We start from the raw sequence: 121896 nt of genomic DNA, 5'->3' as shown, positions 1-121896 counted from the left end.
TGTTTTTGTGGATACAGACTAACACGGCTACCCCCTGACACTGATAAAGTTGCTACTGATCATGTAAAATAAAATTCTTACGGAAAAACAGGACAGATTTATTTTGGGGGCGGGAGATTATCTTTTAAAGGAAAATCCTCAGGTTTTTTTGTAGGGGACCTAGCAAAATCCAGAGAAAAATTACAAATAAGCATGATTAGAAATATTCCTGGGGATGTTTCACTGTTTCTATGGCAGTGGGAGGATAAAGCGGAATACCAGTTGTAAGAGGAGGTGTGTATAGTACATATTATCTAGTTCATCTGCAAGGAAGAAACTGATGAGACTTCTAAAGCCATTTACAGCAGGGGCCTGAGTTGCTTCACCCTCCACTCACAGCCTCCTGAGCAGAGTTCCACCAATGCACTCCAGCTGATTCAGAGCCAGGCCTGTCCCTGAGCAGTATCAGGCTGAATTATGTGGTACCAAAGCCACCACCAACTCATTAACGAAAATGATCTAATTTAACACTCCAACGAAGAGATTCTCCAAGTTCTGTGGGGCGTGCACAGTGCGGTCAATGACACCGTGCAGTTTAGGGTGACCAGACAGCAAGTATGAAAAATCAGGACAGAGGGTGGTGGTGGTGGTGGTGGGGAAATAGGAGCCTATATAAGAAAAAGACCCAAATATCAGGACTGTCCCCATAAAATCGAGACATCTGGTCACCCTAGTGCAGTTAATGAACATGTATCCGCACCTGGGCCTAGCAAGAATATAGGCTCTGAGCCTGCAAAAACACTTCTCATCTGAGCCCCTCTCCTTCAGGTGAGCAATCCCCCTGTCCTCAAGAGCCGTGCTGCCTTGACTATGGTTGCAGGATTGGGCTCATACGCAGGAAGTCTCTTTGCAAGTCATGAAAATATCTGTACAGATGTGCCCAGGGAGTAGGTGAATCTCTCCAAAAGGTCCATTTGTAATTTTGAATGGAGAATTATGTGAGCAGCTTCAATTATGCCAGGGCACATTTAGATGAGTTTAAGGGTCAACTAGATAGTTACTAATATTACACGCAGGTAGAAACGGAGGCAACAGCTTTGCATCACTCATTTTAGAGTTGTCAGGAAACCTTTTGTGTGGAAGGGGTCTTTGAAAGGTCAATAGGCAATACCCCCAAGAAAGGCAAATGCTTACAGGGTACCAGCTGTTGCTTGTTTGGAGGGGTGTGGATCCTACAGAAAAACAAGGCTTTCCTGTGCACCCGAAATACTTCCTGGGTGTCTCCAGGAAGTTCTGAAAGGACCACACACACACACACAAGATCCCGTAGTGACATAAATTACACTATCCACAGTCTTTGCAGCAACAGGACTTTTTAAAAACAGCAGTAACTTTCAGATGCTAAGGAGCATAAAGGTGTTATATTTTTATAGATTGTGATAGTGGTGTAATGGGCTGTGAAAATAGCGAAGACCCACAAATATTTGCTTGCATAAATCTTATCTGCACTCTCAGCTATTAACACCCTTCGTTTATATAGTCTTCTCCCTGCCTCTTGCTTCTTCCCTTGGACCTCAATTTTTTCCCTTTCTTTGTTTTAGTTCCCCATTGCTCCGTTATCTCTTTCTTCCCCATTACTCAGAGTTTCTCTTGGCTTCCCAGTTTGTTGAGACCCTAGTCCCTCAACCATTCGCTATTTCCCTTCAACTGTCCCAGTGCCCCAGGTTGGCCCATGAGCCCACAGTGGTTCCTACAGGATGATTATCAGACTGGCATGCTGTTTGCGGGGAGGGTGGGTGGACGAAAAAAACCAGTTACTTGGAACAGAGCTGGACAATAAGCGCTTATTGCTCACCATGGGCCTGGATCCTAAATGCCCTTAACCACCACAGTAGTCAGACCTTGGTATAATTCCAGTCAATGCTCCACACCTTGCATATGCGGCAAGGCCCTGCGGGACTAGGCTGGCATCACAGCCCAGTGAGAACACCCAGTTTAGTTGGAAGGTCCAGGAAGGAGGTGCTTTCTTACTCTCTTTTTCAGTATTGGAGGAAGATGGCTGCTCTCCCAGCTCTTTGAGCTGCACGTTAGTTTACACACATCTGGCCTCTTGATGCAAATGAAGTGTATTTTTCCTCATGTCATGTATTTTTCCTCTTGCACTTTTGTGCACACGCACAAATTCATCCAGCATGGCCCGTGTGCTGCAATGGGAACTTGTCACCAACAGATCCTGACCTTGCAAACACTCCCAAGCACAGTGCTAATTTCCATGAGCCGTTCCATTGGTGTCAATGAGCTGCTACTACACCCAAGAGTTTTAGGAACAGGGTTTTATTGCATTAGCAGACTGATGCCACCGAAAAGGCTGCAAAAGAACCCCCCTGAGAACTTTGTGTTTAGAAGAATCTAACAGAAACTCTTTACCAATATTAGCACATGACTTAACTTGCTGTAAGTACAGGGCAGGCTCAGCACTGTGCCAGATCCTCAATTAGCTCTGTCATTACATTTCAATCTTGACATCATCTTTGGGACGCCTCATGCTTCCCTGCCAAAAAGATCTCTACCTTGCCATATAATCGTTCTGCTCCTGCTACCAGCTTGGGTTTCTGGAGAAAGCACTAGCAACAATGCTGCCCTGTGTAGTTATTGCTAATGAGCAGGCTCATGGCACCTAAAAAAATTGTGTGTTAAGAACCAAACACATCCAGTGAGAAATTCGCTGCTGGCTGAAGAAAAGCACAGAACCACCGAATCATATGAAGTTGCTCCCACTCGTGTGTTTCTGAGCAAACTGTAGAAAAAAGACCAAGACTATGGACAAAGTAGCAGCTTATTTTAAATGTTCTTCACAAGTGCCAAATTATATTTTTATGCTAACAGCAGTTCTACCCCTGGGCATGAGCAGGACAATTATCCTCTTTATATCAGGTTAATTTACAGAAACTACTATTCAAGTTTTTAGCACAGAATTCCAGTGAATGAAACAGTGTGAGTGCTTATCCCTATACGGTATGATAATGATTCCTGTAACTTATAAATGATCATTACTTTTCTTATTTTATCGGCACAATTTCCCCCAAGCAGGTACTCAAAACAATGCATGTATTTTAAAGTAAAGTAATGAAAGAAAATTCATACAGAGACGTTCTCATTATTTCTTTGTAATAATTACAAACGTAATTATTCAGAAGATGAATAGCTGGGATTACAAAATCATCCCCTTTCAAAACTATACATCAATGAGAAGAGGTTGTTAAACTAAGGAATTATTGCAGACATTCAGCTGTAATTCTTCCTATTTGAAAAGAAAACTTAAAACCCCCCAAATGAATGCGTCTTAGAAATAGATACAGGTCTCAAACACTGAAGTTTCATTTTAGGCCATGTATTAAATCTTCTAGGCTCACATCAGCCACCATCTTCCCTTAAACTGTATGCATCATCCCATCAAGCTACCTCCAAGATGCTCTGAATCAACCCCTCAGTCAGATAACTCTTCAATCCTCAAGATGCTAGAAAGAAAGCAAATCCACAGAGCATAAGGAACTTGCAAGACACTCTCTAAATATACTGTTACTGGCAGTTTCTCCTCTTAAACAAGGGCAAATTACTGCCTCAGCCCTACGAAGACATTGAGATGCGAGATGAAAAATACGTGGTAGTGCCAGATAATATATTTTAACTTTTAAGAGCTGAGAATTTGACCCGGTGCAAAAGTGTCTTTAGTGCATTTGTGTAACTGAAAAGGAAATCAATCACTTCCAGGCTTAAAAAAAGAGAGGCAACTTTAAAGATACAAGAGTTACAAAAGAGCTTTAACGTGAAACTGTATCCTGCTCCAGCATTCTATATTGTATTAGAATCCTGGTTCTACACAAATGTCTGTAAATTCTCAGACATTAATGTAATGCCAGGTACGTTACCTTGTGCTCATATAGCATGGTGACAGGTGTGGTATAAAAACCATTAGTATTTATATTACAGTTCTGCCTGCAGCACTAAAATATTGGGACCCCAATGTGCTTGGCACACTACAGATACCTAGAAAGATGATCTCAGCTCCAATGAGCTTACAATCTAGACAGAAAAGGGTGGGAGAAGTGTTATCTCCATTTTACTAATGGGCAACTGACGCATAGAGTGCCAGTGTTCTATAAAAGATCACACTGGGTCCTAATCTAGTGCCTTAACCAGAAAACCTCCTTCTTCACTTTATTAGTTAGTTACAATATTTTTAAAGAGTGGACTTTACTGCTGGGATCACATCTTGATATGTGCTTATGGTGGATAATGCTTCAACCTATAACTGCAGAAATGTGCAACCTAAGAGCACTTTAACAGGAGATTAACATAATTAATGCATTGCCACTAATTATCAAAGCCCCACAGTAACGTTCACTCCAGGAAATTAACAGGTAGAAATGTCAGAGCAACTGGCAAAGAAATCTGGGCCCTGATGTTGCACATTTACTTAATCAGTCAGATGACAGAATATGGTTGGATGAATCATGACAATTAAATTTAGCAGTTAACATAATTTATAGTATTGCACTAAACTGCCTATAGATTAAAAAGTGCATTGAATGTAAATTAAAACTGAAGATATAACAACACAGCCTTATAAACACATTTTTACTCTATCTTTTTAAACAGCAACATCTGGTAACAGTGCAGGAGTCTTCTCTTTTAAAAAATCCCATACACTGATAAATATAATGGATGTTACAGGTGATGACATGGAAGCACCAAAGTGTCTCAGGAATCTCCCTCTGTTTCTCAGAGCATTTTCTTTATTTAGATTTAGATATTGCACATCCCAGTAGCAGTCTAAGAGCTCAATCTTGTAATGAGATATGCATGGGCATAACATTTAAAACAAATCAACAGTCAAAACAAAAAGTCCCCTCTCGGAACTCAAAACGAACTCCAGCTCATCAACACCCATAACAAGGGGCAGCTGTCATTAGGGTCAAACTGAACCCATTTTGTTTCAGGACTCTGAATATGCTGATGATGTCGTCTGGTTGGCTCAATTTGTGAATCGCTGCAGTGCGTGTCTGATCTGGTCTGGCAAGAAGCGGAGTGCATTGGTTTGATTACTAACCCAGACAAAATTAAGTTGCTGGCCATTACCATCAAGTGGCCTCCAAACTTTAAATTACAACTGCCTCAGTATCTCTTTGTCCAGACAGGAGATGGCGCAGCTGGCAACTGTCAAATACTTGGGAACATCACGGGCAGGACTGGAGGGTGCTCAAAAGATGTGGATGCTCAAAGAGCAGCAGCCTCCACCATGTTACAGGATCTTCAGTGGCTCTGTTGGAACATCAAGCTTACTACAAAATCTGTGGAACCACAGTTACATCATCTTCATGGTACAGAGGAGAAATGTGTATACCAAGGAAGGCTGAAGAGCAGAGGATTGACATTTTGATTCTTCTCAACTCCATTAGCTGCTCCACATTAAGTGGCAGGATGAGTTCAGTGATGAGGATATTCATAACTGAACCCACTAACTGCCTCCATCAGACCTGGTGCAGTTGAGGCAGCTTTCTTGGTACAGACATATTATTTGGATGGAAGACCAACAAATTATGGAGCATGTTTACCAAGGAATGCTGCTACAAGTCTGGCGATCACGTGGGTTGCAAAAGCATTAGTGGCAGACGAAGGTCACCTGTGATGGACATAAACTGACTATCCAGCTTCACCACTTTAAGGACCTCGCTGCAGATCAATCTGCGTGGTGCTTGATCTACAAGGAAGCTACGTCACTTTGGGATTGTTTGCGATGATGACAATGCTACTAAGGTGATTTTACCCTTGCTTGTTTATAGTCAGTCTCCCAAAAAAGAGTTCACTCTGGTGTTGTCACAAGGGAATGATTATTTTTTGCTAGAGCCAACCCAGGTTTCTGTTTTAGAATCTCTACAGCACTCCAGTGGATCTAGTCACACAAAAACATTTTGCGGTGAAGAATTATTCTGTTAACATTTCTGTTGATACAGAGAGTGGAAAGGGCAGGCTGGTGTTACGATACAAATTAGACACTTTAATATATTCCTTTTCTCCCTTTTGAATTTTCATGGGCATTTCAAGACACCGCAACAGCTCTTCCTCCAGACATTTCATTTTTTAAAAAGTTAGATTCAGTGATTTACAGTGTTTCATCACAAAAACGCTGTTTATAGCTTTTTTCCTGGTTATTTCATGACAGCAGTTGGCAGAATAAAAAATTAATTTGATTTGTTATTCATAGAGACTGACTTGTTCTCCATTTACAGTCCACTGCCTCTTCTGAAAGCAGCATTTTTACACTGCAATGAAACATTTCATTTTATTTATAAAACAGTTGTTCAGATGGCTGTTGATGCAGTTTTGCATTCGAATCAGGTTCTTGGGTGTTTTAAAGTTGACCCTCCCCTCCCCGCACGGCCCCATTCTTTTTTTTAAAAAAGCTTCCTGGCTGGTTTCAGAATAATCAAATCTTTTGGTTGTCGCAGTCATTCTCTGAAAAGGGTCATATAATTACTTTATTATATTAGGGGTGTGAGAGCTTAATGCTGGAGGGATACATAGGATTTACCATACCTGATCTGACCATTAAACAAGCCCATCCAATCTGATATCCAGACCTTGCCATTTACAGGTACCCAGCTAGCCAAAGGTGATAACATCTTGCAATATGCCCAGCTGGAGGGGCAATGATAGAGGAGACATCTCTTTTTTAACCCCTTTGCAACTCTCTGAATGGCCTGGCCACCAGTTAGAACTTCTGTAGAACTTCTTTTGCTTGGCAAACATTAAGCAATGAGTAGCATCCCTATTCTCTGCGCACAGCACTGCTTAATAAGTGGGCAGCCCACATGTGTAACTAGACACAAGAGCTATTTACAGCTGCATGCTACCAAACAGCAGTCGGTGTTCATATCCGTATAATTAACCATCCAGCATTTGTACAAACGTTGACTCCGAATTTAGATACCCTATACTTCTCTATGTATGTAGGTGTACATTTATAGCAACATGCTAAACTCTGCCAGCCCACTATCGTACCAGTTGTCTATGAAATTGTTACATAATGTAATAAAGAATAGAAACACTTGGAATTAAGAGAATGGGGGAAAGTATACATTGATTAAGTTAGCGTTTTTAATTGGATTGCAGTACCGCCTAGGAGTTGGAGTCATCCAGAACCCATAGTGCTAGACTGTATGAACACACAACAGAAATGCTGTTCTCCGTCACATCCTAGGGACCGAGAGAGAATTTTACAAGTAATCCATTCTACTAAAGAGATCACAAACTGTATAAAAGGTTCTGCAAACCACTTGTGCCCCTAATTTCTGTCTAGGCAAAAGGAGATAGAAGTGAAAGCTTTTTACAGTGAAAAGGCTGAACTGTCAGTTGAACTCAGAATACATGATATGGATAGAAAAGTGCTGGAAAGCTGTTCATTAAGGTAACAGTTCACTGACAGGAAGACAGCTGAGAAGGTGCTTTGTATCAGTGATGATGTCTGAACTGGATCACTGACTCTGCTGAGACTGTGAAGGACGTAGCAGTTAAATGTAACATCACTGGAGCATCCATTGTAACGTACGGCCTGTATAGTTTATTAATAAAAGGCCAGCACTGCAAAATACAGATATCGATCCTGAAAACCCCAACATTTATATGAGGAGAAATCTGGAAAGTTTGGGTTTGTATTTTAAACTGTCCCTGGAGTCTGGTGATGTTCAGTTTGGACTTTGAGTTCAAGACCCACTGGTATAAACTTAAAAATCTCATGTGCAGTTACTTTGGAATCACTGATTTGCTGTGCTCAGCGACTGGACTGCAGATGTCTAGATCTTTCCTATCAGAAGCTTGTTAATGTTGTATAGTTTACTGAAAATTCATCCAAACTGGGAGCCCTTAAAAAAGTGTTCTTCCCCTTGAATTACTCAGAATGCTCTCATGACTGGGCCAAACAGCCAGCCAGAACTATGTTTCAGATTCCATTTTGCAGCTTTAGATATTGACACGGGGGTGTTTACTGTTGTTTGTTGCGTAGAGTGGAAGAATCTCTGACCTTTTGCTGTGGTACATGATGGGAGGAATTATTCCCCAAGTCCATTCTCTGGCCTCCTAGAGGGTGGCCAATTGCAGGATGTTAAGCTGTTTGGCTGAACCTGAACAAACTGCCACATGCAGTTTACTGAACTCATTCGTATCTAGCTTTCCACAGATTCAATGCTTTGCTCCATTTACTGAGAATATTCTATCCTCCCTTTTCTCACTCAGACAGGGAAATTGGCTGCAACAGGGCCATTGTTAAAGGCTGAATAGTAGCATTTACGCATCACCATATTCTTACAGCAAAAAGGCAAAGAAAATGATTTCCTTTAGAATACACAGTATCTGGAATTTGTTTGTGTGAAAGAGGGCTATGCCTGCCATTGTATGCGTCTGGAATAGGACTGCTGCAGTCACACGCCTCTGCATTGTCTACAGAAAATACACTGAGTAATGAATAAGATACAAATTTATTTTTCAACTACATTTCTGAGTTCCTACACAGCCCACAGTGCTCTGAGTGTGTGAATTTCAGCACACTGAACTGAGCAAGATGGATAGTTCTCTTTAAAACCAAACAGTTGTGGGGACTAAGCATGTACTCCCTCATCATTACCTACCAATCCATGGAATGGGGTCATTTCACCTATCCCATCCTTGATCATTTTGTTTTAATCTCTCTCTCACTTAGCCCTTTATTGTGGCATGGATAACTCATGTGATCTATGGCTAGAAAGGCAAGGCAAATAAGACCTATTTATTTTGGTTTAGATAAGAAGACTTCTACACAAAGCTCCAGGTGCCCTGCCATTAATACTACAACAAAATCCCATCCACATCAAAATAATTATTCCAAGAAGAACTCTAGCAGCCTGCCCGCTACAAAAAAGCTCCTTTCCACTCTTTCATCATTCTGGGAAGCACACCCTTAACCATCTCCAAAAACCCTATTGAGCAGAGGTCTTCTGCATCATGCTTGGACCAAGAGGGATGAAGCATCAGAGCCCTCACTAAGCCCTCTCTCTTTACTAATAAGGCAGGGATCCAGCTTTATCACCTCTCCAAAGCAGGTGGTGCAGTCATGCCCCACCCAAGAATTAGTCCAGAGTTGCCATTATCTAGAGAAGAAAATCCTGAAGTTACTCCCACAGGTCCTCCTGCCCGTCACAGGTTGCTATTTAACCTGCAAGTTCGTAATGACCTAAAAGCGTGAACAAATTTTCATTCAGTGCTTAGTAGTGAGAGTGCATTAGCTGCTCAACTCAAATTACTCTACCAATGCTCTCACTGGGCAATGGTTATCAATAGGCTGTCAGAGCTAAGTGAATGCAACTCAGTTAAGTAAAGTTGGACAAATGTCATCCGGTTTGCCAGCACTGCTCTCATTTTTACAGTATTCTGGGATCCATCAGGTAATAGATCATTCGACGTCCACCTTGTCACATTATCTGTGCTACCTTAATATAGAAAAGCTTTGAAAAAGGAAAGAAGTCACATCTCTGTGAATAATGGTTTTAATTTTTGCTAGTTGTGATGCTGTCAGTCATTATTAGCCAGTGCTGGTTCTGATGGGAGACTGCAAACAGTGGGAACGTAATGTGATTAAAGGTGTGTGTCCAATGTTATTTTCTTTGCACAATGTGAGGTTGTAGCTGTCATTTTCTATTTTAAAAAGTCATCCAGTTTATGCCCATGCAGATAGTGAAAGTGGGAGATAAAGCTGAGCACAGGCATATTCAGGTACGTATAAAGAGACCACAATGCATGAGCCTGCTGGCGAGGCGATGTGAAAGAATGGGGCGCATTTTAAGAGCATCACATACATTTCAGACATCACTCATGTCTAACTACAGATACCTCCCAGACTACGTGCTGCAATATCCTACTCCTAAACGTACCTGAAGAAGGTAGCTTTGGAAATGTTACATCAGCAGCACATCAGCCTCTCTCAGCAACATTGGTTCAGGCAATATCTGTCACGTGTTGTGGGGGATGACGCACGTGATATTCATCTTTGCAAATAACTAGGTCCCCAAGTAGAAAAAAACCTTTCCTCTACCAGAAAGCCAGGCAAAGTTCCCACAACCTTACCAGGGTAGCATAGGACAATTCCTATCCTTTTCCTGCTGACAGAGTTTGCAGAGTGGATGGGAAGGTAAAGGGGTAGAGATTCAGCCTGGACAAGATGGCCATATTCCTTCTGTTGTGGGCTGGAGGAAAATACCTGGAAATAGAAAAGTAAAATTTTGAACCTGGGAGTCAGATTTGATCCCAAAATGAACATGGAGACCTAAGCCCCAGAGAAGCCTTTATGGTGTATGTGAAATCTATGATAGCCTTTAAAGAGACTCTACTTGGAGTCTCTCATAAAGGCATCCACTCTTAATTTAAAGATGCTCTAATTCCCTTAGGTGTTTTTGAAAATCTCTCCTGGTGGGTGCATAGGACTACTTTTTAAAACCACTTGCAGGCTGCAGCTAGTCAGGACTTCTCAAAGTTTTAAATCTGAGGGTCCCAAACCATGGGACACAGAAGGCTGTCTGGTCCTATGGGGCTGGCCTTCCTCTTTGTTTTAAGCTGCTGAAGCATTTTAAAAGACAGCTGAAAATACCTTCCTAACATTAATTCCATTTGAGTAGCTGCTGCAATTACCACCGGGATGTTGTGCCATCCCAACAGATGGGGAAGTGGTGTGTGCAATTGCAAGTGGAGAGAAGAGAGCCCACTCTGATGATAATGATCATAGTGATGTCATCCTCACCATGAAAGAGTTGGAAATCTGGCTCTCGTGGGTGTAAGCCTGACACTCCTGCTACAATCAATTGAACTGGCTGCCTCTAGTTTAGCAAGTATGCCGGCCGGTTTTACTTTGTGTACATAATGTTGTAAATCATGCAGGTGTGGTGCACCTGAAGAACCGCTAAACTCCCACCACTGCACTACCAGATGGCATTGTCACTGCTGAGCATCCCAGTCTATGAATCTGAGGGGACAGGAGGCTCCTCCACAAAGCGTGTGCAGCTCTCAAGTACTTATCCTCTCACTCCTTCAGAGCTCATGTGAAATTGGTTTCCAGGTGAAGCTAAATGAGGGGGGAGGTATTTACTGGAGGGGGGGCTACAGCACTGGAGTGAGTATGTGCGCATATGCTTTATATATGTCATAAGATTTACTGGGGTCATAATGCTGTTTGATAATTACTGGGTTTTGTTATGTTTATGGTCAGGCACTCAAAGATCTGTGGGCAATGAGCACTTGATTAAAAAAGCATTATCGTTACTACAGCTTTTTGGCTGAAATCATAAATTATTTCATCTGCTCAAAGCAGAAAGGCCCCATCTTTTTTCAACCTCAGTCACACTACACCCTGAAGGGGGAAAAATGTTACCTGGTTAAGCCTTTATAACAAATCAGCAGCCAATGGGGATGGCCAATTTCAGACACCTTTCACCATGCCAATCACATTTCTCAAGGAGGTTCCTATGCTTGGCCCCACTTCCATATCTAGCACCTAACTTTTAGCAAGGGCAGTTGGTATTAGCAAAATTAAAGGGGTCTGGGTTCTCTCTCTAATGGACAGCAATGCAATCGTTGGAAATAACAGCATGCAGAAAATGTAAGCAGTGCTGTGAACAACAAACTTGGATTTAAAAAAAAATGAAATCCAAAATCTGGCCTGTTACCATGTGATGAAACAAAAGCAAATGCAGAATTTTTTCCCCTAGGAATATATTCTGAGGCATTAGGTTACAAGAAGAGGGACTGCAAAGACTATTGGATCAGGCCTGGCTTTAGGAATGCAAAGGCCAGATATCACAGGTCTGCCACTCAGTATGGGTTTTAGGTAAGTCAATGCCTGGCTGCCTATTGCCCCATCACAATAAGTGGGATTTTAGTGATCTCACTGGGTTGCTGTGCAGGTTGATTATTATTTGTAACCCTATATAAATGTCAAGTATTATCATGAAATGACTGACTTTCTTCTCTAGAGAACTGTGGTGTAAATGCGGCTTAGGTCTAAAAAGAAAAATGGATTTGACAGCATCAGTCCAGCTCTCCGATGACATTTCTCCACAGCATGTATCCTGAGCAAACTGTGCCAGAGGCCCAGGATTAGCAGAGTAGTAGGTCAGTGTTGAAGCGGCTTGGCAGAGCTGCGTGTGTTTGTGTAGCACCTGTCATTTTGCACATGTGAAGGACTCACTCGTGTCAACAGGCATTCTTTTTCATGCAAAAGCATTAAATGAGGTACTTAGGACTTCACAAGATCATTGGAGGGTAAATGAGGATTTATTATAACAGGCAGGACTACATTGAAGCTTGCTTCAAGAATATACAAAATCCAGCAAAGCACTTTTTCACCTAAATTTAATCTCCAGTGTTTATCCATGGCAAGGAAAATTAAGGTGAGATCAAAGGTATACGTTGTTTTGTATTATATGCCTTACCAGGCATTCTTTCATGGTTGTATTTACGGATAGACTAGTGCAGGCACAATGCCATGAAGGCTGGTTTCAGGGAAGAGGGAGTGCCTTCTAGACGATTTAATTAGTGGGCAAGCATGTATTCACTTTCAACCAACTGTTCCAGACATTGCACCCAGCTGCAGTTTTGGTGATGAAAGGAGCTGGCTGGAGGCAAAACAAAATATGCAGAAAGTGTAAGCAGTTAAGTCACACTAGAAAAATAATTCAATCAAAAAACCTGAGTGTTCACATCTTAGGGCTGTACTTCGGGAGGATTTCAAACAGCGTCTTAAAAGATTATAGCCAAATTAGCTTATGAGCGGAAAATAACTGATATTTGAGTAGTGTACCTCCACAGGCCATGCTTCCAGGTCAGGAAGCAAAGAAAACTAGAACGGAAATGGGTCGATTTGCCCTTATATAATAAATTTGATTGACTTATCTTTCACTCCCTTGTTTCTCAGTAGATGGAGTCATACTCTGTCTGTAATTGCTGTGTGAGGTGGGATAGGAGAGGGAACATGCAAGACAAACTCATCTTGACTGGGTTGTGTCCTTCTGAGTCAGTTCAATAGCCAATTAGAGAGACTTTGCTACACAATTTCTTCACAGGTGGTAATAGGGATGTTCTAAATTCAATAAAATATCCAGCGTTAGGGATTCAGAAAGCCGAAGAGGATCAGCAGTGTCCTTTTCCCCTCCATGCATCCCAAATGCATAATGAATGCTGAACTGTAATCATTTGTGTTGCCTTATTGATAAACTGAGAGAACAGTGCTCAATACTCTCTGGGTACATAAAGTAGCAGCAATGGGAACTAGGATTTATAATCTCAAGAATAAGTGGCATCTAACAAAATACATTATGCTACAAAGAATTTGAGCATGACAACGGATGGGAAATTATGATCAATGTCAAGAGAATGCAAATAGACCTCAACGGTTGACAGCTCCTTGACAGAACAATAGTTCTAATCAATATCAGTATGAAGTCAGTATTAATTTAACAGAGGCTGACCTAAAAGTGGAAGTTAAGACATCCAGAAACTGTTCAGCAGAGACAACAAAATGGTATCTCTGGATATAATGAGGACCTGCTCCCCCAATAGATTTTGCCTTTTTCACAGGCTGTACATCAGATGGCTGAAGAGATCATTAAGATATTTAACATGCTGAAAGGAAAAGGACCTCTAGGACATACACAAGTTATTGTGGATCCACATTCTAGGCTGCACTAATGCAGCTACTGAGTATGTTCAGCAGAGAAGTGGAAGTTCAGTCCTTTCTTCAGAATTGCTGTGACTCAAAGGTTTCTGAAGGACATTCATTGTTGGGGTCAATAGGGTGACACTCAAAACTACCTGCTGCTAAACTAGGACAACATGATAAAGGCAAGATGGGCAAGCCAAGAACACAGACAGCTTTTAGAAGCTCCCTTTGCTTCTTTTATTATTGTAACTTTGATTACTGTTTTTATAATTCTGAGAAAACAGAAAATCTGCAATGCCTAAAAATAAGTGAGTCTGCAAAAGATGTGGCAGTTCACACTGAGCTAGGAGATGGATTTAAGTGACCCTTCACTTCATATTAATCAAAACTGAGGGATTTGACTCATCACACAGCATAAAAGGACTGATCTGAAGCTGCAACAGATATAATGATCTGAGACTGCAGACTGCTGACAGCAAAATTAAAAGCTATGTGAAAAACAACAGAAGGATATAACAATCCTAGGTGAAAAAGCACAGACACTGAATTCATAACCAACTGCACGAAGAACTTGAATTAGGTAGAGAACAGAATGGGGGTGGATGAAAGCCTCATTTTCTGCTCTGGGTAATAAGGAACAAATGGCTTTTACCTGACAAGCACGACTTGGGACTGAACTGGTCACTGGATGAAAAAGCCCTCATCTCTCACCACCCTTTAATCTAGGTTTAAGATCCAGTTCTTCTCCCATTGAAGTCAATATGAGTTTTGCTAGACTTCAATGGAAGCAAGGTTTGACCCTTTGCCAGTGGTAGAACTAATGACTATTGGGTCTGAGACCCTTACATCACTGGGGCACTTATCGAATGAGGGATAAGTAAATATGTCAGAAACAAGCCTTCTTTATAACTGAAGTTCACTGCAACATGTACGTATCTATTTTTAGAGTCTTTGTTTTTATCCTCAAAATATTTGTAATCTAACACTCATGAAACAGCGAGACAAAAAAGACTGGCTTTAGGTACATTGTGACCGCTGTCAATGGGCCTTAATTCTGAAGGACAACACCAATATCCCGAGTTACTCTCAAACATAGTGTCAACATGTGTGGTGGGTTAGTCACCTATACAGATATGGACTAGGTCAAAGTGCACACATGTAAATGCCCACTGTCCCCAACCTGGTCACACATTCCATTTGAGATGCCAGACACAAAAAGTTACATTCCTTGTTAAACCTAAGGTTACGTATTATACTTCGAGCAGGTACAGCAGATTAAAAAGGGCCATGAAGACTGTAAAAAATGAATCTCAGTATAAATTTCTAAATGGGAGCACATATATAGAAATTACGCTGCCTGGGCACTTTTATCATTTAATACTATGAAATTTTCTAATTACAAACAGCTCATTTGGAAAGTATTAAAAAAAAATCTCATTTTTTTATTTCTGGAGAATACAACCACCCCTTGGGACAGTGTTAAATGTGAACAAGCCACAGTAAACATTACCTTTTCCTGGAGCTAACAGTCCATCTCATTCACCTAGGACATACTGAGGGGAGACAAATAAGATTTTGTTACAGGGAAAGAAAATATTTTAAGAAGACATTAAGCAACAACATTTTTAAAGAGAACAAATCTGTAAAGCAGCCACAAAAACAGGCCAACCCATTTTATTGCAAAGTTGGGCTTTTTTATTTATGACAAAATTGGCATTCAACCTGCCACTTACTTTATCATAAAACTGTAGTAAGGGTTTTGACTCCATTTGGGAGGAGAAATATAAATTCCCATAAATTTTTACATTGCACAGCAATCTACAGCAAGTGAGTAAAATCTATGCTGCATCCTCATTCGTTTTATATTATTTTAAATTTTTATACATATTTATTTTCCTTTACATATTGATACATGTAAACAAAAAATATCAAAACCTTTTATTCTATATACTGTCTGAACCCCCTTTTTTTGTGCCGAACAAACCATTAAATTTTATGAGAACTAGATAGACTAAAAGGATGGATGCAATTGATGTACGTTATCTATTCGATGACTCAGTTTCATTGTACTTTAGGTAAACAATAAAAGATCTCGGTGCCCCAGGTACTGTGCTGTATATTGCTCAGAGAACCCCTAGTTCTGCCAAGTATCATTGGCAAAATGTAAGTGAAATAGAAATATACCTGAGCTACTATTAATTGTGAAAAGTCTAACCTACAAAGGAGAAACATTACTGTTTTCTCTCACTTCAAGTAAAAATTACCGCAAGCAGGAAGGCAGCTGAAGCCATCTTGAGCACCAAGTTACCACGTTTGGGATTTTATCTGTCCATTTTTTGTTGGAACTACCAACTCTTGTGGTTCTTTGTAGTCAATACAGCTCCACTTGAAGAAAAAATACTTTGCCATGTGAGTTACTCTAACAAAGCCCTGAGAACCCATTCTCTTCCTCCCTTTCCTCCCACAGCTCTACACCTTCTAATTTGAAGGCCATACATTACAACTACCAGCCTTCTGGATACCGGCCAGACAGCAGGCATTCAAACCCTATTTCTTAATGGATCAGACCATTTCCTATTAGGCCAACTTGAGAATAAACACTGTTTTAAAACCTCAGTGATCATAGGTCAAGAGAGAAGCAGGCTCAACATGGAATAGAATAGCAAGCATGTTTCATGCAGAAAGGGAACTTATGGAAATCAGATGGATCTGCATTATGCAAAGAGTCAGGCATGATGTGCCATCAAGACACATTCACTGGGAAGGGTTTATGCCTAAGACAGACGTTGTGGGTGATATTTTACTTAATCGTCTACTTACTTTTATTTTGAAAGATAATACTCTGCAAGGACCAAAGACGCCAGAGTAATGGCAAAGGTACAAGGGCTTGCCTGAAATTTAGTAAGAATTAAGCTGTGACTCAGCACCATTAAAAAAAAAGCAGCAGCAAGGCATTTTAAACTTGAGGGACAGATTTTCTATTCTGCATTCGTTTTTTTGACGTGAGATGCAGCTAGACAGGTCACTGCATAAGGGATGCAACATCAAAAGACATGCTGGCAAAACAGAGAATGAGCTATCTCCAACCACGTATCCAGGTACTACTCATTGAGAAGAACTCTTGGTCCCACTGAAAGGACTGGCTGAATTAGAAAATCTCCTTAGAAGCAAGAAAACAAAACAAAGGACAATCTTTCCACCTTCCTTGCTGAACTCTTAACAACTCTTATGGCGATTTCGGAGTAAAACACATGAGTTGCTGCATGTGAATAAAATCCCTGTTCCTCATGACTGCAATAAACCAACCTGACAACCAAAATGTTTGGTAGTGCAGCCAGTTCTCAAGAAATGGACATTTAGTGCCAATAGCCTTGGCAACTATTGTCACATCTGCCATCATTCCAGCTTTCCTGAACAAAATTATCAATGAGATGGGTGGTAGCATCCAAACTCCAACATCATTAGACCTTTGGCCAACATGCTAGCAACATGTTTCACTTGTTTTTAGATCCAGTTGAAGGCTCTGGTTATAATCTTTGAAATCCTTATTGCTATTTTGGAGACTACCTCTCCCATCACACATACTCTCCGAGGTAGCTGAACGCAATGGGATGTTACAGTTGACGGCATAAAACTTTCAGGAGTTGATTGTTTTCAGAAGAGGGTGTCCAGTTGTGGAATTCCTTATTTAGCGTATGAGTAATGCACTTGTATGGTGCTAATCATCACAGTGTCCTTACATTATGGAAATCAAAATCACCCGCAGCCTGATTGTTTGAATGAACTGGGTTTCACAGTGTACTCTCATACATCCTTCTCTAATGAACGCTCAAAAATATCCTGGCATTGTTAGCGGACTAGAACCACCACTACTGTAATTAAATCATTTCCAGAAAGCATTCAGTCCTCCATCCCTTTCACAGTCAGGTCCCTTTAAAGATGCCTCTCGCTGAACACCTAATCATTGAGGCATCCAAAACACTAGTTTCTCCAAAATCTTGGCTGACATATTTCTTCTAACACACACATCTATATCTTTAAATATTTCCTTTTTTTAAAAATGGCAGCCCATCACAGATTTGCCTTACCTCTTCTCCAACATCAGCGCTGACTAAATAAAATGAAATAGTGCAGATAAAAAGCCAATGTCCAAAAAGCTTCATTAAAATATTATCTTCAGCATACTTATTGCAGGAAAAATACTTCATCTTCTGCCTACCAGGACTATGCTTGCTCTAAATATAATTTTTAGTCCAAAGACTTGTCTACCTCCTCTACACTTAACTCCTTTAATTCAGAGCTCACAGCAACCAATTTTAGAGGTTATATAACTTGCTGTAAAACTGTAAAACTATACAGCTCAGCCTCGGAAAAAGACAACTATCTTAATTTATCTACTTTTCAGTTATTGCTTTTTGCAATCACTTTCAACCTAAATTTTGGACCACTTTAACTCTATTTAAAAATTATTTAAACAGTTTCATTGAACTTCATAGAACTGATTATAAATGAACTTGTAAGTATATCAATTTCACAAGCCTTCAAAAAAGCATAATTGGCTTTGTTATTAGCAGTTTATAAAGGCATGATAGCATCTTCCCTAACTTTCAAAATTATTTTTCTTAACAGCATGAAAACTTTTATATTCGGCAAGAGCCCTGGATCTCTGGAGAACACAAGTCTGTTGGATATCTTAAAAAACTTACTAGAGAACAATGCATGTTAAGGAAATGCAGGTTGCTTCCCTGTAACTGGAGGTTTTTCGAGATGAGCCACCGGATATTGACATTTGTGGGATCAAGGCGCAAATGCCACAAGCTTCTGGAACCTTCTGGAAAGTGGCGTCCACTGTGCCCACTCACCCTCCATCCCCTTCCCATCCTGGAGGGTTTTGTTGTATTAATTTAGATGGACTATAAGTACCCAGAGAGTAAAAGATGTTAACATGACTGTGTCACTGTCCAACATTAAACAGTTTTAAACAAGGGTCAGGTATAAAGAAACCTTAACCTGCTTAATAACATGGCAAACACACCATTAAATACCTTTTTAACCTTTTATTAAGCATACAGAAAAGGAAAACAGTTAAAGCATTTGAAATGTAAAGTATCAAGTCATGTTTTCATTTTAACAACATCCCTTGCTCCCCCTTCCCATGAGTTTTTAAGAAGGGGAAAAAACCCTTTGTTTGATTGTCTCTAACATGGCATTAAAGATGGCAATAACTCTCCTTTTAGGGCGCAAAAAAAGTTAGCTGAGATGGGTTGGAGCTGTCGACACTGCGGTTATTAAAGTCCAATCCCATTTCCTAGAAGACAAAACAAGACCTACAAACACCTAGGGAAAGTAAAAAACAGCAAAGATAGAAAATGAAGCTTCTGTTCCTGGCATTGACTCTCAGCGGCAACCCCAGTGCTTGAGAAACAGAGGCATAGCACAGGATTTTAGCACCCACTCTGAGACCTGGCAAACTTGTACCAGCATCAGGCTGCTTAGGGCACTGCATTCAGCTGCTTTTTTCTGGTCACAGGCTTACAACAGTATTGCAAAATATGTAGTCTTCTCTAATTACACAGACGGAAAAGGAGAGGGATAAAAAAGAAGAAATAAGCTGGGGAAGGAAAAGGGCACATGATGGGTGGATGGAGGGTGGGAAGAGGGAGACATCTCATGTGACAGGTGATGCTTGAGATTCAGCTAGGGTGACCAGATGAGAGATGTGAAATATTGGGACGCAGGGAGGAGGGGAGGGGTGCCAGCAGAGCAAAAAAAACCCAAACAAACCCCAAGAACTGGGGCGGCGGAGGAAAAAACAAAAACGAAAGCAAAAAACCCCAAGACCATAGGAAAAATTGTTGGGGGCTGAGCAGTCACCGGCAGCTCCACGCTCCAGCCCCCCGCACCAGCTCCCCTTCGCTCTGCCTCCACCTCCCCCGAGCTGGCTGCCGCGTCCTGCTTCGCCCCCCTCCAGCGATTGCGCCGCCATACAGCTGATTAGCACAAGCCTGGGAGGGAGGGCGGAGATGGAGGAATGCAGCTTGCTTGGGGAAGAGGCGGGGCCAGGGCAGGGATTTGGGGAGGGATCCAATGGGGGAGGGAGGGGTGGAGTTGGGGGGGCACAAGCCCCCTCACCTGTGCGCCAGAGGGCAAAATATTGGGACAATTCGCGTCCAAAGTAAATATCGGGACAATCCCGATAAAATCGGGACGTTTGGTCACCCTAGATTCAGCCAATGCTGGTAGAAGTGGAAGTATTGTCTAGGTTCTTCTCTCTGGCCCGGTCTGGTCAGGACATTTCAGAATTAGGATGAAGATCCACGGTCTCAGGAGATGGGGGTGGCAGCCAAGATCATGACGCTTGCTCCCACAGCCAATATTTCTCCGAAATCTTTCTTTAAAAAGACTCCAAAAGAGCAGTGATGGGTGGAATAGCCCATCCCATCATTATTTTGTCCACCAATTAGGCCTAATATCTGAAATGACAATTTTGGTTTATTAGTCTTGAACTCCTTTGGTTTATCAGGCATGGTTTTAAACAAAGGCCTTGAGTTATATCGTAGGCCTTTTTCTTTGGACTAATTCAGTCTCCCTTTTCCCATCAAATTTTGTTATAGGTTATTGTGACATCTTGTGAACTTACTTTTTACTGTTGAACTCACAATTATGGTAAATGTGTAGCTCCAATTATTACAACAATTCCAAGGATATAAAAGAGGGAGTGGCCCCTACCACTCCTCAGTTCCTGCCACTAACTGAGGAATTCCTGAGACTCTGAAGTGGGGAAGGTGGACAGGGAATGTAAACATGCAGAGGTTCATCTCAAAGAACTCTGTTTACAGATACACCTCTACCTCGATATAACGCTGTCCTTGGGAGCCAAAAAAAATCTTACTGTGTTATAGGTAAAACCGTGTTATACTGAACTTGCTTTGATCCACCGGAGTGCACAGCCCTGCCCCCCCAGAGCACTGCTTTATCGCGTTATATCCAAATTCGTGTTATATCAAGTGGCATTATATTGAGGTAGCGGTGTATATTTTAATTTTTTTCCTTTGAGTGGCCTTTGCATATTCCTACTTGTGGGAGTTCAAGGAGTAGTACAGCTCCCAAAGAGAGATTGAGGAGTTCTAGGTAAATAAGGACAGAACTCTGAAAAGAAGCATTGGCTCTGGATGCCAGGTCATGACTGAACAAAGGCCACTAAAAGTCTCATTCTCCCCAAATCAAATTTTAACAAGGAAGAATTTTTGCTAAAACCATATACAGCTCTACCTCAATATAACACGAATTCGGACATGACGCAGTAAAGCAGTGCTCCAGGGGGCGGGGGGGGGGGCGGGGAGGAGGAGGAGGGCTGCACACTCCGGTGGATCAAAGCAAGTTCAATATAACGCGGTAAGATTTTTTGGCTCCCAGGGACAGCATTATATCGAGGTAGAGGTGTAGCTATCGTAACAACAATGCAATGAAGATAGCACAAGGGGATGCCTCAGAACCTGAACTAGGACTGACATTTCCAGACAGCTGACCCTGTTGGGTCATAGTTGTAAAACATATTGTGCATTTTACATAGATAATCTTTCACTCACTCTCCTGGCTGATGTAATAAAAGTCCTGTCCTCATGTATCAAGGGAAACGAAGATCAAGCGTACATCAGACCCCACCTGGGAATCCTACAGGATGGGAGGTGGAGAGAGGGGCAAGTGGCCCCTCTGGCCCAGGTTCCAGAAGGCTCCAGATGCTAACAAGACAGGACAGTGATCCCTTAAGTGTGAAAATGCAGAGGCTCATCTTGAAGGGGGCTGTTACTGAAAACAACAGATATTTCCAATATGCTCTGCACACTGGAGTTTAATAAAGGATAAAAAAAATTCTGTAGGCCGTGTGAAAACCAACTCTGGTGTAACATGCCTAGCAATGTATGTGCTTAGATCATTTGATGAACTAAAGAAGCTGAAAGGTGTGTTTCAGTTCAACTTAGCAACAGCATTGGCTGAGGAACTGCTTTAAAAGAAAGTAAAGAAAAAAACACTCACAATTAAGCAACCTCCAACAAGTGTGTAGCTAATAAAAGGTGTTTCTCTCCTCTTTTATTGTGTAATACTTTATCACAGAAACATGATATTTACATATATACAGACAGACAGCTGATCATAAAATCTTACTGAAGAATTAGTCAAAAAATCAATTTACAAAAACCAAAAGCTGTCAAGAGAGATTCTGGGTGCAAAAAGTCATCGAGTTCCAAGGGGACAGTCCTGTACTGATAAGGTTTTCAGTTCTTCAGGTTTTGATAACTTTAGACAAAAAAGAACTGAACCAAAATGAGCTAAATTTGTCGGCTGTACATTTGAGATGAGGCAGTTTTTTAAAGTGTTCCTCTTCACACCGTTTTCTTGATGGTCAATTCAACAAGTCTCAGGAGGCACTAGTTTGTATGTTTTTGGAAGCTGCAAGCATCGCTCTCACTTTGGCCATAAGATCCTGTAGGGAGAATAGAGGAAAAATAGTCAGAAGTTTCCTTAGTTTTTAATCAAGAGTTTGAAATGTATAACTCAGGGGTCAGCAACCTTTCAGAAGTGGTGTGCCGAGTCTTCATTTAGTCGCTCTAATTTAAGGTTTTGCGTGCCAGTAATACATTTTAACATTTTTAAAAGGTCTCTTTCTAGAAGTCTATAATGTATAACTAAACTATTGTTGAATGTAAAGTAAATAAAGTTTTTAAAATGTTTAAGAAACTTCATTTAAAATTAAATTAAAATGCAGAGCTCCGTGCCACTGAAAATCAGCTCGCGTGCCGCCTTCGGCACGCATGCCATAAGTTGCCTACCCCTGGTATAATTCTCTGCACTGAAGTCAGCAGTCCTACTGGTAAGTTTCCCAGAGCACTGGCCTCTTGATTTCACAAAACCACGTACTGTAATTATAAACTAATATATCTGCTGGCTAGCAACTTTTAAATAGCTAAGAATTAAATCTCATTGTAAATAATCTCAACAATATGAAAGAAATGAAACAACAAATGATAGGATAGAAAGTGTGTGAGGTGAGTAAATGAAAAGAATGGAACTGAGGAAGTGGCTATAGACAATACACATGAGATGAAGGTTTGTTTATCTGCCGTGTCCGCAGATTCGGCCAATTGAGGCTCCCGCTGGCCATGGTTCACCGTCCCAGGCCAACGCGGGCCGAGGGATGTGCTGGCCGTCACTTCCTGAAGAAGGAAGCCGCGCGGGCCGAGGGATGTGCTGGCCGTCACTTCCTGACGCCCCCATTGGCCTGGGGGCTTACCCTGGCGAGCCGCGTGCCAAAGGTTGCCGATCCCTGTTCTACATCATACAATTATACAAAATACCTAAAGGAGCATGCTACAATGATGGTAATACACTTCAGTAAACAATAAAGAATGTCTTAATTTATACCTGAGTTATTTTACTTTGCACTGAAGACACGATTGCTGAAGAGATCTGGCCATCTTTTTCCTGAGAAACGCCCCTAAAAATTAAAACTTAAGAATTAGAAATGTATATATTTTCTAGCTATATCTCATGCAATAATTCTGTCTTGTATGTGTATGAGCCTCCCTCATATTGCTCAATAGTTTTCATGTTTCACTGGACTATAGTCAATACAGGTCACTGGCACAGAGGTTCGCTCTCACATACCTGTGGCCAATGCTATAGAACAGGGGTTCTCAAACTGGGGGTCGGGACCCCTCAGAGGGTTGCAAGGTTATTACATGGGGGGGGATCACAAGATGTCAGCCTGCAACCCTGCTTTGCCTCCAGCATTTATAAAGGTACATTCATGGTCAAAAGCTGTCCGTATCCCCATGTGCCATTGTGAAAGAGTGTTACCTGGAGCGTTCTTGGCTGGATTCCCTACTCTCCACAGGAGACACACTAGTTGAATGTACAGTGTTCTTATGCGTGGACTGTTTGCCAGGTGACATGGATGGTGAATGAGACCTAGCTTTGGACTTGGTACATGATCTAGACCGTCGTTTCTTCTTCTTTTCATGGGGGCTTCTGAAAAAGGAAGGATTTTATTAGAAGAGATTTAAAATTATATGTTGTTAACCAGTTTAAGCAGAAATCGTATTAGACATTTCTAACAGATTTTCTAGCCCTCCTGGATGGGGTGCTCCTTGTGCACTGAGTACACACTGTAACCATCATACCATGAGTGGTTATATTCCTATGGTAGTAGGAAGGAAAAACTCCTAGGAGTCCTCATACTTAACCTATACATTATGATTCTCAGACTCCAACCCAGTACCCGAGCATTCAGAGTACTTGCTCCTCAGCCCTTACTTGACTTATCAGGAATCAGATGTTTCAGAGCAAGGTGCAAGAAAATCTTGTAATGGACAATTATAAAAGAACCTGGCTGTAGGGAAAGTTTGATCCTAACTGCCTAATGACCTGGAACATGAGTGTTCACAGTCTTTATTTTTTAATCCATTCTAATAGAACTATGGACAGTCTCGTCGAAAAGGAAAACTGATAACCGTATATTTTCCTTCTAAGCCAACAAATCGGTTTCTGTGACCAAACCTACTGTATGACAAACTTCAGTCTGAAACAGAATTACAACTGAGATACCGTATCTCTCAAATAGTCCTACCCAAAGCAATATGCTTGGGATTGCTTTGAGTAGACAATATGACTGTTAGCTGTAACTGACAATCACTACTAAAAAAACAAAAACAAAGTAGATTTATGGGTACATAAAATTATTTTTATTGTTGACAAAACAAGGGGACAATACAAATATTCTAAAACTATATCCAGCACTGAACTCTAGTGTTGAATTCTACAGGTAACCCTGGAGACTGAGTAATCTAGACCTTTATAGCTGGCTTTGAATTTACAGACTAACATCCCAGTTGTGTAATTAAGATTACTGAATCAACCTCCATGCAACAATTCACTGGGTTTCTGGTCCCCCTACTCTACTACTTTACATTCTCTCTATTTTTAAAAGCTTAACAAAATACAAACTATTAATGTCCACTAAGGAATCCAAAAAGTTCTGCTATAACTTTTACAGTCTACTCATTGGAAGTAGATTACAAGTAGCTTGATGCTTCTATTGTGCCTTAACATTTCAAGCCACATTCTAAATGTCCGTTATTAGCTCACTCCAATTTCCATGTAATTTTTTGCCCCTGAATAGCCCAATTAATGTACTTTGTAGTGTATTTACTAGCATAAAAGAGTATCTTTAATCAGAAAGTTATAATAATGTATGGAATGAAGTTCTTGAAAATTTATGATTGCATAAAAAAGCCTAGCACAGCTCTGGAAGATGAGAAAAGAAAAAAGTGCCTTACATTTCTGTGCTTAGTAGTTTTCAGGATGAATGGAGGTAAAGTCGCAAAAGTACAGTCTTTAAAGAACTATATATACACCTCATATCATTCTCTACATCTTATTCTGTTGGGTAAGATTTCCAGGGAGCTAACATTAGCAACCAAAGGTAATGTTCAGGGGAGTCAGTGGAATAATTATTACGTTTTAGATAAATACTACGCACAGTCCAAAGGTAATTAATGCATTCTATAAAATGAATAATTGATAACATTAAACAATAACTTGCTTAGGGAATAAAACATCAATTTTGTTGAAACAATATAACATGAACGATGGCAAACAAGTACTGTACATCTTTGATGCTTAAGACTTAATCCAGGAAGAGACTTCTTTTGAAATATCAGTTAACATTCGGAACTTAAACACAATTTTATAATTACAAAACTGTTACACTTTTACTTGCATTTAAAATAGAAAACACTATTTGTGACAAAAAACAAATACATTAATTACTTATACTTATCAAGTGATACTGAACATCAGACAGGTTCACTGACCTATTTAAGCTCCTCATTACCATAAGGAGCAAAGCCATGGGACTCAGCTGTCCCTTGACTGGTAAGGTCTGTATTTTAATTGCTGAGTTTCTTAAGCAGCAAGCCATAATTTTGTGCTGTGAACATATTTCACAGAGCACAAGTTTTTAATAGTGCTTTTTTAAAAATAAAAATATGTTTCACTGTAAGCTTTTTTATTTTTTAAGTTTTTATTCTAACAACATGTAATGATACTCTAATAGTAAAATATCAAACAATATTATATTAATCACATCTCCATTTTCCATGGCTTATTTCTCAACAGCCCATACCATAAATTGGATGTACTTATAAACAGTGTCCCAAATATATATATATGGAGTGGAAGTACCATACACATTCTTAAACTAAGGCCATTTCTTGTCACTTTTTTATTTGAACATACTCTACTTTTTTCAACAATCTCATTGTAGGTTGATTATTACAGACAATTTAGAAATACAGGAAGAGGACCTACATTGGAAAAGGCAATCACATGATCTCTAGAAATATGTCTCACTATACTTAATGAACAAGAGGTCGCTAATTCATTGGAGTTGACAGAAGGAAAGGTGGCTTCCGGGTCCTTGCAGGTAATATGTTTTCCATTCATAAAAATCCAATAGGCCAGCTTCACTCATGATTTTTTTGCCTAGAAATCTGTCACTGAACCCTAGTAATATGACTAGCAAGCTCTCAGAATTGGCTGCATGTATGTTTGTCTAAGACTGTTTCCTTGGTTTTTTGAATTTTTGGCATTTACTGCCAGTTTTTATCATGCATTGTTCAGTGAACCATATCCACAAGATCTTAGTTTCAGCTTTGTGCTGCAGATCTGCTATATATGGTTTCTATCCATATTAAGAGTATAATGTTATTTAAAATAATTTTAAAGGGTAAAAACAGATTTCCTTCTTGAATCATGAAGCTCTTCAAAGCAAGCAGTCACAATTTATCACCCCTAGTAGTGTAGCAACTGTAAGAATCCTCTATTCATTTAAACTACTGAATGGTGAGCAACTCATGCCACTAAATACTGAACTTAAGTGGATGCACACTTAGTGCATGACTTGGGGGAAAGGATTCATTTTCCCTGACATTCTGGTTTTTCACGGAAGGGAGAATCTTAGACTTATGAACGTTGAGTCTTCTGATCTACCTGACCCAATCAACCAGGAGTACACAACAGGGTCCTCTGTTACTATGAGGCAATAAATATGAAAAACTAATTAACCAGATGAAGTAAACTGGTGAGGTTTCCTTTAAACCAGTGGTTCTCAACCATTTTCTTTTTGAGCCCCTCTCCAACATGTTATAATAACTCCAGGGCCCAGAGGAGAGGGGGTGCTGAGGGCACCTCGGGACTTTAGCTCTGTGGGGTGCCGGAGCTTCGGCCAGGCCCCATAGGCATAGTTTGACTTTTATTTTGCTGGGGCAGGGCCCGGTAAGGCTTGGGCCAGCTCTGCATGGCAGAGCCAGGGGAGAGAACACCACCTTCACCCTGACTCACCTCAGCAGGCCACCCAGGCTGTCTGAGTTAGGTTGTGGTGCAACCAAAAATTATAACTTAAAGGGGAGGGTGTGCTCAGCTCAAAAAGTTTGAAAACTGCTCAGGATGCAGGCCAGGTGCAGCTAGGAACTGTATGCAGGCAGGAGGGGGTAGCTCAGGGTGCCGGGAGAGGGTAGGTAGGGGTTGTGTGAAGGTGGGGGGCAGCTCAGGGTGCAGAAGGAGGGGGGGCGCTGGGGGCTGTGTGCCAGGAGGGACATTCTATGGTTCCTGCTCCCAGGGGCTCTGCTGACCCCAGAGCCAGGTCCCCCACCCGGGTGGCTCCTACTGGCTCATGAGCAGTCAAAGGGGGCTGGGAACTGAGGAGCAGCTGGGGCTCTGGGCACCAGCAGTAGGAGATGGGGGTGTGCTGCAGCTGTCCGCCCAATGGTACCAGCAAGAGCAGCAGCTGCCCTGCATTGTCCGGCTTCAAATTCCTGCTTCCAAGCTGGCCAGGAGGCAGGGGAGAGGAGGAGGTGGGGTGTGTGTCTGTGCCCCTGGGACTGCCCCACATAGGTTAAGGCACTGCAGTTTGGGGGGCAATGCCCCTGGTGCCCTGTCCAACTTAACCCATGTGCTCAAGGCTTCTCCTCATGGATCCATAGGGGCCCGTGGACTCCTGGTTGAGAACTGCTCCTTTAAACTGTGCGATCACTCCCTGTATTAATAAGTTGCAGGAGTATGCAACTTGGATTCTACCATGTTTTTAACTTTTGCTGTCAGGAAGCGAGTAAAAGGACATATAATTCCTCAACTTGGATGCACTGCTGCTATGCAATAGGATACATAATAGGGATTATTCTCATTTTTTAAAAAAGACAAGTGGAGACCAAGTACTTTTTTAATCAAACACGGACAACAATGAAAACAATTTGCTCCTTTCCCACCCCCAAACAGATAAGCAATCTAAATTTGGGACTGAGTAGGATTCAGAGACGGGCATAAGAAATTGTGACATGCACACTTCAGATGCAGTTACCCCAAAGAGTGCATCTAATTTAGCTTTGTGAGTGCATATGCACGTGTGTGCTCCCAAACTGAGGAGTGCACACATTGCCCAAATATTTGCACATCTAAATTGAGGGTGCAAGAGTGCATGCCCATCAACCCTTAAAAACTTTGCAAACCTGTACTGTTCTATGGAGCTCACTGACCTGAAATGATGTTTTACTTATGTAATCTCCTCATCACAGACTAAAACAAGATAAAGCTTTTCATTTCAGAACGACCGTACCTGTGTTGAGCATGTAAAGGCAATGGAAAAAGTGATTCATGGCTTATGATAGAACACAGCAGTAATGAATTTTATTAAATTTTTACTGTGTTTTGGGCTGCTAAAATAAATGATCATTTTTTCCAGTATGCTTAGACTTTATATTGATTGAATAACCATAGTAATGTAATCAAAATATATTTATGCTTAGTAAAATTTGCATTTTAGCACAAAAATGAAGATTCAGAAGAAATCAAATTTTACAACAGGTGTTTTAAATGTAATGTTTATCTCACAATGCTTTCAGAATATGCCTGTTTTTAGGACAATGGTAGGTATGTAATTACTTTAATTTATAGAAAGATATTGAAAAATACTTTTATTAATAAATATTCACCATAAGATCAGCACATGATTACAGAAGTTAAGTGTACAAAAAGTGAAACAGTAAAAAAAAGCCCCAGGTAAACAATGTTTTTTTTGGTTTTGGAATTTTTTTGGGTCTAATGTCCCTAAAGTAACACAAACTGCAGTTTCTCCTCTTCAGAGCACAGACTGCATAAAGCATCTCTGACAAAAGTAGGTAACTGAGCATTTATTTTTCTCATTGTGAAAACAGAAATTCCACATTTCCAGTACATAGGCAGCTGCAGTATACATGGTAGAAAGAAACCAGAACTCCTACAGGAAAAAACACTGACCATTTTACAGGTTGAGTTCCACTTGTACATTCAAAATATATTTTATTCTAAAATGTAATGTGTGCTAAAGTGTTGTCCCCCCTCCCCATCTCAATTAGTTAGCTTTAGATCCAATCATGACTATGCAATTTTCACTCAACTAAAATGCCAATATGGCATGGCATTTTGGCACACAGTTTGTGCAACTAAAGCCAAAGAATCTTACCCAAGGGGTAAGGAGCGTAGCCAGACCCTGGGAATTCCAAATACAAATCTGAACAGTTTCCAGTATTTGCAGGAAGGAAAGCACAGCAAAGATGTTTCAGAGTGGGAAAGGGTTAGAATACTCCAACTACAGTGCATCAAGCAGCAAACATGAACTGTAAAATAACCTGTCACAGTACCAGATACATCCAAAGCGTGTACATGCTCATCACTTTATGCTGTAGACCTGTACACACATTCTATACATGAGGGACCCGTGTTTCTACTTGCAAACTGTTTTTTCGCAGGTTGGCTTGTTAATCATTATATAACTCATGGCTGAAACAAAGCCTCAGCTCACAGAAGAAACAAGAGTTCACAAAAGAAACAAGCTTTACATAAACAGTACACACAAAGCAACCCACAATATTTAAAACCCCAAATGGGGCATTCGTCATGACTGGTGCACATACCTGGAACGTGTGCGTTTCCTACTCATTCCAGGACTGTTACTAATGCGATAAGCCGTTGGGACAGCCCTTTCCTCTCTTCGCCTTTCAGGTGAGTGGACCCTTCTCCGAGGAGATCTCGATCGTGACCTGAACGGGAAGGAAAAAGTTTTATTTGTTGTTGTTGTTAATGCCATAATTTGTTGTATTATTTTTATTTCACTGGATTATGTTGTCATCGAACCCAACTATGGTGCCTTTCAAATGCTTATTTGATTTCATATCAACATGGGATATTCCTAGTCTCTAAGGCTTGCCAGTATCATGAGGGTTTCTCACCATCAAAATATTTTATTTATTTATATTAATATGTATGAGAATGAATGACTTGCTCTTCACTCTCAACAGGGGAAGAGGTGCCACATGAACCACTCAACTCATATTAGCATTGGGATGTCAGAGTGCAGTTAGTCAGCTACCTCTCGTGGGAGACAGAGTTTGCTAACTGTTATGCTTAAGTCCATTTTGGTTTAAAGCCTAGAATCTTAAGTTAGACTTGACTTTGTCTTTCCAAATTAGCAGCATGCTCTAGTGTTGCTGCATTATGCAGGCAAATTGAAAACAGCGAAGAGACTGAGTTAAAAAGATCATTTTGTTTTGAAATTTGTAAGTTTCCTCTGAATATTGACAAGTCGAAGAAACTCTGTTCCTTATTCTGCAGGAAAATCCTGATTACTCAATACTTTCAACCTATGCAACTGACTAACAACTCCTGACCAATACTGTTTAGCATTAGCACTTCAACTTGAAATGTCTGGCCTACAGAGAGAAACAGAGCGCGCCCAGTTACGATCAGAGATCAACGTAAGAGCGCATGCTTATCTCAAAGATTTAACGCTAAGTGTTTGTAAAAGTAACACCTGAGCATTTTCCAATAGAGCATACATACAATAGGAAAAAAGCAAAAATCTTTCCTTTACTTGAAAAATACCTTAGTAGTAGTTAGCTCTGTTCCCAATAAGATATGTAGATCTAATCATTTTGCTTAGGGATTTTGAATTTTTACTCCACTCTCCTTTATACAAGATACTTTACCCCATGTGCCTCAAGCATTCATTTTCTTCAGAAAACCTAATTTTGCAATGACTAAGAGACAAGCCATTTGTAAATCATAGATCCTATTACAGTCAAACAGACCTACTGAAAGGAAAATCACAACAGCAGTTAAGTACCATATTGCTATTTAACTGCTTTTCAATTTAGAAATCTGACCTTTACCAGGCCTTTCAGAAGGATTAAAGGAAAAAACAGATTATAAAGTTTGAGGTCAGTCAGACACCTTGACGTTTTACCAGGATTTCCCTCTAAAGAGCTCCAGCAGTCAAATCTTTTCGTTGTCGAAGCTGCCTGATAATTTTCTCGCTCTGTTGCTGCTGCCATTGATGAGTTGCTCAGACTCGGCTCCATGCTCAGTGTCCCTGTGGATGCTGTGAGTCTGTGATATGGAGGCACACACTTCACATTGAGAATAAATGTTCTAGTTTTGGTATTAACTAGAATCCTGAAAAGACTTAATCCCTTAACCAAAGCTGAACTTTAGTGATAGCATGCTTATATGGACCAGCCTACAAAAGTCCAAACAATCAGAGAAAAATGCATTAGCTTAAAATATTTATGAATTGGGTATGATTGTTTTGGTTCTATAACATTTTTCCAATCACTTCAACCTGAAGAGATTTAGCCACTAGCCTTTAAACGATTAAAAAATGGCTTAACTTTTTCACTGGAATACATGGAATTACTATTTTAACTAGACTTCTTGAGAAATTCATAAGGCATTGTACTCCTTTAAATAAAGTAAGTTAATACCAGTAATATTGTTTAATAGGCTCTCTTAGAAATTCATTATTCTATAAAGTTGTCAGGTTACATTACAGCTGAAGAAAGTGGAAGTATTTGAATAGATATTGCCTCCAAGATAAATGGATGGATTTTGGAGCAACAGGAACCGCACGTTTTACAAATTAGGTGAGGGACTGCTATTTTGAGGTAAATTTTAGTTGAATTTTTGAAACTGGGCCAATGAAAAACATAGCACACATTTACCTATTCCATCCAGCTTGGTTTACAAACCCTTTAATGATGCATCCTGCTCCTAATTACTACCCATGGTTCATTAACTGGATAAATGAAGTAGGTGGTTTAGCAGTAAGCTATTACTAAAATATACCAGGAAAGTTATTAACATCAAATGGAAGTTCAGAGCTTCCAGCTCTACTAACAAGTTCAAAATGCAGACTTACAGTTTATCCGCAAAATCATTAAATCATTCACTATGTAATGAGTTGCTTTGCAGCCCCTTTCCCCTCCCTTCTTCCCACTCATGCCCCATGCATTATCCTAGATTTTGTGCTATGACGATCTATTTCATACAAAATAGGAAGATTCATACTCTCATTAATATGGTCATTATTTACATTTACTGGTCACCAACTGTGAAATTTGAAACTTCTCAGCTAGAACATCATGCGTAAAACTTCAATGATTGACATTCTATGCTACTAAATCAGAGCACCACTATTAGATACAATTTACATCAAATTTGTTATGGTGCTTTGAAGTTTATTAGGAAAAAAGGGCACTGATGGAGTGTTGACTATAGCTAAACAAGAGGGTCCCAAAACTTGCTTGTTTTCCAAAACAGTTCTAACAAATTCACCCACATCTTTTTGTATTAGACTTTAGTTACTAATTTGTGAGCCTGAGGCAATATCTTTACGGAGCTAAAATATCCACAGGAAGCGGTGCTGCAACACACTATGGGGCTATTGTGCATGTTTTACTGCTTTCTAAAACTCTAGATGCATCTTCTTGTCTGCAATCAAATCCTTGGTCTATCGAGAGCCTTAGGAACTAGTTTTGGGATACACATTTAGGAACAGTAATGGAAGGCATACGTATGTATGTAGAGGAGTAATTGTTAACACAACAAGGACTGCAATAAAATGGATACAGCTGGGTTCCTCGCATATCTAGTTTTTACCTTGTCTAGGAGAATTGCTTTGATCACACGTTTAAGCAATACATAGTTAAATATCTTACATCACCCTGAATCAGTGATGTTATTTGAACAGCAAGTGGATTCTGCAACTTCAACTGTAAGGTACAAGATTAAATTAAGTAAACTCTTTAAAAATTAAGCTATATTAACATCAATGGTGCATCACGTATATTTACTAAGCTGTGAATCTAGTATGTTAACAGTGTAAGAACAAATAAAAATATATTGCACGCTTAGTCTCCTTTATACCAAATAGCAATTTGCCAGTGCAATTTGCTACACTTCTAAAAATAAAATATTACACAAGGATTTTTTAAATGTTATGTAAAAGCCTCTAAAATCACTTGCTTGAGACACACATTTGGCTTATCACTCATACAAAAAAAAAGAAAACAAAAATTAAATATCCTCTAAAAAGTTAAACAAACATATTTTAGCTTCACTTCCCTCAGCTCATCCCTTATTAACTTGCCCCAACAAATTAAGTAAGAAATTACAATTCTTATGCTTTACCAAATTATCCCTGGAGAATTTTATGCCCAATGTATTTTTACAACTACATAAGCAATAGCAACCAGGAGCCTGTAATTCACATATCATGGTAAATGGAAAGTCAAATTAACACATACACAAATTCTTTAACATTTGAAAAGATCTAAACCAAAACAAAGTTTTCCAAATGAAGCGAAATGTGTGCCAATAGGTCATTATTTGTTTTTACATTTCACAATGTAGAGTTCATTAATGTTCAATTAAAACATACCCTAACCAGAAATTTTGGAAAAAGTACAGCTTCTCTTTTGGCTATCACAATTAATTTAAATTACTAATAATTTAAACAGCTTCAGGACCAAGACACAAATCACTCCTTTGTAGATACATCAAGTTTAATGTGCTGGTCTGTCAGAAAGCCATGAAATTTTGGTAATTCTGAAAAGATATCCGTATTCTGGAGTGCTTTGTTGAACAGGATCATTAGTTAAACTTAAAAAAAAAAGTTCAATAGGAAGTCTCTCTCTCTCCATAGTTACTATCATTCTAATCTGCTCCAAGTGAAAAGTAATCACTAACAACTGCTCTGTTAAGGTCCACAGCACAAAATAAGGTTACAAAAGCCTAACATACCTGTTTAAAATAGTTTTAAAGGTTGACACAGACAAATAAAGCAACTGAGGGTACGTCTACACTATGGACCTTACAGTGGCATAACTGTGCTGCTGCAGCTGCACTACTGTAAGGTCTCCTGTGTGGCGGATCTAGGCTGATGGGAGAGAGCTCTCCCAACAGCACAATTAAACCACCCCCAATGAGAAGCAGTAGGTAAGTTGGTGGGAGAGCATCCCCCACTGATACAGTGCTGTCCATACCAGTGTTTTTGTGGGTGAAACTTATGGTGGTCGGGATGTGTGTTCTTCACACCTCTGACCAACAAAAGTTTTGCTGACAAAAGTGCTAGTGCAGACAAAGCCTAAGGCTGTTAGAATTTATGTAATTTAATAACAGTGTCCAGGTATTATAGGATAGCCCTTTATCCCAGGTCACTGAGTGGGGCTGCTCATCATAGATCAATTTTTACAAATAGTTTAGAGTAATGTAATACAAGTGGGAAACAATATACTTTTAATTAGTCTCTACATCTAAACAAGGTGTGGTATGGTAGGAAGTCATAACACTGGGTCTTGTGGGAATCTAAAGACTGAGCAACATGCTTATTGCAATGTTTGACTCTAGGCATACAAAACAAGACAGACGTGTGAAGAGCCACATTTTGTATGCGACGACAATGCAATGCTTTAACAGCACTATTGAAAAGATTCTGACTTACCTACCAATTCAATTGCAAAGGTGTTAAACTTGCTTTAGTATTAAGTGATAGACTGTGAGTTATTTCAATTTAGAATTTTTTCATTTCACATTGATATCAAAGCTCATCTTTGACATTTTGACACTGGAACGTCTCCATAAACTTATGCTGAAATCATTTTGTAATATTGTCCATTGTAATATTGTAACTTTCAGCTAAATTGTTTTACCAGTGTGGTCATGTCATCATCATCTTCACAGGCTTGCATTGATAATGATTTGACATTATTCTGATACGGTAAAATTGTAGCTACAGGCATTCCAACATGACACAAAACCCTGGGTTTTTACCCAGATTTCTGGGGAGTGATGAACATCAGGGCAATTTGACAGGTCTGGATTGTATTGCCATTTCTGACTGGTTATTTGAAGTTTTCTGTTCTGTGGAGCTGTTATTTTTGTCAGTGTACTTTTACAGTTACGTCCAGGGTACAAAGACCCCAAGTAGGCACTTCCCTCTTTTTGATGTATATCTAAATCACTCTCTTCCCAATGTATTGGGATCATAGCACTTATTAACACACACACAATGACTGTTATACTTTTGTTTCAACACTGCAGTGTCATGCATGCAAAGCCTATCAAGATCTTGTTATGGGAGCTATTTTTACAAAAAAGATTTTATGAAGGTGACAAGTACCAAGCATATTCAACAGGATTTATAAAATTTTAGTGCCAGCTGGTTCTAAACTTCAAAAACTAAAACAAAGCAGCATTGCCTACTTAAAGGATTCTTGTCTTTCAATGAATCCTTTTCAGTCTAGAACTTGGCAAAGAAAGAAAAAGACACTGTATCCAGAAGTTTCTTTTGTTTGTTTTTTTTTTTTTTTTTAAAGAATATCCTACTAAATACTCTGCAAAGGTAAATGAATTCCTCTTTGTAAGTGAGCAAGCCTGGAAAAAACCCTGATGCTTACATTAGCCTGAAAGTGATGCTTACATTAGCCTGATGCTTACATTAGGCCTGTTCAGAGTTGCATGAGGAAAGCTGAAGTTATATACATTCATATGTGCGTCTACATAGGTACATAACAAACATGTAAAACCCTATCAACATTACAAAATACATATGAGACAGCAAAACACTGTTTTGAGACCCCTTCACTCGAGATCAGATTCTTCTATGTTCGCTGGGGCTGCATCTGTACCCTCAGTCCCAAAGGTATAAAGGATGAAGTGGGGCCACAGTTCCTTTGCCAATACTAATCCTACAGGAGTAAGTCTCCACATTAGCAGGGAAGGAGGGTGAGCCAGGGGACCAGTGTGGGCAACACATCTCGAAGAATCAGTTACTGTAAGATAAGTAAGTGTTCTTTTTTCTTCAAGTGATTGTCTACACAGATTCCACCGCTGATGACTAACAAGTAGTTGTCTATTTGCTTGGCAGTGGGTATGTGGAGTCCAGCCTAAAGGCCAATGCAGGACAGATCTACTGAAACTAGCAACCAGCTGGGAGTCCTGTACTAGGGAATGAGTAGTAACTGTGGATCAAATTCCATTCTTCTGCTCTATACACCTCAGGTATGGGTGTGTTACGCAAACAGGCACCTAAGGCTGAACCCTTGTGGAATGAGCTCTAATATGGCTGGGGGCTCTTTCCTGGTTAACTTGTAGTAAGTTCTTATACAGTTTGAGACCCACTAGGATAACCACTGAGGATATAGATTGCCCTTGGCCTGTCAGCAAATGCAACACAAAGTTTAAGGGTGTTCCTAAATTTCTTAATGCTGTCACTATATCAAGCTTCACACATGGTAGGGAGAGACTTAGGAAAGAATAACAGAACATGAAAGAACTCATTTATGTGAAATTCCAAGACCACCTTGGGCAGAAACTTAGGGTAAGGTCTAAGAGTAACCCTCTCTTTGTGAAATATATATGGAGGACCTGGCATAAGAGCCTGACTCTCCCTTACCCTCCTAGCTTTGCTTCCTTACCCTGGCTACAATTGAGAGGGTAGGGAGGGCGTGCACAACCTATCAGCCTTGGGTTCCAAGGATGAGGGGCTCTTGAACTGAGGGAAAGATGCATGAGCCGCTTCAGGAATTTTGTCACTGTAATGTGGGAAGATACAGTGTGGCCATGAATAGGGTGATGATACTGCCAGATGGATTCTTATTAACGGATGGAGTCCAGATTGCTTCAGGGCAATAGTCCAAAACTGACAGTGGTGTTGTGAGGGCAGAAAGCTGGTGCTGAGATGTCCAAATAGAAAACCTTCTCCATTTAGCTCTGCAAATAAGTCTAGTTGAAGGTTTCTTGCTCTGGAGCACAATGTTCTGAACTGCAGCAAAACAGCTTTGATTTATAGGTAAGGCCCTACCCGAATTCACTGTCAATTTTCGTTAATTTCACAGTCACAGCATTTTTTAAATCTTGAATTACACAGTTTCAGACATTTAAATCTTAAATTTTACAGTGTTGTAACAAAACGTGTATATTTAAAAACGGTAAAATATAAACCCCAAAAGGAGGTTCTAAGGCTAGCCTTACACTGCCTTCAGAGGTGGGCGGACAGAGAGCAGCAGCTGCTGGCTGGGTGCCCAGCTCTAAATGCAGCGCTGCTGCCAGCAGCAGCACAGAAGTATGGGTGGCAATACCATGACTCTCCTCTACAATAGTCTTCCGTCCCTCTTTTCGGATCGGAACTCCCAGTTTGAGAAACACTGCGTACCTTTGTATACTTTTTTGCCATTGTATAGAGTAAAAGTACACAAAAGACCAGATTTCACGGTCCATGACACATTTTTCACAGCTGTGACTATGGTAGGGTCCTATTTATGGGATTTATTCAACCAGCATCCAGGCTGTCTCATGCCAGGATGCTGGGTGCGGGTGCAGGAGCTAACCATTGTTCTGGGAGACCTGAATAGAACAGATAAGATGGCTGTGCTGACAGTCACCAAATCTGAATATGAAGAATTGCCTGGACCACGCTGAGGCTACTATGATTATGCATCTTGGATTCTGCCTCCATTTCTTCACAGAACTTGGTATCATGGGGTTTGGTGAAAGGCATATTAATCTCAGGGATCAAGAAATGAGGAAGCCATCTGACAGGGAATTTGGGACTTGGGCCTCCTCTGAAGCAGAAATTCTGACACTTGTGGTTTGTTGCAAACAGATCTACTACTTGCAAAAGACACTGTGCAGAACTGAGTCTTTGATAGACCATTTGTAGTTCTTGGAAAAGTCCCCTGCTAAACTGGTCTGCTAGAGCATTCTGAAGACCCAGAAGGCGCAGAGCTACTGGCAAGATCTGGTGCAGAATGCACCACTCCAAAAGGCATACAGCATCTTGACATGGTAGGGATGATCATGTTGCCGCTTGCGTGTTGACACAGTGCATTGCTGCAGAGCTGTCTACCAGCACTTTGAAGGTAAGACCTCACTGATCTGGAGTCTAACAATGCTTATGTTAGTGCTATGGTGTCAGAGAGAATTTCTCCCTGTTTATACTGAGACCTAACAAGGTGAAAATTTTCAGGACTGTCTGTACTGATCAATTACCTGTAATGATCTTGCCTGAATTAGACAGTCATCTAGGTAAGAGTATTGCTGGATTCCCTGTCTCCTTGGATAACTTGCCACTACCAAATGGCATGTGATAAAAACTTGGCAAGGTAAAGGGGATGAAGGGCCGAACTCTATTGGCAGTAGGATGTTCCTAGAAGGAATCTGTTACTTCCTGTGAGCTGGATAATAGTGATATGAAAACTAGATACCTTGGTGATTGAGAGCTCCGGGAATCAGTCCATAGATCTAATGAAGGAATTTATAAAAGTCAGAAGTAAGTCACCATTCTAAATTTGAAAATCGCAGATGAAGGTGTGGAGATGTCGAAGATTGAGGATGAGCCTTCAAAAGCCTTGTTGTTCTTTGAGAGTAGGAGGTGGGAATAAAAGCCATTGCCCCTCGTTAGCAGATGAATCAGACTCCCAGAGGCCTTTATAGATGAACCAAAGTCCCATAATGCTTTGCATCTAAATCTTAGTGTGTTTCATCTCATTGCTCTTACCTACTGACACTCAGAAAATGTGTTCAGATGTCCAGAAAATCAAGAAAGGGAATACTTGTTACAGATCCCTTCTGTGATCAATGTCTTTAGCTTATCTATTATGTAAATTAAGAGGCCATGAAGGGAACTCCATGGCTCAATAGGGCATGAGAATGGAATTCTGTCTCTTTCATAGACATGTATGGTATATACAAGGGTAAACTTCTGAACAGTAGTTGGAATAGACCAGGCAGCAGCACTGCTTCCCCAGATCAGTAATGGATTTGCTTTTCTTTATCATGCTGATTAAAACCTTTGACTAATAATCTTTGATTAATACGTTGATTGGGCCTGGATTATCGGATATCTCATCAATAATCTAAATTGAACCCTAACACATTGAACTCCAAGGGCATCCTTCTACATTGCTCACAGTTGTAAGAGGCAGTTTACATCTTGCTTCTTGTGGGGGTGGGTGGGAAAGGTAAGGGGAGTTTCTTGTGAGAGGGTCCCTAGGAGTGTGTGTATTGGAAAGGACTGAAACTGGATGGGAAGCCCTTTATTTACAATATTAAGGACCCTCCAAGTCTGAGGTAATTACAGCACAGATTCTTGAAAATAAGATAGGCAGCTATTGGGGGGCAGGGGGAGGAGAGCTGGGAGAGTGGGGTTAAAAAAATAAAACAGATCCCGTGGTGGTCCAAGCAGGCTCCTGACAATAGCATTGATTCTTCTGCTTATTTGAAGCCCCAGACTGTGGAGCAGCTGAGGAGCGAGCAGGGGGTTGCCTCCACTTTCATTTCTGCCTCTTCCTTGGAGGCTGTGAGGATCCTAGTGATAATCGTGTCAAAGAACAATGCCTGAAGTATGGCTTGTCTTGGCTGCTTTCTTTTTGGAGCTGAGACAGAATCCCAAGGAGCACAAAACTGCCCTGAAATCTTTCAGAATATGGAGTGCCGCATTAGTGCCACTGTTACAGAGATTGTTGCCCTCAAATGAAGAGGTCCTTGACTGTTGTCTAGACCCCCCTGGCAGGTCCCAGATGACTTGAGCCCTGACAATCTCTTCACAGCAGCTGCAGTGGCTTTTGTTCAGATGAGTGACAGACACAACCAGCACAGTCTGCAGAGATGTTCTAGCAGTTAGGTGGCCCTCAGTTGTAACAGATTTCAGTTGGTGCTCACTGGGTAATTTATGCACCACATTGGATAGTTTGTACCAATTCAAAAATATATATTTTGAGGGTATCACATGGCAGTCTGCTACCCTCCTTTGTAGGTTCACAGACAAATACACCCTTTGACCAAAAAATCCTAGCTTTTTGGGGTCTGCCTCACGAGCTGTAGACTCGTTCTTTTATCCTCTCCTGTAAGCTTCTACCTCCAGAGAGCCAGATATAGGATATTTGGTAAAAAGTATTCAAACCCCTTAGCAGGAATCCAATATCTTCTTTCTGCTTTTTTGGAGGTAGCAGCTTCCATCTCTGCTGTGGGCCAAACTGATTTGGTGGGTTCCAACAGATTGAATGGCATGGCCAATCTCTCTGGAGTTGCACATCAGAGAACAAAGAACTTATGCTCCTTCTCTTGTATAATCTCCAAAGAGATATCGAAGGTGTCAGCCGTACTTTTTATGAAGTCCTAGATATCTCTGAATTCATTTGTCAAGAGCAATGAAAATGGGTTCCCTGCTTCATCTGCGAAGGAAGACATTGGAACCAGAATTTGATGATTCTGCTCAGGAGATTGCTCTTCTTTGCCACGCTCCTCCTGACTCTGCAGCAGCCATGGATGGAGTTGCCTATGGAGGTTACATTTGCTTCTTCAGTGAAATGACCTGTCTCTAAATACAGTGGAAGACACTAGCTTTCTACAGTAGGGTTCAACGCCCCAGAAAGCAGGGGGATAGTGGCACAGTGAGAGGATGCTAGGTGGAGTGCTCTTCCTAGCTCCCCATACTGATTGTTTTCTGGATTCTCTTCCTGATTCCCGTTGAGCTACTTGGGAGGAGATGAAAGACAGGTAAGGGATACTTCCTTGCTATGTTCATGGAAGGGGGAGAAGGAGCATATCTCCTCTAAGGAAGGGGCAGTCCTGTCAGGAGTGCCCTGCCTATGAACCAGGGGGTTAGAATACAGAACACTTCCCTGGCCAGGTGTGGAAGCTCTACGGTAGGCAGGTTTATAATAACCTCCCCAAATCTCTCTGAAACTCCAGAACTGAGCTGACCAACACATCACTTGGCAACTTATATTGCTTCAGTGCCAAAGAAGTTGATACTAATGTCTCAGGTCCCAAAGAGATAGTCTGTACTGATGTAATGGGTACAGTCATCATCAAGAATGTGGTAGTCAACGAGGACATGCTGGGTACTGAAGCCTGTGCTGAGGGGCCAGTACTGGAGGCAGTGCAGTCCTTAGATTTAAACAGTATCACATGAGCTGCCACAGATTTCAGTACTGACCTATTGGCAAAGGTATTCTCTTACTTATGACTCCTGACTGAGCCTGGGGCCAAGTCATGACGACTCATGTGCCTCCTGCCAGGTGCTGAGAAAGGCAACGAAGAGTGGAATCTGCGTGGAAAATCACCCAAAGATCTCTAAGTTACTAAAAGGGTTTGGGGACTTTTTCCACAGTGTGGACCACATCTCAAGTGTCTCATGGACACTGCCTCTCCCATTTGAAATCACGCAACTTTCCTGTGTTGACTGAAGTATTTGCTTATGTGGTAATATAACAGGAATGCAGTTCTGTATTTTTAACTGACTGTAATGGGCTTTTTTAACTAAGTTAGTTACGCAGTTTTCTTGTCTCCCTTTCCAGTCTGTTTCTCTCTCTTGGACGCCCTGCTGGCCCTTCATATCATCTTGGCACACACTGCCCAACTGCTTAGTTTCATTCTCTCTCTCGAGTGTGCTGCTCTACCACCTGCTCCTCTATTTTCCATTGCTTACCTAGACATGACACCTTGTTTTCTTATTCCCTTCTGCTCTACTTCTCTATCCCAGTACCAGCTCCTGATACTCTTACTTGCAGTTTGTCCTGCTGGTGGCCCTAGTCAGAGGACAGCTCATACGTCTTCTTCTGCTGAGGTAGCTGCAGACCCTCCTCCCAATTGGCTCCTCACCTTTGTTCCCAGCTATTTTACAAGCATCCAGGCTCCTCTTTGAAATGAAGACTAAAACCACCTGTAGAAGTAGCTGGAAACAGAGGGAGTTGGTGCCCTATGACTTAACACAACCACAGACCATCAACAAGCGTTTTGTGGACCAGTTAGAGACTCATTTAGTAGATTCACTCTAAAATTGTGATTAGAAACTATCTTGCAAATACTTAAATGAAATCTTTCAGAACATTATCAAATGTAAAGATTATGTATTTACTGAAAGTTTTCCAGTTCTCTTATCTATATTATACACGTTGATTTTCTTTCTGACGTGTATAGAAAAAGGTGCAGAGGCAAATTAAATACTAGCCCAAATAGAATAGTAAAGCATACTTTCCACTTCCAAACCCACCTTGAGTGCCTGACAGTTCTATAGGCAGTGGGAAGTGAATGCTTTGCTTTTGAATGTGATCTAGACCTGGACTTAGATGATGAATGATATTTGGAAGGAGACCGAGATCTTGTCCGAGATCTTTTCTTGTGTTTCTTTTTTTTCTTTTCCTTTTCTTCATCTCTGGGAGGATCTTTGCTTTGGCTTGAAGGCCTTTCTGATGATTTAACTTCCACGGTGGGCAAAGTTCTGACTCCAGTCAACAAAGGATATGGCATGTTACTGACAGCCTGAAATAAGAAAAAAAATCAACTATTAACATGGCTTTCAGTTTTCAGCAAAGATTATGCAGATTTTCAATGTGAGGAAATCTATCAGATCTCACACATATGCATGTTAGAAACAGACTGGCCTAGTACACTGAGCAATGAGCTAGGAGCCAGATATTCAGGTCTAATTCTGGGACTGCCACTTACTTGCAGTGTAGCCTTGATAAAGTCACTTAGCATCTCTGTGTAATGGTTTTGCTATATGTACTTAACTGACCTTTGAGGGAAGGAATACTGGAGGAGTCTATCAGCAGTCATATTAAAAATTAGCACTCATTTATTTTACTAAGTATTTCTTTTGAGTTATGAAAATATAAACTGAGGCATCTATCAAAAGCCCTAGGTACCCCAACACAAATTAGAACAAAATAATTAGCTGCTAACTCCACAAGAGCTACCAAAACATAACCCCCTGTCAACACTTTACATTTTCAAATGCTGCAGAAACATTATATAAAACAGAGTCTGGAGAGGTAAGGCTGAAATCTTTTAAAATGTATGCATGCTTCTGCCAGAAGCATGCATACATTTTAACATAGGTCGACATTGCCCCCAATACTCTCACGCAAACAGGTTTGTGCGTGCCTAATCTGCGCACAATTTTGAGATTACAGCCTTGGTTTTAAAAGATTAATGATGGTTCTGAAGAATCTAGTAGTATCAGATAGACAGGGTTTCCTCAGTTTATGCCCTCAATTTGAAAGGATAAACTGGACACATTTACTCCAAAAAAGTAATATCTGTATACATTCAATATTCAGTTTTAATCTAACAAGGCAACCTTTCACCCAACACGGCTAGTTTGACTGCAATGTTCAGAAAAGTTGTAAAATGAAGAAAAAGTACCGTTACAAATCACTTCTCTAGTTGTAAAGTAAACATTTTGTATAAAAAGGGTCGTGAGCCCATAAAACTACCTTTACCCTATAGTTCAAAAGGGTCATTGCTAAATTCATGCTAAATGAATAATTTAGACTGCAGTCAATTAAACACTGCACACCCCAAGATAATTTCAATTTATTATTTTTTGCCTCAGAGAACCCTGCTGAAATGGATTGCTGAGAACAAATCAAGTTAGCCACTGCAGGTTTGCTCCTTATTTCAAATTCTGTCACTCCTCAAACTGCTGTTTTTCAAGGCACCTGGAGAAATCAGATTCATCCCGCCATAATTTCCACCCTGCTTGGTCTGACACTTCCACCATTTGATCCTGGGATACTTGCTGTGACTTGAACAGTAACTAATATATTAAAACTTAGAATAAGCAAATCAGAAATTGGTGATCTTTCTTGCTCTCCCCCTTTCTCTACTGTGATTAAGTCAAGTCAACACTTCAATATATTTGGATAATTGGAAGCTCTGTTTCATGTCAAATATTATGCCAAAGTCATGTTTCTTCTATGAGCTTTAATTGACGATAGCTATTTTACAATTATATTTACAAAAACATGGCAATAAAGCTGTACTGTGGTAATATGCTTCAAAGACCATAAACACAACAGCATCAACACTTGACTTAAATGAGACTGCCCCTCTTATTTCAGGATGATTAGTTTACTAGAAACCCATCTCAAATAAAGCTAACCGTATAGCTTTATCATCTCTGATCTTTAAGGTTCCCACACAGACTACTATGGCCTATTTTTATTCTCTGGAAATGTTTCATACATCAACAAGTGCAGTTCCCCAGTTTTCTTTTTGAACATAAACAATTATGTACGAGATTCTCCTGGCTTCTCTCCCTCCTACTATGTCACCTTTCTTCATTTCAGCTTCCCAAGGCTTATGTCTAAGCTCTCCAAAGCATCAAATCAATAAGCAACTGTGCTCTATGCCTTTCCAAAAGGAGGGATGAGAAAAACTTTAGGAAACTAACAGAAGCTGAAAAAAGTGAAGAAAATCTGAGAAAAAGAGCAACCACTGAAAATAACTTAATAGCCTCTTAATAATGTGTACAATACAACTGTACAACTCCCAATTACCAAAAAAGGCTCACGTAAACTAAAAATATATACGCAGCTCAGTTAAACATTTAAACACTTAAGCTATCTGCTTCATCTTGATGCTATCAGGCACATAACACTGTTATGCAATTTTTTACTAGCTTCATGCAAGAGTCATTTCTGTGTTTATGCGAAAGCTCCCCAGTCTGAGAATAATGGGCTGCTCCTCGCTCTCCTTGATGTTTTTAGAATACATTATAATTTCCAATATTGTAATATATTTCACAAAGGCATCTTCAGAATGTTGTATCATAATTTTAAATAGGATCTGAGTGAGAAAGCAGATGCCAAAAGGATGAAGCAACCAAGATTGTAACTGTAATTAAACAGGATGTGAATGAAGGTATTAGTATTAAGTACTATGTCATTATTCCAAATGGCCCTATCACTAGTATGGCTTAAATTAATTTACCTTGCTACAGTACTCATGGCAAAGCCTTCTGACTCTTTTCCCTGGTTGATGACACTTCCCCTCTTGGCATTTCTGAAATAAAGAATTCCAAGTTTTTGGCTGACAATCCAGGAGGGCAATTGTTTCCCTCACGTGACTAGGAACACTACTTACTTACGATGACCATGGCTGCCTCAGGTCTGGGTGCCATGTTCTGGTGGTTTGCATGAGGTAGATATCCACAGACTAATCAATTAACACCAACAATTCATTTTACAGAATGAAAATAGAGTAGCTGTCCGGTGGCTTATCAAAGTAGTGACATGAGGGCAAAAAAAGCTGTGAACCAAACACTACCCAGAGCAAGAGAATTCTGAGACGTAATTTAAATTTAGCTATTGAAAAAGGCAATGTCTCCTGGGAACAAAATGTACATACAAACCTAAACATTATAAACCAGACAAGCCAAATCACGTTAAGTGGCTCATGTTAAAAAAAAAAAAAAAAAAAAAAAGGCAAATGACATGCATCAGGTAAATCCTTAAAAGTACTTTTCAGGTGAATGAATTGGTTTTCAAACAACATTAATGTAGCACTCCCTTTGCTGAAATTCTACAGATTTAAGTTTGACAGTCCCTGTGAGTTTTATACATTTGCGATAGTGGGGAAATCCTGTCGGAAGTTAGAGCATTCACAACTCAAACACTGTTTGAAGTATAGGTGGGAGAAACAGCTGCTAATGAAATTTGCCACCAGAACTTAAACTTGGCTTTTATTGTATCAAGAGGAGTATGACTATGCTATTTAATGCAGTTCCCTTGTAGACAAGAACTGCTGAATTTTTAAGGCTAATTTCTTTAGCCATTTTTCAGAAGGCAGAACAGAGAGAACAGCAACCTTTAATGTCTTTCATATATATGTGCTTATGCACACTATAGACCTGAATCTCCAGAACAGTTATTGCTGTTTATACATCAGTTACACTAGTATAATACTGGTGTAGTAAAAGAAAATTCAGGCCCTATATTATATAATTAAAGCTAGGATATTATTTCATTTAATACGTGCACACTCAGTAGAAAGCTTGCTGGTGTATGATGGCTGGTCAGAAACATTTATGACAAATTATGTTTTCAAATGTATTATTTAAGCAACCCTGAAAAATTAGAGAATTTTAAAGAATCACCTTTCCAACCACCACAGCTAAAGTTATACACAGAAATCCCAAATCATAATGTATATGAACCTACAAAAGTAAGCTCTGCATAATACCATAACACCACACCATACAACAATGTAACGAACAGCCTGTTATTCTTTAACAGAGATAACTGAGATTAAATTTACATTTGCAGAAAATATTTAACATAAAACAAGTTGAAACTGTGATACCCAAACATAACACCTAGCACGGCCCTGGTAATCTGTTAGAGATTGAGGGGGTGTATCTAATTTACATATTGATTCTCATTCACCACAAATTAATGCACACAACCATGATATATACTCGATTTGTCTTTCACCGTAATAGATTAACTCAAGCAATCAATTTTTGTTCATCAACAATAAACCCACAATTTATCAAATTTGTTCTTATTTTGCTGTTGTAGAGACAGGATTAACACTTGCTACATTTCAAGGCAACACAGGTCATAATTTGGGTATTTAAAAAAAAAAATTCCAGAGAAAATAGGACCAATTAGCTGGCCTCTCATTACCCTGTAGGTGATATTCTACACAGTAGATGAGTAGGATTATACAACTAGGCAACTTGACATGCCTTTGCCTTAAACTATGCACACATTTTGAAACAAACAAGCACCACAGCTGGAACAGAAAAATCAAATACACTTATTAACTACAGTATCTAAACATCCAACTCATGAAGAAATGCTGTCATAAGCATCAAATGTTTTCCATTAGTGCAACTCTTACATCTCTGGATCACCTAATTTTTTCATGCAGCTACCACAATTCAGAGGTGTAAACACAACACTGCTCTAAAAATCTATGTAACAATCAAGATTTTAGCTGTTAGAGGCAGGTAGGAAAATGAACCTATTACTTACTGCACACCTGGGGCCTGTACAGTATGTCATATGCAGGATTAATGGTCTGAAGTCTTAACCTTTCATTGGAAGTGTAAATGAAATGGCTATAATTCAAAATAATCCAGAAAATACATCAAACTGCTATACAGAGATTCAAATGTGGTTGTGGGTTAAGGTTATTAAAACGGAAATAGTCACTATTCATAACATTATATTGGCACATTCCATGGTTACAATATTCTGGCCCAGGCCATTAACAATACGAAGTTTAGAATTATAAATTGTACGTCTTGTACATAAAGATGTATCAATTGAGTTTAACCATCCTGTTTATTTCATTAAAGATCTATAGTGGTAGTTGTAGTAAATTTCCCCTCTAGTAAATATTTTTAGAGACCACTTTAAAGTATTCCTAAATTCAATGATTATATGATATGACCATCACTATGCAGCTGACAACTTTCACGGGTTTTATTAGGGCCTTACAACAGGTTTCACTGCACAGTACACTATGCACTGTCTAAATTTAGATCTTTATGGGGTGGAGATGAGTATCTTCAGGTTCAACAGAGTTATCTTGTTGCAAGTGTATTTTATAGGTTTTTTTTAAAAAACAAGAACCTTTTGTTGTCAACAAATTCCATAATATGGCATTATCTGGTTTCATCTCCATCCAATAAACAAAAGTAAAACAGCTGAAGAAAACTATCATGGTGGGTTTTCTGGGGGGAAACTTTATCAAGGCAAAGTTCTGTGTATTTTGTACATGTAAGTGTATGTGTTTGTATTTTAACATCCTCTAGCAAAATTAGTGAGATTTCACCGAAGCGCTGTTTTAACAATATGTAAAGACAAAAAATATTACTGATGAATGAGTGCTTTACTGATTTAGTTGGGGATTGGTCCTGCTTTGAGCAGGGGGTTGGACCAGATGACCTTCTGAGGTCCCTTCCAACCCTGATATTCTATCATCCTATGATTCTATGCTTCTGTTTTTTAAAGTATCATTTATCTAATTTCATGTTTCTTTGCCACTGAATTGCTGTATAAATACAAGCCAATAGTCAATTAATAGCCAAACATGGGGGAAAAAATCTGAAATCCATGAAAACAAAATCTGAAAGACATTCTAGCACAAAAAAATCCAAAACAAATAAAAACCCCAGAAAACAGCAGCTTGCGAAAGAGCATGCACTTGACTTCAGTACTGACAGTTCAGCAAAAAACTGTCAAGCAATTTGCCATAGGGCCTCAAATTACAGCCATTTCTTACCGTGAGAATAAACATGTGGGATATTCTCACAAGGACAGACTATGAGACAAATTAACTTTGAAATGAAGGGAAAGAATACTGGTCATAAGTATATGACTACAATTGGAATGACATATTGGGAACCACAAAGGGCAGAATGTGCCAAAAATAGAACCAGAAACAAAGCAGCCAAGTTACAGGATTTATGAAAGGAACAGAAAGATTGACCCTCATTTTGAACAGTAGCTTCTAATGTTTTACAGCTAAATTCCAAAAAGGGCTAGGATCAAATCAATACCGGTAAGTCCCCATGGGAGCCTCATCTAGCAGACTAGATGAGAGCCCTTAGTAAAAACAGTCAAATGTTTTCCCAAAGTGCAGATAAACAAGGCTATAAGAAAGTTGTGGTTTTGATACGGTCACATCAAAACCATCACTCTGCCCCACATCTAGCCCTATTCCCCACCACTAGAGTCCCCAGAAAGGAGTTGTTATCACAGCCCAAAACGGGCAGCGGCACATGGACCGGGCATCAGGTTCTCCTTCCACCGTGCCTCCCCTGCGCCTCTGCTGCCTAATGGCGGCTCATTTCAGCACAGTCATCCCTTTGATGCTACTGCCAGTGGCAGGGACCTCAGTCTCCACAGTTGGCTTTGTGAGCCTCTGCTCCTCTCCAATAAGGAGAACCACCTGACTTGAAATAGCATCTCACCTCCTGTGCCAGGTCAGAATGCCACTCACTCAAATTTGGCCCGGCCTCCCCTCCATCATGTGGTTACCACAACAAAAGTGCAGTGTGTGACTTTCTGACAGCCTATAGATGATGGAATCACAGAGGAGACATGTCATTGCAGAAGGAACAGAGAAATGATTTGGAACTGAAGAGAAGGCTACCAAAAAACTTAACATCTGGGTACATTGTGAAGTTTTTGAACTATTACTAGGGCCAAAAGACCACATGACTCAAAATGTTAATTAGTAGATTTTATTTAGATTTTTTTTCCCCAAAGAAACCTGTCACTTAGTAAGAAAATATATTTTATGCTATTTATTTATTTATTTTAAAAGAATGGCTGAGGATTAAGGCCCTGATACTGCTTGCATGGCAAAACTTTAATTGATTTCCACGGTGTAGAATCAGGGCTTAAATAAGAATATTTTGAAAAATGCATTAGTTACATGGTGAAATGGAAGACCCTGAAAAGACTCACATTTTACCTAAGGCCATTGATCTCATAATATCCATTAAGAAATTAAAGTCCATTCCACAATCAAAGCAGGTGACAACATACTAATTTATGTTTTTAAAATTATCCATTTAATAAAAAACAAATAAATAGAAGCATACAAAAATCCATGCAACCCCCAACTGTGTATTACTTAATTGTCATACTCCTGACTATATTAGTACATATGAAAAATGTGTATGTCATTGATTTAGATATCCTGCTTAGGCTTGGCAAATTTTGAATAGCTTCCTACTTTTAGACTCTGAATTATGAATTTTCATTTCAATTGTTAACATGTTACCCTCCATAGGAGTTAAGAATACTGTTATACACAGCACAAAAATAAGGGCAAACATCTAAAAGAAAAGAACAAAGAACAGATCTTCAAGTCTAAAACAATGAAAGGCCAAAAGAGAGATTGCTTCATGCTATAGAACTGTCATATTCAAAGAGGCAGAAACAGACAACATTTGGGACAATCCATTGAAACAGATTACTTTCAAGTTAGATGTTTGACTGCGTTTCACAACATTATGATTGTGTTTCCCTCCCTGTTTCTTTTAGGTATTTAGAAAGTGCTACTGTTTACAATTTGGGTAATTCTAATAGCCCCTCTTCTGTGGTTCATGCTACTTTATCACCCAAATTTTTGACATTTTATAATACCAGGAAGACTGGTAAGGGAATCCTTACTAGCTATATGAATATCTGGTAAATCATGACTTGTTCACAGAAACCTAAACTGGACCACTAATGCAAAACTGGCTGTCTGAAGTAAACTGCAGCCTGCCCTGACACTGGCTTTCTCCACTGCCTGCTCTAGCTCAAGGAGCCTCCTCCATGCTGCCAATGCATCTTCAAAATCTCTCCTTTCCTCCCCACTGCTTTCCTCTTCCCCAAATATGCCTATGGCAATTTTACTGATTGCTCCTTGCCATCCCAAAGAGATTTCAGTTAGTGTACCAGTAGTGAAACTTGATCTGGACTGCAATAAGGGAAGATGAATGTGTCTAGTTAAGTCTCAACACCATTCTTGGTCAGTAGAGGCTATCAATACTTATACACATGTTTAGAGTTCAACCAATACAAATAGCCAGAATTAGGTATTTAATCTATTTCCTGAGGCAAATAAACAAAAAAGAATGAAGCTGCGGTTCTTAAAATAGGTATCATGAGAACACAAAACCATGAACTGAGCTCACGGTAGGTACATACATTTTCCAAAAATGTTTCCATTCTATTCGTAAATATTAAGTGTCATCTTCATAAATTTAAAAGCATACTGAAATACTTTCAAAAAATTTTTAGAGTATGTTTAGTAGTGCAGGCTGAGAAACTCTTTGTAAGGAAGTGACCGGTAAATCTTTTATAATCAGAATTTTCCATGTAACTTGCATACACCGGCTGTTCGTACAATAGCAAACTAAACACACTAACTTTTCAGTGCTATCATACAGGTGGTATTTTTTGAAAACGGAAAGGGCATCACTATCTTAACCAGGGATGCTCAAAGTGATACTCCAAAGTCCTCCTCAGGGCTTCCCACCTTAGGTCAATTTGCTAACTTCTTTGCTAACTTTCAGGACAAGTTGAACCTCTTCTTTCCTCAAACGTCTCCTAAGGAGATGAGTTGATGGGTAGGGTTTTCTTGTTATAGTGTAGGTGCATTTTTTTAAAAATAAATACACCCGCAGAAAACAAAATATTGAAGAAATAGTCCTCTTTCAAGTCTGACCTTGAAAAGGTGAAGAGGACCCTCTATTCCCACTGGCTACCAGTGTCACTCAGAGTTCTCAGTAACTTTTGGTACTGGATCTCTACTCACCAAGTTCTAAATTGTTTCTGGTGCTAACTGCCTCAAGAGATGTGCATGTATATTGTAGTAATAAGTCAAGATAAAATGCTACAAGAGAACCACACAAACAGTAGTAAAAATGCAACTTCAGCATAAACCAATTTGACTATTTTCAAGGTACAGTTTAATGCAAAAAGGCTTTAAAATGCCAGTTGGTCTCAATAGCATCAAACATCCTACACATGTGGTAACAGAGGAATCAATTTTGAAGGTATAAAATAAAACGCAGCACTAGCATTACTTCAAAACCTGTTTGATAGAGGTAAAACAGGTTTGCTCAGTCTTTGCATCTATCTACACAGTTGTGACAAGCATAACTTCAGCACAAAATCACTGTCACACCTAGTTGTCAAATTTCAGGCAGTAGCAGGCTGATGGCAACATGGTGTGCAGAAGTACATTCATCCATAGAAAATGCTAACTATTTTTCACCTCTCAACAGAAAGATAACATCTCAGGATGACTATTCTAATTTTTTAGATGGATTTTATACTAGTTAGTGAATTATCCCACCAAGTTTCCATTATGCACACTAGATATTTATCTCCTTCACTTAATGTCTTCTAGTTCTTGCTGGTTTCTAATGCTCCTTAACAGAGAGATATCCTGGTTTGTTTTTTTTTAATACAGCTCTCATTCTTTATCTTTTGGTTTACTCTGCACATATAGTTAAGATTACAAAGCACATACTGATCATCTGAGTTATGTTAAAGTGCTGCTTCCTCTCCACCCACTTGAAGCAATGGAAAACTGAAGTAGAGTTCTCTCAGACTTCAACTGATGTAGAAAGGGACTAGAGCACTTCACAGACATTTTTAATTTAACTGTTTGGCAGGAAGGTGTTTTTAGTTCTAATTTATTTAACTCAACCAAGAACATGAAGTTTGAGACAGTCTGACTGGAACTATTTCCTTCCCTCTCCACTGATCAGCTTGTCTCTCTCACCAACAGACGTTGGTCCAAAAAAAGATATTACCTCACCCGGCTTGTCGCTCTAATATCCTGGGACCGACCCGGCTTCAACAACACTGCATAATCCCACTGGTCATTCTCCAGTCCTCTAAGAAGTCTTGTAGTTAAAATGAAAAGTCAAGAGTTCTTAGAGGCCTCAGCCAGGTTGGGTTCCCATCATTCTATACGTTATACAACCACATAATAAATACTACACATTAAATGAGATAATATAAACAAGGAATTACTGGATTCCCTGATTACTTTTTATTACTGTTCCCAGGCCTTCCAATACTTCAACAAAAAGGCCCTTCAGCAAGCTGAATTTTAATATTATTTCAGGATCGCATCGCTCCTGAGTCCATGAATGCATTTATTTAATCAATTCTCCTCCCGTGAATGCTATTATTCTCCCTTTATGAAGAATGCAGGCTCTGCTTTAGTTCCTGACATGGGCAACAACCCTCTAGTGTCTAGATATAGACCTACCTTGTTGATGATCTGTAATTGAAAAGTGCAAGCTAAAGCCTTAGGTGCAAAGCTGGAAAAGTACATAAGAATAACCATACTGGGTCAGATCTATGGTTCATTTAGCCCAGTATCCTGTTTTCCAACAGCGGCTAGTGCAGATGCTTCAGAGGGAACAAACAGACAATTTATCCAAGTGATCCATCCCCTGTTGTCCACTCCCAGCTCTGTCAGTCAGAGGTTTAGGTACTCCCAGAGCAGAGTTATGTCCCTGACCATGCTGGCTAAAAGTCATTGGTGGACCTATCATCTATGAACCTAATTCTTTTTTGAAGAATCTTTTTTTACTCTGTTTAGCCACTGTGGCATTTTTTCAGTTCTTACTTTTTTTTTTTTTAATTTGAACTATACATATAGTTTGAGCCTCTATTATTGTGTAGAAATGAAAATCAATTAAAAATTAAATTAAAGATTCTCCTAGAGTAAAAAAGAAAGCTACAGTTAGCCTGGTAAAATTTTAGCTCTCATTTATGTTATAAGATGGGACATACATTGTGATCAGTATTTCACGATTTAATTACGAACCAAGGACTGATGGCTACTGTTGTCTATGATAATTATTTCATGCGGTGACAGAGCAAATACATTTTCACTCAAAAGATAGTTATATGGCTGTAATAAAAATGCAAGATTATCTCATTTTACAGAGCTTCCAGTTATTCAATTAGTCCATTACCTTAAAAATCAACAGGATAGTCTCCTGATAATTAAAAACAAATATACTTTTAGAACGTGTGTTAACATTTAACTTTTTTTGATCCATGATGCTTCTTTAAAAGCTTGGCTAGTTAAAATGCAAATCTTATAAAAAAGATCTATGCAATTCTTAGAGCTACAGGGCTTTAAGAAGCCAGCAAGATACTGTTATGCTCAGCTGTTATCAGCAGACTAACTTGTAATAGTCTTATCCTAGTGATAAATTATTTGGCCGTTCTATTGTCTGCTGAAAAAAACTGGTTAATAATTCAGTAATCATCTTTAATCCAGATCTGGTAAATTCTAGTAACCGGCTCACACTGACAAGACAATTGCTCCTAATTTCTTTGGTGACAATGATCAAGAGAGGCATTTAGGGCAGTGAGGCGACACTACTGCTAGTTCTATTATTCCCCAGAACCAGATCTTAAGACATTATCAACATTCAAGCAGCTTTCAGCCTTTGCCTGTATGAGAGAGCAACACTGTACTGACCCACTCAAACAAAGATTTTGAAAACTCCCCAGCTGATTCTTGCCTTGTATTAGATCTAGTGAGGTTGACAACCATATCGGCAGACAAATATTTTAGTGGTAGGAGAGAGAGAGAGGCGGGAAAGCAGCCTCTCATAGGCCACATGTCTAAGGCTATGTCTACACTCAAAACACTGCTACAGAATGTCTACAGCTACCCTGTTGTAGCACTTCAATGTAGAATCATCGAATGTCAGGACAGGAAGGGACCTCAGGAGGTCATCTAGTCCAACTCCCTGCTCAAAGCAGGACTAATCCCCAGACAGATTTTTGCCCGAAATCCCTAAATGGCCCCCCTGAAGGACTGAACTCACAACCCTGGGTTTAGCAGGCCAATTCTCAAACCACTGAGCTATCCCTCCCGCATTGCTGTAGGTAATCCCCTTCTCCCATTGCTGTAAGTAATCCACCTCCCTAAGAGGCAGTAGCAAGCTTGAACAAAGAATTCTTCTGTTGACCAAGTGTCTACTCCAGGGGTTAGATTGGCTTAACTATGTCTCTTTTTCACATCCAAGAGTTGTAGCTATGCTGATCTAACTTTTCAGTGTAAACCAATCATAATTTTCATGCTGGCATTCTTGACAGACAGTAAGAGGTAATCATCCCCACTGATCAAAAATTGAGCTTTATAAGAAATGTGCAACGTGATACTTCAAACCAACTTGCAAGTTCCTCCAGTACCAAAAACACAGGTTCCTTACACTATATAAAGGCTCAGTGGAAAAGAGCAACAGCAAAAATAAAACATAAGGGACCATGTGATCCCATTAGTTGTGCATGTGCAACTTCCACTGAAGTCAACTGATATGCAACTGACAGGATGATTAGGCCCCTGGGTTCTCTCACCATCAGTCTTTCAATATAACTCAGTGTCCAATTGCCTGGGGCTTACTGTGCACACACCTTGTTTGGGTCTTGTATTAGCATTTCCAGCAGCATAGTTTTAACACTAAGTTTAACTCAATTTTCAGTTCTCTAGATAAACCACATGTATGCAAACCACAGCTGAACTGTACTGAAACCTCAAAATGCCTTTTCTAAACCCCAATTATAGGTTAACAAGCAACAGAGGAACTGAAAATGAAAAATGCTATCAGATGTACTTTAATCTTGAGTGGGTCGGATACTGATCCATTGATTTTCAATGTAGCGTTAGATTTAAATCTGACCATGGTTTTTTTCATTTGATTGTATAGAACATAAACTGACACAGTAATAATATTTCTCAAATTTATCTACCAATTGTGATAGATACATTTCTGTTGATCTAAAAAAATATACAAGGCATCTGAAAAGACAGATTTCTAAACTGAGGTTTCTGTTATCCAGGAAGAGCTTGTAACTTCTAAGTCAGCTTAATTAAAAAATAACAGTCAAATAATTTCTATTCATAGGTTCTCTCTGTTAACCACTGTGGTATATGGAATTTACTCTTAATTTACCTCCATATTAAAGGAATTCTCCTCAATTTTCTCAACTTCTGCTTCTGCCAAGGGATTCTTCAGGGTCTGCAAGAAGAGTGCAGCTTTCCGTTTGCGTTCCGCTTGAAGCTGCTTTTCTTTTGATTCCTTGGAGGCCTGTGCTAGCTTCTCTCTTGCGGCAGCTGCCAGTCTGTCCTCCAGTTTTTGCTTTGCTGATGGGGGGGAAACATACAAACATGCACTGAATTTACAAAAAAACTGTCTCTAACTCAAGTATCTTCACATTTCTTTCGGGAAGGATGACAATATGAAGCCACATTAGTCTGTAGTCGCAATATGTAACTACTAGTCTATAAAAAGAATGGCTGATTTTCTTCAAACGTTATTTATTACAAAAAGGTATCAAGTAACAGAGGGGTGTTAGTCTGTATCCACAAAAACAACAAGGAGTCCGGACTGATAGTCTTTAAGGTGCCACCGGACTCCTTGTTGTTTTTACAAAAAAGGTAGTAAGCTAGCATGTCAAGGTTTTCAACTCCTTTCTGAGTTGTAGTTACTGCATTCATAACAACTCACTATACTGAGGTGTAGACACTGTCTACATTGAGGTTTAGGCAAATATTGAACAGATACCATTAAATGGACTAATTTTTAAAGAATAAAATTTCTGATTAAATAGCCAGTAATCCTTTCAACAGTATGTCCCAATTGTTATTTTTAAATTTCTTTGGTGGGGGGGGGGGGGAGAGGGGAGAGAGTGATAAGAGTTTTTCTGCTCTTCTTTTGTGGATTATTAGGGTCTTCTCAACAAGAAGTGAGGTGGGCCCAAACCCACCAAACCTGCGTAGGGATACTAATCCTTTTCCTGCCATTCAGTGGCAGCACAAGGCTTTGTGTTGCTGCTACCATTTTAAATGTAGACTGCTTTTTATACTAAATAGTTAAACTCAGAGAAAAACCTTTCCCCCACTTCTAAATGCAAGATTTGTAGAGTCATCCTAGGGAGTGACAGCCTATCCATTCCCTTCTTCCCCAAAACATCTCAAGCTGGAGACAGAAGGGGAGCTGATGCTCACAGCCCAGCACAGCCACCTTGGGGAAGGGAGAACGGGAAGGAGGGAATTTTTCTTCTTAAGCATGAAGTTTTGCTTAGATTTTTTGTTTTGTTTTAAATAAGCGTTTCTTATCTACTCAGAGGATATTCCCAAGAGTTCAACTTCATTCTCATTTACATCACTTTCTGTCCTGCAAGACCTCCAACAGCCCTTCTCAGAAGTACAACCATTGTAACTGTGCAGTTTAGGACCTGACTGTAGAGAATTATTTTTCTGTAGCATTATGAAAGTGGCTCCCTTTGACGATCAACAAGTTACACACTCTTTACATATAATGCCACTAAATATGATGTATGTGTTTCACACCTAGCAAAATATAGACATGTCCCCCCATTTAACTGCAAATATACTATCAATTTACTTTCAAGTACAGATGTATCATCTTTAATATTCTAGGAGTGAAGGGCAAGATATATATTCTTTCAATTGTTTTTTGGATAAAAGGAAAATCTGAAGAGCAATTTTTCATCTATAGTAGATTGATTATTGTATAAAAACACTCTCCTCTACATCAAGATATTTTCAAATGTTGGCTTATAAATTAACTGGATTATTTCAACTCTGTACAAGTTTCATCAAGTTTCTGAAGAGAGATAAAAAACACAAAGGAGCTAATTTCACAATAACTGAACATTTAAATAAAATCTCTTCAGACTTGAAGACAATAGGGAATTCCCAGAGAAAAAATACACCTTTGAGAGTTAAAGCTGGAAATGTGTATATGTTAAACAAAACAAACCTTACTAGAACAGAGAACACTAAATATTAATTCAGAAAATACTTTATGACAGTTAATTTCAAACTAACGTTCCAAAACAAAAATTAATTCGACTTGCTTTCCTGCTCTTTGTCAACCTAACTGGGATACGTGTGTGCATAGCTATAACTTTCAGAAATGTTTGATATCGTTGATGTGAGAAGAAATTAATATCTCTGGCTCTCGATGGGCTGGCAGTCCAAAAGGAATTGGGTCTGTAGCCAATATGTGAAAGTTGGTGATTGCTCACAGCAAAGACAGGGAAATGTATATGGAGTAAAGTAGATATGTAGGTTAATCAGGTCAAAGTTGAATTTACTGTTGAACCATACATATTTGGAACTCAGAAGATTTAGAGTTAAGTACTTTTGTTCAACTAAAATGCTCTAATGAGGATCTTTTTGTTTATAATACACCTCTACCTCGCTATAATGCAACCCGATATAACACGAGTTCACATATAGTGTGGTAGCAGCGGGGCTCCAGCAGCGATTTAAAGGACCCGGGGCTCTGGCTGCTGCGGGGAGTCCCGGGCCCTTTAGATCACCGCTGGAGCCCTGCCGCCACTACCCCAGGGCTGCGGCAGTGGGGCTCCGCCGGCGATTTAAGGGGCCTGGAGCTCCCCGCGGCCGGAGCCCTGGGGCTCTTTAAATCACTGCTGCAGCCCTGCCACCGCTACCCCGATATAACGGCGTTTCACCTATAACGCGGCAGGGATTTTTGGCTTCCCACGACCACGTTATATTGAGGTAGTAGTGTATATCTATCTTGAAAGAGAACTCTAGTTTAAAAAGCTCTGCTGGGGAAGTTACTGAAGACTTTTTTAGTGGGCACATTATTATGAAGGCAATATAGCAAATATTTTGTCAATAAGCAACTGAATGTGTTTCTATTTCATATTATAATTAGTGATGCAAGGTAGTTCATACTGTAGTGCATACATGTTTTCTGAACAATTCTCTGCAGGTTTATTCTTGCATAAAAAGTTCTGTCCAGAAATGATGAATAAGCAGGTATTTGATGTTGTAATTCCTAAATTAATTAGGAAAACATGAGAGTTCTTTCAAGCAGATACAGTGATGACTTTACAAGATCCACCAGGAGAGTGAGCAGCCCTTCCAAATCCCTTGAACCAGAGCTATACGGCATTTGCCCTTTTCAAGCTCTATTGACTTGACCAATCAAGTTATAAATATCAGCCAAGACCTGATGGAGCTTCTAGGAAGTTCTAGCTACTAATGCTAGATGTTTCTGCCTACCTTTATAGCTGTTTTCAATATGCGAGAGTTCCTATTGATGCTTGGTGAGAAAAATATTTTAAATAATGATTTTGTTTTTAGATTATCTTTTTAAATACTACTTTGAAAAAAGAGGTTTCAAATGGGAAAAACAACTTTTAAAAAAATAAAAATAAAATCCCACATCTCCAAAATACCTTTTCAAAATAGCATCAGTTTGCCATAAAACTCTTCTGGAGACCATATGAGAAATTACAGGTCAATATGCCCACGAGGAAATTAAATTGGAGAGCGGAGGGGGGAAAGAGACATCACAAAAAAGGGTTTTTAATGAAAATTAAGTTTTCAATGTTGACTACAGAATTGATACTTTCACTAAGAATTCTTAAGTATTATTGAGCAACTATTCTTCCAAGAACTCTTGTTTACTACCTGCAGGAAAACAAAGTACTTCTGACTATTAGGAATTATAGATTCTTATTATTATTCCTTCAAAGGAAATTAAGCAAAGCACACTATGAGATAATGTGCTATGATTACAAAAGTATCCTGATTAAACCACAAATGTATTTGGTTAATTCTGTTCAAGTAACCTTAAAATCATTAAATACATACTTTTTAATAGGATAGACAAATTGCAAATGACAACTAATTAAGACCTGCAACGTAATTTATATTGCCATTGCCTCTTTATTGAGTTGGAGTGATACATTTCTCCATTTCACATTTTATAAACACAGATATATCAGCTGTATATTTCTCAAAATAGAAAAATCACAGACCTTTGAACTCTGGCAAAATTAATTCTACAGGATTCAGAACAATTAGTTTTTATTAGCAGAAAAACATATTTAGGTATTTAAACCAATAACTCTCTCTCAGATTTAGAAATCTTACAGAAAACCCTCTTCACAGTGTAACATGTAACCAGCAGAATTTGAGCACACTGCTTCTAACAAAGTATCAATACCTATTAGTTGCAGAATAATTCCCCTTTTAAAATTCTTGTTTCAATAAAAAAAATACTAGCTAGAGGGTCCCATGAAAGATGACCATATTTTCTTAAATTCAGACTGCTGCTCCTTTAAATGAAATGTTACTCTTTCCAAAAACTTACATGTTTATCAATATCAGTAAATATATTAAAAATATAGTTCATCTGTCCAAAAGATAAGCAAAGAAGAACTCCCCTGGAATATGATAACATCTAGCAACTTTCCCTCCCTACAATTACTAAATAGTTCAGCCTCTACTAGTTTCCTTAACCTGCCACTCCAAAAATACTCACCTGGAATTTAACTGGGAAGATTTCATATAAATACTTCTGATAAATAATTCCACTAAAAAAATATTTTTTTTTCAAAAATACTTAGGTTGAGCCTTTGCATCTCACTGCCATAATAACAAAGCACATTCAGGCAAAGGGAAAGGCAACATATATAGTCTATAGTTTCTAGTGTTATGAATTTAAGGTACAGTCCTTGGCAAATTATAATTCCATATTTCACTGTATTATGGAAATATGTAAATTTTAATTTGATTCAACTGTTAACGTGTATTTATATGCATGGTACATATATATATCATATATATATACACGTGGTTTTCATGTATATGGTAGTCGGAAATTTACTAATATCCTCCTTTCCAACCCTCCCCAACTCCTATCAACCATCTAAAATAACGTTAATTTCATGACCCTGACCATGTCACATCCCTATTGTATCTGTTCGCTGGTTTTTTGTATACATAGAGTTCCAACCCTTCACCTTCACTTTTAAAGGCCTTCATAAGACTGCATCTGCTTACAATTCTTTCCTTGTGTCTTCCTAGTCTGTCTTGCGCTCTGCTGACTCTTCTAGGCTTCTTGTTCCCTGTCTTTCTTCGGCTGCCCACGCTTTCCCCAGAGGCCCCTCTGCTTGTAACAGCCTCCCTCTCCTCAGCAAGCATCCCCACTCTCCTTGTAATATATCCTCAAAATTCACCTTCTTGTACAGCCAGTGACCTCCACTAGTGAAATATGGCTTCACCTTTCTAGTCTTACCAAAAAACAAACTTGCAAACTTCACATGCACACCTTTATTGTTGGAATCTTTATCCCGCTCCTTTTTTATTTCCTGTGTTTTTCTCATTTATATTATAAATGTTGTGGTTTGTACCATAAAATCGCCAAGAATTTCTGTAAAGCACCACGCAAAATCATACTGAGGTGTACACAGAGAAAAGTTTTAAAACATCAAGAAAATATACGACTTGAATGATGCACTAATTTTTTAGTCACTGTGGAAATCCTTAATGTAATTACACTTTTCAAATTATTCTTCATAGGGAATAATTTATTATAATTTTTATTTAGATCAGGAATATTTTCTATAAAGCATGTGGGACCAAAGTGCATAATGTAGCTGTAATTTGAAAAAAAAACAAATTATATACTCGGCATGGTCAAACTGTAGCTCATGAGCCACATGCGGCTCTTTTACTGTTAAAGTACGACCCCCATGCCCCCTCCCCATTCTCCATTTACTAGACTGCGGGGAGCTCGGGACCTCGGCCTTGCAGCAGGGTGGTAGGGTAGGGGCTTCTGCCCAGCGGGGAGGGGGGCGGGGCCGCCTCAAGGCAGGCACAATGTGGCTCTCGAAACTTCTGAAGATTGTCACATGCAGCTCAGAGGGCCAGTAAATTTGGTCACCCCTGTTATATACTTCAATCAAAGTTGGTCTGGATGACCGTTTTATTTTCATTTATTGATAAGCAGTTGGAAGATCATCATATAATGCATATATGGGACTGCCAAATGGTGTCTGGGAATATCTTGTACACTTGAAATATTTATATAAAGCTTTTCCAATTAAACATGTACTGACAACCTTTTAAAGTAGCCAAACGCAAGTCTGAGCTATCGTCTTCATTACTATTATATATTCAAGGATATTCGACAAATGAAATGGTAATTTAACTACAATTCAGAGTAGCAGCCGTGTTAGTCTGTATCTGCAAAAAGAAGAGGAGTACTTGTGGCATCTTAGAGACTAACAAATTTATTTGAGCATAAGCTTTCGTGGGCTATAGCCCACTTCTTCGGATGCATAGAAAGGAACATATATTGAGGAGATATATACACACACACACATACAGAGAGCATGAAAAGGTGGGAGTTGTCTTGGCCTCTCAGAGTTTTTAAGACAACTCCCACCTTTTCATGCTCTCTGTATGTGTGTGTGTGTGTGTGTGTATATATATCTCCTCAATATATGTTCCTTTCTATGCATCCGAAGAAGTGGGCTATAGCCCACGAAAGCTTAGGCTCAAATAAATTTGTTAGTCTCTAAGGTGCCACAAGTACTCCTGTTTTTTTAACTACGTTTGTTAATTATGAGATTACAAAATAAAAGTGATTTTTAGTGTAGAAATGTAGTTGCTTAATTTCTAGTAATAAATACTCTGAAACTTTTTATAAGGGGCGAAACCCATTTCTTGAGAGACTTTGCAGAGCTTTGCTTCTACTGAGACATTTTCCTATCTCGTGGAGTTTGTGCTGGGGAAAGATACATTGTTCCAAAATACTATTTTAATGATATTTTTGCACTTAAAAATACAGAATAAAAGATCACCTATCATATTCTCTAAGTACCTTTGCCAGCCATGAAAAATGCTAATATAAATCATTTTCTATTCTTAGCTAAAAGTAATAATCCAAGCAAAAAACAAAAACAAACCACTGTGCAGTGCAGTACTGATCCTCACCCCTCTTTATACCCAATGCTCCTCAAAGTTGATATAAACTTTGCAGCTTCCCCACCCTCCCTTTTTTTTTTTTTTTTTTTGTAACATACAACTGGTACAAGCAACATTCACTAATGATTAGAGAAAAAAAGTTTTAATGTATTGTGTGAATCTCATAGCAGTTTGTATAGTCATTTTCAGTTTCCACTATACATTTCCTGCATTCTACACAGATGCTGGATGGATATTTTTGCTGTGTCAAGTTTTTGGTATGTATTTTCTTTTAATGGCTAACATTTTCTATGTGGTACATAATTCTTCTTGTTAAACAACTGTATTCCATGTTTATATTTATTAGTTACTAAATCAAAAACCTTGTATCTGTGACAGATATGCATCGTTGCAGTAGAATATAATGCATAATGCAAAAAGGATATGCTATTAAGCAATTCCATGATACATTTTCTGAAACAGCAAAATTCATTTGCAGGATAAAAAGATATAAGTGACCATGAATACTGACAGGTATATAAAAGCAAGGTTTTAAAAACAAGCGACATCAATGTTTTGTTCAGACACATTGCCAGCATCTTCACATTTATAAAATTAACATATAATGTGAAATGGCTTAAGGGTGTCTGATCCTCTTAAATGATCACTTAATTCAAATCTTCTCTGCCCCCAAACACACAAAATAAACAGAGCAACAGGCAAAAGCTTATAGCAATGCATTACACCAGTAACAAGAGAGCAACATGTCTTTAGAGAGTATGAGTAAGATACATGACTGCAAGAAAGCTGGAAGCATTAAGGGTTCTACAGAGAAAGCCAACAAAGAAAGGCATGTCCATACATATTAATACAGCCTTAAAACTAAAAGTTTAACATTTCACTCAGGAGCTGTAATCAAAACAAAGAAATATCATATGGACTAATAAAGTCACTCTGCTCCAGTGTATTAATTTGTTGCTGATCGGGATGCCAGCTTGATTCCTTACCATCTAAATTGACAATAGCAATGTATGGGAAACCTATTTAAGTGAGGAGATTAGCAGGAGAAGTAGAGAGAACAGTGATTCAAAACATTTTCAAAAACAGAAAAGTTTTCAACTAGCAATAATCGCGCCTCGGATTAACCTCATTGGCTACGATACTGCCACTGAGTTAAGATCCAAAATAACTAAAACCAAGTCTTATTTACAATGTTTTTGAGGTCTGAAAAATTCAGACTAGTTTAGGCAATTTATCATTTTCAGTATTATTCAGCATACCTTGTTTGGCTTCCAACTCCTCTTGGGTAAGCTGAGGTTTTTTCTCTTCGGCAGCAGTACAGGGAGTGGTGAGTGTTGGATTAATATTTGAAGAGCTGCTAGCATTCTCTTGGCCTTCCTTGCCCTCTTCCTCCTCCTCATCACTGTCATCATCCAGCTTAACACGGTTTTTCTCCAAGGGAAGGAGGTCATTTTCTTTGGCCTTGATTGCAAAGCTTATTGGAGCAAATGATGCTGTTGGATAAAAGAGTAACACTTTTACGTATCACTACCACTACTGTGGAAAGCAGGTTAAATTCTTCTGCTTAATTAATTACCACCTCTGCAGATTAAATTCTGAAAGATGAAACATGACTGCCCCATTTTTACAATCCTCTCGCCCAAAACACAGTGTGCTGTTAGCAGTACACACTACTCTGGGGAAAGGGAAAATGGCTGATCATCCCCCCCAGACAATGTTTTCTAGCTGCTTCTATAAATTGCTCAGCCTTCTCATTAGAGATGCATTTACATGCTGTTTTCTGTATTCATTGCAAAAAAAAGTTAAATAGAACTAAATTTAATTTTTATATCTGGTTCAAAATAATAAAAAAAATCATTGTTTATATCATCTCTTCCTTGCAAAAACTAGTATGCAGCTTTTGAGTGCTTAAGACCAGCACATGCTGATATTTTCTACATTCTTAAATAATTCTATTGTTTAAGGTTAGGCATAATTTATACATTGTGTGCTACAGCTGAAATAAGGAGAACTTTAAAAATACATTCATGAAGTTTGTAGCTTGGAAATGCTTGAGACATCTAGATTTGTAGTATTGGGCCAGGAGTAGGCAACCTATGGCACATGTGCCGCCTTCGGCATGCGAGATGATTTTCACTGGCACTCACACTGCCCAGGTCCTGGCCACCGGTCCAGGGGGCTCTGCATTTTAATTTTAAATGAAGCTTCTTAAACATTTTAAAAACCTTATTTACTTTACATACAACAATAGTTTGGTTATATATTATAGATTTATAGAACGAGACCTTCTAAAAACGTTAAAAAATATTACTGGCACGCGAGACCTTAAATTAGAGTGAATAAATGAAAACTTGGCACACCACTTCTGAAAGGTTGCCAACCCCTGTATTAGGCTGTGCTTTTTTACTTTACAACCCTTGCTGCGTGGGGGTAAAAATACATTCCTCCTCTGCATTTCATACAACTTGACACCTTAAAACTGAAGCAAACAAGTAGTTACTACATTTTAATCTCAGTATAAAAATGGCCTGTAGAAGGCAATAACTACACTACACCATTGTTAAATCATTATGAGGACAGATTAAAGAGACAGACTTTTCAGCTTGGAAAAGCGACAACTAAGAGGTCTGTACAAGCATGAATAATGTAGAGAAAATGAGTACTGGTAAGTGTTATTTACCCCTTCACACAAGAACCAGGGGTTACCCAGTGAAATAAATAGGAAGCATGTTTAAAACAAACATAAGGAGGGTAAATCCTTCAAACAGTGCACAGTCAAGTTGTGGAATTCATTGCCAGGGGAAGATGTGAAGGCCAAAACTGTAATGGGGTTCAAAAAAGAATTAGATAAGTTCTTGGAGAATAGGTCCATCAATGGCTATTAGCAAAGATGGTCAGGGATGTAACCCCAATCTTTGGGTGTCCCTAGCCTCTAACTGCCAGAAGCTGGGAGTTGACAACAGAGGATCACTCAATGATTGCCTGTTCTGTTCATTCCCTCTGAAGCACCTGGCATTGACCACTGTCAGAAGACAAGATACTGGACTAAGATGAACCACTGGTCCGATCTAGCATGGCCTCTCACGTTCATTTAGCTTAAACTTCAATGAAAAGACATCAGTTTAGTGTTTATCTGCTAGTTGTTGAGCTGCCTTTTCTGACCTTTCGCCAGGTTTGACAGAAGGAACACACTCAGGGCTAGTCTACACTGGCAACTCTAAAAAACTGGCAAATCCCAGAATTCTAAAAAAAAAAAACCACCTCAATGAGGAGCATCACTTCCAGTGCTGGGAACACGGCTCCCAGTGCTTGGGCACTGTTTACACTGGCACTTTACAGCGCTGCAACTTGCTGTGCTACCAGGGGTGTTTTTTCGCACCCCTGAGCGAGAAAGTTGCAGCACTGTTATTTGCAGTGTAGACAAGCCCTCAGTCATCCAATGGATCAATTGTATAAAAAGTTAAGTCACAGGTTGAAAAAATATTATAAAAAAACACATGGACAAGAGGCCAACGGAGCACACAAGCTTTTACTAACCCTTTGGTATCAGCAGTTGGAATTTCCCAATGAAAATTACTGAGAAATAAACAAGCAAGTTATAGACAGAAAATTCCTTTTGCTAAAAGGCAAAAATATTCAGATGCTTAGATTGGTTATAACAAGAATCTAACTGATATGCTAAAAAAGTCAAGATGAAATTCCAAGGCAAATGAAAAAGTTCACAGGGAATAGTTTTTTCCATAACAGTGTAGCACTCTACAAATAGAATAATACTGAATATACCTTTACTATACTCAAAATACTGAAAAGTGGAAATAGCATGCAATTTCTACTTGCCATTTGGACAAAACAGGACATTTTATAAAACAGAATGCTGAAGTTTAAAATGGTATCGATAATGGGAAAGATATCTGCCATATTGAGTTGGTCTCAACATCAGATCTGGAAGACCCAGATTCTTCAGAAATATGAGCTGACCTTACCACGATCTGAACTTCTCCTACCCTTCCAAGAAATGTAAGTAGAGTTCTGTGCAGGTCATTCTGTGGGTCTTTTGGATCAGACGTTATTTAGTCCCTATCTTCTCTATGTGTTTTTATTTTAAACAAAAAGAGTTTGCCCCAGACGGGGAATGAGTTGCAGTTGATCACACAATCCTGATTTAAATGCTTAATTGTACAACCTTAATAGTAAACCTTTTTGTAGATGTCCTAGGGGGGAAAAATATTTATTGATATTTGTGTGTGTATATCTATCTATCTATAAATGTATCTGTGTGTGTATACACAAATAAGTAAAATAAAAAGACTGGGAAAAATACAAAAAGCAGCTACATTCTGGAAGAAATGGCTAGATACCACTAGAACGCACCTTGTGAAGCCCCCAGGGGGAAAAAACCCTCCCACTCCTGTGTGAATGTCCACGAGAGTAGGATTCCCTCTTACAAAGCAAACAGCAGTCCACACTAGTCACTTTTAACCTGTGCATTTTTCACCATATGGCTAAATAGGCAATGCACATATTTGTAATATAGCCTTCACCAGTTGTATACCTTACAAACTTAGCCAAAAAGCGGTGTGCAAAATTTATTATCTATACGTAAGGCTGCGTGTTTGTCACTGAGGTCAGATTCTGAGACTTCTGCAGCAGCTTGGTGCAGCTGGCCCTTGAGCTGCCTGAGCAGCTCGGGCAGCCCCTGGGTCAGTTGCACCAGCTGCTGCTGTGGCAGTCTCGCGCCCCCCCACTCCCCAGCAGCAGGAGTTTGGGTGTGAGGGGGCTCAGGACTGAGGATTGGGGTGATGGGCAGTGCTTCCTGAAGCCACTTTGGATCTTAAGTGGATCTGCTTAGGGATGCAGACAGTGGCAGAGGTGCTCTCTGAGTAGTTGGACAGGAACTCATCCATACTTGGTCCGGGGTAAAAGACACAGACCTGAATACATTAGTTCTGGGACAGGCCTGGAGTGGAGGTGACTGTGGCTCCCTGAAAAGACCAAGGGATCTAGGTTCTCAATGGGAGCTCAGAAAGCTCTGGGAGGGAAACAGAGCTAGAAGAGGGAAGGGAAAAGTCAATAGGAATAATTACCTGGAGCCTCTGGAAGAAAGGGGGTTGTCTGCATGGGTCCGAGACTTGCTACTTATTAAAGGACCTTGGTATGGAGATGGAAGGTGTTCTCTGCCATACATTGTTTCTCTTCCCTCTAGCCCCCAGAAGGTTCTAAAGTTGGGTCTGATATCTGCCCTTTGGCATCTACTGGAAGAGAAATTTTCAAAAGCCCAGTTCTTACTAAGATGATTGTGTAATGTCTTAATTACCCCAAGGACTTCAGATTTCTGAAGACCTCTGTGGTTCATGAGCTGCTCTACTCTTGGATTAAGATTTTTCCTTTAAGGACACTAGAAGTCATTGACAGAAGTTTAGCTGTTCTATTTGCCCATTTGTTTAGTATAAATTATGTGGAGGCTCAGGACTCTTGTCTAAACAAGATTACTAAATTGTACATTAGAAATAATTAATGTTAAACAATTTAAGAGTCATGTCAACAAAACGAGAGAATTATGATCTAATGTGCTTTTATCTTTGCAGCAAGCTGTAAAAAGAAGGGGGAAGTATTTTTTTGCTTCCTTTCCCAATAAATCAAGTAAATGGATGCCAACAGCCCAGGAAACAGGCCCTTCAATGGAAATACGTCTACCACACAGACTTAGTGCATTTCAACTCCATTAGCTGACTTCGCAAGGTTGGTCTGAAACATATCTTCCCCATTGTCCTCCAACTGCTAACATTTCACATGCAGAAAATTCATCTAGCATTAAATAGACTTCTCCTTCAGCAAGGCTCTTTCTTCCAGCAAATGAAGAGATAAGTAATTGTGGAAAGTGACCTCAATATACTTCCAATATTTGCAGCAGTTTCAACTAGACTACAGCATTTTCCAGATGAAATAATCAGGCAGAAGTCTTAAAGATTCCATTTTATCCACAACCCTATTTTGCTCAGTGCTTTCAATTATTAAACAAAACAGATTTATGTCCTTATGTTTTTAAATTGCTTAGCAATGGCAAAAATAAGGTACCACGAAGTTCAAACACTCACCATATAAAAATATGGTCTAGTGCTGAATAACTCAATTTATTAAAAATTGTATGCTATTTATTGTCAAACAGTAGCCATCTGAAATAGACTAATCCTGAGAGATACAAACTGTTTCAATCATTAGAAATTTTGAGGCTAGTTGCATTTTCTTATTGTGCATAAAACAACTCAGTACAGTTTCTTGTACAAAAAAAAGTTGGTAATATAAAATAGATACCAATGGGGGGGGGGGGAGAAGATGGGAGAGGACATTTCATAAGGGTAGCCTTCCTTTTGCCAATGCACAAAACATCCACAAATTTGAGTTATTATTGCAGGCACAAATCAGGTAGTTAAGAGGCACATAAACTCAGATTTAGGCCTGGTCTACACTACAAACTTAGGTTGACATAAGCCATGTTAAGTCGATCTAATAATGTATGTGTCTACGCTACTGAGTCCCTTCCACCGACCTAAGTGGCCTGTAAAATCAACTTTGGTATTCCACCTCTGCAAGAGGTGTAGCACTTGATTCGACATCCACAGGTTGACACGACTGCATCGTATAATTCAAATCAATTGGCCTCCAGGAGCCCCACAGTGCTCCACTGTGACCGCTCTGGAGAGCACCTTCAACTCCACTGCACGTCAGCCAGGCACACAGGAGGACTGGGAACTTTTGAATTTTCATTTCCTGTTTGACCAGTGTGGAGAGCTCGCCAGCACAGCTGATCACAGAAACTCAAGGCTGCAAATGCATTCCAGCATGGAGTACACAGGAGGTGGAGGATCTTATTGCTGTGTGGGGAGAAGAATCTGTGCACGTAGAACTCCGATCCAGCAGAAGAAATGCTGACATCTATGCCAAGATCACATGGGGCATGGAGAGAAGGGCTACACCAGGGACACGCAGCAGTGCCGTGTGAAAATAAAGGCCCTTCAGCAAGCCTACCAGAAAACAAGGGAGGCAAACAGTCTTTCTGATTCTGTCCCACAGACATGACCCTTTTATGAGGAGCTGCATATGAATCTTGGCAGTAACCCCACCACTACCCCAAAACACTCCACAGATACCTCCCAGGAGCCCCGGCGACCTCAAGCAACAACGAGGAGGACACTGTTGAGGATGATGATAAGAAGAATGTGAGGCAGGCAAGCAGAGGATCCATTCTCCCAACAGCCAAGAACTGTTTTTTGCCCTGGAGCATATCCCTTCACAGGACCAGTTGGTGTCAGAGTGTCATGCTGGGGAAGGCACCTCTGGTGAGTGCACATTTCCAATCAAACTGTAGCGGTTACATGCTATTATTTATGTTTAATCTGAATAAAAAAGTAGGTGTAGTGGGTATCGGTGGCATCACTGCAGCATAAGGACCAGGTCTGTACCCAGACGCTTGCAGCATCTGCTCCCTTGCTGCCTCGGTTACCCTCAGGAGAGTGATTTTGCATAAGGTAACCCATGTGATATGGGGAAAGTTTTCAACGATAGCCCTTAAACCACAAACAATTCAAGCAAGTAATCTGCCCTATTTGATTAAATCTGGGTCACATAACCACATGTGCCCTGGTTGTGGTTGGAAAGGCTGACCGTGTATTGCAAGCAGCATTGAAAAAAAGGGATGGGGGTGGCGTCTTCTTGTTTGTCTCCCTTCCCCCTCAACACAGTGCCGCTTTTATAAAAAACAAACTATTTGGGGGGCATTACACTGGTGCCTGTCCTCAAGCACCATTCTGGTTGCTAGGGGAAGTGGGCTTTTCTCAAGTTCCAACCTGTGATCCCAACGATGTCTTCACAAAAGCAACAGCGCAAGTCCTCTCGCCCATGCTTCCATGGCCTTACTCAACGTCGCTGGAGCAGACCGACTCTTGCAATAGCCAGTGGTTGTGACTACGTTGTGGCTTGCAGTGAAGTATATTGAGAGGTGTATTTTTAATAAAAAAAATTAACCTTGTACCAGAAACAATGTATGAACTGTCAATGCTATGTGCTTTGCATTCCTTGCAGCTGAAACCTTGTCTGTCAGCGCATCCTCCACACAGGGACAGAGACTTCCCCATCTAAGAAGGCAGAAAAAGAAGAGTCGGGAGGACATGTTTAATGAGTCAATGCGTGCCTCTGAGAGTGACAAGACGTAGTTCAGAGCATGAAGGATTACACTTTCTGAGAACCTGGGCATGGACAGGGAGGACAGGAGAGCATGCAGGGAACAAGAGCATGCCACGCAGGAAGAGATGCTGTAGATTCTGAAGGAGCAATCAGACATGTTGATTCGTCTGGTTGAGATTCAAAAAAGGCAGCTGGATGCTAGATTTCCTCTGCTGTCATCATCACCCAGTTCTACATCCTCTTCCTCCAAACGTTTTATGAGGCTTTCCTTGTCCCCCTCTCCTCCCACCAACAATATTATCAGCCCTTTTGCCCCAGGTTAATTTACTTTTCTTTGCTGTCTCTGAGTGTGTGCATAATAAAACTTAAAGGATTGAAGAGAAAAGGCTCTTTATTCATTCAACACATGGTGGTTGGTGGGGGTGGAGTTTATAGGGGAGAAAATGCACTGGAGGGAATAGTTTGGTAAGGAACAATACAGATAAGCGTCACATTACTCTGGTTCATTGCTGAAATTGGTTTTCAAAGCCTCACGGAGACGCAGAGCCCCTCTATGTGCTCTTCTTAATGCCCTGGTTTCTGGCTGCTCAACATCTGCCAGGCAATCTGCCTCAACCCCCGCCACCCCGGCTGAAATTTAACTCCTTTTGTTTCACAGATATTATGGAGCAAACAGCAGGCAGAAACAACAACAATGGGAATATTGCTTTCACTGAGGTCTAACCTAGGAAGCAAACAACTCCAGCAACCTTTTAAATGTCCAAAGGCACATTCACCACCATTCTGCACTTGCTCAGCCTATGGTTGAACGGGTCCTTACTGCAGTCCAGGCTGTCAGCATGAAGCTTCATGAACTATGGAAGCAAGGAGTAAGTTGGGTCTCTCAGGATCATGATTGGCATTTCAACACCACCAATGGTTATTTTGCAGTCTGGAAAGAAAGTCCCTGCTTGCAGCTTTCTGAATAGACCTGTGATCCTAAAGATGCACATATCCCATCCTGCACCTTCCCCACCATCCAACGTTGATGTCAGTGAAACAGCCCATGATCCACCTGCGCTTGCACCACCACTGAGTACCCCTTTCGGTTTATGTACTCTTTGGCAAGGTGATCTGATCCCAAGATAGGGATATGCGTTCTGTCTAGCACCCCAGTACAGTTAGGGAACCACATCGCGGCAAAACAATTCACTATGTCCTGCACATTGCCCAGAGTCACTACCCTTCTTAGCAGAAGTCTGTTGATGGCCCTGCAAAATTGGATCACAACAGATCCCACGGTAGATTTACCCACATCCAAATAGATGCCCCCCACTGACCAGTAGCAGTCTGACGTTGCAAGCTTCCACAGAGCTATTGCCACTCACTTCTCCACTGTCAGAGCAGCACTCATTTTAGTACTGCTGCACTTCAGAGCTGGGGAAAGCTCTCCACACAGTTCCTGGAAAGTGGCCTTACGCATTCGAAAGTTCTGCAGCCACAGCTCGTCATCCCATAGCTGCATAACGATGCTGTCCCACCAGTCAGTGCTTGTTTCACTGTTTCAAGATGACGTGTGACTATTGTTGTGGGATAGCTACCCACAGTACATTGCTTCGTGCATCAATGCAAGCCCTACTAGTGAGGATGCGCTCCGCCGACACAAGGAGCGTAGCGTGGACACGCAAGACTGACTTGCTTAAATTGGAGGCTCGATGTCAACTTACATGAAGTCGACTTAACTTTGTAGTATAGACATGGCCTTAAACCTAGCACTAGTTTTGAAAACAAAGAAGGCCCACAAATATGGAGGCTAGGACTTTGCCCATCTGAAAATGTATACCATGGTTTCTAAACTTAAGAGTGAGCCAGAACATACCATTTGTTAACATTTAGAAATTATGCAAGTGTAGTACGGATATATAAAATTATTAATAGCCACAAAATTTTAAGTAACTGGTCTATAAATATCAGTTCCTTTTACATACTAGTTTTAAACCCTATACAATTCTGCTTTCTTCAAACTTTTTGACATTCAAGTTACTATCCTCTTGGGTTTCAAACTCAAAGTTTGACACACTTAAGTATGAAAGTAATCAAATTATTCAGTTCGGTGCTTTCTGATGCCTTTACACTAAAGTCCTTTCCTTGCTAATTATAGATTTGTTTTAAAATGTATGCCTACAAAGACTTCATCTTCCAGCTGTCTCAACATACCTTTCACCAATTTACCATCGCTGATAGTTTTACTGACAGGTGAATCCTTTTTACTTCCCGGAGCACCCATCTCAGATGCATCTTCAGAAGTGTGATCATCCAGAAACTGAGTCTCATCCTGTGTGTCAGAAGCAGTATCTGCTGGAGCATCTTCTGATAAAGATACACCCTTTTCAAAAAGAAATTCAAAATGTTAATGACCACAGCTAATTGCTGAAAATAACAATGTCTGAGACACAATCCATTCACAATATACAGCGTAAAGTTGATTACCCAAATGGCTTCGCCCTCTTATACAACATTTTAAAGACAAGTTCTATAAAATGACAAGAAAAGAGTGGCAAGAGGAACAGAATATACTTCTTTGTTTGTCCTTATGTACAGCTTTCATGACTCCAGCATCTTTCCTCTAGGTACGGACACATGTAACTACTTTTACTATCGTTGCTTTATTTATTTCTTTGAAAGATTTATTAAAATTAACTACTTTATCTTAGTCTTCTTCCTCAATCCACTCCCACCCTATTAACTAACCCACACAGGAAAAGCCTAAGAAATCAAGTACTCCAAAGACCAACAAGCCTGAGCACTGTTTAAAGAGGGAGAGGAGTGCACGTTCTAGCACATCCATCACTGAAAATGCTCTACCACAAGTTGTCTCCACCATCAAACTGGGGAGATACTTAGGTCAAGCACCATAGCTGATCACAAATGTCAGTCTCACCTAAGTAAAGAAACAGTATTAAGGACGCTTGGAATGTAGGAGTTTAAGTCAGAACAAACACCTTAAACGTTCATTTGGTTTCTGGGTGAGTCAATTAACACCACTGCAATGTCACAGCAGCAAAGAATCCTGTGGCACCTTATAGACTAACAGACGTTTTGCAGCATGAGCTTTCGTGGGTGAATACCCACTTCTTCGGATGCAAGTGTCTTGCATCCGAAGAAGTGGGTATTCACCCACGAAAGCTCATGCTGCAAAACGTTGTTAGTCTATAAGGTGCCACAGGATTCTTTGCTGCTTCTACAGAACCAGACTAACACGGCTACCCCTCTGATACTGCAATGTCACAGTTCACTTCATTAAAGAGTATATGCAAGTTGTTTCTTCTATGTCAGCTCCATGATATATACTGGCCTCCACTGACTGAAACTAAGCTAACTTCAATCGTTTCCAAACCTGTGTCTTTCACACTGCAGTGCAATACATGGATTCTTCTTTTCCAATCTCTGAACAAATCAACTATCCCATACATGATAACACTCCACTGTTCTTTAAGTTAGTTATACTAGTCCGAATTAAATGTTAGAGCTCTGCAGAGGATGAAAATTCCATTTTGCAGCAAATTTCAAGGTTTTTAAATTTGTTGTTCTGCATTATAACAAAAACAATACCTTTTGAAGTTTTGGTGACATGGAATTCTGTCAAAAAAATTTTAATCATAAAGGAGAGGTTACTCATCTTGTGCAGGAACTGATGTTCTTCAAAGTGTCTCCCCCTGAGGGTACTCCACTTAAGGTGTGCATGAGCCTCCCGTGCCTTCAATCGGAGGTTTTCAATAGAAGTGCTCATTCAGCCTGCACATGAAGGCCATACAGCCTCGTGCCCCATACTGAGAATGTGTAGGGCTGCATGGGCGAACCACCCGTTCGTACCTGCTCTACCACAAAGTCCCACAGAGGAAATGAGGCAGGAGTTAGTGGGTAGTGGAGCACCCGGAGGTGTACACATCACGAATTCCAGTCACTGGACATGGTGAGTAACCTCTCTTTGAGTAGTGTCCCTAAAGGTACTCCACTTCTGGAAACTGCCAAGGAGTATCCCAACAGGAAGGAGGGCGCTTCGGAGCCGAGTCTAATACTGAGGACAGAACTGCATTGCCCACTGCAGCACCTGACCTAGAGGCATGAACCAAAGCATAGGTGTTTGGAGAATGTATGCACTGAAATCCAAGTTGTCATACAGATAAATTGAGACCTCACAGAATGGGCTAGCACTTCAGATGGAGACTGAATGCTGACAGACTCATAACATGGCAATATGCCCCGAAATCCAACCTGAAAGTCTGTGGGTGGAGACTGTGGGAAATTTTCTGAATGCTTTGGTTCTGTCCAAATAGAAGGCTAGCGCCCTTCTGACATCCAAGCTTCCTCCCTAGTCTGATGTGGTTTCAGGAAAAAAACCAGGAGATGAAAGGTCAAACTCAGAAAGACAAGGTGGGTGAGGTAATTATCTTTTACTGAACCAACTTCTGTTGGTGAAAGAGACAAGCTTTTGAGCTTACTCAGAATTCTTCTTCAGGTCTGGGAAAGGTACTCAGGGTATGTCCACACATAAAATGTTAGAGCAGCATAGCGGTGCCACTGTAGCACATCAGTACAGAGAGTACCTACACCAATGGGAGGGATTCTCCCATCAATGTAGATAATTTAGCTCCTCAGGAGGTGGTAGCTAGGCTGATGGAAGAATCACCAGGGGTTAAGTTGGTATAGTTACATCTCACAGGAATTTTTCACCTTCTGAGAGACAAGCCATACCTAAGTAAATTCATAGTGTAGAACAGGCCACGGAGTGCCAAAGTGAAATACAAGGTGGAATTGTTTTCCGTAAGTTGTAAGAGACACAAGTTAACACATACTGCAAGGTGAAGTGGCCTGCTAACACCTCTGCAGTCACAGAAAAAAGGAAGGTCAGTGGGGGTTACAGATTGTGGTAATAAGTCATAAATCCAGTGTCTTTATTAAGTCCACAATTTTTAGTGTCTGCAAAGTTATCAATTTAAGCTCTTAGGCTAGTCTTTTGAAGGTTTCCTTGGAGAATGAGGACCAAGGTCAGATATAGAGCCATGGTTATGAGAAAAGTGTTCACCCATGGGTGATACGGTGTTTTTGTCTATTTTTCTGTGCAAGTTCATTCGAGAGCGTAGTGACTGTATCATTTCACCCACATATACAACTTGCAGTGTACTTCATGCACTACACTAAATGCCCCAATAATAACTATGCCAATGTTCCAATTTGGGGTGCACTGCAGACCACTGAGAGGTTGTATCACCTACTGCCTGGAACCCTGGGTGCTTAAATGCTCTGCTGTAGTGGCTTACAGCTCAGATGCCATCAGCCAGCAGAAAACATGCAGTTCCTTGACTGTGTGTGTGTTGAGCAGGTCAGATTCAGCAACTCTGACTCCAGCAACCTGCTTGTTACACTATAGTCACACTCTGGGCTCATTTGGGCTCACAAGGCTGGTGGAGACCAACACACCCATCACCCGAATTTCCCCCAAATCGTCTTCCCTAAAATGTCTAGTCCTTACCTGGACCATTCAGAGAAGTAATGAGGTACACTGCTCCTTTAAAGAGACAAAAGCACAGCAGCTTTCTGCTTTAACTAGAGTTAATAATCACTTCAATTCAAACACAGCACTGGGTTGGTTGAGGCAATTAAGGATAAGGTTCAAGTTCCATACTGGAATAGGCTGTCTAATCTGTGGAAAAAGATTCATCAGTCCTCTAAGGAATCTTGACATTGCGGGGTCAGCAGAGATTGAAAACCTTGCACAGAGTGAAAAGCTGTTATGATCACCAAGTGAACTTCAATGGAACTCACAGTGAGATCTGATGTTTTTAATTCTGCCAGGTAATCCAAGATAGCGGCAAGGGAAAAGTGAACAGCCGAGACTTGATGACGGGTACACCAATGGTGAAATCTCTTCCATTACTGAAGGTATTTCTTGTACTGATCTTTCTGCTATTAAACAATACCTGCTGTATCTCTGTTGAATGGGCAATCCTTGTCACTGAGAACCATCTAAAAGCCACACTTAGAATCACAGAGCATCAAAACTGGGATGAAGGGCCTGAGTGTTCTCCTAAGACAACAGGTGGCGACTGTGTGGAAGACTCAGTGGTGGACGAGAAGTGAATCAGACTAGGTAAGGAGACCAAGCCTAGTCAGTGCAATCAAAATGACCTTGTCCTGCTTGATCTCGTTGAGAACTGTCAAGAGCAAGAGTGTTGGTGGATAAGCATAAAGGCGGCCCTTCAGCCATGAAATGAGGATGGCATCTCCTAGTGATTGAGGACAAAGTCCACCTCTCAAGCAGAACTTCTTGCACTCTGCACTGGCTGTGACGGTAAAAAGATCCACTTTTGGAAACCCCCAGGTTAGAAATATTTTGAGGAATTGTGAATCCACCTCCCATTCACAACTCTAGGAGAAGCATCTGCTGAGGTCATCAGTCATGGTGTTCTATATATGTTGAACATAGTCATTTCAGCTTCCTATCTGGTTAGCTATGCATCAATTCCAGGGAGAGAGAGACTGAGCACACCCACTCTGACAATTGAACATACAAAACATACAGGCCACAGTGTCACGATCTTGACAGATTTGGCTCTGATTAGTGGAAGGGAGCATAGAAGGGAGGTGACTTCCTGTCTCAGCAACTGATCGTGAGATGTGTCCCTGAAAAGGGACAGGAAAGAGGGAATATGAGAAAGGAATGGAGGTGAAAGACAGAAAATAACCAGATGTTATGACCTCCAATATCCATACATCAGATGTTCTTCCCCATGAAGATTGAAAACAGGAAAGTGTCCAAAGGGGAGTGGAGGGGGAGGCTGAAGAACAGTATCAAGCAGAAGGTTCAGACTCTCGACCAAACCATCAAATGCCGAACGTTTAGACAACATGGGTGGCTGAGATGAATTGGTGGCAGCAGCAGCTGACTTTTTTGAATACCTTGTCTCTTAGCTGGTGGTTCAGGTGGTCTACAGAAATTAGAAAAGTGAACTAGGTGAGATCTCTGTGCTGTTTGAGACCTGCTACATTCTCTTACCTACAGGCATAAAAAATCTGAGGGACCTATGCATGGCCCTCAAATCCTTCAAGATGTCAAGTGACCACCTGTACATAGTGACCATCAAAGGGAAGGTCCTCTGCAGTATTCTGTACCTCCCTAGTGAAGATGGACAACTGGAGCCAAGATATTCGTTGCATCATGACCACAGTGGAAATGGTCCAGGCTGCAGTACAGGCTACATCTAAGGAGGCCTGCAATAGTGTTTTTGCTAAGAGTTGCACTTCATGGTCTTCAATTCTTCATGTGGATTCTCTGGTAAAAGTTCAATAAAGCTGTTAAACTCATAGTAATTCAGATACTCATATTTTGACGTAAGCGCTTGATAATTCACTGATCTGAACTGTAACATTTCAGAGGAATAACTTTTACGACCAAAGAAGTCAAGCCAGTTTTTGTGATAAGAGGTAGACTTAGTATTGTGTTGTCTACCATGTTCATTAAACTGCATCCACTATCTGGGAATTCAATGTTGGATGTGAAAACACCGGAGCTGACACACAGTTTTTTTGTCAGCAAGTTTACAAGTAGTAGGTATGTAGGTGGAGTCTGCTAGATAGTATTGGCAGGCTCTAGCATAGTTTTATTGACACGGCGGGCCATATGTATAGAAGTATGTAAAACACCCAGTTTACGAAAGGAATCCTGGACCTCTACTAAAGGTGTTTCATCAGCTCCTGTAACTGCCTGAAGTCAACTACCAAGGACGGTGGTGGGGGCATTGCAGTCTCAGATGATGACGAGATATTAGTATGAGGTGTCACCTCCTTATGGGTAGGGCCCTACCAAATTCAGGGTCAATTTCAGGGCCAGAGGGTATAAAAATTAGTCAATTTCACATTTTCAGATGTTTACATCTGAAATTTCAGTGTTGTAATCATGGGGGTTCCCCACCCAAAAAAAAGGGTCATGAAGCTGTTGTAGGGTCTTGCTTAACTGCCGCCATCATTTCTGCGCTGCCTTTAGAGCTGGACTCTGAAGGCAGCAGCTGCGGCACTTCTGCAGCCAGAGGTGGAAGTGGGTATGATCTCCCACATGCTGCAGGGAGCGCCCCCGCCAGGAGCTCCTAGCTGCTAGCCCTGGTTGGGCTAGGAAGGGACAGGACTTCCTCTTCCCATGCATGATCACGCTCAAAGGGAAATCAGACCCACCTCCAGCTACCTCCCCCAGCGCTACCTCCCCCAGTGACCGGGACCCAGAGGTAGACGGGACATAAAGTGTGCTCAGAAGCTTGTGTACAAGATAGTTATTGGATCCAGGGTCAGAAGCTGGTCTTAGGGCTTGATTTGTCACCAAGAGCTCAAATTTTATTTCCTTGTTCTCACAAGATCTACTTTTGAATGAGGAGCAGATCTTATATTTTTCTTCACCACTTCCAGAGGAGCTACCCAGGAACACTAGAGAAATGGAAGAAAAAAATCCAAATACACATAACCCCAAATGTGTCTCTCTACTTTGTCGACACATGTATTCAGTTTCTCAGAAGGGCAGGCAAGGGCTTTATAACCTGTTTCCTCTGAATACAGATGTTAAAGAATAGCAAATTAATGCGACTTTCGTTAACTGCTGCCTATGCAAGGTAGTCAAAAACATTTCATACTAAGTCTGTTGTTGAAGCAGACTTATTTTGTTCATGTACATTGCCTCTTTCTTAACCCTTTCACTTATTCAGTGTGCTTTACTATATAATAGAAGGATGCAGGACAAATGATATATGAAAATCCACCTAACCTTTCTGAAAAGGAAACAGACATTTTTGAGAGAGCTGAACTTTTCAATACAAAATCAATTATACTTAGAGAAAACACGTTTTTTCCACTTTTTCTTTGAAAGAAAGGATGCATGTTGCATAAGATTTTCCCTCAACTAGAGAAATTGCAGCCAAATATTTTATCTATTTTTTGTAACATTTCATCAAGTACAATTACTACAAAATATACACTCTTCACTAATTTAACAGAACAAAAACTAGATTTGCGTGTCTTAATTGTAAGATATTACCTAAAACCCATTTCCTCACTCCTCTCCAATAAATATGTAAATTAGAACCACTATAAAAGTCAATTTACCAACAATTTTGCTTAGATGATACCCAACATATAACTTATTTGTTATATATATAATTCTCACTTCATGCTGTTCAATAGACTGAATTTTATATTAACAACTCTGGCCAAAACGGCTGTAATATGATGGAGCTGGAAATCTTCCAGCCATTTCAAAAGAGTAGTCATATTAGCTGTAATATACATCAGTAACCCTGCTGGTAAAAAACAGACGTAATGTTTCTTTTGGGTTTTTTTAACTTAAAGTAAATCTAAACAACTTAATAACCACAAACAATGAAGTAAAATGTATTAAAGGTTTAAACAGTGAAAAATATGAGTGAATATAGAGGCATTCTGCTGTTCCTGGTTAATTCTGAATATACCAGATATTAAATTACACATAAAAACCAAAAATTACACATACAAATTGCCTGCAATGCCTAAGTAATATGGGATGATTTGAAAAGAATAGTTTTCCATTAATTTCTTTGTTTTGCCAGTAGCGTTACTTCAGCTATTTTTTTTTAAGGAGGTGCAGTTTCAAAATTAATGCCCAAAGTTCCCCTCCCTCGAATTTGTATTATTTTTGGTCTCAAGCTCCTCGGGGGGGGCCTTCAGCAGAATCAATGAAGATCATTTACAATGATCAGAATGAAAGGTCATGCCACTTCTAACATACAATATCCTGTTTAATAATGCTTAATTTGTGTTTATACGGCTCCATGTCTAGTTGGCAGCCGGTTTCAAGTGGAGTGCCCCTAGGGTTGGTCCTGGGGCCGGTTTTGTTCAATATCTTCATTAATGATCTGGAGGATGGCATGGACTGCACTCTCAGCAAGTTTGCAGATGACACTAAACTGGGAGGAGTGGTAGATACGCTGGAGGGTAGGGATAGGATACAGAGGGACCTAGACAAATTAGAGGATTGGGCCAAAAGAAACCTGATGAGGTTCAACAAGGACAAGTGCAGAGTCCTGCACTTAGGACGGAAGAATCCCATTCACTGTTACAGACTAGGGACCGAATGGCTAGGAAGCAATTCTGCAGAAAGGACCTAGGGGTTACAGTGGACGAGAAGCTGGATATGAGTCAACACTGTGCCCTTGTTGCCAAGAAGGCTAACGGCATTTTGGGCTGTGTAAGTAGGGGCATTGCCAGCAGATTGAGGGACGTGATCATTCTCCTCTATTCGACATTGGTGAGGCCTCATCTGGAGTACTGTGTACAGTTTTGGGCCCCACACTACAAGAAGGATGTGGAAAAATTGGAAAGAGTCCAGCGGAGGGCAAAAAAATGGTTAGGGGGCTGGAGCACATGACTTCTGAGGAGAGGCTGAGGGAACTGGGATTGTTTAGTCTGCAGAAGAGAAGAATGAGGGGGGATTTGATAGCTGCTTTCAACTACCTGAAAGGGGGCTCCAAAGAGGATGGATCTAGACTGTTCTCAGTGGTACCTGATGACAGAACAAGGAGTAATGGTCTCAAGTTGCAGTGGGGGAGGTCTAGGTTGGATATTAGGAAAAACTTTTTCACTGGAATGGGTTACCTAGGGAGGTGGTGGAATCTCCTTCCTTAGAGGTTTTTAACGTCAGGCTTGACAAAGCCCTCGCTGGGATGATTTAGTTGGGAATTGGTCCTGCTTTGAGCAGGGGGTTGGACTAGATGACCTCCTGAGGTCCCTTCCAACCCTGATATTCTATGATTCTTTGACAAAGATCATGGGGGAAGCTAGTCAGTGACTTTAAAACTACTCCAAGTTGCTGCTGCTGCTATAGGGAAAGTTTATTTCCTTAGCAGCAGCAGCACTACCTCATTACCACTTCTTGCTCTGAAGCCCCCTGAAGGGAGAAGGAAAGAGGTGAGGTTGTGAAGCGGGTTAAGAAGTGAGCTCCTTGCTTTTAGCAATAATTCAGGGCAGATTGGAAGTATTCACAAAATCATCTCTCAAGAAGACGGCTGCTTTTCATGCACACCTGGATCCTCTTCCATAATAGCAATGGCGGCAGCAGCAGCACCTCTTCTTCCTCCCACCACTGGCTTGAAACCTCCTTTGTTCACTAGTTTTTGCCATAACTCCCACAAAAGTTACTGGGATGCAAAAAAGAGGGAAGGCGGGTAAGAGGAGAGATACGGGGAACCACTTGAGTGGCTCCTTGCTTGATTCTGGGAGGAGACATCTGCATAGGGTCACAGCACAGAAGCTGGGACTTTGCTTGTTGTCAGGCCTCCCGTCTGACAGTCTCCTGTCTGAGTCTCAAAGATCACCCTGCCCTTCCCCTCAATCAGAAAGTGAAGACAGGGTCATTAAGAAACCATTTCAGTGTAAAAAGTAACTTATAAATGGAAATTAAAAACACAGATTGGGGGTTAATTATTTAAGAGCTTTCCACATTAGAGCACAATTGTTTTGGCTGTGTGCAACACTTTAAGCTAACGATGCGTGTGAAATAATTAGCAACAGACTTCAATAAGGAGAGAGAAACAGGAAGCCTCTTTCTTACTATGGATACTTTGAGCTGCCATTGGTATTTGTGAACTAAACTGTTAGAACACAACTCCCTAGATGCTTTGAAATCCTCAACAGGGGTGATACTATTAGAAGTACAAGTGGCTTTATTGTCATAAGATTCAATTATTCTGGTATGGGAAAATGCCAAGGTAAAAATATATATATTAAATGAAGGCTATTTGGTGTGTTCTCCATAAAAAAGAGCTGAAAGACTTAAGGGTCTCAGAAGTATATGAACAAAAGCAAAAACTTTTTTATTCCAATAACCTTTCCCTAATAGATTGTTTGGCTGCTTCTCAATATACTTATTGTTTAAAGATTTGAAATGTTAAGGAGGGACCCATTCCATATTTTATATTTCAGCCATCAGAGGTTTTCATCCATCCCTCCCTCTGCAGCCATTCATTGGCCAAGCATGAACTAATCTATAAACAGTTTATAGTGATAACATATAAAAAAAATAGCATTAAGGACTTGATCCAGTACCTGCTGAAGTTAATGGTAAAAGCTGATTTAAAGTGATGCAGAAGCAGGCATCAAAGGCTTTATATTTAGTTATATGAATAAAGTATGCAAAGAAAATACCATTAGCCATAATATTAAAAGCACAAATAGCTTTCATCTTTTTGAAAAGTAAGGGAATTATCTGCACAACTACACAGGGGAAAGTTCGTATAGTTACACAAAATCTCAAGGAACTTATTTAATCATGCTCCATTGGCTTCTTAGCTATACTGATCACCAGGTCTGAAAGTTACAATACTTCAACTTTAAATGGCAATCCTTAATATCACTTTTCTTTGATGCATCATTTCCTCACAATTTTTTTAAAATAAATTCTTATTAATCTAGGCAACTAATATAGAATGTAAGCACATTGCTTTTGCTAGTATACTTCATGAAGAATAGCTGGATATTAAAGAAAAGAAACTTCTGCATAAAAATTATTAGTTTCTATTAAAATCTTGTAGTTTTAATAGGCTATGAATAATTTACAAATAAATTGTTTTCAAAGACACTTCATTCATTACTGAAATCCAGTACAAGTTAAAATGCTACACAAGATAAAATCTTACCAAGTAGAATAAATGATATAATTTCCTAGAAAATTGCTTCAATTTCACAAATTTTCTGGAGTACAGAAAATATGCCTTATAAATACTAGCATACACTAGCTAATAAATTAAATAGGACTATGTTAGAACTACATTAAGAATTTAATATATATATCCATGAAAAGGAGGAAACTGTTAGTAAAGAGACACTGCCCATTACTCACCAGTAGCTGCAGATCTTCAAATTGTGAATGGTTTTATGTACTAATGAACTAATTATATGACAAAGTTAATTGTTTAAACCAAAACTACTGTGCAACATATTCATTCCTACAAAGTCTACTAATTTAAGAGTAGCCTACACTATGTAATGGAAAATTTGTTAGTAAGAATATTCCTTAGCTGCAATACTGCCACTCTATAACTCAAACTCACATACCCTTGAATTTGCACTGTAAACTCTCTAAAATAAAATAGTTTAAAATAGAAATACATATATTTAATCCTTACACGTGCTTCACCGAGTTATATACAAAGTTACTGTCGCTTTAAAAGAAGCTTCTGGTTAGAAGATATCTGAAGACAAAGTTCTGAAAGATTCTATAGCAGTCGTAGACGGCTAATGAGAGAGTTAAAAACAGGCATCTGCTGAGAGTCATGAGACCAAACTGCTTGGCCAGATGCTCTAAAGAAAGGGTTTGGGTTTAATTATTGTACAGTAATTCATTTGTATGGATGTCATCACTGCTTCTAAGAAGGGTGCTCCCGCTGCTGCCATTGCTCTACAGACAGCTTACTAGGAGCCTGACAGGCAAAGTTGTTCTTGACTGGGTAGTTTGGTAAGAGCAATTTAAACGTCCTTTTTAGAATCACTTTCAACATGCTGCTTTGTCCTATTATATCCACAGCCCGTGAGAATACTGAACCTGCTCATGTGGCAATTTACTACTTAGCCAAAAAGCTTCATAAATCCACAAAAACTTAAATTTTCTTGCCTTCTTCCACTTTGCTTCTCTATCTTCAATCATGTGTGTTTTGTTTTCCCTAAAAGCAGAAAGTCAGTGGGATGCAGAAAGAAGCAGGTCTTCTCAATTAAGAACAATCAGGACAGCTGCCAGATTACACTGACCTTCTCAGTTAAAGTTTCTCTGAGAGGTAGCGGATCAGAAAAAACTTAAGAGTTGCCTTAGGGACAGCAGACTGAGGCATGCAGGAAGAGGTAACTGCTACTGCTATGCTCCTAAGCTTCATGGGAGCAGAGCACCACTCTGGGTTTTGGATCTCCACAAAGCAGCTGCGTAATTTGCTCAAAAGGTTCTCAAGATGTTTAACTTTTCACATTGTCATGAACATTGTTTGCTTATGCTATACTAGACTAAAGCTACAAATCTGATGCATTTATGTTACATGAAATAAAAGGCATCCAAGTCCCTCCCCCAACACAAACACACTCTACAGAAATCAGTTTTACATATTACTCTCTGAATGTAGAATACAAAAGAGAACAAAATGATCTACATTCCTCACCACCTGTCCCATCATAAACATACCTGAGAGCTGTCACTGCTCTCTTTTTGAAGGAAGAATTGTTTCTTAAATTCATAGTAGGGATTATATTGGTGCCATGGTTGCAGGAACTCAAACCTATTAAGAGAGAAGGACAAGTAAATTGAGAAATATACACATGAACAAAGCAAATGCGAACAATCATTTACCATCTCACTACCTCAGGCACAGGAACACTATTTGGTGTTCTGAAATATAACAGCTTATGCTTAAATTCTCAGGAGATATACGCATTCAGAAACACAACTTCTGGATTCTGAGTTTTAGCATTAACTTTAAGTGGTCCCTTGAATTTTAACATAAAAAATTACCAAATACTTTCCTTAAAACGTTTTTCTTCAGAAATGCATGCATTGCCAATAAAATAAACAATCCAGCTGAATATATTTTTTTTTAAAAGAATATAAAATCAAAGTTAAGAGAAGACTCTCTCACCTCAGATCATTCTTGGCACGAACACTGGTTTCAAACTTAATTCCATTCCTAGCAACATATTCAGCCAGCTTGTCAATAACAGGTTGGATATCTGGAGGTGGTGGGATAATGGCAACCACTGGAGCAATTGTGCTGCAAACATCACAAGTCCATTATTTATAAATAGGATATATGAACACATTTCAATTTGATTATTGCTTTACCAAAAATTTTATACAGAAGTTCACTCTTTGGGCTGCTATGTACACTTCTAGAGATTAAATATTTGCTTTCAAGCAAAAATTTCATTATGATAAACCATAAATTATGATAAACCATACATGCAATCGATCAGCTGGTTCACCTAGTCTCATAAAAATGAGATATTCTGCACCAATGTTATCTGAGGAATCTCTGGAAACAATCACAAATACAGCGATTAATACAATTGTTTCAAAATATTTTACACTGGTTTATACAGTAGTGGTGCACATAATCCAAGCTGCTTTAAAACAAAAACAGTTGTTACAAGTGTCTAACTGATCACAAGCAATCTAACTTGATATGTTTTTAATGTCACAGCTAAATTAAACATGCCTCAGATATGGATCAATTTCATGCAGGAAAAGAACACATTTAATATTTTAAATGGATTTTATGTGTGGTAATAATTATGTTTCTAGGAATTTATAATGCATTTGTAGTGTGTTCCTGACCACATCTGATCCAAACTATGAACCATCGCCCCTAGATACTGTCAATAAGAGGCATTCTGTTACAATGGTGAAACTAAAATTAAACCTTCATTGCTTAAAAAACAATATTTTTTCAAGCTGAATATAGGAAACATACATATAACATGAAAGTATGGTACCTTGGAGCAGGTGTAGTAGAAGTTAACCCACTATTGGAATCAGTTGCATCTGGGGGAGGTGGAGGTGTAGTACCAGGAGGTGGAGGTACTGATGTTACTCCTGTAGTGCTTGATACAGTCATCCCTGCAGGCAGTGCACTGTAATAGGTAGCAACATCTATTCCTGGAGGTGGAGGTGCCAGGCAATAGGTTCCATCGGGTAGCATATAGTAACTGTAATACATGGCTGCCACTGTTGCTATAAAGAAATAAAAAAAAAAACCCATTTGTTTTAAGATCAACAGTTCCGGAAGTTTGAAGAAAAAGCACATAGTAAAACATAGTAAAAGCATAGTAAAACACTGCTACGGTAACTAGAATGTCACTGATTCATATTTCAAATCAAGTAATGTTTTATTTATTTTTCTGGTATAGGAGAAGGAATATGGTTCACATCAACACATTTAGGTTAAATGAGACAGACATATTGAACGTGGTATCAGAGCACATCCAAGGCCAACTGGAAACCAAAAAGGCACGAGCAGTGAAGTGAACCACTAAAGGCATATGAAAAGCAGGCTAACATGCAATTTTTCTTCATGAAAGTTAATACTTTATAAGTTTTAGCTAAATTAAAACCATGTGTGCACTGCAAATATTAGGAAAAATAATTTGTATTTTATACTCAAAATCAGCTTCTTTAATTTGAGGAAAGAAAATTAGAACATTAATCAGAGAGGTACTATTAGAGTAAAATTAATTTTAATACAGAAAAGTTCTAGTAAAGGTTTACTTAATTCTAAATATTTTTAGAAAAAAAGATTAATGAATATTTCCAGATTACCCAGGACAAGTAAGATGTTAATTTACATAATCTGCCAAAAATCCAAGTTGCCTGGTTAATCAATTTCCCTCTTTTTAATATTAAAGATATAGTTGCATTACAACTTTTGGACTTAAAGTTACAATTTAATCTGTATCCAGTCATGTAGAATAAGAAACAATTTGCCCAATTAATTAGCTTAAAAACTATATATGCATGCACAAAACCTGAAACATTAAAGTTTGCAAGGGTTTTTGGTTGTAGCTGGAATATGCCTTACAGAGGAATGTCTATTTAGAATACTTCAGCATTAGCTTTATAGCCTCACTGTCATGGGCTGCAAAAGCCTGCATAATTCATATGCGCTAGTGGCACAACAAAATTATAATTTCATCCTCAAGAGACAAAAAATACAAAATTCACAGCTGTTAATGTGTTATTCTATTAATTATAGATGTATGAATCCCTCATTTATGAAACACCAGCTGAATGTGCCACTGGTGTGCCACTGCTGTTTATAACTAAACACCAGCTGAATGTGCCACTGGTGTTTAGTTATGAACAGCATAATTTTCAGTTGTGAAAATAAGTTGGTTAGTCTCATCCCATTGCCAGTGGATTTTTCTCTACAGTAGAGAGGACAAACTCCAAAGTTCAGAGATGTTCAGACCCAGAGAGAGCGTTTACGCTTATCTCAAGTCTCTATTCAAAGCAAAATGTATGATGGCTTGGGTGAAGGGCAGGTCTAGAAAGGCTGGTCTAGAAAGGCTCAGGACTAGAAAAGTAGTGATACTGTACACTAAGCTTGAGATGCTTCAATAGATCTGTGTAGGAAGTTTGAATGGCACATACTCGTAAAGCCAGGTCTTTAAAACCTTCATTTTCATGAGCCCTGTATTTCACCCATATTTAACCCACAGCTGTCCCTTGCATTCTGTCTTGCACCAAGGAATAAACAAACGGGTATTGCGAAAGAAATGGCATCCAATGGAAGCCAAATAGTCTCAAAAGAGAATTGGGGGGGTAAACATGGCAACTCAAGATGCAATCTCCATAATGAAGCAGCATAGGAATGGTAATAGCGGCGCTAGACTTGTATCTCAGATCAAAGAGGTTATCTTTGAAGTACAGAAAAGAGAACCAGGGCTTCAACTTGAGAAAGATGCCTACAGGTAAATGCACATGGTATAAGCATGAGGAATCGTCAATTCAGCAGGCCTGCCCCCAATTCCCATCTTTGACAACAAAGAAACCCCCACACAGTTGATTTCACTTCAATGCAGAGAGTGTATCAGGCTCCTCATACACTGCCCCATGCCTGTACAGGAGAACTGCCCTGGTTCTTCTATAAGGTGGCATTCCACAATTGCAGGGAAAAATTAACTACCTCCATCTAGCTCAATAGGGTTTTAATTCAAGAGGTTCCTGTCATTCCGTGAGGTTATTTTACCACGGAAAATTGCAATGTCTAGTTTTTGGAATTCCACAATCCTTCCCCTCTCGTTTACCCCAAACTTCACTCATAATACACGCAAAGTACTGTAGTAAGAACGATACACCTTTTAGCTAGTGATTTATCAATGGCTGGTTATATTGCTTAACAGATTTAGAAACCAAGGAAATTCAGTGCAATGATTTCACATTCCCAAAATTCAAAATTTTAGTTTAATCTTTATCTGACTTTAAACATGCATTCTATCAATTACTATGCAGCGATATTTGTAAAATTTAAACAATGGAACAGAAAAAAAATCCATGCAATAATTTCAGATGTGACTTAGTAAAAACTTTGCAAAATACAAACAGGATTATGTGTAAATTTTTAAAACTTGATACAGATTTGAAAATTATGACCAACATTTAACATCCAATATGCTGTATATGGAAAGATTGGTGCATTTCTTGATTGTCTAATTATCTGACTTCTCCCATCCCTGCTTAATAGAATGCCTGATTTAGCAGAGAGCCTATCACATCTCCAGATATTCCCTTACAGTAAAAAATAGCAAGAGAAAAAATATTCACATTCAGCATCTTAAATGCACTGAATTTATTGGTACTAAATCACCACCGAGGAACTTTGCTTCTATAGATGAGCAAAAGGTTGACTACCTGGCCATCGTGTTTAGAAGATTTTGAGACAACAATCTACAGAAAAATGTATAGCTGTTACTGCTTTGCTTCTGAGGGATGCGATTCTAAAATTTATCATCAAATTCTTGAATGTGTCTTGAAGAAAAACAAATTGTACTGCACTGCAATTTACTAAGGTAAATTACTGATAGACAAAATAGAAACCCATTCTGTACAGATAGAGCCAAACAGATTCAATGCTTATACACGGAAGGACATAATTGTAACAAAGTTCCCCAATAAGTTCCCCAATAAGGACACTAAGAAGCGGGGTCGAACTAGGGTACGCAAATTCAGCTACGTGAATAGCGTAGCTGAATTCGAAGTACCCTAGTTTGAACTACTCACCCGTCCAGACGCCGTGGAATCGAAGTCCGCGGCTCCAAGGTCGACTCCGCCAACGCCTTTTGGAGTTCGAACTATCGCTTCCGGAGTTCGAACTATTGCGTCCAGATTAGACGCGATAGTTCGAACTCCGAGAAGTCGAACTCACCGCGTCGACCCGGCTCGTAAGTGTAGACTAGTCCTTAGTCCTATCACCACCTTTTTAACATATAACTTTTAAGCACAAGCACATATAATATATTCTCCACACCATAATAAAGATATCATTTAGATGGGAAAAAATTATAAAAACAAAAATGTTCCTTTTTCCCCCCTACATTTACGGAAAAGCCACTGCTATGTTCTGATTTTGTTAAGTAGCAATTATGACAGCTGGATCCTGAAAGTACCAAAAACCAATCATAGAAAAAAAAATTATTTTCTAACAATTAGCAAATCTAGAATACCCCTGCAGTCTGTTACTTGCCTACTTCCTTATTTAATCTTGAGAGAGGCTCATTTAAGGTCTCTAGACCATCTCGTTTCATCATGTACACTGTACTTTATTTTGCAATTTTCAGATGCATCAAAAGCAAACTTCCAACCTGTACAAAATTCAACTCATTAATGAGCAAAAGAGCCGCTTTACTGTGAAACAGATCTTCCAACGCTCCTCCCTTAAAAAGACGCATTTGACAGAACTATTTGCGTGAATAACTCACCTCAACTGCCCAGCCATTTAAAATATGCCTGCTTAGAGAGCTGAAGAAAATGAACTATAGAAAATGACAAATTTAAGCATAACTGGCATTTTGAGTGCCTCAGTTTCCATTTGCTTAAACCCAAAACAGCTGAAAGGGACCATATATTTAAGGAATGCTAAGCACTTGCCTTCTGAAAATTAGGACCCTTTAAGATGTCTCAAAGTTAAATCTCCCCAAATCACTACCCACTCTTTTGAGAATGTAGGCCACAAGGAATCAGCTCAAGGCAATGAATTTACCAGACACCTAGCTAGGCTTGTGTTAAAGACTTGAGCCTGAATGCTGCCATCAAAACGAACTTCCAGATTTGGATTCAACTGTTTTGGATGTTGATTCAGTCCTCTCTAGAAACATCAACCACTAGTCACAGATATGACCCATCCTAAATTACCATGATGTTACTGTGTAGATAGCATGAAACAATCATGTCATCCTTCATGATATATTCAGATTTATTTAATGGATTGCAGAAGACGTCTATAGATTATCTTGAATTATCACATAAACAACCACAGTCAAAGAATACTCAAATTGGACACCATCTGACTTTCTAACTCTTTTTTATTTCCATGCTATCTATTTTAAGATAAAGAGAAAAGGCCATTTTGTAAGAAAAAGGTAATATGAAGTGTAATCATCCAAAATTACTATTAAGACCTTGCTATTTTCTTTTTTAATTGGTGGTTTTATTTCTCCCAAGTTGGATGGGGATTTATAAATACAAATAATTTTAAATTTAAATTAATTTATGCCCTTTTTGAACAATTTACCAGATAATTTTTACTACCAAGAAAGACCAAGTTACATGATGATCACTAAAACACTTCAGAAATTATTTAAACCTGCTGTACTTCGTTTGATAAAAGCTTGAAGTCATTTAGGCAGCAACTCTGTGCATTTGGTCTATTGAAAAGTAGACTGATCATAGGAAGATGGAGTCAATGCTCATATACGACCCATGGTTAGAGCTGCTTTCTTTAAATCTATACAATAAATCAAAGAGGGAAACCAAGCATAATGAGCTGAGTATTTAATGAGGCTTGCTGGCATTAAAGAGCTGCCAGAGTGCATTTATAGTAAGTATTTCTTGTGGAGCTACACTAAAAGTGAAAGCAAATTAACTAATTCTTCTCTAAAGCCATATTTTTGGAAGTTGGGGGTGGGGAGAATCAAAAAAACCAAACAAACCCCAAACCCATAACCAAAATAAACCCAAAACACAAAGAACCTTATGCAGTGTTTCACACACTGATTCCTTTAGCAAAATCAATACTCAATCTTCTTCAAAACCATTCAAAAGCATAGCACAAATAACATGGTACACAATAACAAACAGCATTTATGTGTAAGATAGTTATACATGCTGCATGCTCAAAGGTAGACTATTTTGTAGTTTTACTCTAATACATTGAACAACCTTTCAAAAAAGTCTCCCACCTTGCAAACTTGGCAGATCCTAAATCACCACAGGCTTATATATAAATCATAGTAGTTGACGGTAGTTAACAAGCTGTGCCACATTCACAAACATCTGCACTATTCTGATAAAAAGTGAGTTCCATAAGGAAGGCCGTGAATGATATTATTTGTCCTTTCCAAACTAGAATGTTTCTACAGGGAGACAAGCAAGGGTTGGTTGTTTTTACGGTGGCAAATGAGCAGAAAACTGGAGAGGTAAAACTTGACACAATGCCAATTCTCTGGTTCTCAGCTGATGAATCTTGTCCCACTTATGGACAAAAGGTGATCAAGAGAGACAGGTAATACAGAAAACACTTCACAGGTTCTAATTCCCTGTTCATAGATACGTTAAAAATAAATAACTTTCTTTCTCAAAGTTTTCCATTTCCCAGGCTCAAAAGAGATCTTATTCCATATTTATAAAGCCTCTCTTATTCAGGCACAGATTTCAAAAAAATTGTACTGCTTATACTTTCCAGGATAATCACTTGAAATTTATGCTAGGAGGCACTGAACAAGTTGGGTCATGTGGACAATCAGTCACTGCATTTCGGGATGTTCTGAGCAAACTGATCAGTTTAGCCAATCAAAAAATAGCAGTTGCAGATGCATTTGTGACAAGACTAGCAGGAGGATGAGAAAATTGTACACCTATCAGGTGTTCTCTGAGACTGTCCACCAGATCATCATGAAGCACAGCCAGGAGGGAATGGGTATCTTGTTAGTGGGACAAGTACATTGTTTTCAACATCTACTGTGGTTCTCATTTTGAGTCTGGAAAAAACAGTAACATGCACAGACGGTTATGAACTCCAAGAGTTTTGTGTAACGTCAAATTTAGTACCATGACTGATCTTACAATGGTAACTGTCCTCTGAATCTCCTTGAAATCTGTCCTCTGGTAAGAGCGACCGACAAGGAAATGGAACTGGCACATATCAGCAACTGAGACAGCATGAAGACTGACCATTTCTGATTCAATCATCAGCAATTAACAGAGCATTCAGTCTCTCTCTCTCTCAATTAATAGGTTCATCTGTCTCTAAAATAAGTAGGCCTCAACCCAGTGGAGTACTTGTGGAGTAGCACCAGAACTTTGATCTGAATCTGGAATTGGACACTGAGCTTGAGAAGCTCACAGGAGGCCTGGTGTGAGATGTTCATGTTGGTCTATCTTGTCCAGAAAGCAATTTGGTGGACGCTAAATAAGCTGTAGTTTCAAATGCATTAGTCAATCCTACACAGAATGAAGTGGACCGGAGTGACCTCAGTTAGGGAGTGATGAAATCATGGAATGGAAGTGTCCAGAGGTGGGAAGAGGCATTTCTTTCTATTGTTACTATGTGAGCACCCAAGAGTGGGAAGTTTAAAACACTGATGGCATAACTTATACATATGTGTAATATTGCTAGTGTACTTCATACTGAAAGCATTAAAGAGAGTTTTGTTTCATTCCTACTAGACATCCATCTGCATATACTACGGACCTAGTATAAATCCAAGTAATTTCCGTTCATTATTAAGCAATCCCAAGATAAATTACTATCAACTATACGGCAGTGCAAGAAAGCATGGGGCTTGATCTTGAGATCCCATATGCCCACACTCCCTAGGAAATCAGGTACAGGTACTGGATTTGTGACTGCTGGAATTATATGGTATAAAAGAAATTCCATTTTCTCTCAAAATAAAAACAAACAGAACCTCTTTAAGGCTTAATTAAGACACCAGAAAAATAATGTTCTTGGTGTAAAACTTACACTGGGAAGTTACCAGTCCTTAAATAATCTATCTATCTTTCCAGTTACACCAAGTAACTGGAAAGATAGATCAATACTATCACCTCTCATTACTTTCATCTATAAAGAGGACAATTCTCACATTTACTATAATCTTTGTGTCACAATGTACTTACAATCTGCAGGATAGTCCACCTGTGATGTCTGTATGGCTGTACCATCTGCTGATTGTGGAGTAGATGAGTTATTGTCAGACTGAGCTTTGCGGACAAGTGCTGCAAGTGGATGATCAGGATCCACCACTTTTAAAGGCTGCAGAAATTGTAATGACATCAATGTAACACTTGATCAACAATTTTAACTACAAGCATTTAGAACTTCTAAATTTGAGGACGAAGAACAGCAATATAACACCCCCTTCCCCCAATGACTTCAGAATGCCTCACTGTTATGCTTTAGAGAAATAATGACACACTGTTCGGAACACAAGTCTCTCTTACACATTAAAGGTCTATCCTTTATACCTTTTATGTCACCCTGGCTAGAAACCTGCTGAAAAGTCTTCGATTTATCACAGAAGCATACCTGAAGTGAACAATAAGAATGATAAAACAGCATACAGTAACTCCTTGCTTAATGTTGTAGTTATGTTCCTGAAAAATGTGACTAAGCGAAACAATGTCAAGCGAAGCCAATTTCCCCATAAGAATTAATGTTAATGAGGGGAGGGTTGGGGAGGGGAAAGGAAGGTTACGTTCCAGGGAAATTTTTTTCTCCGGACAAAAAACTATACATTATATATACACACACAGTATATGTTTTAAACAAACAATTTAATACTGTTCACAGCTCTGATGAGTGTGAAGTTTGCTTGAGGTGGTGCAACTAGCTGCAACAGGCTGCTCTTCCTGCAAGCAGTGGACAAAGCAGGCAGCTGCCAAACGACATTAGAAGGGAGCATTGCACAACTTTAAATGAGCATGTTCCCTAATTGATCAGCAACGTAACAACGAAACAACGTTAACTGGGATGACTTTAAGTGAGGAGTTACTGTATTTGTACATTTTTAAATAAACCTGTAAGATGAGGAATTCTGTAGCTGCCTTACAAGTAACATGCTATCAAAGCTAGCATTAAATATCAATGGTGGGTCTTGTGAAAATATGAGGTATTTCTATAGAATATTAGGGTTGGAAGAGACCTCAGGAGGTCATCTAGTCCAATCCCCTGCTCAAAGCAGGACCAACACCAACTAAATCATTCCAGCCAGGGTTTTTTATTATTGGCCACTTAGCATTTTTACCATTCCCCTTATACATCCTCAAAAATATAAGTGAAAGATTAGTCTCCATTACATTCTTATAGCTGTTTATGCCATTACCATTAGCAAGGTATCTTGAATAAATACAGGAAACAAAAATGCTTAACAGTCTTGTAAAAATAAATGGATAACATTTAATTGTCAAAATGTCATTCAATTAAACCATCATTAGATACTAGGATTCTATTAAAGTGTAAAAAGAAAACATTAAGTTGAGACAATGTATGAAGGGACAAGATCTCTTAAAGAACTGTTTATTGCTGATATATAGTTAATATGGAAACAATCCTTTATTGTTATGCAACAGAAAAAGGTATATTCAAAGCCAGAAGACCTCAAAGATAAAAGTAGACTGCTAAAAATAATATGATTTACATGTCAGGGTTCACGTAGGATTTTTTTATTCAAGTGATCAGGAAATAAATGTTAAACTATTTTCCTAATAGGGCAAACCTAACTTGAAAATAAAAAGCAATTTTTTCCCCCAATAATTTTCTAAATCAACGTTGATACTGCAGCAGATCTGTGATTGAGAAGATTCTCCTTCACAATCCAGCTTCTTGCGCTGCTCGACCTTGTGCTTAGGACATAAGATTTTTGCCATTAAAAGTATGTCACAATTTCAGCACAACTACTTCACTATAAAATAAAATAGAGGAGAAGGCTGGTTGTCAGGGAATAGAACTAACTATTCAAACTACTAATCTTGGCAATTAGCAAGGGTGTCCAGGAAATTAAGAAAGCATGAGGCAGGAAAACTGAAGCACAAAAGTTATATATTCCAAAGATTTTTACCAATATGTAGGCTCTATTTTTTCCGGCTGTGTCAACAAAGCAAGGGAAGTATGGCATTACAAAGACTGTACCGGATACAAATCAGAAATTGCAACTTGAAGCATTACAACCTAAAACCATAGTTTTAATATGGTCAAATACCTTCTATTAGTAGTAGTAATTTGTATTACAGTAGCACCTTGGAACCCAAGTCATGGACCAGGACCCCATTGTGATTGATACTCTACAAAGAGAACAAAAGAAAGTCCATTCTCCAGACGGCTTACCTTCATAAGCTCTTCAAGTCTACTGCACTTTTTTGAGGCAAAGAGACTCGGATGCAGGTAGTTGCCATCTTCATCATCGTCATCCTCCTCTTCATCAGAGTTAACTTTTGAATCTACATAAAAGCCAATGTTTAGAGGAGGGATTTTAGTTTGATTTCTCTCTCTTGCCATTTTAAGAGGTGTCAAGTAGGGAGAAAGGGAGCAGGAATAGAGTTAATTTTGAACACCGTTAGAAACTATGGCTTTAAGAAACTCAATCATTCAAGGAATAACCTATAGAAATTCTAATGTGTGAATGAACTTTGAGTTCTTTAAATCTGGTATTTTGTATCTCCTTTTATTTTCAATAACAGCTACAGAACAAAAATGAAAAGCCTAATGAATCTTGACAAACTAAACTATTACACAATACAATTAAAATGTTCTCTTGTGACCATTTAAAAGTTGGCATTATTTACATAATGCCAGACAGATGCATACATATTTGAACAAGCATAATTTATAGCAGTTCAAGTTCAAATGAAATTTATGTGCAAAGTAAATTTCCACTCTCACTTGTATACATAGTTGAAGGCTTTATGTTTTAAGTTTTTTCAACAGTATAGGCCAAGCCCATGGCTACAGATTATTAAACCCTGAAAAAAGGGTTAAAACAGAAGAGGCACAGTAGCATTACTGGCTATCATAAATTATTAATCTATCGGACAAATTGAAGTCTTAAAACCATTTACTGTCTTACAGGCAGACTACTAAAAATGAGAGACACAAACAAGCATGGTTAGCTATCAAATTAAGACTAATATTTAGTTGCATGGGGTAATTTTCCAATGGACTAATAGACTTTAGAAGCCAACAGAATTTATTATAGGTGCTCCAAGACCACAGCAGCTCTTAGATCTGAATAATATAAAATGTTCTCCCTTTAGAGATTTTTTTAAAATTATTTTGCTGTAAAAGTAAACTTCCTTTGTCCTGAGGCACTGTAACAATCTCAATTATAGGACGACAGCATATTGTCCTATTAACATGCCAGCGCTTCAAAAAAATAAAATGTGGCTGTTTATTTCTTTTCTTCTTTATAGAGTGAGCATTCCATATTAGAGTGAGGGTGCGCAAATGCACGGCAGATTTTTAAACTACTTTATTTTGACAGTACTACTTACATATTCCTAAAATTTTACTTGTGAATATTGCAGCTCACACATACTGGTGCTACATATAACTAAGTTGTCAACATTAAGTAAACCATTATTTCCTGTGTACTAATTAGCTGAATGCTTTCTCAGTGATTGCCCTGCTCCCCCTCTACGCAATGTATTCCCCTTTCGGGAAACAAAGATCAATAAATAATTCAACGAAGACTTCAGTTCTTTTACATTTGCACAAGATTTAGAAAACATAGTATCATGCAATTAATTCTACAAAAAGCAAATGCTACCAGAAAGGTGCAGAAAGAAAGCCAAACAAAAGCATTTTTACAAATATGTGGCAACTTTCATCCAAAAGCAGGCTATATACAGTGATCACTTCATGTACCCATGACATTCAGCCACTTCTGAGGTAATAAGCAGCCAAAAAAATCTTACTGCGTTATAGGTGAAACCACGTTATATTGAACTTGATTTGATCCACCAGAGCGCGCAGCCCCGCCGGAGCGCTGCTTTACCGCGTTATATCCAAATTCATGTTATATCGGGTGGTGTTATATCGGGGTAGAGGTGTAGCAGCAATACACAACAGTTTAGGACAGGAAGTGATCACCACCTTACCCAAATGAAACTGGAGTAATTTACATAGACAGAATGTAGTAACTCCCATGTGGCCCTGCCTTATTCCAGTTCAGGTAATTGCCTCATTTTTTCAAAATAAAGCAGAGAACATTTATAAAACCACACATGATCAAGACATGTATTTTATATCGAACAATAACTTACTCTTTTTTTCTTCCGTTTTGTTTTCAGAAGGAGCAGCATATCGTCCCTCCTTCATAGCCTTCTGAACGAGTTTGTAATAGGGGTTGAGGTAGTGATCGAATCGCAAGAAGTCAAACTGAGAATTGCGGGCTTGCTTGGCTTTCAGCATAATCTCAAACTGAACTCCCTGCTTGCACACAAAATTTGCAGTACGCTCTATAATTGCATGCATTTTTGCAGTTGGTGGCTATGGGAACAAAGTAAAAATACTTATGAACACATTTTACCAATCAATCCATGAACAATTAAAAGTAAATTAGTGAGACGCCTGTCTAGAGTTAAAACAAAAGAAGAGCTTCCATATCTGGAAGAAGCTTCTTCAGCTTCCATATCTGAACAAACCCTGAAGATTCACCATGTTTCCTTCCTGTAAACTTCTCCCACTAGTCTCTCTCAACACAGTTACCATTATTTCTGCTGAAGGCAATTAACAACACTCTCAAAGTATGCAAATAGTGTCCTAGACTGGTAGAGAGATCGATATTAAGTAGCAAGATTTCCTCCAGGAAATCGTATCTGAGCAGTGTCCTCTGAACTGCAATTCTTCTGTGCTGCCACAATCAACGACAGTCAAACATATCAAAGTTTGAATGCTTTTTTCAAGGAATAAAGCTAAACAGCACTACATCATTCTCACCCACTACTGAGGACTAATGAAAGCTGCCCCCCACACTTCTGAATAAAATCAAACCGTCTGGAGAACAAGAACATAATTTAAGAATTGAAATGCTTCATAAACAGCAATGCTCACTGTCTTTATTTAATTCGCTACTCGGCTAAGTCTATTTTTCTTAACTACACATGATGAATTTCTACAATTAAAATAATTACTGATAGCCAAGAAGAACTAGATGCCACATTAATGGTTCATTCTATGTTTTTACATTTTTTGCACCAACAGACAGATACAGAAATCTGAGTAGAGCATAGCAAGATTCCATTTCAAAACAGCTAAGGCAAACCATATTAAGATTGGTGCCATTTGTTTAAATGTGGAAAAATATTTTTGTTTCAAGGTGATGTAAACACAAAAGACCTTTATTTTGGCAAGTTTATTTCTACCGAAGTCTTTATTAAAATATTAACTTGAAAAATAATCACACTTTTGTCTAATGTTTTCCCCAACTGTTACAAGTAACACCTGAGGTTATTATAATTAAAAGTTAGCAAAGAAGTTCTCTACAGTATCAGTTTCTTTACTTGTGTATCTGACAGAACTATGTGCAGAGCCAGTTTCACAATGTAATCATTTAATCAGTTGGTCTCTGGTGGCCCTTTTGAGCAGCAATAGGCGAGAGAAACAGAACAGGAAAATATTATCGAAGCCATAAATATCAGCAGGAGGCAGAGGATGTATCAAACTTATTTTTAACTCTTTCTCCAAATACACTAGATTTAAAGTTAATGGTATTCCTTTCAGAACAAGCCACTGAAAAATATATGCTATGATTAATTACTGCTATGCTGACAGGGAAACTTATTATTGAGATTATTAGTACTACTGGCCTGTAAAATAAAGTGTATTTTTAAAAATGGGGTTTGGGATTGACAGTAACTCTGAAAAACAGAAAACTTGCATTTTGGATAGTAACCTTGGATTTTTTGATAAATGGACTGATGACACTTGGCACATGTCACAAACTTAAGAGAGGACCCTAGCAACTTCTAGAGGGTCCTTGGAGGCACACCATCAGCAGCCATCTGTATGCCCTCATAAAATCAAAGAGCAGTATCACAACTGCAGTCTACCAGGTGAGAAAAAAGATATTGAAAGGGGAGAGAAATGGAGAGCCCAGAACGAAGAGATTCCACTGTGATCAGAGTAGTTCATCTGGATTTATTCTTAATGTACCAATGGGAAAATACAATTTAATAGGGTTCCACCACTGACAGCAACTCAACCTCCTACATTTATAACAAAGAAACCCTACTGCAAAAACAACTGTATTGAAGATATATTTATGGCACATTATTATACGTCTACCGTAGTTTCATTACATAAACATTTCACAGAAACCTTTGGAAAAAAAACATGAAATTGATAAAACAAAAATTTCAAAAATTGTAAAACAAGGATATAAGATTTGTTAAATGAATAGCTCTGATATGTACCACGATACCAACATTAAACAAGATGAAATCCTTCAATGAATACCTAATGAAGACAAAGCTATGGTATACTGTGTGTGCCAGTATTTATTGTACTAGTAATACAGTGTTTACTCAGAATTCTAGTAATTTTTGCCAATTAAGATCTCATCAGCAAATTGCTAAGTAATCTGTTGCCTCTGAGCTGAGGCAATTCCACAGAAATATTTTCAAAATATTCTATAATACACAGAGATTGTTTATATCATAAAAATGTCATAAAAACATGAAACATTGAATTCCAAACATTTACAAATGTAGTCAACCATCAATGGTACCTCACTTCAGTGAAATCAAACTTCCATGAAGAAGGAAGAGTTGATTCAGCCTATGTTTTATAGAAAACAGGTAAATTGTATCAAGTTCAAAAATTACATTGCATGGACTGTGGTGACAACACTGAATGAAAACAAAACTTCTGTGGTTCTGATGTTCCCAAAATAAAGGGATATATTAGAATGTATTAATTTTTTCAATTACTCCTTCATAGAAGTGCTCTCTAACATGGCTATAGCTGATGTTTGCTTACTTAGTACAAGCCCTATTTTAAATTTTTTCCTCTTTTTTGTAAATTAAGTTGAATTTAAATATATTTTTGCTCAAGGTTTTATCTTTGTTCCAAATGAGAAGATAAATAAAAATTATATTAATGTGGTTCTTTATGCTTTTATTTCAAAGAATTTGCAAAAGTTTGCCATTTTATAAGCACATAATCTTGTTTGTTGGCTGATACATTTTGCAATTTTAAAAATAAATACTACAAAAACAACTACGTTTTCTTCCAGAGTACTTTAATCAATACTGTAAGTGATGCTAAAAGCACATTACAACAAAAATTACACTCTTTTCAATGGAGCAAGTAAAATATGACAGTTCTAATTCCGTATTACCTTGGTCAGTTTAAATTAACCCACTAATTTTAAAATAGCTGAGTAGATTTTAACTCAAAGTCAATGGAAAAATGCAGTTAAAACCTTATGCACGGCCATAAAACTTTATAGCAATAAAGGCAGTATTAAATATACACACATACCAGTTCTACATCAGGGGGTACACTCAGTCCCAAGGGAGCAATGAAAGGTTCTTCATTTTCTTCGACATTTTCTGCCTGAGCTGCTTCTACAGTAAATGACAAAGTGAAATGCTACAGTACAGAACTAGTCAAAAATTAGACACACAAAATATGTATGAAAATTATGAATACTGATAGGATCTGTGGTTCAAAGAATCAGAATTCTCTAACTCGGTGGTTCTCAAACTTTTGTACTGGTGAACCCTTTCAAGTAGCAAGCCTCAGAGTGAGACACCCCCCCCCTATAAATTAAAAACACTTTTAAATGTATTCAACATTATAAATGCTGGGGTCAAAGCGGGGTTTAGGGTGGAGGCTGACAGCTCATAACCCCCCCCCCCCCGTAATAACCTCGCAACCCCCTTGGGGTCCCGATCCCCCATTTGAGAACCCCTGCTCTAACTGCTGGACCAGGACAAGTGCTGAAAAGTATTTGCACTACTCACCATGAAGTGATTCCAAAGGCACTGGACGTTAAGAATCAAGTTATGCTAATTACTATCATGCTTTTTTCTGCAACGTGGAACTTGTTTATATTAAGCACTGGACCAGTGTTTGATTTATAGGATATTGTACCAATGGCTTATTAAAGGTCGAATATCTGACAAATCATCAACTGCTGATCCAGTACTGAACATAAACAAGTCTGATATTGCAGGCAACATTCATTATATCTTGAAACACTTTGCTATGTCTATTTTTTTAAATACGTTTCTCTCTTCCAAAATTAAGGTACAATTTCCTTTCTGCGACTAGGCAAGTTGAAGAGCTCCTATGTTCCCAATGTCACCAAAATTTATGCACATGTGCAAATTACTCACATGAGTAATCTCATTAACTTCAATAAGGCTCTGTGTGGGCACAGATGTCCACCCATATGCAATGCATTGCAGGATCAGGACAAGCATGAATGTGAGGGAAAAAAGTATTTTTTGTTTTGTTTCTTTTAAACACATTTGAGTGTGAGTTTCTATTGCTTTCCATTATTTGGAATAATAAGTATATGTGACTAAAAATGTTTGCCCTCTACTAAATATTTACTTTATTAAAATGTAGTTACTATTTGCACAGAAAATGTGTATTTTAACTAGTCGTTGTTTTAGTAGGCTCCACTTTACTAGTTTAGACTTAAATAGCTTCAAGACATGACTGAATCCACTCTCACCTTGACAAACTAGAGAATGCAAACAGTGAGAAAGACTGAATGAGAAAATGGGCAACATAAACAGCATTTTACTTTTGTACTTCCAAGCAGTTCAACCAACACAGTGAGGTTCAATATTTTATTATTGGTGTTTAGCTTCAGTGACCTATGAAAAATAATGTGCAATACTGCTAATATGAAGAGATAAACAAAGCAGATATATTAAAAAAAGCAAAGGTTCTCCTCTACTACGATATATTAATGCTACACAGTTTCACACATTAGAGAAAGATGCATGGAGACATGCTGGTCAGATTTCAAACAACTGTAGGCCACACTGGTAACGTTTCCCTCTAGCTGAACATACTTTAAGTGGAAGATTCAAGAAAAGATATTTAAACTCTTACAAGTCTCATCCCTCTCTGAATTGTAATGGTCTCTTTCCCCTCTGCTCCTTTCATTTCATATTGAGTTTTGGAATAAAACTGTAGATATTTAATAGATTTACATTATACAAACTTAATTTTGCACAAACATAAAAAAGGAAGCAATAATACACAACATTTTTTACTGTATATTTAATAAATCTTAGAAAAAATATGTTTTGTCCATTTGATTTTATGTATAATACCATTTTTGAAAATTAACTTAAAGATATGAAAGTATTAAAAAATAAAGTACAAAGAAGAGCATGACTGCAACATTAAAATGGTATTCTATTTAGTAAGCTTTAGAACTGAAGCGAGTGTTGCTCCTCCATACTATCCTGCAGCAAACAGCAATCTGTCATTTACTGTACGACGTACATCAAAGAAATCCAGAAAGTAAACAGTTAATTGAGGTATTTCATTCTGAATATAACAACCCTCTGATATAAACTTTAATCCAAATAAAAATAGATTACTTTATGGTGGAAATAAAGAAAGAAGGAGCAGAATAGGAAAGTATAAAACTTCTGTGAAAATAAGAACCCTCCTTCAGGGGAGGCACTGAAAGTCCACTTTGTTCAGGCCTCTAGGGAAGACGTGTTTGATAGGATGCAGATATGATGGCTTTGTTGACTATTTTATTATTTGTGTGGAAAGTCAGCAGGATCGGGGCTAAGTCTGTTACAGGTTCGTGACCTACAAACTATTTGCTTTATTTGGCATCCATAGTTCAGAACGGGCAATTACAAAAAAACCCAAAATAAATTATAGACTTTTCCACTCAAAAAAAAAAAAGAGTCTAGGGGATTTTAGGTCAAAGGTTGAAGATAAGAAAAACAAGGTCCTGAAAGTGGAAGCAAAGTTATACTAAAGTAGTTTAGGCTACATCTTGACACTAGCAAAGAGTTGTAAATTTGTAATTGTGATTAACTGGCTTTTTACAATAATGAGCTTGTTATGTACTTTTCCAAAACAGAACTAGATTAAAATCGCTTTCTTTAAAGTGATCGCTAAAGTACACATTAACAGGTTACTCTGGTGTATATAGTCCAATTCCAATAACTAATTTCTGCTCCATGCTGACTTGTAAACATGCCATATTTACAATTCACAGGTCAACATTAAGGGAAATCTTAACTGCACCATTCTGTTGAAAGTTCATAGCACGGTAAAATACAGCAAATTACAGAAGATAGATCTTTTCACTTGCTATAACAACTGTCTGCCCTTTTCCAAGAAAATCTATTTTGCTACCTCCGTTTGTTTCTACAAAAGCATTTTGCACAAGGTACATTTAAACGAGTTCTCTGTCAGGATTCCATTTTAATGAACTGCCTTAGGAACATCTGTTTTCCTTCAGTAGTACTGACTCTCAAAATGCAGTGCAAGATCTGATGCAATGTACTCTAGCATTATAAAATTTTAAAGTTATTTAAACTTAGTGAAAGAAGAATTTGAGAGGAGAGCGGGGGAAAGGGGAGGATGGGAGGTGTTATGTTTTCTTTTTGACAGAAATCATACCAGTATTCAAGGAGGGCTTTTTTAAAGATGTTTAAAAAAAAAAAAAAAAACCCCGAACACTGCGTATGAGAATGTAAGAGCTCTCTGATGTTTTTTCCATTAGAAGAAATACCAGTTTAAAAGTAAGTCAGATCAACAGCTTTAACCAGGCACAGCTTTTCTACCAAGCAAGACTGAGATTTTTGTTTGTTCCTTATACTAAAACTTCCTAATAAATTGTCATAATGAACTGAAAGTATTCTGAAAAAAGGTTCAGTTCTGAACTAGCTCAACAATACACTAACTGAAATTAATTTGTCTACACTCAACTACAAAGACAAAAGTGTACACCATGAGGAAAAAGTGGATTTTAAGTCTTTCGTTATCTATATTAAACATCAATTTACTGATATTATGGAGAGGAAAGGAGAATCAAGCATGCTAGGAAAGCTGGAGAGGAGCTTAAGTGTTTTTTAAAATAGCGAAGTAAAACATTCTCCAATGACACTGATTCAACATGATCAATGCTAATTCTGCTGTAACAATGCTAAACCACAGTTCCTCGGTTAAAGCTGGGCTCCCTTGAGATGCTTGAAAACCATCTTTAGTAACTGAAAGTAAAATAAAATTCAAAGTGGCATGATATTAAAATACCAGAATTATTCACAATGTGCACTGAGGTTGTATTTGGATGTGCTGCTTTAAAAGTAAAGGGTTGGGGTTTGGAAGAAGGGCTACAAGAATGATTCAGTGATCATATGAAGTAACAATGAAAAGATAGGTAAATAAATCTCATAGAAAAAAGATAAAAGGAGACAGGATAGACATATACACAATAATGAACTGAATAGAGAAAGCAGATGAGGTGCTTCTGTGTTCACCCTGTCTCATAATACAAAACAAGGGGACATTCAATAAAATTAAAAGGTAGCGAATTCAAAACTGCTAAAAGGAAACACTTTTTCCAAACAATGGGACTGTGGAATTGATGGTCACTGCAAGAACTTAGTAAGATTAAAAAAGCACTGGATATTTTATGACTAGACATTCTTATTATCCGTTAACAGATTACGATAATACAGGAAAGTATATTAAACCACTATGGGGCTTCAGCAAATCTCTATTATATATCAGGATTATATCTAATGTGGTGTGATTATGTCCCACCTGCCGACTGCAGGGTTCTTGCACCTCCCTCTAGAGCAGGGGTCTTGCACCTCCCTCTAGAGCAGGGGTCAGCAACCTTTCAGAAGTGATGTGCCAAGTCTTCATTTATTCACTCTAATTTAAAGTTACGCGTGCCACTAATATATTTTAATGTTTTTAGAAGGTCTCTTTCTATAAGTCTGTAATATATAACTAAACTATTGCTGTATGTAAAGTAAATAAGATTTTTAAAATGTTTAAGAAGCTTCATTTAAAATTAAATTAAAATGCAGAGCCCCACCGGGACCAGTGGCCAGGACCCGGGCAGTGTGAGTGCCCCTGAAAATCAGTGTTCGGCACGTGTGCCATAGGTTGCCTACCCCTGCTCTAGAGCAAGGATTCCCTAACTGCAGTACATGTACTATGGTACAAGAACTTCAAGTTCCATCCGTTCACTTTTTTAAGGTGATACGTGAACCAATAAAGTTTGAGAGCTGCTGCTTTAAAGCATATGATACTGGCCAACGTCAGAGATGGAATACTGGACCTCATATCTGAACCAGCATGGCAATTCCTATGGATATTGCACCCCTTGAGTAAAAACAAAGTTTTCATTCTAGTCCAACAACAACGCTACAGCTATGATTGAGAGCGCATTTCCATTCAAAACCTCTATTTTGAGGCACTTGCAACCCTAGAATTCATTAGTATTCTTCATGCTACACAGAGGCAACTGAAGCAGAGCTATCAGTCAGGGCAATGTCGGCAGACACACCCCCTTCATCTTCCCAACAGATGGCTAATTCCAAAACTCCAAGGATTACTTAATAAAAGAACATTCCAGAGTGAAGTCTAATTCCAACATAAATGTGTTACAATTGAATTTGCAGAAATGTGAATGGTAATGCAGATCTATTTAACATCAAAAAATATCACAGAATGGGTGAGAGTAGCAAATAGTCCTTACATGAGGAAAAAGTGGTAACAGGTAAGAACTTTTACTTTCTTGGGCTTAAGCCCATTTGCCAATAACAAATACAGCTAGCAATGCAGCTAGCTACAGAGAGGAATAGAAAGAAAGAAACTGGCTCATGAACTGATAAAAAAAAATTAAGAATTTAGTATTATAGGCGGAGCTGGCACAAGACCTATTGAAATTGCCTGATATTTCCCATTATAAGACCTTGTTTTCAGTTATTTATAACTTTGCAAAACTATCCATTTGGGATGAAATTTTCTAAGCAGCCTCAGATTATTTGTTTGTTTGTTTTTAATTTCAGCCAAAATGGTTCAGCCATTTCTGGGAATAAGGCTAGAGGGGAAAAAAAAACATTGTTTTACCCCTGTTAAAATCTTCTGGCAACATTTTTTTTGAATGTTTTGGCACCCCCCCACTTTTGAGAAGGGACTTGAAATTAGGTTCCTGGCCTGCTGATGACCTATGTAGATACATCCCCAGAGCAGGTCCACACTATGCACTGAATGAAATGGGTCCTGTGGAAAAGACAGTATGTGAACATGTAATTCAGAGGTAGGCAACCTATGGCAAGTGTGCCAAAGGCGGCACACAAGCTGATTTTCAGTGGCACTCACACTGCCCGGGTCCTGGCCACCAGTCCGGGGGGGCTCTGCATTTTAATTTAATTTTAAATAAAGCTTCTTAAACATTTAAAAAACCTTATTTACTTTACATACAACAATAGTTTAGTTATATATTATAGGCTTATAGAAAGATCTTCTGAAAACGTTAAAATGTATTACTGGCACGCGAAACCTTAAATTAGTGTGACTAAATGAAGACTCGGCACAGCACTTCTGAAAGGTTGCCAACCCCTGATGTAATTGAAGACTAACATAATGCCCTGCAGAAAGCGGTCAAATTAATTTGCACCGGTAGTGGTTTTATGACAAGTTGGCTGGCTTTTTATGGGGTGCAGACTACAAGTCGAGTTAGTAAAACTTGACAGCTGCTAACAATCACTCTGTGCAGCCTGTGTTATTTTGTAATGTAGCTGTTCTCACTTGAGCTGAGTTAACTCTGCAGTGAAGACATAGCCAGAGATAGATCTCATAATGCTGCTCTGAAGTGAGCTGATAATCATGTGGCTGCTTTACAGATTTCAGCAAATGCCTTTTCAGACAATAAAATGACCACTAATCTTGACGAAACTGTCCTAATTCCCAAGGAGGTTATAAACCTTTTGCCTTGTTTTCCAAGAGGCATTCAGATCTACTTAACAGAATAGGAAGCGTTTCCCCATGCATCTACGCAGAAGGGGGAAAAAAAAAAAGACAACTGAGGATTTCAAATATACTGAACATCAGGAAGGAAGGCGCAGGCTAAGCCAGGAATTTTCTTTTTTCTGAACACTGGAAAATAGGAGTCATATTTCCTGAGAGGAAATTAATTCCTTATCCACCTTCTGTGAAACTCTGGTCTGCACACACCTTCAAAATTGTCTCTGTGAAGCACTTACATTCAATACAGCTACAATAGCTCAGATAGTCTCTGTGCCAATTTACATTGATCAGAAAGGCAACAACATGGAAAATGAATAGAAATGATGGTCTCAAACTGATGTGATACCAGAGTACTGAAAAGCAAGTTACGCTTCAAAGAAGCATACCTTATTTTTAACTCAAAAGGTTCTACTTGATTCACAAGGAGACACTTGGTTAACTTTGGTGGTCCTGCTGAGTAAAAGAAACCTGCAACAGATAACCTGCAGTGATTGACAGAACTTACATTGAGTACAATGGTGAATCTGTGTGTAAGAACTTCAAAGTAACTGGTAATGTGGCTTTGTTAGCATTTATATTTCTGCCTTATATATATTAAAATTCCAAATCCTTGTTGATGCTTCCATTACGTAGTCGATACCATCTTTTTCAGTGATTAAAATGACCTTATACTTTGTTCAACTCTCTCAAACTGCGCAGCCTACTTGAGAAAGACCGAGTTCTAATAAAGTATTGGATCTTGCACTGAACAATCTTTGCCACTAAGGGTCTGAATATATAGAAAGGTCTTGAGTTTTCTTGGCCAGTGAGGTACCAGTGGTATCAACTCAGTTGCTTCATCATGGTTTCTCTCCAGGGTACACAGAATGAGTAGGCACACAAAGCTGGAATTTCCATTTGGCTAATTTTGGTTTCCATGTCTTTTCCTTCCAACGAAGTTCTTCATTTCTGAACTCTCTTCTGATATAATTCTACCAAGGGGTTTTCCCACAGAACCATTCTCTGGCTAAATATACTTGACGCTTCACTTCCCTTGCATCATGGTGAACCTGCTCAGTTGGCATGTTAGACTTCCCTCAGATGTGTAAAGCCACTGGTGGACAACAGATGTTTTTCTTCCCATTTAACTGCCAGCCTCGCCCTTCTACTGTACAGAACTTCTAAATGCCCTCCACAGTCGACCTATAGATCTGAAAAGATGCTGTTCAACATTTTTTGGGCATGTTTTATTAAAGTTACTGGAATGAGAAAGCCAATCCAGAATTATTGCCTTTGAGTCTAGAAAATTGCTGCTTTGGAGGTTCTCCAGAGATGTAACTATGTATTTATATGGCTCCTAGCATTATACTATTCCAGTACCTCCAAAGAGAAACAATCTGCTTATTGCTACACAGCTAGCAGGAGAAATAAATCTATAAACAACTCTGTTTGTATAAGTGTGCACATTGTCCACACACGTAGAAATTAAGGGACACCTAAACTAAAAAAGAGTTTTACAATAATTCTGAAAGTCCATAGTCATTCTTAACTCCAGTATAAGTGAACTCAGAAGTTTAGGTCCAGTTCCTGTGAAAGTTCTTTTTCCCCACATTTATGAGTTTTCACTGACAGTTCCATTGTTTTAATGGAACATAACTATCATGGGAAGTCATCATCATAGAGGGAGGGCCAATTTCCCAAGCAGCCTGGGCCAATCCCTTGCAATAGTGCTATGGCGCAATATGTTCACAGAGACCTGTATTGCTATGTGAATAGAATGGATTTATCAGCTGAAGATATGAGGATGGACAGTATCTTCATTCCAAGATGAATCACTCTGCATCGGCAGCATGCTCATCTGACCGGAGATGCGTTGATTATGAACATGATCTTTACTTGATTCTGTGTAAAGTCAATATCAAAATATCATAACCACCCAGATATTCAACGTGCGACCTGCTCTGGTAACACAGCAGTCTTCCTGAAATTCAGACGTGGGGATCAGTCCTTTAGAACAACATTGTGAGTCTCTAGTGAATCCTGGCACGCAGAACCACTATCACCTCTTTCTTTTGATTGAGCCCTGGTTGAAGAACTGGAGGATCGGCATTGGTAACAGCTTTCCTCAGACTTTGTATTCTCTAAGGAAAGAAAGGCTCTTCCACTCCATGAATCTCCCAGCTAGGTGAGACTGAACTACTTACCTATGTTGATACAATCCTACTTACTCTATTATATTATTTGTATCACCATGGGTAATAAACGTTCCCTAGCAAATGGAAAGGGTCCTAATAGTTGTGAACAAAAACTTTCAAACATGAATAAGTTGTAAATTGCAGTGCTGACACATTCTGAATCTATATAAATCTCTGATTTAAGGCCTAAATCCTAGCCTCAGTGCACAATCAGCCAAGCTGTGCATCTTTCTGGCTCTGTTTCATCCAACTTGTGGCTGTCTGGTTGTTGACCGGATTGAGAAACCTTACAAAATATGACTTTCTTCTGTGACAGTATTTTTCTTCTCCACAGTTGTCTATCTTGGTGACATACTAAGATTCTGCATTTTCTGAATATCTGCTTCTCCATATGCTTGGTAATGGTTCTCACTGAAAAGTTACTTACCTTAAACTTAGCTGACACCATAGCAATTTTGAGAATGGCTGCGGTTTGCCACTCCAGGCCAATGGGGGCAGCGGGAAGGGGTGCGGGCTGAGGGATGTGCTGGCCACCACCTCCACTGGCAGTGGGAGCCGCGATTGGCCAAACCTGCAGACGCGACAGGTAAACAAACTGGCCCAGCCCGCCACGGTGCTTACCCTGGCAAGCCACGTGCCAAAGGTTGCCGACCTCTGCCATTGGTTCTCAGATAACGACCTTACGTAGTTACTGTTCACCTCACGAGGCTGTACAAAATTCCCCCATGTGAGGAACAGAATGCAGATGAACCTCAAACTTGTTCTTGACCGCCTTGGATTTTTCAAGAGATTTAGGCATACATGTTTTCATCAAGTCACAGCATCACTACAAAGTGCTCACACTGAGAAAAAGTAAAGCGTCCTTTGGAAAAGAGCATTACTTGAAGCTATTTTTTTCATATATACAAATTTTGATGCTACTTCCTCGGATGGCTGATAGCCACTTGTCTCATAGTGATTAAAAACTAGTGCTAAATAGGCAGAAGAGTGAGAGAAAGCTCTTGCAGCCCTGCCTTGAAAAACAGAAGAAAAACATATTAGAAAATAAGGGGCAAGCAGGCCCTACAGTGACACTGCCATGGATTGAGAGTTCAGTCCCAGTAAAGTGTAAGAACGTACACAACCTTCTACAGGGATCTGCAAAAAGGATTTAATAGGGGAAACTTTAAAAAACATTACAGACCAAAGTATAAACAGACAAATGCCAGGAAATGTACAGATCAAGAGCTCTTTCTTCAGCCCTGATTAATTCTAACACCAGGCTTTCTCACATACTGCAGTAAGCAATCATTTTCAAATTACTAAGTAATGTAGTTACATTCATAGATGCCCCCAACTGATGATGGTAAAAATCAGGAGTGCTGAGACAGTCAATACAGCAATATTTTTAGAGCACATTGTGGATTTTGTTATAAATGCAAAGTATTTTTATTGAAAATGAAATAAAAGACTACAACTCTGAATGTCATGGTATCTGCCGGTTACAGACTCCTGTAATGGCACTTTAAAGAAAAACGACTTCAAAAAATTTAGGATGACGAATTTTAAAAATCATTTATTAATAGACTACAAATTATACATCTTAATTTTTCAAAATTCTTCTGATACAATTGTAGGAGGGTTTTTCAGCTGCCCTATTTATGTTTCTAGGGGGTCTTTTCAGTTAATCAGTTTCCTCCTACTGATTATAAACAAAATGCATAAAAAACTAAAATAAATTTTTTTTTCTAATTTCTTGAACTTGAGTTCTTAGCTGTAACTTTTCAGATAAATATGATTTTCAAACAGAATGTAGCCCTTCAAGCCAATTTTAAGTTTAGTTTACGTAACTATTTTGCATTTATTTCAGTTGATGTATTTTAAAAACAGTGAAACACATTCTTCCAGCTTTCATATAAAATCCTTGCTAGTTAATGGAGTCAATGAGGGCTTGATGACATTTCCAACATAAGACACAACCATCTTCCCTAAACTACCATCATAACATGAGAAAATGAATGCCAAACGATGACAACTATAGACCATATTATTACAGTAATGTGCATAAATAAATTGGGAAAGCCAGTGCGTATTACTGAATTTTGTGAATAAGAATACAATTAAAAAACAAAGATAATGCATCACCAAGTTTATTGTTTCCTTATTTATTTTTATTGTTTATTGTTATCTTGACAATTTGCAGTAACTTGGGAAAAGTAATATTTTGAAAAAATAATCTAATCTTTTTAAGATGAGAACTCACTGAAGCATCTCCTATAAGAGCTTTGCTGAGATGTTACCAACTTCTTAAAAAAGCCCTCAAATTATGATATGTACATTTTAGTGAAGTATGGATTCACAACTTGCAATTGTAAAAGTAGTAAGGGTAGGTGAAGGTGCTTTTACCTTTCCCTACCAATCCTCAATGTTTATTTTGATTCCTCACCTCTTTCTCTGGAGGCCTGCTGCTCCTCCTCCTCCGTGGGTTGTGAAGGATCATAATAATCACTGCCATAACTGAATCCCACGGCATTATAGGTACCATCTTCTGCTAAAGCTTCACTCAGTCTCTTATATTCTTCCTCTTGAAGAAAAATTAAAATTCTAATTATTACTATGAAATATAATAAATCTACACTATTTCTAAAAAAACCAAAAAACTATACCAATGTTTTCAACCTAACTTTTAGATAAAAATTGTGTTCTTCACACTTTAGGCATAGTAATTTTTGCCAGCAAGTTTGTGAAAACCAAAGATAGCAGAATGCATGTGCCTTTTGTTGATCATTTCCTCCTGCTGAGATAAATATTTTTGTGGTTATACAGTCTAAGATAATTAAGGAAAATGCAAGAATGTTCAGTTATACAATACTGTTAAAGAAGAACAATTAAAAGGATGGTGGGGGGTGTTTTGTTTTTTCAAATCCCAGTCTGCCCTCAAAATCTGGGCAATTTCTGTGTGGATCTATATATAAACTATCCTGAGGTCCTCTCAGACAGGCAAAGACTCCTGTTTTTCGAATCCACTGGGTACTGTCAAGATAATATCAGAAAGAATGAGTATAAAATGAGTGGGAGTAAATTTAATGTTTTAATTATTTAAATTTAATTAAATGTGTTCTAACTCAGGAAAGTTTCCTTGAGCAATACCTTGCCTCGCCTCCTCCTCAAGCAAGTCCGTATGCAAGGCTAAATACCTCTCTTCATCACAGAGGGCATCTATTCTAGCCTCCTCTTCAGACAATTGATAATCTCTGTTCCATGTGGAATATTCAGCGTCATATTCAGAGAGGTCATGGAGGTGACCACGTCCATCATACCTGCAAGATGAAAAGGCTGGTCAATGCAGAAAACTTAGGGTTTGTGTGACTACTTAAAAATACTTACCCATTAAAATGAAAAAATACTAATATGTTAAAACATGCCTCATTTTAGAAGTTACATTTAATTTTGCTACTCATTTCACACCAACTATCAAAATGAAATATTTTAATAGTCTAAATTCCTCTCTAGCAGAATAATAAAGAGTACAATTAAAGGCAAAAGTATCCTTTAATAGTTTAAATGGGATCCATTTCCTTAATAGTTCTTACCGTATATGGTTCAACCAACCATTCAATGTCACTTGCAAAATACTTTTTGTGGAAAGTCAAATAGCTTACATTCACACAAACCCGAATACATAAATACCTATCCGTAAGAACCAAACGGTCGAAATTTTCTCGCTTCTTTCTGCTAGTCCCGAACTCTCAGGAGAGATCTTCACCAAAGAAACTTGCGTCCATTGGAGGTAAAATCATGGCTAGGCTCGGCCCCTAGCCATTTGGCTGAGGAAATAAGTTCTGGGTTATGTGATAGAGAGACAAACATACATAGGAACAGTAACATATACATGCAATTTAAGGAGGTTCACCATAAAAATGGCACCAATAACCAACGATGTGATTTCATCTCCTAAGCAGAAATGGTTTTGTGTGCAGAAAAAGTGCCGCATTAACATAACGTTTGACATATTTCTCTGTTACGTATCAATATTAGAAACCAATAGATAATAAAGAGATCGTAAACTTCACTCCGCTGGTTAGTCTTCACACACACAATTCTTGACTGAGCCATCTTGCTAAATCAAAAACAAAGGAAGTACATATAACTAATAGAAAACGTTATTGAGATATGGTGGTCTTGTTAATCAAGGTGTTTATCCACAGGCAAATTTCTGCCCCAGTCTTCCCACAGTAATAGGCTTTCTTCAACTGGGGAAAAAGATTTCATGCTGTTGGGGATAAAAAATCTGAATTTCCAAAGGAGCTGATAAGGTTAGTGCATAATGTTTCATCTTTTGTTCATAAATGCAAACCTCCTTAACTTACAAATGTAGATTGTTATTGGTTTTAAATGTTATGTATACATACATGCACATACTTAGAGTTTGCTCCCAACAATTTCTGCAGCTGTTCTATCTCAGGCCATTGCTGTACGAAACCACAACAGCCTTAATTTACACCACAGAACTGGCTAATGAAATTTCTCATCACAAAAATAAATTACCATACCATTAGATGACAGGCCCCATCACTAAGCTTAAATTTCCATATCAACAATAACGTACAACTATAAGAATACACATTGATTAATTTCTGATCTGTTTTCCAATTTAGATGTTTGACTTCAATCAGCAAAATCATAAATGGGAAAGACCTGTTAGGTTAACTACTCCAAACAAGGCATCGTGAATCTTTTCTGCCCAGTTCAGTCTCACATAATGGGGTTCCAATCACTTCCCTTCAGTGAATTTTTATTCCAATCAAGTAAATGTGGTTGTGAACCTAGGTCCTGGAAATCACATGTCACCACTGAAAGAGGCCTAATGAAGTGGGAATTGAGGGAGCAAATGCCTACAGTATGTGATGTGATCCTTTTCAAACCAAAGCCCTTCAGGTTTTCCCACTTGAGTCTTCAGGTCCAATCACAACTCCTTAAAGTACTGTGCTTTTCAAGCCCCCACAAAATAGTCCTGACCTGATTCTCCATTCCCCCTCTCAAGAACCACTGAAAAGCAGGTTTTGAACTAATTCATTCCTCCATCTGATCCTGAGTTTCAGAATCGGGGTGTGTGTGTGTGTGTGTGTGTGTCCCAGATCCTGTTAATCCCTCAGACTACGAGTTGCTAACAATCACATAAACAACCAAAAAAATCAACTTTTTTTTAGTTGAGGTTAGAAGTCTGAAATTCCTGGGAAGGAAAGCTAATTGGCCTAACTGCCACAACTCATGGCATGACAAGGGAGCAATCAGGCCAGAGAATCCCATCAGCACTTTATGGTCTAAATTAAATGGAGGAATTCAACTCAGCCTAATTTCCCTCCCTGTGCAAATAACCTCTCCCACTTCTTGCTTATGGACCCCAGGATTTAAGTTTCTAATTCAGCATTCCCTTATAGCAAGAGTCCTCCTCGTTTTGAGGTGAAAAGCTGCTTGGGGTTTGATTTGAAAAGGAGCATATTATCCCCACCCCTCCCCACATACACCCACCCTGCCAGGGGGAGGGGACCCCAATAAATACCATCTGCCAGAGGAAAGGGAGAGGCTCCTAATCCTGCCAGAGAGGGGGACTCCCATACTCCCCCTGCCAGAGGAAAGGGTTCCCCAGCATCGCCACGGGGACACCCAAACCCACTGCCAGGGAGAAGGGCCTCCTCTTAACGCTGCCAGAGACGAAGCTCTCCCCCACTCCTCCTGCCAGAGGGAGGCCCCCACACACCCCGAAGCACTGGGGGAGGGGCAGAAAGAGGCTATCACAGGAGATCTCGCAGCAAAGGCTGGGAATTGGGTTGCACCGACCTATCGATCATGATCTTGGGGTCTCCCATCCAGGGAATGAGGTGCCGGCCCTGCTCCTGGTATTGGGCCTTCTCGTCGTCCCGGAACAACTTGCAGGCATAGCCGAACACCAGCAGCTCCACGCGGCTGCCCCCACCGCCTCCTCCGGGGGGCCCCGGGGCCGCGCCCCCGCCGGACAACAACATCAGCGGCGGCGGCCCTGCCTCCTCCACAGTCCGGCGCGGCCCGCCAGCGCCTCCGTACATCACGGGAGGGTGCGAGGGGAAGGCAGGGAGCGCGCTAACAGCGAACGAAGCGAGTCACCCCGGCCACTAAACCCCCCACCTCCACAACGCCGCGGTCGCCATCGCCCGAGACAAAATGGTGGCCGTTCCGCTTCCGGTCACAGGCGGGGTAAACAAACGCCTGGCTTCCGGTAAACGGCAGATTCGTCATAACTCAACAAGCGATGGATTAATCTTGCTGCGCGCCCTGGGGCCGAGTGTGGGACGATGCAGCCCGGCAGCTGGCTCGGGGCGGGGAACTACTGGAGCAAGGCAGGGTAGTTCGGACCTGAGAGTGGCGAAACTGTCCATGGGAACCGCGGGGCTGGGCCGCGCCACGGGAGAGTGGAGCGAAGGGAGGGGAGCTGGAGAGAGAGGTCGGTGGGGAGGGGAGCAGACGGGGCTATGGGGGGGAGGGGCATCTGAGGGCGCGATGGGCCGGGGGGCAGACAGGGCCCTGGAGGAAGAGGCATCAGAAGCAGCAGTGGGGGGCAGGTGGGGGCTATGGGGAGGGGCATCAGAGGGAGCTGGGGGGGCAGTGGCAGTGGGGGGCTATGGGGAGGGGTTGAGTTGGGGCAGGGGCGCTATGGGGAGCAGCATCAAAGGAAGCTGGGGGAGGTAGTGGCAATGAGAGAGACAGGTGAGGACTCTGTGGGGGGAGCAGTGGGAGGACCAGTGACAGTGCGGGGGCAGCTGGGGCCATGGCGATGGAGAGGATGGGGCACATTGAGTGCTGGGTTCCTGGAGGCAGCCAGGTGAGGGTGCAGTGGCAGTTGGGAGGAAGCTATTTCCCTGTGGCAGAGCAGTGCCCAGGTTCCACTGTTCCTGGAGCATGTGTGATGCCTAGAGACTCCATGACCAGGCTGCTGGGGAAATTGCAAAGTCTAGCACTCAATAGTTAGGAAATGCCAGTGGTGGCCTGTGCAGCCTGTTTGTCCTGCCCCTAGCCCTGACACCTGTCCCTTCCCTCTGCCCCACATGCACCAGTTTGTCCCTGTCACAGCACAGTCCTGTCTCTTCCCACCTATTTCCTCATCATTGTCCCATTCTCTGTCTGATCTCAGGCTCCTTGTCTCAGTCTTCCTTCAGGCTGCCCATGGGAACGCATTGAAACCCCAGGAGAGAGAGTTTCTGTGGTCTCAATTCCTGTGCATAGCAGAGAATACCAACTGCAAGAAAAGTCTTGCATCCCTGGGCAGGGTCATGGTTAGTGTAAACTGAGATATTTTTCAAAGTTTTGTAACTTGTCCAAATTTGGGTGAAGTTTCTTGGATACACCACAAGGCATCCTGATTAGGGTTGCCAGGTGTTCGATTTGCGACCAGAACACCCAGTCAAAAAGGGACCCTGGTAGTTCCAGTCAGTAGTGCTGACCGGGCTGTTAAAAGTGCAGCACAGCAGGCAGGCAGGTTCCGGGAACACAGACAGCATATCTGGCTCCTAGCCGGCAGGGCGGACAGGGAGGGTCCATGCTCTGCCCTTGCCTGCAGGCACTGCCCTGAGGGCCAGCTCCGCAGTTCCCATTGGCCGGGAACCGTGGCCTGCTGGCAGAGGCAGCATGGGGAGCCCTTGGCTGCTCCTCCACCTAGGAGCCAGAGGGACATGTCACTGCTTCCCGGCAGCTACCTGAGGTCAGCGCTGCCCAGAGCCTGTACTCCTCACCACCTCGTGCCCCCCAGCTCTGAGCCCTCTTCCACACCTTGAACCCCTCATTTTTGGCCCCAGCCAGAGCCCGCACCTCCAGCCTAGAGCCCATACCCCCTCCCATACCTCAACCCTTGGCCCCAGCCATGAGCCGCCCTCCTGCACACCAAACCCCTCGGACCCAGCCCGGAACCCTTTCCTACACCCCAAGCCCCTCATCCCTGGCCTGCACTGTCATCTGGAGCCCTCAGCCCCAACCGCACCCCAACCCCCTGCCCCAGCCCGGAGCCCTCTCCTGCACCGCAAATCCCTCATCCCTATCCCCACCCTTATCCCTCACCCCTCCCGCATCCTAACCCTGTGCCCCAGCCGGGTGAAAAGGAATGAGTGAGCAAGGGTGGGGGAGAGCAACGGAAGTGGAGGGGATGGAGTGAGTGGGGGCAGGGCCTCTGGGCAGACGGGTGGGGCAAGGGTGTTTGGTTTTCTGCAATTAGAAAGTTGGCAGCCCTAACCCTGACACCAGGGCAATCCAGCCTGCCAAGTTTCAAATCCTTGCACCAAAGCATGCAGGCTAGAGCTTCTCAATGAAACAGTTATAAGAATTATTTTAGCATGGAGAAAACAACGTGTTTTTCCTTAATCTCATTTGTGGAAACAATTGAACTATTTTTGTTGAAACTTTCAAAAAAAATTCACCTGAAGTAGATATTCAAAATGGAAAATTTCAGTCCCAATGATTAAATTTTGGTAAAGTTATAATGTCCTATGATGAGAAGTGTCAGGCAAACTTAATCAGAGACAGTGCTACCAGTTCTGCCCATAACAACAACTCATTGGCTTCCTTGTACTTACTGTAGCTAAAGGATTTAATACATTGTTTAAAGATTATGTGGTGCACAAATATTGACACAGAGCTGAGTAGGGCTGCATCTCTGAGCATGAAGGAAGCCTGCCAAAATGTGAATTTACTTAAGGAGAAATCTAGAAAATCCCCTGGGCACTTCATCTGCTTCTGTAGCCGTGAAATTGAATAATAATACATTGTGTTTCTATAGTGCCTTTCAGAGTGCATTACAAAACCTAATTAAGCTTCACAATCCTCGATTTAGTTAAGTAAGACGCACATATAATTTTATATACACATATAATTTCACCAAGCACTGAAAAGCAGTCACATGGTCGAGTGAGCAGTCAGTCAAACTCCTCCTAACAGGAGCAGGTAGACAGGGATTTGCCAGAATTGCTGTTGCCATCCTTAGCCTTGCAGTAGAGGGTCTTTAGGTGTTTGATATGCTCTCTGCACTGGACACCAGTCAGGTTCATTCACACCTCTGCCAGCCTCTTAGAGAAGTTCTCAGACACGTGAGGATTTTGGATGCTCTTCTCAAAATCATTTTCTTTGCATGATTCACACTAGTGGTTAACCAGATCCCTGGGGTGCTCCTCTGGCTAGATAGTAGGGCACTGGAAAGGCATCTTCTAGGGTACATCTACACTGCCCATTCTTTGTGCCCACTGCTCTAGCTAGCATGGGTTTAAATAGCAGTGCAGATGGTAAGTTGAGGTGAGTAGAATAAAGACATGCCTGAACCCTGTGGGTATGTACCCTACACGCTTCTCTACGTGCCCAAGCAGTGCATCTCCTAGCTACACTGCTATTTTTAGAAGTGTTGTGCGTCCTGCTGCCGAAGCCTTTCCCCACTGCAGGGGAAGACTCCAGCAGTGGGAGAAGTCTCTGGCATGGGGAGACAGAGGGGAAAGGCTCTGGCAGTTCCCCATGGTAGTTGCCATGTGCTATGATGGAACATAGCTAGCAGAAGCTATTTGTTGACATCTACACCATTCATGACTAGTTTACCCTGCAAACTTAAAGCATTGGTTAAACATTTTAGCCTCATAGTAAGCATATCTCAGAACCAGGAAATAATGAACAACTAAGGCAATTTTCTGAGGGCCAATATGTGGGATTCATCCATCTGACACTTGCTCTGCAGAAAGGGGGATCAGTGGCCTCTGTAACGTAATCCCATTTCATTCTGATCCTGAAGAGGGTGTTAACTTAGTGTCTGAGAACCTCACAATTGTTATCATGTTTCCCCTTACAACACTGCTTTGAGTTAGGAAAGAACTGTTACCCCCATTTTACAGATGGGGGATCAAGGCACAGAGAGACTAAGGGCTTGGTTCGGAAAGGGCACTTACATGTGTCAATGCCTAGCTCCTAGGTGACCTGCCATCCAGTGGAATTCACGGTCCTGAGTTAAGCACCGAGGCTCCCCATACAATTCACAGAGATCATCAGGTACCTGACAGAGGGATTCACAGAAATCTGAGTTGGAAGCCAGCTAAGCTAGCCAGAACTATTGGGCAGAGGAAAAGGACAAGGCTTAGGTCCCTGATCAGGGAAAGTACTTGGGCACCTGCTATCTCTGCTCAGAATTCACAGCCATGAACCCTCTCCTGGAGTGAGGCAGCTAAGCCAGGAGAGGGTTCATTAGCCCTTCCTCATGAAAAACAAGAGAGAGACATACCCACCCAATTTTAGCCAATAGCCCGATGGTTACAGCACTCCCAGGGGAGGCGGAAGACCTGTTTTCCAATCCCCACTCTGCCTGCTTTGGAGCAGAGACTTGGATCCACTTCTCCCAGGTGAGTGCCTAAAACACCAGACTACCAGGTATTCTGGGGTGGGTCTTCCTCAGTCTCTCCTGCTGCAGTTGTTCCACTCTGTATACTAATTAAATATTCATCGGATGAGAAAGAGAGAGAGTGTCTCTATAGCCTGATGGACAGGGTCCGCCCCTAGGTTACAGGAGAGTCAGGCCAAGTGCCTTCTCTAATGAAAATGTATACAAAATGAAACAGCTTCATCAGGAGAGCTAGAGACCATCTCACTTTGGAATACCCTGTAGCCTGGTGGTTAGGGCATGCAGCTGGGAGGTGAAAGACCTGCTCTAACTCAGACAGAGTGGAGGGGTTTAACCTTGGGCCTTCTCTAGCCACTGAGCTATGTGGTATTCTGCAGTGCACACAGCAAGTCGCAAAAATTCCCAGCCAGGTCTGGGAATTCCCACACCATTCCTGCTGTCTGGTGTGTGTTAGGCATGCTCCAGGCATGCCCACTGAACAGATCCCAGCCAGTGAGATAGGCAGGGAAATGCCTATAGTTTTAGAATCCCACTGGGGGCATAAGCATGAATTAGGTGCCGAGCAGCTTGGTGGTATCAGGACTGAGGTGGCTTTGCACATACCCCTTGGCAGAAAATTTAGATTCCTAGGGAGAACTACACTGAAAAAACCAGGCACATCTTGAGCAAGTGTCTTGCCTAAGATCACATAGGAAGAATATAGTGAAGCTGGGGATGGACCCAGGGTCTCCCAATTCCTGTGCTAGCACTGTACCCATTAGGCAGACTTTCAGGGCTCTTAATGAACCAATGCTCTTGATGCTTTTCCATTGGGTAACAATAATTATTTTTCCTTCGGCATTTGTAATGAAGTTTAAAGTTAATCTGACTACTTTTATTTTCTTCTTTGTGTGCACCAGCATCATCACTGATGTTAAAACACTCCAGGGAATAGAATTGATGTCACTGGCCAAATTACTGCAGTCTTGGAAAACAGTGATGCAGAACACATATCGGAGTAGACCAACGAACCACATTTATTAAGGAGAAGAGCTAAACAAACCACAGGATACAGTGTCTACAAAATCCAGAACACAGACAAACTGCTTAACTTTAGTGGACTGTAACTCAATACCAATGGGAGAAGATACTCTGAGGTAAACTACAGGCTTCTGCCACAAAGCCTTTATATAGCAAAATGCCTATGCTGCCTCAGTTCCTGATGATTATCACAGCAGTGTTATATCTTAAATTAGCCCCAGTTGGCCTTGTTGGACCTCAGAGAAGCCAATTATCAGGCAGGAGCTGACAGAATTAGTTTCTCTCTTGCTGGATGAAGTTGGGATAAGAATATTTATTATTTTCTCCAGCTTGTCTTAGGTAAGATATCCTACTTTCATTTACTTGGCGGGGGAGAAGCAATAAAATAAGTTAAAATAAAGTTTCCCTTTCTGAGGCTGACACCTGTCTCTTCTCCCTAGTTTAGCAGAGGTGGACACGGCCCTGTTCAGTTTGCCCTTACATCAGAGGAACAAAGGGTTTCCTGTGTGCTTGCAAGGAGGTTTCAAAAGAAAGCATGCCGTGTTGATAATTAACCATTGTTTGTATCCTATCCATATCATATGCACTCACACTCCATAAGAAGGAATTCTTGGTGTAGAGAAGTAATTAAATAAAAGCTAATGCCAGGCTTTAGGAACAGGGGAGGAGTGATGTTCTCATCCTGTGTCTTCGTAGGCTCTCGTATCAGGGATCCTCTAAAAAGGAAAGCTAAGGAGAAACTGCATTTCTTGTTTTGCAGAACTATCCCTCCTACCCCAGACAAGTAAAAAACAGTTATCTGTGTGTTTTGCTTTGTGTAAATAATACTTTAATGCTGGCTGTTTGTTAGTAATCCAAGCACCATACAGTGGTGCACAGAGCAGAGGAAGACATTCTGTTCCAAAGTCGTGTCCCCCAAATTAGACTGATAATGCAATTCAAACACACAATACAGTGGATGATCATAGGCGGGTCCATTTCAGATTGATGCAGATTTCTCTTTTAAACATTTCCCTGGTAGGTTATCATGGAAAGATTTAGTAGAAAAGGTGTGTTATGTGGGAAGATTTGAAGGAAGAGAGGGCAGTTGTATGGTGCATACAAATAGTGGGGGGGGGGGTTCCAGCATAGGCAGTGTCATGAGAAAAGGTGCAAATGTGA

The 121896-nt window shown here is 39.7% G+C and overlaps 1 protein-coding gene and 1 pseudogene across 7 annotated transcripts; both read right to left on the bottom strand.

The window, feature by feature from the left end:
• Positions 1-21779: 21779 nt before the first annotated feature.
• LOC123351270 (splicing factor SWAP) lies at positions 21780-115534 on the bottom strand. Of its 7 annotated transcripts, none has more exons than XM_044990557.1 (20): positions 115161-115525; positions 112470-112639; positions 111766-111903; positions 100669-100754; positions 97449-97674; positions 95515-95627; positions 93309-93444; positions 85910-86147; positions 85057-85188; positions 84606-84699; positions 72584-72752; positions 63466-63699; positions 55380-55570; positions 44864-44935; positions 42141-42409; positions 31040-31195; positions 29725-29850; positions 23576-23746; positions 23141-23213; positions 21780-22202 (listed from the first exon to the last, which is right to left on the bottom strand). In XM_044990557.1, the coding sequence occupies exons 1-20, from the start codon at positions 115403-115405 to the stop codon at positions 22137-22139; spliced, it is 3105 nt and encodes a 1034-aa protein (XP_044846492.1). In that variant the 5' UTR covers positions 115406-115525; the 3' UTR covers positions 21780-22136. The 7 variants fall into 7 exon arrangements, with proteins under 7 accessions (XP_044846492.1, XP_044846497.1, XP_044846499.1 ...); XM_044990562.1 differs by having other exon boundaries at positions 112517-112639; positions 115161-115297; XM_044990564.1 differs by lacking the exon at positions 115161-115525 and adding an exon at positions 113010-115026 and having other exon boundaries at positions 112517-112639.
• On the bottom strand, positions 63257-63365 carry LOC123351308 (annotated as a pseudogene).
• Positions 115535-121896: the final 6362 nt, after the last annotated feature.

This window comes from Mauremys mutica, chromosome 16, assembly GCF_020497125.1.
Source record: "Mauremys mutica isolate MM-2020 ecotype Southern chromosome 16, ASM2049712v1, whole genome shotgun sequence".
Lineage (NCBI taxonomy): Eukaryota > Metazoa > Chordata > Testudines > Geoemydidae > Mauremys > Mauremys mutica.
This window is presented reverse-complemented; position numbering and strand designations above follow the sequence as displayed.

Bases quoted from the DNA above. Each gene is read 5' to 3' on its own strand.
- LOC123351270 (XM_044990557.1), bottom strand. From the start codon at position 115,405: ATGTACGGAGGCGCTGGCGGGCCGCGCCGGACTGTGGAGGAGGCAGGG. The intron at 84,700-85,056 runs GTGAGAGAGTCT...CTCTCTTAATAG, and splicing joins CGTGCCAAGAATGATCTGAG to GTTTGAGTTCCTGCAACCAT. The intron at 29,851-31,039 runs GTGTCTGACTGA...CTTCCCGTTCAG, and splicing joins AATCCTGGTAAAACGTCAAG to GTCACGATCGAGATCTCCTC.